Source organism: Acinonyx jubatus, chromosome A1, assembly GCF_027475565.1.
Source record: "Acinonyx jubatus isolate Ajub_Pintada_27869175 chromosome A1, VMU_Ajub_asm_v1.0, whole genome shotgun sequence".
NCBI classification, from domain to species: Eukaryota; Metazoa; Chordata; class Mammalia; order Carnivora; family Felidae; genus Acinonyx; species Acinonyx jubatus.
In genome coordinates this window covers 183,798,683-183,942,861 of record NC_069380.1, presented here as the reverse complement: position 1 = coordinate 183,942,861, position 144,179 = coordinate 183,798,683, and the positions used below count along the sequence as shown (strand labels likewise).

Here is a 144,179-nt window from a genome sequence, read left to right as displayed (position 1 = left end):
TGTTTAGCCAATTAAGGTTTAAAAAGTCAGCAAATGTCCAGAGGAGACATAATAATAAATACCATAGGGAAATAACTACTACACTCAGAAAATATCATTGATTATATTAATTTGTCTTAAGGGATGTATTTTATTTTCAAGCTGATGAGTATCTGTTTCTCTGCAAGGATGGGAATTTGATCTTAACAACTCCACTATGTCAACATAAATGGATATTATGGAGCACTAATGCAGGAACAGTTTTCCCCTTCTTTCTTTCCTTTTATGTTACTCTGTGAATTTTCTTTATGAGATACTAATGATTTGGTACTCGTGTCATTATGATTTTTCTTCTTGTCAGTCATGCAGGTCAGGATGGAGGCCTATTCACATAATATACAATTGTCATTATTTACATGATGTGAGTGCTCACACTATTACACTTTAATGAAAATTAACGAAAAACACTTTGCCATTATGATTATGATATATTGTTTTTTATGCTTTGGATCTTGCTTCAGGTAAAAACTGACAGAAACCAAGTATGATAAATTACATGTACTTTATTTTTGCTTTGCTTTTTGAATGTAAAGGAACACTGTGATAGTTAATTTTGTATGTGAGCTTGGCTGGGTCACAGGATGTCCAGATATCTGGTTAAATATTATTTTGGGGTTTGTCTGTGCTTCCCAAGGAGAGTAACATTTGAATTGATAGACTGAGTAAAGCAGATTGTTCTCCTCGGGGTAGTTGGGTATCATCCAATCTGTTGAGAGCCTGAATAGAACAAAAAGTGAAGGAAAGTTAAACTCCCTTTCTGCTGACCATGGGAGCTAAGACATCAATCTTCTTGCCTTGGCATTCCTGTCCTTAGGCCTTCAAATCTGGACAAGAGTCTATAACACATATGTATCTCCTATTCGGGTCTATTTCTCTAGAGAACTCTGATTAATAAAAACACATAGGATATGGAAGTTATGGACCTTACTCTATAGCAAATCTCCCAGCAATAGGAGCTTACAGTAATAAAAGCTGAAGAAGCACGTTACCTTTTCTGGTGCTGAGAAATACTTTAGATAATGTGGATCATTTTTGAAATGATAGCATCTCAGTCTGGAATTGCTGGAAATTTACTAAAGTCTGGGTTTGCCCCAACAGAAAAGCTTTGACTTTAATTACACCTTAATGCTATTGCTTTGTCAGAGTAGGACCTCTGACAGGTGGAACTTTAGCAGACTAACATGCATGAATTAATATAGTTTGTGGCTTAGAGCAGAGGAAGAAAATTGAAGCAAGCCTCTAATAAATTATGACATCCATTATGTGTCTGCTGACATTTCTCTGTATGACTTTGACACAGGACCTAGTGAAATTGCAATGACACCATTTTCTTTCATCATTCAACAAAGAAACTAATGATTTCTCTCAGTGCAACTGTTTGATTTCCCTTTATTGTATGCTTGCTAACAACATCAAAAACCTCCCTATTTTTGTAAACTCCTTTTGGAAACTGCAAAGGCAATTGAGATCTTTGAAATGATAAAAAGTTTCTTTGTCAAGCAAAGTTTTGACTGTAAAAAAGTATGGGCCATCTGGGATCTTGGCAACAAATCCAGTTTGCTACTCTTGGAACAAGAAATTCTTCTGTCATTGTAACCCATGGGCATCAAAATGATGTGGAAGATGCTGCCAATAACCCTCAAGTAATTCTTTCCCACCAGCTGAAAAGTCCCAATTAAAAGTTTGTCAAAAGAATCTCTGCCTATATAGACAAGCTATGGGCTTACTAGCAAAATAAATATTTTACAGGTATTTCACTTTTTGCCTTTTTGAGAAGTGAAAAAGTGTTCAACTTGAGCATTAAACATTAAAATAAGGTGTTTATTAGTTGCTTAGATTAATTGATAAGGTACTTGAACCATTGAATAAGGTAAATTTTAATATTTAGTGTCATTCATTCAGCCACCTCAAAGTGCTACTTAAGGTACTACTAAACCAGTTTGCATTGTACAGTGAAGTAGTTATGGGGGAAAATAATTGGACTTTGCTGTGCTGGAGTAAGTGTTTCTTAGTGGCAAACCCTGCTGACTCCTCTGCAGGTTGAAACTGGCATACAGGAGCAGTGTCAAACTTTTCTGAAGGTTAATTATTCCTAAATAACTTTAAAATTGATTTACCTTTCTTTACTGCATCTCAGATTATGGATGACCTGAAACTTGCCAAATACAATCTTGTGAGCAAAGTAAATGCTTCAAATCCAATCCCCTCAGCAAATCCTGTAGAATCCTGCTGAGCATTATTGCATGAGTATCAATACCCAACAAGGAAAGTTTTTCTAACTTTTACCTTGTTACCTTTGTGAACTAGCATTTTTTATCATTGTCATCAAAAAGAGCATTTGGAATCAAATGAATATAAAAAGTAAAATGCATACTACCAGAAGACACTCCCCCCCAATTCATTTTTCTTTCTTGCTTTCTTGCTTTCTTTCTCTTTCTTTCTTTCTTTCTTTCTTTCTTTCTTTCTTCTTTCCTTTCTTTCTTCTTTCCTTCTTTTTCTTTCTTTTTTCCTTTCTTTCTCTTCCTTCCTTCCTTTCTTTCTTTCTCTTTCTTTCTTTCTCTTTCTGTCTTTTTCTCTTTCTCTCTTTTCCTTCCTTCCTTCCTTCCTTCCTTCCTTCCTTCCTTCCTTCCTTCTTTTCTTCCTTCCTTCCTTTTCTTCCTTTTCTTTCTTTCTTAGAAAGGGGAGAGGGAAAGAAAGAATCCCACGCAAGCTCTATTCCCAGCTCAATCTCACAACTATGAGATCATGACTTGAGCCAAAATCAAGAGTCGGACATTCAACTGAGTGAGCCCCTCAGGTGCTCCTAACTTACCTTTAAAACAAACCATATTGACCTTTCCAAAAGAAATCATACTTTTGAGATAAATTGAGGTTTTTTTTACATTTTGCTTTCCATATTTAGATTTACTTAAGCTTAATTTTTATAAGGATAGCTTTTAATCCATGTCAAGAATATCAGTTTCCCCTCAGAAAAATAAACTGCACATAGATGTCCTCTGGAAAACATCTAATTCATTTGTGTAGATTTTAACTCAATCATTAATTTCTGGAAAAAGTGTTTTCTGGCTTCCCTTATTCAGGCAAATTTGCCTACTGTATTCTCACATGACCAAATATCAGCTCTTTATGATACTTATCAATTTAATGTATTTGTATGCATTTTTTAACTGATCTATTCTTTCACTGGCCTGCATCTTCCATGACAGCAGGGACTCTGCCTGTTTTTCTTTGCCATTTTCCCCCCAGCACCTACAAGAATGATAGCACATGGTAAGAAGTTGCTAAATCTTTATTAAAGAAAAATGAAGTCTTGCTGAGTTGAAAGCTTCTTGAATCTGAAAAACAACTACCACCACCACCACCACCACCACCACCACATCAACAAACAAAAATATATGGTAGAGAAGACTAACAACACCCTGAGGAAAAGACCATAACCTTCACACTGCTAGGCCATTGATGTGCTCAGTTTCTAGAGGGTTTGAGAGAGAAAAAGAGAGGGAGGGAGACAGCTGGACATGCAGACTTAGGACAATTACAGAACATTTTAGACTAGATAATTCTGCTGAGCCCTCTAAATGAGATCCATTGAAATAATCTTCTTTATTTTACTATTATGTGTACACACAAATACACATGTATATATTCCATATATACACAAAGTGTACATATATTACAGACATATACAAAGTATACATATATTACATAAATATGTGTATTTGTAGATATTTCACTGTTCAGTGTAAATGTAAAGAAACATTATCTTCAGTGTGTAATTGTTTTTACATATACTTTTTAAGTGAAATAAAGTGTTATTAAATTATCCCAAGTGACCATGTTTATGATCTGCTCTTCCCCTATTTCCATTTCAATAACTTCTGAGTGACATGGCAGTTTTCCAGCTATTTACCAGGGGAGCCATTGTTGGAAAACCATTCTTTCGGTTAATAGAAAATGTTTATTTTTCCCCTATGATACAAAAAATTAAAACTTGTTATGCTAGCTAATTAACATAAACAGTTTTTTCTAAGACCTAAACAAATAATTTTCTGATTTTTAAAAAATTTTTGCTTAAACTAAATACATGGAACCACTGATAAATAAAGTGCTAAGATTGGAAACATCACTAACAACTAATTATTTTAATAATCTAGCTGGTGAATGCATGATTTTTTACCATATCACAAACAGGAAGTGATTTTGTCATCCAGGCTTTTTCCAGTGTGTTCTTGATGTTCACTTGTTGGGGGAACTGTAATGCATCATGACTTAGAAGCACACCACAGTGTGCGACAACACTCTGCACCTTGGTAGGAAATTGTATTTTTCAACCTGTTTAATCTGCAGGGTAAGGTAACTTCCCCCTTCTTTAACACCCACCTCAACCTGATTTGACTAAAACATAGCTGTTATTAAAAGCAACCTTACATCATTACTAACTCTTGCGGCTGCTTAATCATCCAAGTTCAATGCTGAGACAGAGAATTCAAGTGACATTCTAAAGTCTACTTAATTGCTAATAATAGAAAATACACCTCAAGGAGAAAGCCTGGAGTTATAAGAAGAAATACTTACTCCTCTCTCTGCTCACAGACTATCAGAGTTGATTCTTAGTTACCTTCAGTAGTTTCTTCATCAGCACAGAATTCTCAACTTTGGTTTCTTTTATGACTGTTCTGGGTGTATTGAGTATAAAATATTAAGTCTGAGAGGCCATTCAGATCCAAGTATCTAAAGGCAGAATATATCTTAGATTAGACACAGCAAAGGAAAGGATTGTTTTGATGAAGCTATCAGTGTCAGCCTTAAAAGCTCCTATTTTGAATATCCACTTATTGAACAACTTTCCTATTCAAAAAGCAATTTAAAATGTTACAGGATAACTCAAGATCTTAAAACTTATGTACATTTGTTGTATGTGTACATATATAAAATTGAGTGTATTTGTGTGCATTTACTCTATAAAATATTATCTAGCATGTTAATGTTAATTTAAAATATCTACTATTATTTTACTAAAATAGTAAGATACCTAGTAGGATTAGTAAGAAAAATAGTAACAACAATAAAATTTGTCATTAACAGGCACTTAACTAGTGTATTGATTTAAATATATTTTCTAATTTTATTTAATGGCATTGTCATGAAATAATAATGTGTTGTACGGGCATTATTGTTATTCACTCATTCAGTCAAGGTAGACAAACTGCCGAAATGGACAACCCTAATGTATAGTATAGTTTATTTGCCCTCATGAATATGGATAATCTTCATAGTCAGCCTTCCATTTTGCAAACTACTTTAAAAGTCCTTGCGTCATTCTGCATTCATCCAGTAAACAGAGACAAGGCATGGGTATAGGACTACTGAGTGCTATTTAATGGGACAAGCCCAAACAGAGTTATCGTGGCTTTCATTCATAGTCTATTGGACAGAAGATAGTCAGTCATGTGGCCTCCTCTTACTGCAAGTACAGTAGGGAAAAGTATTATTATTATTATTTTGGTAAACACATGATAATCTCTGCTTTTATCAGCGAATAAAATAGAATTAGAGAATTGTATCATCTCAAACCAAACAAGTAATTGAGACCCTAGGTGTTATTTAAAGTTAAGTATGGCATTTCCAGTCATGATGAAGTAACTGGAGCCAGAAGTGATGTTCCAAAATGGTAAATGAAAAAGTGAACAAATGTCTGAATCAACTGCTACAGACATTGATCAAAATGCTGTGTAAGACTGTGAGCCCTTAGAAGAAAGAAAAAAAAAATGAGTTGAGCCTACAATTACCTCGGCTTTCTGGAAGCACTTTCTGGACCAGAGTATAGGAATAAGGAAATGAAACAGACCACAGCAAATCATTCCATTGAGTAGACATAGATTGGAGTTTGGGAAGCCTGAGGCACCTGACATTGTGGTCACAGCACCAGAGAAGAGAAAGCTGTACAGAGAAACAACATCTTAAATCTATAAAGGGATCCCCATGTGTCTGTGTTTGAATACTAAACCATGTGTACTTTAAATGAAACTCTACAAGAGTGGGAAAAATAAGTAGGGGATTGTAAACTAGAGCATTCTTAGCGTTTACTCAAAGCTGGGAGAATTTTTCCAAGCAATGAGAAAAGAAGCTTTTGTTGAACATTCATGCCATTAAGCAAAGAGCACATTACCTTGTAGGAAGGCCAAACTGACAGTAAAGACTGCAACAGATCTGCTCAAACAAAGCATAAAAACCAGTTTTAAAAGGATTCAGATATGCTGCAAGTTACTGCCAAACAAAATAAAGTGCATCAATCTATAAAGAAAACAACAAAATACAGCTCTCAGAAATGTGATATTCAAAATCCCCAGCATCTCTTCCCAGAAATGTGGACATATGTGAGAGGTAGAGATTAAAGAGGATAAAGGGCAATAAAACAAAGGATAAAATCAGAAAAGTGTGGATGAGTTTGGCAATCCTTGAGTAGACCAGAAATTGGAGGAAATTTTAGCAAGGTCAAGAAAATCATATTCTAGAAGAGTTTTAAATATTTTAAATCTTAGTTTTATCCTACACTAGGGTGGGGCAGTTGGAACATGAAAATTTTGGGGAGGATACTGGTGACACAAAGAAACTTATGCATTGGTTACAGAATAGATTTGGGGTGGAGAAAAGGGGGGCTAGGAGGATGGATATGAAAAAGAACAGTCAAGAATTAAAGATATTTATTAAAGTAGTATTGTAATTATTTAGCTATAAGCCTGAAATAAGATGAACAAGGCTTTGTAATGACTTTTTTTTAAAGATAAGAAATCTATAGCTCTTTGAAGGGTCAAGGTCTCTGAAAGCCCCAGCCTGGAGAAACTCTTACTTGTAAGAGTCACTTTATTTATATTGAAATAAAAACTTCTCCAGTTCTAATAAAGCTTACATCACTTTAATACCAAACATCTTTTTGAAAGTCATAGAAATGAAAAATATGAGGGTAGTTAAAAGCCAAAGGAAGTTGAGAAATAAACTATTAAAATAGAGTAAGTATAAGCATTCTAGACTTCTTGATACATGTGATTCTGGTGAGGCAAGGAAGTCCATCCAGAGCTACGTGCACAGAAGTCCATCCAGAGCCACAGACATTTACATTACTTACTACACTTATAATAAGTATAAATGCTTATACTGAGAAAATGCCTGGTAATTTTCTTTTTTTTAGGTTTATTTATGTATTTTGAGAGAGAGCATGCATGAGCAGTGGAGGGTCAGAGAGAGAGAGAGAATCAGAATCAGCCTCCACGCACTATCAGCGTGGAGTCTGATGTGGGCCTTGATCTCACAAACCAAGAGATCATGTCCTGAGCTGAAATCAAGAATCTGCTATTTAACTGACTGAGCCACTCAGGCACCCTGGTAATTTTCTTATTAATTTGGACAAAACATAACCCAATTTTTTGATATAAGCAATAAGGCAGACTTATTTCCTCTGTTCTATAAAAGTATTTTTTAATGTAGAAGTCTGATCTTCTAATCTGAGAAAAAAACCTATAATTTAGTAAATGAAAACACAATTTGTCATAAAAATCTTCAGTACTAAGAGTAAATTTTTACTAATATTAATTCTATGATCAGTACTTCTTTAACAACTATCTTCTCTGGGAGCACCATGAATCTCTAAAAGTGTTATTCAAAATTTCCCCAGAGTCTAATGAAGATAATTTGCTAATGGATGTTTTGTTTGATTTTTATCCAAAGGCAAAGGAGGACATAATTGATTAGCATCTGAATGTGAGAAACACAAGAGGTTCCTTTAAAAAATGATGCTCTCATAGTACAAACAAAAGCTATGATTAATGTTTTTGTCAAATCCATAAAAGAAAATGGAAAGGACATTGCCTTCTCCCATCAAAGGTGTACAAGGATTACAACTATGCTTTGGCAGATCATTTGTGCTTTCCCTTTGGATATGGCACTAGCTCGCTCTTTTCAGTCTAGAGTTATAAAGAATAAATAGGCCATTAACATGTTAATCAATATTTATTCCTGCCCTTGCAAGTTCCACATTTGTTTAAGTTATAGTTTTAGGCTTGTGTCACTTGAAATAAACAGATATTATGATGAGGCTTGGTTTGAATGTATATTACTTTTTTGTATATATTTGGAAAATATATTTAAAGTAAAATAATAAAATTTCTAAAAGCACAAAGAGGTATAATGTATAAGTCTTCCTTGTGCTTTTAGCTACCTCCTGTTTCACACCCCAGACTTAACTACTAACAGTTTCTCATTAACCAAAATATGACTAAATATAAGAAATTAATTATACGATGATATAAAATAGTACCTTGCATGTGCAAAGTATTTTATAGTTAACTAAGATCTTGCATTTATAATTTTTTCATCTTTTTTTAAGGTTTATTTATTTTGAGAGAGAGAGAGCGCACATGCACGTGAATGCATGGGGGAGTTGCAGAGAGAGAATCCCAAGAAGGTTCCCTGCCGTCAGTGCAGAGCCCAGTGTGGGACTGGAACCCACGAACTGCAAGATCATGACCTGAGCCGAAATCAGGAGTTGAATGCTTAACCGACTGAGCCACCCAGGTACCCCCATAATTTTTTATTTTCATGCAGAGGATGAAACTTAGACCTAGACGGGAAAGTAACAGATTACATCATATAGCTAATGGCTGTAGAGTAGGACTTTGCTATAGGTCTTCTGTCTCTAAGACAGGCAGACATGTGTGTCCAACACAGGCAGACATGCTTACACAATCTGCAGAGGACATCACAGTGCAGTGGGAGAAAAGACAAAAATAATATACATTCCTACCTAAAGTCCTGTAGATTTAATGAGATGAATTTTCGAAAAGCAATAAAACAGTATCAAAATACATAAACCTCATTAACACATCACAAGAAAATGGCCACATAAGAAAAAGAAAGTTTGAAGGATCTGCCGTGACTGTTACAGTACTAAAGAAGTGAACAACAAAAATCAAGTTAATATTGGACTTTTGTCCCCAAAATAAGAAATGGTCCTCTGCAGTTGATAAGCCATTTTTAGGCATTATGAGTTATGTCAGGTGTGCCTGAAATTTCTATCTCAGGGTGTCTAAAATTGACCACTGTGGCACGCAGATCTTGTAAGATGTTTAAAAACAAATCCATGCTTACCCAAATTTGGGTAAAGTGATGCACTGTATTCTCTGTCCCACACCTTGGGAAATATGAGAATATTAAAGCTCTGTGAGTTCTGGCAGGTAGACTCCTATCTAATGTGATTTATGCTAGTCGTCCTCAAATTTATTTGACTCTTGGGCTCATTACTAAAGTCACACTGTTACTTCACTAGGCGCCATTTTTAGGACGTGACCTCTTCTTAAATGCCGAAAGATTTGAATTGTACGTGGAACAAGTCGCCTAAAGAAATAAAGCATAATGTTCGTCATATGACATTTTATACCTTACTTTTGTTCTTGACTTTTCAGACAAAGCAAAGAAATCTGTGGTGGATTCTTTTTTGAGAACCATCACAATTGCTTCCTAGACACTAATATAACCAGGAAAATCTAATTAGGGGAAGACAGTTTTAACTTTCCATTATTCATGCTGCCTGACTTCTTTCATAACTAAATGCATAGTCAATCAATTGAATAATCAATCAGCATATATTTTCCTTGTTTACGATGCATTCTGTAGGACAGACATTGAATCTGCCTCAAGGAGCTTGCAGTTCAATTGAAGTGGTTGGGCACAGATACACTGACAAATTATGTAACTGTGTGATGTTAAATATACATCATCAGAAATGTCACAAGGCAGGCATGATTAATTACCAAGTGAGTGTCACAAGTAGTTCACACACTGTGAGTTCAGAAGGAGTGAGGTCACAGTGAGTGGTAGTGACCTAAGGTGGCTTTTGAGATTCACATATGCTGAAGCATATATTTATGGCTGAGTCCAGATTCAGTTTGAAAAATGGCAGAATGCTTAAAAGCAAGCAACACAATAACACTTTTGCATGTTTGAATTAGAAGAGACACAGGAAGAAAAAATGTTTAGGCAATTGGCCATTCTGCAGAGCTTCAAAAAGAGGACTTTGGAAGAAAATGGTGAAACAAAAGAAATGAGAGGCTAAAACATGTATTAATTAATTGAACTTATTACTTAATCATTGTTCATTATAATCTTTGCTCACTTCTAAAGGAAGAGACAGGCAAATTGGTCTCCATTTAGATAGGGCTGAAGATATTGGTAAGGAGTGGAAATTGCCCAGTGAGGCGATTCTAAGTTTTGGCTCAGGAACGCTAAGTGAAATTAGGCATTAGAAATTAATGCAGAGATATTTCTATGATTCTACAAATCAGAAATTAATTTAGTTAATAAAAAAGCTAGGAGAGAAGTAAACTAAATAAGTAGAATAAATATATCTTTTTAAAAACATTTAATGTTTATTTTGAGAGAGAGAGAGAGAGAGAGAGAGAGAGAGTGAGCCAGGGAGGGGTAGAGAGAAAGAGGGAGAGAGAAATCCTAAACAGGCTTCACCTTGTCAGTGTAGAGGTGCAGAGCATGAGGCAGGACTCAAACTCAAAAACAGTGAAATCATGACCTGAGCCAAAGCCAAGAGTCAGATGTTTAATTTACTGAGCCACCCTGGTTCCCCTCTTTTATTTTTTAAACAAGTGAAGGATTTGCAATATTGTTTATATCTAGAAATTGGTATGCGTTTATAATCTTGAATATACAGATATTATTTGACATACTCTAATGTAGATGTGTACTTTTGTAAAATGTGAGTATAGGCTACACAGATTTTTTTCAGAGTTTTAAAGCTTAAAGGAAACTTACATGTCATCAGATTAAACATCTCTGTCTTCATGTAGTATATAAAGGATATAAGCAGCAATAACTTCACGTGTACAAAGAGGTCCCCTAATTCTGCCTCCTACATTATTTTGACAATATCAGACTCCAGAAGAGATAGGCATGGAGCTCCAGAGGGGTACATTTGAACAAATATCCTTATATAAGGCATAAGATGGAGATAATAGATACAGATGGATAGATAGATGATAGATAGGTAGATACCTCCATCCTTATAAAACACATGTAAGCTTGGAGATATATACACATCTCCATTCTTATACATATACATGTAAGTTTGCTCTAAGAAGCATGCTGGAATGTAGGTTATTACTAGGAAACTTAATTGAAATTAACTAAAAAAATAAACTAAACCATCCTCAGAACTGAAATCCAAACCATACCACAGTTTAAAACATTTTTATAGTACCATTAATAAGTACCATTAATAAGTTCTAATTTAATGTTAATTTGCCAAACCTAATCATTGTCTAAACAGTTTCAAAATCTATTCTGAGCCCAAACTACCCACGGTATCTCTCTAGCTCTAATTCCCTTGCTCAGTTAGGGTTACTTTGAGCGATGTTATTCCCAGTCCTCAGAATGAACCAGGCTCATCAAAGAATGAGCATAACATTGGAATAAAAGGATTTAAATTAGGCCATTAAATGATCTGCTTTTTGCCTCTTCTGAGAAGTTTAATGAGACATCCAGTGTATTCATTTGTTCATTTTTTAAAATGTGTTATTTATTTATTTATTTATTTATTTACTTATTTATTTATTTTAAATATAATGTCCAGTTAGCTAACATACAGTGTATACAGTGTGCTCTTATCTTTGGGTATAGATTCCCATGATTCATCGTTTACATGCAACACCCAGTACTCATCCCAACAAGTGCCCTCTTCAATGCCAATCACCCATTTTCCCCTCTCCCCTGCTCCCCGCTCATCAACCCTCAGTTTGTTCTCTGTATTTAAGAGTCTCTTATAGTTTACCTCCCTTTCTGTTTGAAGCTATTTTTTCTCCTTCCCTTCCCTCAAGGTCTTCTGTTAAGTTTCCCAAATTCCACATATGAGTGAAAACATATGATATCTGTCTTTCTCTGACTGACTTATTTTACGTAGCATAATACCCTCCAGTTCTATCCACATTGTTGCAAATGGCAAGATTTCATACTTTCTCAGTGCCAAGTAGTATTCCATTGTATATATAAACCACATCTCTTTACCTACACATTAGTTCATGGACATTTGGGCTCTTTCTATAATTTGGCTATTGTTGATAGTGCTGCTATAAACACTGGGGTACATGTGCCCCTATGAATCAGCACTCCTGTATCCTTTGGATAAATTCCTAGTAGTGCTATTTCCAGGTGGTAGGGTAGTTCTATTTTTAATTTTTTGAGGAACCTCCACACTGTTTTCCAGAGAGGCTGCACCAGTTTGCATCCTTACCAACAGTGCAAGAGGGTTCCTGTTTCTCCACATTCTCACCAACATCTGTTGTTTCCTGAGTTGTTAATTTTAGACACTCTGAATGGTGTGAGGTGATATCTCAATGTGATTTAGATTTGTATTTCCCTGATGATGAGTGATATTGAACATCTTTTCATGTGTCTGTTGGCCATCTGGATGTCTTCTTTGGAAAAGTGTCTATTCATGTCTTCTGCCCATTTCTTCACTGGATTATTTGTTTTTTGGATGTTGAGTTTGGTAAGTTCTTTATAGATTTTGGATACTAGCCCTTTATCCAATATGTCATTTGCAAATATCTTCTCCCATTCCATCGGTTGCCTTTTAGTTTTGTAGATTGTTTCCTTTAGAGTACAGAAGCTTTTTATCTTAATGAGGTCTCAATATTTCATTTTTGCTTTTATTTCTGTTGCCTCCAGAGACATGTTGAGTAAGAAGTTACTGAGGATGAGACCAAAAAGTTGTTGCCTGTTTTCTCCTCTAGGGTTTTGATGGTTTCCTGTCTCACATTTAGGTCTTTCATCCATTTTGAGTTTATTTTTGTGTATGGCAAAATAAAGTGGTCCAGTTTCATTCTTCTGTGTGTTGCTGTCCAGTTCTCCCAGCACCACTTGCTGAAGAGACTGTCTTTTTTCCATTGGATACTCTTTCCTTCTTTGTCAAAGATTAGTTGGCCATACATTTTTGGGTCCAATTCTGGGTTCTTCATTCTATTCCATTGGTCTATATGTCTGTTTTTGTGCCAATACCACACTATCTTGATGATTACAGCTTTGTAGTAGAGGCTAAAGTCCAGGATGGTGATGCTTCCTGCTTTGGTTTTCTTTTTCAACATTACTTTGGCTATTCAGGGTCTTTTGTGGTTCCATACAAATTTTAGGATTGTTTGTTCTAGCTCTGAGAGGAATGCTGGTGCAATTTTGATTGGCATTGAACATGTACTATATGCTCAGCACTGAATAGAGTACTGGGAGACACGGGGAAACTTGGCAATGGTTTTGCCCTTGTGGAATACTATCGTAGTAGGAGAAAAAAGGCACTAAGCAAATACTTTCTCTTAAATTTGTGCAGTGGATTGTGATATGTGTGCACAAGAAGCAGCAAAAGCCCTTCTAAGAGTAGAGGATACACGGCTCTCTGAAGCAAATAAATGTTGCAGTCAGAAATTGAAGCCTGAATCAAAATGCTCTCATCTGTTAAACTAAATTTGGCTGGTGAGTGAAATTTTTCTGGATGTGTAAGTAATGCAAATTTATGCAAATACTCTATATCCTGACTCTTCACACCCCTTTTTGTACAATTTCCTTGTTGGGCTCATTGCAGTTCAAATAATGTTTATACTGTAGAGAAAGTCTTCAGACTACATGAGCTTTGAAATGAGGAGAAAGTTTAGAGCCAGTTTTTTTATCTTTGCAACTTTATAAACTGTTATATCTTAGATTATTTTAAAGGTGGATATATTCATTTTAGCCTATCAATTATTTTCACCTGATGAAATCTCTCAGGTGTATGTCAGTTCTCTGATTTAAATAATTTTGCAGTATCTAGTTCATATCTACTTTATTTTACTTCTTAGTCTGGTGGAGCTGGAAATGTATATTACATAAAACATGGAGATATTATCATGTGTGGAGAAAAAAAAATACAAAGGATGACATTAAGAGAAACACCAACCCTAGCGTCACCTGTTGGAAAAATACAGCACATTTAAAACTTTCTGCATCCTTAATTAACTATTTGAAGAATTTAACATTATGTGTAATTTAATACATTAAAGATGTGTGATTATGACAATGCACTTTGACAGTTTATTCTTCATTTGTTTATGTTTACATTCTCAAAGCACTTTTTTCTTTGTATTAGTTTCTTGAATTGCAGGTCATTTTTCATTATACCTTGCTTTGTGAGGTTTACCAAAAAACTCCCACACAACACAAATATAAAGAGCAATGTAATTTGTGAGGTTATAAATTGCACCTTTTTACTGTAATAAAATAAGCAAAGAATAAATAAAACTGAATTAAACTGAAGCCCATTAGTGAGATATGAAACGACACAAAAAGGAACTTGAAGCCTTTAATAGCATATCTTTATCCAGTGCCCTTTGTGTAATAGATGTTTGACTAAGGTGGGAAGCTTCCTGTGGTTCCTTTCAGCGTGACAGGTTTTCCAGTTTTTTGCAGCCAGGTAGTGCTCGTGTATACAATAATGACATCTTCCTATCTCTAGGATTTAGAAAAGAAATAAAAATTAGGAAGCATGGAAATAAAGTCTAATTCTAAAATTATTTTTAATCCTATGAACAACTTGCATTGTGTAGACACTGACTTTGCTTTGTTCTCATCTCTGACTCCTAGCACCTTGGTTTTGCTGTCATGTTGGGGAGGGGGACGTCAGGAAAAGGAGGGAAGGGAAAGAGGAAGGACAGTAAGAATGTGGAAGCTGAAGGCAGGTGGTCAGGACTGAAATCTTCTATCACTTACACGCTGCATCCCTTTAGGCAAGTTACTTAACTTTCCAAACCTCAGTTTCCACCTCTGTGAATGGGTATAACGATAGTCCCAACTACATAAGGTTGTTGTGATGATTTATTGAAATACAGCATGTAATGTGCTCCATACCATGCACCGTACAACAAGCTCTGTATTGTGAGGAAAATTAAAGCAGAAGAAAGGATACACTAAGCATCAAATGAGTAAGATACAAGCATTAAGCAGATACAAGAGCAGATACAAGCATTAAGAGAGGGCTAGAGAAGAAAGGGTTGTAAAAATAAAGTAACATTTGATGCTTCATGGTAGCTTCCATACATAAATGAAGGAGACATGATTAATAGTCTTAGGAAACCATAGTCAGATTTTGGTCTCAGAAGCTATATAACCTAGAATCTGCCTCCCCCCCTTCCTGAATTTTCTATTATGGTAACAATTCAATAATTTGCTTTATTATCAGTTAAAGAGCTTCTTATTGGTTAAAAAAAACTCACATGGGTGTCACTAGTCACTACCAGGTGCTGGAAATACTGAAGGAGTTTTGAAAGCATCCAATTTGAGATAGAAACTGCAAGAGTCTCTTAGTAGCTGTCATCATGTAGAACATCCTCTGACAGAACTTAATATTTTAACTGATACTGGAAGAAGATATAGAAACTCTTGGGCTTGAATTCCTCTGTTCGTGGAATTCTTATTTTAAATGTATTTTTATGCTACATAATTCAGTCCCAAACATGTTAGTGCTTCTGATAGTGTCTCATGACCTGAGTGTTGTCAGTGAGTTGGGTAAACTGGTCGTAATCAGTTGGGTGAGAAGGGACAAATAAATTGTTCTGTTCACCCCAAACATAAATGCAGCTGACTCTCCTTGGTGACAGAGTATAAATAGATCATGTTATATAAGGCACATTGAGGTTTTTTTTAACCTTTCAAAAGAATTAGCATTGCACATAGCATTACTATTTAAGAATTTCCTCTCATAGAACATGGTGTTTAGAAGTCTACCCGCACTGACACTCATCAAAACCAAGAAAGCAAACAAAGATTGAGAATCTGTATTTGAGGAGTCTTGGTAGATGAACACAGATTGGTGTAAACACAGACAGAACGCCTTGAACAGTCTGAGAATAGGCATCTGGTTAAGTGAAGTTTCTTAACAGAAAGTCTAGCAGAAAACTTAGTTACCTGTCACAAAAGTCAGATGGCTATTTTTACTGGCTTAGAAAATAAAGTAGCACACAGAAGGGTCCTTAAATTTTATAACTACTTTGTGAGTCCTGACTGCATTCTTATTTGCTTCTGGTAGCAGTGACAGCCAAAAGATATCAATCAGGTAAATTTGCATCAGAAAAACCTAAGGTAGACTGAAGCCTCAGCTTGCTGAGGATGAAACAATAGCAAATTTGAAACAAATAGCAATTTGTGATTCACAATGACACTGGTGGTTTCCATTATTTAACCCAAATGAGCATTCATAAAAAATGTCTCAAAATAAGTTGGGAATATCAGAAGAATGCAATATTCCTTCACCACATGCCAGTCAACTTGATAATGACAAGACCAAAATTCTCGACAGGATCTTTACACTAATCTTGTGGTATCAGTGGCAGCTGGGCACCAAACTGGACATTTGAGGACATGAGCAATTTGCTGTTCACACAGGCTGTAGAACTCCCCTGCCTTATGTGTGCTGTCTGTGAGCCAGGTTGTAATCACACCCACATGAAAGAATTTGAGATCATTTCCCCAATGTCTATGACATCTCTCTCACCAATGCATGTGACAATTGTGCATTATCTGGGGACTTTGTAGATTCCAGATATTACATTGTGTTCCTATCATCTTACTGGCCTAGGAACACACTATGATGAGAAACAACTGTTAACTGTGGATGCAGGGGTATTATAAGCTGAAATCGTTCTATTTTCTCACCTGAAGCACGTTTTACTAATACTTGCAAATATCTGGACATATTTTAATTTCATAATTTTTCTGCCAGAAAATAAATTGAATGATGCTTTAGAAAACATAAGGTCAAAAAGATGGGGAAAAAAGAAGCAGGATATAGAGTGAGCCTTGTTTTATTATAAAATCTGGGCTGACTGGCCATATAATTAGCTAACTAATTAAGAAAAATAATTAGCATCTTAAGACTTTCACTTCATCATCTGTACATTGGAGACTTTATTTCCTTGTAACTACTTCTCAAGAATTTTCAATTCCTAAGAAAATGTGTATTAAACCACCTTTGAAGATTATAAAATATTATCTTATAAAAATCATTAGCATTAATTATTTGTTTTAAAAGTAAGAATAAACATCCAACAAAGAATTAGAAATTATTTTATTAATGAAATATAAATGCATTTATTTGTATAGGAAAAAAATGACAGAGGAGGAGAAAATACAGTTGATAAGAAAGTAACTGAACAACTGTGCTGACTGCCAAAGTGTTAATTTTGTCATTCCCAAGAACTGCTCTCTCTTTTATTCAAAGATATTTAATAATAGAGGGAAAAAAGGCATATAAAAGGGAAAAAAGGGGGTTAATGCTTAAGAATAAAATGAATACATTTTTTACAGTCAGAAAATATAGCCTTTATTGTGTTGATTTTTTAAAATTTGAGTATAGTTGACACACAATGTTAGTTTGAGGTGTACAACTTAGTAATTTGACAAGTTTATACACTGTATTATGCACATCGCAAGTGTAGCTCCCATTTGTCCCATTACATCACAAAATGTTGTTGACTGGTTTCTCTATGTTCTGCTTTTTCTTCTCATGACATGCATTCCAAAACTAGAGGCTTGTGTCTCCCTCTCCTCTTCACTTATTTTGCCCAACTTCCAACCTCTCTCCTCTCTGGCAACCGTCAATTTGTTATCTGTATTTATAGTTCTGATTCTGCTTTTTGTTTGTTTATTCATTTTTTTTAGATTTCATTTATGAATGGAATCCTATGATGTTTTTCTTTCTCAGTCTGACTTATTTCACTTAGCACAATACCCTCTAGGTCCATCTATGTTGCCTCAAATGGCACAATCTCATCCTTTTTATGGCTATGTAATATTCCATTGTTTACATGTGTTTATATTTATATTTATATATACATATCACATTTTCCTTATCCATTCCTCTAATGATGAACATTTAAGTTGCATCCATGTTCTGGCTATTATAAATAATGCTATAATATGCATATGGGTATATATATCTTTTCAAATTAGTGTTTTCATTTTTCCTGGGTAAATATCCAATAGAGGAATTATTGGATCATATGGTATTTCTATTTTTAAATTTTTGAGGAACCTCCATACTGTTTTCCACAGTGGCTGCCCCAATTTACATTCCTACCAACAGAACACGAGAGTTCCTTTTTCTCTATATCCTCACCAACACTTAAGTGTTTCTTGCCTTTGATTTTAGCCATTCTACCAGGTATGAGGTGATATCTCATTGTGGTCATTGTGGTTTTGATTTGCATTTCCCTGATGAATAGTGATGTTGAGCATCTTTTCATGTATCTGTTGGCCACTTGTGAGTCTTCTTTGGAAAAATGTCTATTCAAGTCCTCTGCCCATTTTTTAATGGGATTGTTTGTTTTGTTGTTGTTTGGTTTTTTTTTTTTTTTTTTGGTGGGAGTAAAGTGAATGCATTTTTGACCTGATTAAGGAAAACATCATTATAGAGATGAAATTATAAAACTATAAGACAATAGAGAAATTAATTAATATATAAAGCATCCCAGATCCTTTTGAAGTCTTTAATGACCACTACAAAACATTAACCTGAAAATAAACAAATTAATGAAACAAATGGTGTTTCTATCTGTTTTTTCTCATCATCCCTCAGGTAGTACCAGATACAGCAATTCTGCTATCACTGGAAATAAACCTTGCCAATTCATCTGGTTCCTTGTCTTGCCTTTAGCTTGTATCCAATCTAAACTATTTCGTTTGTCGATGTAAGTTAAAACAAACAAAAAAAAATCAGAGAATGGTGGAAAATCTTTAGAATAGATGTTTGAGTCCATTCTTATCACTCTGCGGATGATGTAAATCAGGCTCATGATCGTTCTATGCTTGTGTGAGATCAGGTACCTAAATTAGGGGCAGAAACAGGAGAAAAAGTCAAATATCCTGACTCTGGCTCTTGTCTCCTTTCCAATATGGCTCCCAACATTTAAAACTTGAAGTATTCATCAGTGAACTCTCTGGTGGATTCATCAGTGATTTTATTGAAAATTAGAATATGGTATTGTGGTCTAAGGGAATAGTGATACAGCATAGTATTGATAATAAATTTATTCTTAATATTTCTATTTTATTTGATGCTTTAAATACAATATCATTAAATATCTATTACATCCATAAAAAACATGTAGATAAAAAGAGAGGGACCTCTTTCTCTTCTACCCAACCCACTTTTTCCATTATTTTCCTTTATTAATTGATATATGTTCTTCCCTTTTTTTTCTATGAATGGATAACCTCATACACACACACGAACATACAAAACCTCAGGATGATTTTAGATGCAACAGGCTAAATAGACAAAAGAAGCTAGCTTGTGAACTAAGGAAACTTTCTGGTTCACCTTACTGAAAGTATAGATAAACATAGGTTTCAAGGTTGACTTACTCCAGTACTGTGGCTATGTTTCCTATAATTTCTTATTGAATTGTGCCTCTGGGCAATGAGCTTTAAGAGAGATGGCTTCAGCAGTTTTGGGCCCTATGTTCACATACAGCTACATCCTAAGAAAGACAGAGCTGCTTTCAAAAACTATACCAAAAGGTGAAGAAGAAATTTCCTAGAAAATCCCTCACAAACGCCTTCTCATAGTAAATAGGGCTATGTTGGATCACATTCTTGAACCAATTATTGGCAAGGAAGAAGCGTTCAGAGAGTCTTAAGTGGGGCCACCAGCCATAGAGACACATGGAAGAATGTAAATCCCCGAAGACAATTTGGATTTTGGTAAAAAGAAGAACGGAAGGTATGGATGAAAAAGAAACAATTTAAATGTGTACTAGGCATGTACAAATAAATAGTTTTCTCTCTAGAAATGAGATTAATAGATCTATAGATATAGATAAACGTATCTTAGGGGTGCCTGGGTGGCTAAGTTGGTTAAGTGTCAGACTTCGGCTCAGGTCACGATCTCATGATTTGTGGGTTTGAGCCCTGCATCAGGCTCTGTGCTGACAGCTCAGAACCTGGAGCCTGCTTCAGATTCTGTGTGTCTCTCCCTCTCTGCCCCTCCCTGCTAACACTCTGTCTCTCTCTCAAAAATGAATAAACATTAAAAAAATTTAAAAAAAACATACTCTAAACATCTTTCATGCCATCATACAGTTCCATAGTATTCTTTTAAAATTGCTTCATAATAGATCATAGTACAAATGTACTACAATATTTAACCAGTACCCTAGTGATACAGATTACTTTTTAAATTTATCAACTGTGTTTCCTAAATTTCCATGAGGCCCAAATGAGAAATTTTTAAATAACTCTCATCACAAAGCTAAAACCAACCAAACAAAAAACAGTCCTAAATTGTCTGCATTTTATAAAACATTCATGTGAAACTACTGTAGGTGTGCTTGGTCATATGAACTCTGCATGTTGCACCCAAATAGTAGTTAATGACATTTCATACAGCATTTTTCTCTGGTTTTCTTGAACAGCAAAATAAAATTCTTCAGCAGTGATGAAAAGGAGAATGAGAGTGACAAAATACTTTACTCAAAAGTCATAAAGACTCAATGAGACCAGAATTTCTTCCCAGTAATTTATTTTAGATAAAATATGATAGAAATGTGGGCAGTCAGTTAAAAACTCCAACTCATGGTTTTGACTCAGGTCGTGATCTCACGGTTCTTGAAATTGAGCCCTGATTTGGGGTGAGCACTGACAGCGTGGAGCCTGCTTGGGATTCTATCCCTCACTCTCTGCCCCTCCCTGATGCACTCTGTCAAAATAAATAAATAAACATTGAAAACGTTATCTTAAAAATATGATACAAATGGCTTTGAAACATATGGAGAATATCTAACTTTCCCAACCAAATGAGTAATGTTTAATTTAGTCTTTATACAGTGAACCCTTAGAACTTAATCCCCTGCACTGCACTGTAAATCCCGTAATATCAGAAATGATTGTCTTGTTTGCTAGTGTATCCCCAGAGCCTAGCACAGTGCTAGGTCCCTGAAAAAAGTCGGCATTCAATACATAATTGTAAATGGAATAAATAAAATGAATAAAATAAAAAAAAAACAGTAAACAAAGTCATGGACCTTGCCCTCTATTGGAGGTGATGGTACAGAAACAGTCGTATTGGAAGGTCAAATATCCTATGTGCTATAAGGAAGAGCTAACATCCTATGTGACCAGTGCAATTAATAACAGTAGGTGAAGTCAGTAGAAATGGGGAATCATTAAATCTTTTAATGACCAGTATCCTGCCTATATGAACTGGAAAATACTTTTTCTTTTTTAGAATTATTTTGGGTGCAAGGAACAGTGACACAAGTAATCTTAAAAGAGGGAAAGGGCATGTATTTTAACAAGACGTATACTTCATGGGAACTGAGGTAAAAGACCACTATATAGCCAGGAATCACAGAACCAGAAAAACTTTCAGAAACAGACCCAGCTCTTTCTGCCTTTCTCAGGAGCTGAATGGTGTGCAGTCCAGTCTTTCTAGTCTTGCCCAGTCAAGCACTCTCTCAATGCTAAATCACTGCCTCTGCTTCTCAGTGCTCTTAATATATTATCACCCTGTTTTCCTTTTAATTCCTTTGGGTTCCATTGCCTCTTTCATTATAACACTTGTACTTTGGTTCCAAATGCTAAGTAACACCCTCAATATCCTATTTTAAAACACCAAGTGAAGGATCTTATTTGTCAAGTTCCTGTTTTCTGTTCAGACAGTAAGTAACTAGCCCCTCAAATTATAGACTGAATCTAGGGCAATTTGTGGCTCAGGGTTATGTAGCACGCTGACCTTTCAGTAGAGGTTCCAACAGTTACAAATTTCTAGAAGAAATCATGGAAAAGTGGGGAGGCACAAAATAGAACTAGGGAAAACATACTTGCTGTCTATTTTTTCAGATTACAAAATCAACATATGGTTAAAGAAAATTCATGATTATCTTCATAACACTGAATTATTACATGTATTCTGGTACATTTTCCTCCAGTCTTTTTTCATTTATATGTTTCCAATACTGTGTACTATGTACCTTTTTTCAAAAGATGTGGGATCTCACTCTATGTATTTTTGTAAATCTCACATTTCTTGTTGCTTTTATATATTCCTTATTCCCCTTAAAAACACTAAGTGACTATATAATCTCTCTTAGAAATTCATCACCTTTATTTACTTAACCCCAATTCACTGCAATCAGCCCTATACACACAATAACATTATGGTAAATATTCTTTTACTTAAATAACTTTAGGCACTCTGATTAGGTTCTTAAGATATATTCCCAGACATAAAATTACTGGATCAATTTCATGAACTTTTTAAAGACTATAAAAATATATTATCAAATAATATCTATTAAAGTTTGTATTTACTTTTACTCTTAGTAATTATATAAGAAGCTGTCAGTTAATTGTTATCAATTATCCCTAGCATAAGGCTGATGACTAGTAGACTCTTTCTATAAAGTTCAAAGACAAGATTTCTGAATAATGGAAGAGTGAGTTGTCAGTGCTTGAAATATGAAATCTAGAATTGAGAATGTTCCTTATTTTGGAGTTGCTTTCAGATTTGCAATAGTCTATGAAAAACACATAATCAAAATTCTTGGAAGATTTTAATAGTATCTGGGTGCCTGGGTGGCTCAGTTGGTAGAGCATCTGACTCTTGATTTTGGCTCAAGTCATGATCTCAAGGTTTGTGGGTTTGAGCTCTGCATCGGGCTCTGCCCTAGCCGTGTGGAGCCTGCTTGGGATTCTCTGTCTCCCTCTTTGCCCTTCCCCTGCTCATGCTCTATCTTGCTCTCTCTCTCTCCTCTGTCTCTCACCCTCTCTCTCTCTCAGAAATAAATAAACAGTTTTTAAAAAGAAAAAAAATAGCATCCAGGAGACCACACACCATCAATACAACTCTCCACATTTTAAAATTAATGATCTATTCACCTATATTTTTCTTTTTCAGTAAATATTAGAAATATACTGTAAGCCTAGGCTGTGGGAGGTATCAGACACATAGATATTAATAAAATGTTTTTCCATGCCCCCAAGTCCCAAAGTGGTTGCCAGACATGGAAACAACCTATTACAATGAAATATTATAAGTGATATAAAAGAAGAATACATACAGAGCTATAGGTTTCGCGAGGAAGAAATGGCACAAGAACTCTGCCACAAGAAACAAGCCAGGAAGACTTCTTAGGGAAAATGACATCACTTTGTTATTGATACTGAAATTCTTATTATAAAACAAATGCAAACTGGTTAAGTTTGTAGCTGGAGAAGATAAAGAAGAGAGAGATTTGGCCAGCTAAGAAGTGTCTCTGCTAGTTTTCAAATAGTTTGGAATTTATCTTGAAAGCAAGAACAAGCCACTGAAGGTGAGGTCGAATTGGAGATTGTTAGAATGACCCAGAGGAAGATAAAGAGTGGCTGACAATACTGAAGTCTTAGAGAACAGTGAAGAAACTTGGAGATATTTAAGAGGTAAAGTCAATGGTGTTTATCCACCAACAAGATGTGATTTTTGGAGAAAAAGAGCTGAATTTGTAGTGGGTTTATTAGTAGGGGGTGGATCTCTGTATATATGCAGAGCCAGGTAGAGTCAGTTTGGGCTTTATTAAGTTTGAAGTGATTGAATGAAATGTAATTGTGTGTATAAATTTGGACCTCTATAGAGAAATAGAAGCTGATGATAAAATTTTGAGAGTCAAAAGCATAGATCATAATAGATCATAAATCATATTTGAAAATATCAGCTGGGGAAAGTATAAAGGGTCAGAAGAACCTAGGGTATAAAATGGAACCCCCTAAGAATAATGAATATTTAAAAAATTACACAGGAGAAAGGAGATATTAAAGGGGACTGAGAACCAGTGTTCCTCAAAATTCAGTGTTATCAAAGAAGAGAAGAAATGTTTCAGAAGCTCAAAAAAGGGGTTGGGGGGTTGGGAGTGGCCAACTTTGCCAAGCACGGCAAAGAGATCAAGTAAACTGAAAGCTAACATTGCCCAGTACACTTTGTAGTCAGGGGTCACTGTTGCTCTGAGCCATTTATAGTGGTTTTGTGGGATCAATTAAATTGTCGTAAACAAACTAGAGAATGGTAGGAGTAAATTATTAAAAATACAAACTACTGTTCCAAGAATTTGTTGGTGACATGAAGGCTATGATACATAGATAGAAGATTTCCAAGTGGAATGAAATTATAGATTAATAAAGTCTGAAGAGGGAGAGTTTGATGATAAAAGAAGAAATCAAATAGTTAGTGATAGGAAATAGATTAGAGTCTGGAGAGTCAATGCTTTAACCTAAAATGACAAAAGTGAGAATACATTTTGATATATTTTTTAAATTCAATACAGTTGAAATTAAGTATTCTTATGTAGTTTATTTGGTTTATAGAAGGAATATTCCTAATTCAGACATTTTAACTTGCCACCAGAGTCAACATGTCTAAAGTATTTGATAGATCCCATCCATGTACACTTTGTTAATTTCAAAAGCCATGGCCACAGCCTAGAATAACATATAGAAAGGCATTTCAATAAACAAATGTAGAAATGTAGAAATGTAGAAAGGTAGAATGTAGAAATGTAAATGTAGAAAAGCATGATATTCAGTTGGATAAAACTGTCTGGGTAGATACAACCCAGAGACCCACCAAACTACAAAATCCATAAGTGGAGAAACTCTCTCTTCTTCACTACTTTATCTCTAAGACCTAGCACAGTGTCTGGTACATGCTAGACATAATAAAGTACACTGAGTAGGTACATTTGGGGGGCACCAGACTGGGGAAGTTATTAGAACCATAGAAAACTAATTTGTTTTGCCCTCCATTTGTGTACTTTAGCAGAGAACAGGGAAATAAATCTAAAGGTCATGACAACATAGTTGTTTTTTTTTAATTTTTTTAATGTTTTTTTTAATTTTTTATTTTTGAGAGACAGAGGGAGACAGAGCATGAGTGGGGGAGGGGTAGAGAGAGAGAGAGAGCCACAGAAACCGAAGCAGGCTCCAGGATCCGAGCTATGAGCATAGAGCCCGATGTGGGGCTCAAACTCACAAGCTGTGAGATCATGATCTGAGCCAAAGTCAGATGCTTACCCAACTGAGCCACCCAAGTGCCCCTATGACAACATAGTTGTTTCCTGAAAGCAAATTGATACTAGCGAGACGATAATGTCTTTACATATGTAATCATTCACTGGTTTCCTCTGCTTTTCTATATGGGCTTCCAACATTGTCTGTATAAATCTATCATTCCTTACTTCTCCCTCCCTGTGTTTCTTCCTCTTCCCTTGCTAGTTAACTTTGAGCTTATTTTTGGCTATTTTTACCTTAAGAAAAGTAATAGCCTCCTAGCTGGTATCCCTCTATTGTATGATAAAGAACAACCAATGTCATCTTTCCAAATTGTAACTGATATCTTGCTCCAAAATTTTAATGGCTCTACGCTGCTCTCAGTCAGGCCTTACCTAACTTCACATTATTATCTCCTGTCCCTTTCCCCCTCCCTCAGGGTGTTTCTACCTCTTTCCAACTAGAGTATTTGTCCCAGTGGCGGCTGAAACGCTCCTCCACCCACTTTCCCTCTTCTTGCATCCAGCTTCTGCTAGCTACACAGCTGTTTTTCTAGCTCTACATTGTCATGGCAGACTGTGTTCTTTGTAACAAATATCATATAGTTGTTAATAAACTGGCTTTTTCCCCTTGTGTAATATTTCCCCACCTCTGTAGAATATAAATGCCACAAGTTCAGGTTAGGGATTTATCCATTTGTTTATTTCTATGTACCCATTGTCTCATACAGTTCTGAATATAATAGCTACTCAATTAATATTTGTTGGAAAAAATAAACAAAATAATGGATGTTGAGGGGAAAAAAACATGTTAAAGCTATTTATAATTAGAATGACTTTTAGTGATGTTTTTAAATCACCCTTTTGGACCCTCAATCTGGATGTCAAAAATTACAAACCGTGTTAGGCTAAATAAGACAGGAAAATGAATTAATTGAATCTCACTTTCAACATTAAGAGCAGGACTATTCAAAGGATATTTTTTAGTACAACTTAATGAAACAGAAATTGACTGTTTCTGAAGATCCTATCCCCCCATTATTTTCTCTTGTGGTGGTGGTAAAATATATGTAATATGAAATTTGCCATTTCATTCCCAAGTTTTAAGATGAAATGTAGATGTAATGTGTATGGTGGCAAATACTTAGCTTTCTCCAGGTGTTTTTCTTCTGTTTCCTGTACTTACAGCTATCCTTTATTTCCCAGCTGTTCCATTAGTTCAGTGTGGCCATATGGTTGGGTTGTAGCTCATAGCATGTGGAGTGTGAGCAGAAGCTAACATTCTCCCCTTCCACACTTGCTCCATAAAATACATGCATGGATAGTTCCTCCAAGCTTTTGCATTATCTAGTGATTAATGAGAGGACTTCAAAAGTAGTAGACTCACAAGATAGAAGGATTCTGGTTTCCTGAATGATCCCTTGAAAGTTCTCACTTGTGTCTATGATCAGTAAATGTGGAGTGGAATTTGGGATTTTGATTCCTCACAGTTGTAGAACCTGGCATTATTCCAACAAACAGTGTGGTCTCTATAGCTGATACAAATATTGGCTGATAGCTTTTCTCAGGTATTAAACTAGTGAAACATATGCTGGGTGCTTTTTGTTGTTGTTCATTTGTTTTCCTCTTAACTGACCAGCTTCCTGAAGTTGATGTTAGCAGTTGAAGTGACAAATAAAACAGCCCTAAATTACCAGTAGCAGGAAGACAGGCTGGGATGGGCTGCACACCCTTTGGGGGATAGCACAATTCTCCATGGAATGCCTGAGACAGACCCGAGTTCACATCAGAAGCGAATGATGATTGCCATGACAATGGAGTGGTAGCATTTATTTCTACTAAAAACATCTGAGGCACATGCTGCACCTTTTCCAAATTGAAAGCTCTACTTAGAGGTAATTTGCACAGATTTCCTGCCCTAAACTACTACAATTCTCAGCTGAGTCCCACCCATTACTATAAAGGGCAAAGGGCCTCATGCTCAGACTTGCCATGTCACCATTTGCTCCCTTTTCAGCTCCTCAGGAAGACAAAAAGGGAGAACAAAAGGGAGACTGACTGGGGAGAACATGAACCTAAAGGTAAGAGGGTATAAACTGCTCTCTGAGACAAAGGGAGGAAGTTACTGACTGTTCTGAATCACTGCATATGGATGGATCTGACAGGGTACTCTGCTAGGGGTAACAATATAAAAGCTAGCTTTATTTTCTCCTCTTAAACAGTTAAAGCAATAGTATTAGGAAGATCTGGGAGATGGGGACATCTTTAGGTGATGAGCCTTACCTAGAACGATTCTTTTGTAAAGCAACCAAAATCACCAGTGAAATCACCCCCTTGTTTAAAATACTTTAGTGGCTTCCTACTAAGCTCAGTGTCCAAATCTTTAGTGAGGCCTAGAAGGGCCTGCATAATCTTACTCTTGCTTACTTCTACATACTCCTCTCAGGACAGTCTCCCCTGTCGTTACTGTCCTTACTTCAGCCTTATCTCTTTCAATTCCCTGAAAAACCATGCTTGCTTGCATCTTCATGATATTTGGACCTGCCATTTCTACTGCATGGAATATTCTCTGTGGACATTTCACCCATTAGAACACGACTAAGACAGTACCTCAAGATTTCTTTGACTCCCTGACTGGATTAAGGACTTATTTTACATGTATTTTGTGTGCTATATTATTTGTTAAAAATATTCCCTGCCTTCCAGACTCACCCTGGTATGACCCCTCCCTGGTATCTCTTCTTGCAGGAGAAGGATATCTCCTTCCCCACTGATACCCAATATTATAATGAGGCTTGCTTTGTACAGTGACACGCAAGTGGAAGTGATGTCATGTGCAGAAAGAAGCTTCAAGTCTGGTATAACTAAGACAGGAGATTTTCTTTTCTCTCGGATTCCAGAAGGAAAAGGACATGGAGTGGAGTTGCAGCTGACCCACAAGGGACATTAACATGACCAATAAATAAATCAACCTTTATTGTTATAAGCCACAGAGACTTGCGGCATATTTGTTATTTCAGCATAATAGAGTGACAGCTGACTCATGCATTGTCAAAATATACTTTTTTTTAACATGAGAGGAAGTAAGAATATGATAGTATAAGACAGGCTCGAAGATCAAGCTCTGATATTCAATGTCCGTTCTGGTACTTGATATTTTGTGTTCTTTTTTTAAAAAAAATTTTTTTAACGTTTATTTATTTTTGAGACAGAGAGAGACAGAGCATGAACAGGGGAGTGGCAGAGAGAGAGGGAGACACAGAATCTGAAACAGGCTCCAGGCTCTGAGCTGTCAGCACAGTGCCCAACGCGGGGCTCGAACTCACGGACGGTGAGATCATGACCGGAGCCAAAGTCAGACACTTAACTGACCAAGCCACCCAGGCGCTCCAATATTTTGTGTTCTAAGATAACACATGATTTAATATGTCTGGCCTCGGTGGCTGCACTTGTAAGATGGAGATAATACTAGGATATATTGTTTAGGGTGGTGGCAAGAATTAAGTGAGTTAATACTGTTAAAACATTCACACCAGTATCTGACACAGAGCAAGCCCTCCAGAAATGTTAATTATTAGTATTCATAGGACTTAGTGAATTTGCCAACTGTAATTTTTCTATGATAATTTGATGAAGGTCTGTTTCCCATATTTGACTGTTAGGATACTGAGAGAAGAAAGCTCACCAATTTGATTCACTTATATCACCAGTGACTAGCATACATCTGACAAATAATAAGCAATTATCAAATGTTTATTTTCTGCAGTGAATTTTTTAAAAAGGAAAGAAAGAAAGAATGAAAGAATGAATGAGTGATAAAGCCCAAAGCTAACATCAGTGATTATATTGAGAGGAACAAAAATAAATACTATTGCTATTTAAAATTACTCATGGGAGGAGTAGCATTTCAAGTAATACTAGCTTTATCCACTGAAATTATATAAAATCTATATTGATGAAAAAAATCAGGCTTTTGATTGACATCTGCAGGAGACAACTTCCTTTGGTGGACTGTATTGCAGGTCTGTGTCAGAACTGTCTCTGTTCCCTAAGTCATAAATGTTTGAAATGTGTGAAATATAGATTGTTTGTGAAGATGTTTTATTCTCAGAAAAACTTTAGTAGTTATACATTTAATTCTTGAATTTTATGATGAATAAAACCAGTCCTAACGTCTACGGGATACCTGTTCTCAAACTTTCCCATTGCCATGTTTGGAGGACATTTCCTGGCACACGATGTTGGCCATCATTTTCCAAATCATTTGCTATGACTGTGACTTAATGTCCATGTCTTCTCTGACAGCCAGTCTCTATTCTTCTAGTTATTCTTCTTTGTATTTCAACATTGTGTACCCAGGCAAAGTCCTTTCACAGAGGCTCGAAACCAAAAAATTAGATTGTGTGGCATAAGATACATGGCTAGATTAGTAAATTAAATTGGGCTCAGGCCTAGATGAGTAACCTAGGACAAAAGACTGGAGTACAAATTTAAGGCTTTATGACATTCGACTTCTATAAGATGTGATAAACACTACATAAGACCTGAGCAGCAGCCAGGCCATTGTGGTGTTGGGGACATGTGTAAGCCAGAGGACGAGCTTCCACCAGATGTAGTATCAATACTAGACTCTGGATAGGGACAAATATCAAAGCAGAACTCAAGAAAACTATTTTCAACGATGTATTTTTTCCAATTTTATTGAGATGTAATTGATACATAACACTGTATACATTTCAAGTGTACAGGTGGTGATTTGATACATGTATCAACCTGTGAAGCAATTAGCATAGGGTCAATTAACACTTCTATAATCTCACATAATTACCCTTTTGTGTGTGTAAGTGTGTGAGTGGGTGGTGAAAATGTTTAAGATCTTAGTAACTTTCAGATATATGATACAATATTGTTAATTATAGTCACCATGCTGTACAATGGATCTCCAAAGCTTATTCATCTTAAAACTGAGTTTGCTCCCTTTGGCCAATATGTCCCCATCACCCACACCCACCACTTAGCCCTTGGCAATTACCATCTACTCTCTGTTTCTGTGAGTTTGGTTTTTTTCAATTCCACATATGAGAGAGATTATACAGTATTTATCTTTTTCTGTCTGATTTATCTTACTCAGTAGTATAATGTCCTCAAAGTCCATCCATGTTGCCTCAAATGACAGGACTTCCTTCTTTCTTATGGCTGAATATAGTGGAATATACAGATCACATCTCTATCCATTTATCTGTAAATGGTCACAGCTTGTTTCCATATATGGGCTGTTGTGAATAATACTGCAATGAACATGGGATGGCAAATACCTCTTTGAAATCCTGATTTCAATTTTTTGGGGGGGAAGTATACATCCAGAAGTAGGATTTCTGAATCTTATGACAGTTCTATTTTTAATTTTTTGAGGAAACTTTAGATGTTTTTTGTAGTGGTTGTACCAATTTACATTCCCATGAATAGGACCCTTTTCTCCACACCCTAACCAACACTTATATTTTAACTTGTTGATAATAGTCCTTATGAAAGGAGGTGTGGTGATATCTCATTATGGTTTTGATCTAATTTCCCTGATAGTTATGTTGAGCACCTTTTCATGTGTCTGTTGGCCATTTGTATGCCTTCTTTGGCAAAATGTCCATTCAAATTTTTTAACTGAACTGTTTGAGGGTATTATTTTTGTTTGTGGTTGTTGTTGTTTCTGTTGTTATTGAGTTGAATGAGTTGTTATATTTTGGGTATTAACCCATTATCAGATGGACAACTTGCAAGTATTTTCTCCAATTTGTAGGTTGCCTTTTCATTGTGTTGATTGTTTCTTTTGATGTGCAGAAGCTTTTTAGTTTCATGTAGTCCCACTTATTGATTTTTGTTCTTGTTGCTTGGGTTTTTTGTGTGTGTGTGTGTGTGTGTGTGTGTGTGACATACCCAGGAGATCACTGCCAAAACAAATGTCTGGGAGCTTTTTCCCTGGTTTATTTTAGAGGTTTTACATTTTCAGGTCTACGTTTAAGTCTTTAATGCATTTCAAATTAATTTTTGTAAGTGGTGTAAAATAAGAGGTCAGCTTCATTCTTCTGCATGTGCTTATCCAATTTTCCATTACTATTTGTTGAAGAGACTATTCTTTCCCCATTAAGTATCCTTTGTTCCCCTGTCAAATATTAGTTGACTGAATATGCAAGCATTTCTTTTTCAGATATTTCACTGTTGGTTTTCAACTGTGTTTAAGTTAATAATCCATTATATCCAAATGGTTTTACTTCTGGGAACTTGTGAGAAGCTACATTTGAAAACCTTGCCTCTGGCACAGAGTCAAGTCCTTAAAATTGGGAAGCTTGGAAGTGTCTCGGTGGTGGTCATTTAAAATTATGTGCATGTTCCATTAAGGAAGAAACAAACATAACAAACACCTAACAAGTCACATTTGTTGTTGATCTTTTTTCTCCCCCATTTCTTTTGCCAAGAGTACTTTCAAACTCGCTGGGGATAACAATTGGAGATATCCTCAAAGGATGAGAAATGGGCACTTTGACTTTCAGTTGATGGCATTTTGGGGTAAGGCTCAGGTTATCCTTTCCCGATTTGGCAAAAATAATACATTGGAAAGGTGTGAGGATGGGATAGGTAAGTGAGGTGAAATAGCATAGAGAATTGAAAAATGCTAATTTATCAATTAATTAATAATGCACAATAACTAATTGATCGCCAACTATCCATGTTTTAAAATTTTTTTTTAACGTTTATTTTATTTTTGAGACAGAGAGAGACAGAGCATGAACGGGGGAGGGTCAGAGAGAGGAAGACACAGAATCTGAAACAGGCTCCAGGCTCTGAGCTGTCAGCACAGAGCCCGACGCGGGGCTTGAACTCACGGACTGCGAGATCATGACCTGAGCTGAAGTCGGCCGCCTAACCGACTGAGCCACCCAGGCGCCCCTATCCATGTTTTAGAGTTACCCAGAGGCAGTTATCAGTTTTGCTCTCAATGCTGATAATTCATATTTCGCCATCAAGAATATCCAAGATAAGTTTAAATAAATGGATAAGAATTATTTAAACTAATAAAGCTATATTCATAAAATAATAGATGAGATTCATGTGATGGTAAAAGTTTTTTCTCTCCTATACTCCCAGTATTTGAAAAACATTTGATTGTCACATCCCAACCATCATATTATTTTCAAGGTCATTTTTTACTTTCTCACCTCTCTTTTATTCTCTTTTGTTATTGAAGTAGATAATCTTAATCATGGTGGTAAAATTACTTAAAGTAAAAGGTATTTGCTTTTATAATTAGACACTGGTATAAAATACAGCAGTGGAGATAGGTTGGGTGAAGAGCAGAGACACTTTATGACAATAAATTATAATACTTGATTTGAATAAGGCAGTTTAGAGACATGATAAGCTTTGGAGCCTAAATTCCATGCCATGTGATCCCTATTAATAAAAATTTGACTTCTAAGAACTTGAGGTGCTTCTTCTTCACCCAGGTAGTTTCTATATCATATTTTATCTCTCCCAAAGAACACTTTCATATCTCTGATACATTATGTAAGCCTCTGGTGCTCCTGTGTTTTATGAGATACCTGTATTATGTGCTTGGGTTGCATTGGTCCTGTAAAGATTGTGGGCATACTTCATCTGAGCAGGATACCAATGGGGTTCAGGGCAGGCCACCCCAGAATGTACCACATTTGCATGTTAATTATCTCAAACTGAAAATGATTAGGGTCCAACAAACTCAAGAGCTTTTTACCTTCCCCTTAACTTCCTGAAAGAATTTTAGATAACAAGCTTGTACCCTGCTTTTTTTTTTTTTTTTTTTTGCTTTTTTATTTTTCTCTAAGACCTCTCTGCATGGCATGGCAAGCATTAGTTTACCAAACTTTTGCTCTTCTAGTCTTTCTTCCTCCCCTTTGAAGTCTCAGACCTCTGCCAGTTCTCCTTAGCTCGGGATAGCATATAAACCTAAATTACCTGTCAGGGAGCCTCTCCTGTCTTTGTGGCACTCATGTACACCCAAAATTAAATTTGCTTTCTTCATGTCATCTGTCTTACATCAATTTAATCATTAGGCCAACCAAAGAAACTAGATGGGAAGAAGGGAAAAATTCCTCCCCCTACAATACCAAAGAAACCAAAGCATATTCCTGAGCCTTCAACATAAAGCATTCTATCCATGTAGCCCTGGCACCAGAGGATGAAATATCAATTAATACAAACACATTCTGGGCACTGAGAGGCATTAGTCATTCTTCGATGTGGAATGGGAATTTGTGTTTTCAGGAGAAAAGAGGAACTTGGCAGGTTCAATGAGAAGGGTTGCACTAAAGCTTTTCCCTACAAAAAGAGATGGTGTCTATAGAGAGTATGTGCAACTGCATAGCTTAATCTATTTCTCTTGGGGTGGAGAAGCCAGTTTACATTTTCCAGTGAACCATACCCATTGATGATTGCCTTGATTTCATTGTACAAGAGGTTTAACAAATAGCCAACAGATTTATGTTTTAGTGGCATACATAGCATAACCTTCAGCAGAAAAACTCCTTGAGAAAGAAACTATGTGCTTGGACTGCCAAATACATTTAAATGTTGCAACAGCCTAAGAAAACAGGACATTTGTGTGCCATGTTCATGAGGCTGAGTGTCCTCTGAATTACCCCCTTGGGGACAAGTCCACACACAATAGCGGGCACATACTCCTTGACCTTAGCAACTTGTGCATCTCTATACTTGGTGCCTTAGAGGCTAGAGAGAAACTATTTCATGATAAGATCTTCCCCCCCCCCCCCCAAGGAATTTATGCCTTTAAGAGATGTCCCTACTTAACATGTACATTTTGTTCCCTGTTGAGGACAAAAGCAAAATAGTAATGCAGATAACACAACACATCATATGAAAAGATCGTTTTCCCTGATTGTAAAATTTAAATTGTAAACACTACAATTTAAACCGTGCTACTGAGGTATGATTAAACATACAAAGAGCTGTAAATATTTAATTTCTACAACTTGATGTTTCTGAAGATAAGTACACACCTGCAAAAGCATTATCACTATCAAGGCCTTAAACTTACTCATCACTTCTAAAAGTTTCCTCTTGCTACCCCTCTATTTTTCCTCATGTGGTTAGAAATCTTAACATAAGGTCTATCCTCTTAGATCTATTAATTCTGTTCTCTGCTTCTTTGTGTTTGACTATCTTAGATTTCATACATGAGTGAGATCATGCAATATTTGTCTTTCTTTGTCCGGCTTGTTTTACTTACCATCATATACTCCGAACCCATCCATGTTGTGAAAAGTGGTATGATTCCCTTTTCTCTTAAGGCTGAATAGTATTCCATTGTATGTATATACCACATTTTTCTTATCCATTCTTCCACATTTAGATTATTTATGTATCCTGCTATTGTGAATAATGCTTCAATGAGGAGGGGTGCAAGCACCTCTTCAAGATCCTAATTCCTTCGGATATGTACCCAAAATTGGGATTGCTGAATCAAAAGGTAACTCTATTTTTAATTTTTTTGAGAAACCTCCATATTATTTTCCATAATGGTTCTACCAATTTACATTCCTACCAAGAGTGTATGAGGATTCTTTTTTCTCCACATCCTTAACAACACTTGCTGTCATTTGTTTGTTTTTGTTTTTGTTTTGTTTTTCTAAAAATAGCTATCCTAATAGGTGTGAAGTGATGTCTCATTGTGGTTTTGATTTGTATTTTCCTGATGAATTAGTGATGTTGTATCTATTGGCCTTTTGTATGTTATCTTTAGATAAATGTCTATTTAGGTCCTTTTCTTATTTTTTTAATTGGGTTATTTGTTTTATGCTATGGTATTGAGGAATCCCTTATATATTTTGCATATTAATTCCTTATGAGGTGTCTGATCAGTAAATATCTTCTCCCATTCTGTAGATTGCCTTTTATTTCTTTATTTCTTTTTTTTTTCCTGAAAGATGTAAACCTACTTGTCTGTTTGCTTTTGCTGCCTGTGCTTTTGGTGTCATATCCAAGAAATCATTACCCAGTCCAACATCAAGGAGTTTTTCTCTAAGTTTCCTTCTAAGAGTTTTATTCTTTCAGATTTTATGCTTATTTCTTTACCACATTTTGAGTTCATGTTTATATATGCTGTGAGGTAAGGATCCAATTTCGGTGTTTTGCATATGGGTATCTTGTTTTCCCAAAACCATATTGAAGAGACTATCTTTTCTCCACTGTGTGTCCTTGGCGTCCTTGTCAAAGATCAGCTCACTATATATGAAAAGGTTTATTTCTGGGCTTTCAATTCTCTTCCATTGATCTATCTATATGTTTGTTTTTATGCTATAACTGTACTGTTTTAATTACTGTAGCTCTGTAATAGGTTTTGAAACCAGGGAGTGTGATGCCTCTGACTTTGTTCTTGCTCAAAATTGCTTTAGCTATTCAAGGTCTTTTGTGGCTCTATATGAAATTTAGGACTTTTTTTTTCTATTTCTGTAAAAAGAATTTTATTGGAATTTTGATAAGGAATGCACTGAGTCTACAAGTCACTTTGGGAAATAAGGAAATATAAAAAATATTAACTATTCAGTCAATTAACAAGGGATGTCCTTTTATTTATTTGTGTTTTTTAAAAATTTCTTTCATTAGTGTTTTTTAGTTTTCAATGCTCAGGTCTTTTCACCTTGGTTAAGTTTAGTCCTACATATTTTATTCTTTTTAATGCTAATTAATGTAAATGGAATTGTTTCCTTGGTTTTCTTTTCACATTGATTGTTGTTAGTGTATAGAAACACGACTGACTTTTGTGTTAATTTTGTATCTTGCAACTTTACTGGCTCACTTACTAGTTCTAACCATTTTTTCTTTAATTTGTTTAAATGTTTGGTTTTTTTGTGTGGAGTCTTTAAGGAAAGGGAGAAGTAAAATGAGCTTTGTAGATGAACTATATACATTTGGAAAATACAGAAGAATATAAAAAATAACTAAAAGAGTTACCTATAATATTACTACTAAAGATAATGTTTTGTTTCCTTTATGCACATATGTTTGCCTCTATATTTGTACATTCCTATATGTATTTGTATACAGATGCATGAATACAACTATTAACAAACACATGCCACATTATGTCATGCTTTCTTCACTTATTCTTATAACTTGAAAATTTTCTCTTGCCAACTTAGGTTTTCCAAAGTTGAATTTTAAATGTTTTTATGCCATTTAATCATATTGTGAACTCAAATAACTGTTTATATATAAATATGTTATCTATCTATGTCTTTCCTGGCAGATACTGACATCTTCTGTTTCCTTGTTTAAGGGTCTGTGATATAAAGCATAAGAAAGAATAGTGGGTTGGGTTAATGCTTTTGTTCCTTTTATCCAGGGACCTGGCTTCTTTTAGAGAATGCCCAGGTGACAGAAAATAACAGACAGGTGACAAAGTCAGCCTGCCTTACAGCTGACTAGAAAATAGACTCTACCCTGAAAACTTCTTCCCTTAGGAGAGATACTATTTGAAGTTCTTCTTCATCATTTCATTGTGAATGAATTTTCAGGGGATAGATTTAGATGTCTGCCTGAGAAAGCAGAGCTGAAAAGACAAAAGAAAAAGTGAGGGGGTGCAATCCAAAGGTAACATGCGATGGGGGGCCCATTGAGAGACTATAAGGGGGTTGCAACTTTGGTCTTAACAAAGCAGAGTGATCTGATAATCTCTCGAGATATGTTTGATAATCTGGATTCCACATAAATGATTTATTGTCTACAGGGTTGTCATAAAGAAAAGAGGAGGAGAGAAGAAACAAAGACCTAGCACTGCTTAGTTTTATAGCGAGCAGGGAAACTGCTGATGCAATCACCTGGCGAAGTTATCTTGGCAACTCAGACTAATGGGATTTCTGCTTACTTGTATTATACAGATAGCATCATAATGGTCTGCTTTATTTTTCAAACAGGGATACTATCTTTGGAGCAATGTCAAGAAAAGAATATAGAATCACATACATTTTCTGTGGCTGGGTGCTATATAGGTTAATACAGAGACACATTATTTTATGCTGTATAGAGAGAGGGAGAGGAAAGTTGAAGCAAAAAGTTGTCAGTCCTTGATCTCATTTATAAGCCTTTGTCTTGAGCACATGTTCTATGGGCATAATCCCAGCTCTGCTTCTTCATCAGTTATGATTAGAAAGTACCTATTCTCAGGACACCTAGGTTGCTCAGTCAATTGATCATCAGACTCCTGATTTTGGCTCAGGTCATGATGCCATGATTTGTGAGCTGGGCTAGGTGCTGACAGTGTGGAGCTTGCTTGGAATTCTCTGTCTCTCTCTCTCTTGCAAAAAAAAAAAAAAAAAACCCTTAAAAAAACACCTGTTCTCTATTCCTACAATATTCCAGTGTAAAAATTGGGGATAGACACATGACTTATTGATTTTATATTTGTACAATGTGTGAGAATTTTAAGGGAAAGATTTTTTTATTTTTAAATTATCTTTGAAATTATTTTTAAAGTCATTCATTTTTCACAAGCCACCGTAGCATCTTTACCACATGGGGCATTGTGTGCTACAACTTTGCCCCCACTGTTCCTTCTGTCTGGAACACTTCCTCAAACCACCATAGGACTTTCTCCTTCACTTCCTGCAAGCTGGTGCTCCGATATCATCTGCTCAGTGAGATCTTCTATGGTCATTCTATTTAAAATGTCACCTTCATGGGAGTGCCTGGGTGGCTCAGTCGGTTGAGCATCCAACTTCGGCTCAGGTCAGTATCTCACAGCTCATGAGTTTGAACCCTGCATCAGGTTCTGTGCTGACAGCTCGGAGCCTGGAGCCTGCTGCAGATTCTGTGCCTCCCTCTCTCTCTGCTCCAACCCACTCTCATTCTGTCTCTGTCTCTCTCAAAAATAAATAAATATTAAAATTTTTTTTTAAATGTCATCTTCATGTCTCCACTTCCTGTTCCCCTTTTGGCTTTATTTTTCTCTTTAATACCTTTTAACCAAGTATAGAATTTTTATGTTATTTATGTGATCTCCTTCCATTAGGATGAAAGTGCTTTCATCTGTTTTTTTGCTGATACTAACCAGCACCTAGAACACTGTCTTACTCATAATAGGAATATATGAAAATATGTTAAGTGAATGCTATAAGAAATTTTTAATGGATGAATATAACTGCATGCTTACATTTATTTTAGTAAACTACACAGAAACAGAGACTTTAGTGGAAGAAACAACCAAGGAGACTTGCCTAAATACTTAGAATATTATAATTCCATATTTAGACAATTATTTAAAAATTGAGCAGGCCAAATCAATTTTAAACTGAATAAGTTATCACTGATTTCGGTATCAGTTCCTGAAATCTTTTGAAGTTTCTGTTTTGCAAGATATATTTTAGCTTAGAGAATATTATTGCTTTCAAAATACTTTCCCAATAACAAAAGAGGAATTTTTTAAGTTACATTTTAGAAAGATCCAAAAGAAATTATGAGTTTTACCTAGTTTCAGTCCTTAGCTCAAAACATCTGAAACAGAAAAGATAAAGATGAAAAACAAACAAAAATCACATCCTGAAAAATATAACAGTATTGTAGTTTCAGATTTCATGGCTTTTTTTTTTTCCACCTCCTCTCTGCTACCTCTATTTATCTGCCTGAATTCACTGGCAGAGGACCTAGCTTTAATAGATCTGTTTTCCAAGAGACATTAGCCATCAAACCTGATATATGTGTTTGTTTTCCACCTAAAACCTAACTAGGAATTAATTGCTCAATAGAGGATAACACATTTAATTCCTCATTCATTTATTCATTTAGTATGTATGGAACATTGAACGAAACTTTCTATTATCTTCAAGGAGAGTAAAACACAGAGTCTTGGTCCTCAAGCAACATACAGTCTATGGAAGATAACAACTTGAGCACTTGGGGTGGAGAGACGGTGCTTCACAGTATTACTCTCTAATAATTCCTACAACTGTGAAGTGCATAAGTGGTCATAAGTATCCATTAAGTATTAGCCGTCATGGAAACAATTTGTCAAATAAGGCAAGAGACTGTAAGTGCTATTAGAGAGGTGTAATCAGTGTGCTCTGTGATAGTTAATTCCGACTCAAAGACTGCAGAATGAGAAAAGGGGTGGCAGAAATTGCAAGTGGTGTTGGGGGATTTTTTCTAAAGTCCAGTAGACTACTTGGTTTAAGTAGAGTGTTAGAGTAACTGGACATGGAAGATAGAAAAGATTTTATAGATCACTTCTATTTCAATATCTTTATTTTATTCATCAGGAAACGGGGGTTCAGAGAGAGGAAGTGATGAGCTCAAACTTATACAGTTGGTTTAATGTAAGTACAGAATTCTAACTTCATTTATTAACTGTTACTGATAAATATTTTTATCTCAGTCTGGAATTTTTCTTTTTACTTTTTTTAAATGAAAATCATTCTATCATTCTCTTTTTTTTTCAATATATGAAGTTTATTGTCAAACTGGTTTCCATAGAGCACCCAGTGCTCATCCCAAAAGGTGCCCTCCTCAATACCCATCACCCACCTTCCCCTCCCTCCCACCCCCCATCAACCCTCAGTTTGTTCTCAGTTTTTAAGAGTCTATTATGCTTTGGCTCTCTTCCACTCTAACCTCTTTTTTTTTTTCCTTCCCCTCCCGCATGGGTTTCTGTTAAGTTTCTCAGGATCCACATAAGAGTGAAACCATGGTATCTGTCTTTCTCTGTATGGCTTATTTCACTTAGCATCACACTCTCCAGTTCCATCCATGTTGCTACAAAGGGCCATATTTCATTCTTTCTCATTGCCACGTAGTACTCCATTTGTATATAAACCACAATTTTTTTTTTATCCATTCATCAGTTGATGGACATTTAGGCTCTTTCCATAATTTGGCTATTGTTGAGAGTGCTGCTATAAACATTGGGGTACAAGTGCCCCTATGCATCAGTACTCCTGTATCCCTTGGGTAAATTCCTAGCAGTGCTACTGCTGGGTCATAGGGTAGGTCTATTTTTAATTTTTTGAGGAACCTCTGCACTGTTTTCCAGAGTGGCTGCACCAATTTGCATTCCCACCAACAGTGCAAGAGGGTTCCGTTTCTCCACATCCTCGCCAGCATCTATAGTCTCCTGGTTTGTTCATTTTGGCCACTCTGACTGGCGTGAGGTGATATCTGAGTGTGGTTTTGATTTGTATTTCCCTGATGAGGAGCGACGTTGAGCATCTTTTCATGTGCCTGTTGGCCATCCGGATGTCTTCTTTAGAGAAGTGTCTATTCATGTTCTCTGCCCATTTCTTCACTGGGTTATTTGTTTTTTGGGTGTGGAGTTTGGTGAGCTCTTTATAGATTTTGGATACTAGCCCTTTGTCCAATATGTCATTTGCAAATATCTTTTCCCATTCTGTTGGTTGCCTTTTAGTTTTGTTGGTTGTTTCCTTTGCTGTGCAGAGCTTTTTATCTTCATAAGGTCCCAGTAGTTCATTTTTGCTTTTAATTCCCTTGCCTTTGGGGATGTGTCAAGTAAGAAATTGCTACGGCTGAGGTCAGAGAGGTCTTTTCCTGCTTTCTCCTCTAGGGTTTGGATGGTTTCCTGTCTCACATTCAGGTCCTTTATCCATTTTGAGTTTATTTTTGTGAATGGTGTGAGAAAGTGGTCTAGTTTCTACCTTCTGCATGTTGCTGTCCAGTTCTCCCGGCACCATTCGTTAAAGAGACTCTCTTTTTTCCATTGGATGTTCTTTCCTGCTTTGTCAAAGATTAGCTGGCCATACGTTTGTGGGTCTAGTTCTGGGGTTTCTCTTCTATTCCATTGGTCTGTGTGTCTGTTTTTGTGCCAATACCATGCTGTCTTGATGATGACAGCTTTGTAGTAGAGGCTAAAGTCTGGAATTGTGATGCCTCCTGCTTTGGTCTTCTTCAAAATTACTTTGGCTATTCAGGGCCTTTTGTGGTTCCATATGAATTTTAGGATTGCTTGTTCTAGTTTCGAGAAGAATGCTGGTGCAATTTTGATTGGGATTGCATTGAATGTGTAGATAGCTTTGGGAAGTATTGACATTTTGACAATATTTATGCTTCCAATCCATGAGCACGGATATCAGTCTCTTGATTATTAAAGTGGTCTTGGATCAAGCATAAGGGAATTGCAATGTGCTATAATATAGCAAACTTTTAGATAAAATTTCCTGTTAAAAATTTGCTTCAGGGAAGGAAACTTAAAAAAAAAATCTTCAGGCAGTTTTCCTTCACTAAATGAATTTAAACTAATGAATCTGTGGGGTTTTTTTTAGTTTCTTCTACTGCTTAAAAAAAAAATGTAACCATAGCAGAAATAGCATGTCATAGCAATACTGAAGGGGATTAATTTATTTAGAGATTGTGAGAAACTATTTCCAACAAAACTAGAAATTTCTTTAAATCTTTCAAGACTTTTGTAATGAAATGAATTAGAGCCAGGAGAGTCTTCATCAGAAGAGCAGAAGTTGGAAAGTGTCTCTCCTTGAGTTGGGTTCCATTTCTGACCTTATCCCCACTTTCCTCCAACACAGTGGCTCTATTAGGAAAAAGCTATGACATTGAAGTATTATTTACTTAAAACTGGAAACATACTCAGAAAATTAAAGACATTCAAATCACCTTTTCAATTCAATAGTCCAAACTCTGCAGCCTGCAGATAAATAGCCATTGAATCTTGAGTTTACATTTACCTTTGTTACTAGGAGTTGAGGGTGCTCGTTTTCTATAGGCACATGTATTTTAGAGAAGAATTTCATCAGGTCAATGTAAGTGATATCCATCAATAATGCCAGCTTTTCTTTCCAGTCATTGAGAACATTTTAAACCTGACTCATTACCTCATTCAACAAATATTGTTGACTACCTACACTAAAGAGTAGGTGCAGAGTGTACAATAGAGTACATATAGGGGGCTCTTTACCATATACACCTGACATCCTTCTTTCATTTTCATCCATTTGTCTCTAAATCCAACATTGGCTCACTCCTTAAGTAACCATTCTTCATACTGCAAAATTACTTTTTCTGTCCCTCATTATTCTACACAGGGATACAGTGTGAAGTATAGTGCCACAGGCCCAGAAACCATGTGAATAATGACTCTAGAGATTATCATGGACTCCAGACAAGAAACTTCCTGTTTCTGATCTCAGAAACACATAGCATGTACTGCTGTAGATGAAGAGAACACCAAGGTTTCTGTTTTGCTTATTTATTTTCACCAAATGTAAGCAATCTCATATTATTTCACTGCTGTGTATGTGTGTGTGTGTGTGTAACTTACCTTGCTTACAATATAATAGGCATACAAAAAAGGGCAATGTTCTCTACTTGATAACGTGTATCTTCCTTGGCAAGTAGTTAGAACTTATGTATTAAACTTAATTGAAACTTCCATTTGAAAAATATTGAATGGTATAGTGTTTACTAAGCAAATCAATTTACATACTTGAAAAAAGTTATGAATCTGGACTATAAATGATAGTAACTCAGTTTTTGAAAGAATCTAGTTCTGGTAAAGTATCCTTAAAATCCAGAAGCATCATGAAAGATTAATTAAATAAAACATTCTGTTAAATTGCTACCAGATTCAAATGTAAATCCATCCAGTTTATGGGATATTGAATTAACTTTAGTGCCATATTGACACAGTGTTTACTCACTTGAATATGGATTTCCAGAAGTGTTCATTATTTTATGACATTAATGAAGAGGAAAAAAAAGATTAATTCCTATATGTGGGTATTTATTTTTCTATTGACAACAAAAGTTAAAGAGAATGAGAAATTAAATATTAATGGCAGACATACTTGAACAGTGAGATTATCATTATATTTTTTCTGTGTTCAATTACTAAACTTTTCAGTATGTTAGGTTTAGTATGTGTTGCATCTATTTGGAAAAACAACCGTAACTTAAAAACAGGCAAAACAATAGAACTTAAACAAGTTGTCCTCTTCCCCAGAAAGCCATTCCTGGTACTTCCTTAATTGGAGACAGTCATACTTTTCTGCAGATTTTCTCTACCCCTTATTTATGAATATGTTAATAAATTTCTGTATTGGATTCTTACTCACTTGTTACCAAAATGTGTTTCCTGTTGAGGCATTACTTTTCATTTGTTTTATGTTTCATGTGTATAGTAGCATTGGGCTTGAGACAGTTTAGTTATTAGACAAGTATGTTCTAGGTTGCAATCTACTTTTCATATATGCAGATATTCTGAATTACTACTATTCATGTACAAATAAAGTAAATTCGCTATATGCAATAAGAGGAAAACCAGGATAATTATTATTAGTCATTTGTCAAATTCCAGTGGCAAAAAGTATTGCAGCTTAACAAAACAAAGGGAAGTAAAACATAGACCCTTAGTGAGATTGCCAACATTCTTAAGAATTTTTAATATTTTTTATGGTTTTGGAAGTCTATATTTATGATAGATATAGTACAGAATAAAGAATAAATTAAAGCCAATGAAAGTTTTACTGTTTAATAGAACTTGGAAGAAACGTGTCAATACATTGTAGATACTACCTTCTTTATTGTTTAGATATAAGCACTTTAAAAATAGGATTTCCACGGAGGGCCTCCACCACAATTTATAAAGATATTTGGTCTTTACTATTTTATTCAAAATACTTCTGACCTTTGAAATGTAAGGAACTGGGAGCTGGAAGGGAAGAAATATAGTATTTGTTATTTGAGGAGGCAGTTCACTACCAGACTGCTTTCAGCCTTGCAAACAATATCGTATTTGCTAAAGTCCTTGACAAAATTACAAAACAAAAAACAAAAACAAAAACCTCTATTCATAATTCTGGTAACAATAATGGAAATGACATACTTTCTAGATTCAAGATCCCAGAAATTAGGAAATAGAGTACATTTGCTGTAAAGTACAGGCTTTGGTGGATATACTTATTATCCTGTTGAATATTATAATTTTCTGATCAGATTTCCTCACCTCCTTTCACAAGGCCACCGAAATGTCTAAAAATAGCATAAATGAAAATAATGTTGTAATGAAGTAAATACTTCAAAAAAGACATCACAGACCTCCATGGTTATGTGAATTCCACTACAGTCTGTATAGTCATTGGCAGAATCTTTGTTCCCTCTGTAAATCTTGCACCCAAAATACAGGGGCAAACAATGCAGAATCCCAGTATTTGTTGGACTCATAAATGATGCATTGAACACCCACCTTAAATTCAAGTGGTAATAATTACATTTTTTCTAATGGTCATGTACACTTTAATATCAGTATATATATACCAGATATTCCATTTGTTAAATTTTGCCACATTTGTTTGTCTCTCAATCTATCTCTCTGTATATAAATATATAGCCATTATCCTTTATCTATTCCTGAAGTGTCAAGAATAAGATGTGGACATAGTGTCTCATCACTCCAAACAATACAATATTTCTGTTCACCAAACAAGCATACTTTCTCGAATATCATATAACCCTCTAAATCAGGAATTTAAAATTAGTATAATATGACCATTCAAGCCCAAGTTCTCATTCAAATTTTGTCAGTTGCCCCAAAAGTTAAAACTTTTCCATTCTGGTTCTGGTTCCTATCCAAGGTACCATATGGAATTTGATTGTTATGTCTCCTGATTCTTCCATCCTGTTTCAGTCCCTCAGTGTTTTCCTGTCTTTTGTGTCTGTGACAAGTTTAAAAGGAGGAGGCCTTGCATTCTATATAGCATGACCTGCAATCTGGGCCTGTGTGATGATTCTTCTTGTCTTGATCCAGCTCATGCACTTTTGGCAGGCATTCCACAAAAATTTTGTTGCACGCTTCTTGGTGCGTCACCTCAGGAGACATTTGCGGAACAATCCTTCATTTGGTGACTTTAACTGAGTTAGCTGGTAATACTGGCCTTTGCCAAATTTTTCCCCTCTACAGTCACCATTTTCTCAGATTAATTGACTAGAGTCATGTAGGGAAATATTTCAGACTGATTCTACAAACCCATTCCTCATCAAACCACCACCAAATGACTTTAGTGTCTATTGATAACATCTACTTAATTAACCATGATCTCTGATAGTTGCCAAATGGCAACTGGTTTCTTTTAGTGAGGTCAGCATTTAGAAAAGCAGTGTCTTGGCACTCACCATACTTATTGTTACAGGAGTAGCATTGCCCTATCAATGGACAGAGCTTGGAAGTGCATGTATATAATGCATATACAACTGCAACTATTACACATATAGCTGTGTATGTATATTACAAAATCATGAGTCTATACTAAAATCTATAATTTTAGTCCCACACCTCATGTTTCCTTCCATCATTTTACCTTTCTTTGTTAACATCTTCTCTTGTTTCCAGAGGTTTCATATTATTCTCAACACATTTCCTTATTTGCTTACTGTAACTGAACTCTAGCCAGCCAGCCATCTCTTCTGTTATCTCTAACCTTCCTGTCGTTAATCCCATGTTGGTCATCACATATTCTAGTCTGCCCTGAATCCCTGAGCACCATCAACCCTGCCATTCCATACCTCTGTTCAGTTCCCCGACCCTCCCTCTCTACCTACCATTCCAGAACATTGCCCAATGTTCTCTTCTACCCAGTGAAGGAAAAGGAAAGAAAACTGGTAAAGAATTTTTAACAGAATTTCTGTCCACTGAAGGGTACTTTGCAAATGATTCTTTAATGAATCCACTTATGCGGTCCTGGGTGGCTCAGTCAGTTAAGCATCCAACTTTGGCTCAGGTCATGATCTCACAGTTTGTGAGTTCCAGCCCCACATCAGGCTCTGTGCTGGCAGCTGAGAGCCTGGAGCCTGCCTTGGATTCTGTGTCTCCCTCTCTCTGTCTCTCTGCCCCTCGCCCACTTGCTCTCTCTCTCTCTCTCTCTCTCTCTCTCTCTCTTTCTCTCCCAAAAATAAAGAAACATTAAAAAAAGATAGTCCATCTTCTACCAACAAGGAAAAAGAAAGGAAGAGAAGAGGGAATGTACATAGCTCTTCCCGGTTGCTTTTGGGTTACATATTTAAATGTGAGTTATCTAAAGAAATGACTTTACACTTGTACCTAAGATGATCTCTTTGCAGTTCTACCCCCCAAAAATTTAAATTAAAGGTATTTATTGTAGAATTTAAGATGTCTGCCATTTATAAAACCTAGTTGTACTGCAATAACAACCTAGTTATAAAACATGTTGTACTGCAATGCTAATTATATAAACAGTTCTGTTTATTTCTAGAGAATAGTCAGATAAAATTTTATGACTTTTTGATCTACTAAAGCAACTATATGTATATTCTGCAAGCACAATGCTTACATAAGAGCATATGTAGGTAGAGCATATTTACTGTCACCATTTAATGAAAAAGAATACTTAATCCAAAGGATCAAATAGTTTCCTAAGATCTCAGAAGTATCCAGTTCTTCCAACTTCACTGTATCATGCCATGGACTTTGGGATAACATGAAACATACACCTAGAGAATATTTTGCTCTCCTCTTCCAAAAATACACAGTATTGTGATGATACCTTGATGAATTATTTTACTCATAAACAGTAGAGTATCCCATTAAAAAGAGATTAATTATTGGGTATATATATAACCTCACACAACAGGAAGTTTAGTGTCAATAAATGTGAATGGTCTGAGATTTTACTCTACCTGTGGCTAAAATAATTACCTTGTAATAGTTTCAGGAGTACATATGAACACAAGACTCTGGGTCAGATACAAATGCTTTATTACTCAAAACAGTAACAACAGCCAGAGTATCAGTTTTTGCACTAGTTCCATGAGACTCATTTCCGTATGGAAGTGAAAAGGACCAGGTGACACCTGCACATAAAGTTGGTTGCATTGTACAAGAGAAGAACTCTAAACTCAGGAAACCAGAATCTTTTTTTCATTTAATTGGTTGTAAGCTTGCCTACACTTTGTCTTGGAGGCAAACATTAACTTTATCATGCTGAAAACTAAACAAACTGCCTCTGTGTTACACAGGGAGACACTATCTCTATCTTCCAAGCTTCTTCATTATACAAACATCCTTGAAAATGTAGTCAGAGACAAAGGCAATCAGAACCATTGCTTACAGTACAGATATGCAGAAATGCAAGAGACCCATGGAAAATTTTCTCTCCATGCTCAGCCAAGGGTTGAGTCCAGAATTGGTTTTTCAAATCAGCATATCATCATGGACCCAGATGCTTGGTATATTAGTAATCTGTTATCCTTTGCAAGTTGGAAATGTTTTTACTTACGGTTGAGAGATATTTATAGCAGTTTTGTGTTATCATCTTGACATTTGGCCATATCTAGTGAAAAAATAAATATTTCTACTCTTGCATCATTTTATTTGTTTGTTTGCCTGGGAAGCCACATTGAGAGGTTTACCTGTCTATCCCTTTGGTCAGGATTGGGTCATGCATTCATACCTAATCAATCACTACTAAGGAGTTTGAGACCTATGATAATTCTCCTCCTCTATTTTGTTTCTGAACCATGTGAGGGTGAATATCCAAACAAATGGAGGTTCTGTGGCAAAGAAGCAGCCACATTGGGCAACCAGCTGAGACTACCAGGCTCCTAGATTCCAAGAACATTTCTACTTCTCTGCTCTATAAATGTTAAGCATTTCTTTTTGCAGCACAGAGGTGGAAAATGGTCTTTCTTTTTCACACACAATAATGAAATATGAGCAATTACAAAGTCTTTACGTTTGGGGAAAACCATAAATGTGAAGCTAAGTGGGACACACAGCTTTATCTTATTATCTGAGTTTGTCTTCTTACTCAATTTGTAAGCTTGTAATTCAGAGGTTTCCCTCCTTTTTACCTTGAGGATGAGAGATGATGAATATCAGCATTACTATCCCTTTCAGGAACCCTTCTCAAGCTTCCACTTTAAAGTGTTTTCTACTTATTTGTAACTTGAACAAACTATAAGTAGGACTACTCTTAAAAATCAAATTTCCTTACATTCCCTTGAGAGCTCATCACTATTTTCTTCAAGAAGTTATCTCTTGAATTACCAGAGAGCCAATTAGCATGATTGTGAGAGCAATTTATATTTGAATGGTCTTTAAATGTGTATTTTGTGGAAGAAAAATGAAAAATATCTATTTGATTAATTTAATTACTAAAGGTAAAACTCCACAAAAGAGAATGCTTCTCTTCCACTAGATTGGCTCTTCTTTTTCCCTGGTCTAAACTTTTATATCGAAGAGCTCTCAAACATGCATCCTGCTGGGATGTGATGGGATCTTATGAAACTGGGTTACTAAGTATTTCCAGAAACCTAAGAAAGTTTCTTTAATCTTTTAACTGATGGAACCACAACTGAATAAAATAAAAGCCTTTTTTTTATTATTTGAAATAAGGTGTTGTCAAGTCTCTTTTCCTTAAAAGAAGTAATTACATAAAATGCTCTACCTAGTTTTATAAATCCGATCTGAATTACGTCACATTTAGTTTCTAAAGCAAGGTATCTTTTAGTCTTTGATCTCAGACATTGGTTCAAATGTTGTTACATTAGGTGGTTTTGTTCGATTCTTAAAAATCAAGATTGTATCATCTAACAAAAATTCAGAAAATAGATGTCGTAGAGGCACCTGGGTGGCTCAACCCGTTAAGCGTCTGCCTTTAGCCCAGGTCATGATCTTATGGTTCATGAGTTTGAGCCCTGTATCTGGCTTTCCACTCCCTGTGCAGAGCCTGCTTCGGATCCTCTGTCCCACTCTCTGTCTGGCCCTCCCCTGCTTGCGAGATCTCTCTCTCTCTCTCTGTCTCAAAACAAACAAACAAACAAACAAACAAACAGTTTAATAAATGTGTCCTAAATTACAGGCACACCTATCTACTTTGTGAAAGGGATAAAAGTAGAGTCCTAGCCCAGGGCTTTCCCCCCAGAATACATTGCCTGGGAGCACACCATACAGTAATAATTTTGAAGTAGGTTTCAAAAAGCTCCAGTTAGCCACGATTACTAGGTGACATTGGAAAAGTTGCTTTCATACTCTGGAATTTTTGTTTTCTTACTGTGACGTACAAGCATTGGATTAAATGCTCTCTAAGAATCATCTTTCGAGAAACTGATCTCAGGATCTGTGGGATTTTGTGATTCCTACTAATTTTATAGGGCTGTAGTCAGGATGTTTCCTAGACGTGAGGACATGCCTATAATTCTTGAAAAGGTTTGCTTTGTAAATATTTTAAAGGTTCGCTACCATGATTTTTATCTCAGTGCTTTCTTCTCCATTTGTGAAAAACAAAGACTGAGCCACACATGGCTCTTTCTCTTTCTAATTCCCAAACTGTCTATTACTGCCTTTTCATCTCATTGAATATATTACTTTTCCAGAAATAAAAAAATTGAATTTAATTTGAGTAAAAGAGAAAGTACTATGTGTAAATGTCCTTTCCTTTCATATAAGGACATCAACAATACTTAGAATAATTAATAAAGCAGACAGAGTATATACCAGTAGCCACTCCTAATTCTCTTTGGGAACTAGGTGGAGACCAAATAAAAATGAACAAAATATACTTTTATACTTTTCCATAAGTAGACTTTCATGTAATATACTTTTAAGTCATCTAATCATTGCTTTCTAATTAAAATATTCATCAAATAGAGTGGATATCCAACAAAATCACATATCCCCCTCGCCCCCCATTGTATACCCAGCCTCTGCCATTATCTGATGGGTAGTGATACCTTCTGCCAAAAATCCTTTTGAGTAGAGGTTCTTGGACACCTTTTCTTGATGAGGTGATATATTTCATGTTTGAAAGGAAAAATTTTCCTAAAGGAATAAAGTCTGAGGCAGCAGTCTTTGTAAAGAAATACAGATGGTGGGCAAAAGCAGCGTGGATGAACTTGAGTTCTAATTCTTCACACATTGACTGATTCTTCCCAGAAATCTATTTGGCAGGGTGGAGGTGATGAGAGTTGTGGGTGGGATAGAAATGATAACAACACCACTATTACAATAAAGAAGATAATCTACCTCCAACTACCTCAAGAGGAAGATACTGATAAAAAAAAATGGTAATCTAGGAATCTTACGTAGAAATATTTTACAGATCTTCCACAAAGGTTGCAAAGTAAACACTCTATACTTCAGAGGAGGGGTTGTTCAAAAGTTCAGAATCTCCTCAGAATTTGGTGTGGTAGAAGGTTGTTACAAAAACTCTTGAGGTTGGGTATGCACTGTTGTAGCTGTTTTCATTTTAGGGATGATAAGGAATCCTAAAGTTGTAATGACCTCCCACAGAAAGGACTCTGAAATCAGGACTGTGCAGGTTTTTATTGAAGTTGCAGCCATTGGCTCTTTAGTATCAATGGTAGTAAGTCAGTGAAGATGATACTGGCTTCAGTCACAATGTTCCAAGCAAGAGTAATGCTAAACACCACAGTGGGCTGTTTCTCAGCATCTTCTCAATTCCAGGAAAAGTGGGCCTTGGGAGAATGGAAATCTTCTTGATCACAGATATGAAGAGATGAGTAGACTCTGTACTCTTATCTTGGTATAGTGAGATGTCTACAAAGTGGCAAAGAAATTAAAACCATCTTCAGTATGCAGCTGAGTGTTAGTAGAATCAGAATAGATCAAAGAAGTATGTTCACTTTTGTGCTTAAAAAAAAGTGGTCCTTTAACAAATTGGAGACTGGGAAGTTGGTTTTTTTTTTTAATTTTAATTCATGGAATAAGTTTCCTCAAATGTGGGCTTTCTATTGGTGTAAGAGTCAGAATCTACTATGATCTTTGGTAGATTCGTGGAACTGGCATTGTTCCGTGAGTAAATATTGGTGGCCTTTCGCTAGTCAGTCAGAGAAGTGATTACTGAAATGATTTGTGTCCTCTAGAGTAGAGTCCAATTTGGCTTTCTCATATCTGGTTTCATGCCCCATCTTGCCAGCTTTCCACAATCAACCTCCTTTACCCATTCTCCACATTAATGCCAGAGAGGTCACTCAAGAACACAAAAATGATTTTGTTTCTCCTGGTCTAAAATTGCTTAATAGTGCCACATTGTCTAGAGTATAATACCTAAGTGTCTTAGATTGGCATAAAAGCCTTGCATAGTTTGGCCTTTGTCTACCTCTCCAAATGTGTAATTCTGTCACAGGACCACATAGCCACCCCAAACAGCAGCTCACTTCTATTCCTCAGCTGTTATAAAGGATGCTGGTGTTCTTGGGAAAACCTAATAATGCTATCTCTTTTCATTTATTACATTCCCTACAGGTCTTGTGTTTCCATTTCTTCTCTATTTAGAAAATTCCTATTCACCCCTCAAACCTTAATTGAGCTTCTTTTGAAAAGACATCCATGACATAATCATTCTGTCTTTTAGTTTCCCACACCCTCAGCATTTTGCACAGTGACTAGCACATGGTAATTTCTTAATAGTTGTTTTATTTATGAATGTATTATTTTTGACATTAATTTTCAAGGTCTTTAATGAGTAAATATGCCTGTAAACCTTTAAGAGAAATGTGCAATACACGGGGTGTATCAGAATTGCACCTAATTGCTGGTAAGTAATAGAGATCTGGTCACAATCATTTAAACCCAGTAGAGTTTGTATTTTCACCAAAACAGAGTTAAGATATAGATACACCAGGGCTGATGTGGCAGTGCTGCAGAGTATATTTAAATTTCCTCTGCAGCTTTTTGTAGTGTAAATCTTGACAGTTGGCTTTTGTGTGTGTGTGTGTGTGTGTGTGTGTGTGTGTGTGTGTGATGCAAGTGCCTGACTTAAGCTTTGATTGCTGAGACATCCATTTCAAAGGGGCATCCTCTTCAAAGATGGCTATCTCCAATAAACACGTTGCCAGCCACAGGACTAGAGAAAGAGCCAGGACACCCTCTCCATATTCCTTTGTTTTACAGAGCTTTGTTGATTTCAATAACAGGCCATCTGGCTGCTTGTTTTTCTCTTTCCTTGTTTTGAATTCCCACTCTTATGTTTTAAATTCACCAAACCATTGGCCTCCATCTTCAACCCCAAATAAAACTGAGAAAGAAGAGACTTGGATACATTTTGCTAGAGGTTTTCCAAACAACGGAATCTTAATTTCATAAAATGTTGGCATTTTCAGAAACATGCATTCTTTGCAACAGTTTTGGAAACCGCTGTCTAGACAATCTGTTTCAGAATTTTTTTCCCCAGTGACAAGTTAGTAGTCACTAATTACCTAAGAAGTAAACTTCAGATCCCCTTAGATTGATATTTTATTACTCTATTAGATCAAGACCTGCCTTTTTAGTTCAGATAATTTTTTTCTGTTCCTATACCTCTGAATTTGTACATTTTTAAAGCATTTTCTCTAGGATGATAATAATCCTTTCTCTTTAGAGATATTTTCCAGAAGCTCATCATTTTTCTTCCAAAGGACCAAAGTCTAGAAGCACTTGGAATAAAACATGGGTCAGCTATATTCTCATGCTTGATGATCAATTTAGGCATTTTTTTCCCATTTTAATATGTAGACATTGTACATCTGTCTGCTATGGCATCCACTGGAAAAGAAAATGTTATGTGCTGTATTTCAACCTCTGTATAGAGCCAGACTTTTCAAACAATGCAGATAAAAACAACCAATCATTTTGTTCCATGACTAAACCTAACAATCTCTGGGATACTACAATTCTGTATCAACTGATGACAAAGCTGCCTGCTTTATAAGGAAGGAACATCTTCAGCATAGAGATGCTACATTAGAATATAGGCTGCATATTCTGCAAAGTTCCAGGCTTTGGAGCAAGAGAGTTCCAAGGTTCAAATCCTAGAACAGGCGTAGGATAGCTCAAAAATCTCAGGAAAGAACTCTTACTCTCTGAGCCTGAATTTCCATGTCTGAAAGAAGTGCCAAAGCATTTTGCAGCTTCATATTGAAGTTTTAAAAAAAGTATGTAAAGCTTTGAGCATAATTCCTGGCACATGGCTATCTCCATAATTTTCTGTTTTTCTTCTTGCCTTCTTCATTCTTCTCATATATATATTGTTATTTTTAGTAGTAATAGAAGTACTGTACTAGTGTTTTAATAGTAATGATAGTAGTTAGCTCTGTTCTCCAGAAGTTTCTAGGCAAAAGCTTTCTTTCCATTTTTTCAAATAAATCCAAACACCTGCCTTACACAGCACAAATGTATTCCTTATTTTCTGAACACTCATAGTACCAGTAAACTTTGAATATTTTTAAAAATAATGAAGAAATTGAACCAATATAACTTCATAATGGAAAAGAACATCTATCTCATCTGCGTGCCTACCATAGTCTATAATTTCCAATATGGTCTGGCTTCTGCACAAATTGCTAAAATCATCCAATATCACTTTTCCTCTCTTTCATTACCCATGTTCCAGCAACACTGCTTTTATTTCTCCTGTTCAAGCTTTCTGTGTCTCTACTCATGCTGTGTCTCTCTCTTTCTCCTTTTTCCCTCCTTACTCTCTTTCTCCCTCTCTTTTCCCCTATCCCCCTGGAATGTTCTTCCCCCAAAATTCTACATGACAGACTTTACACCAAATGTTGCCACTTCAGAAAGGCCTTCCTTGACCACTCTAATGAAAGAAGTTGTCCCTAATTACATTATCCTTTTTACTTAGCTTTATTTATTTACGACCATCTGAAATTTTAAAATGTATTTGTTTACCTACTTATATTTGTCTCTACTTATTAGTAGGCATGCAGCAAGAGAGAAGAGGAATTGTCAGTCATAGCACTGTATTCCTGGTGCCTTGACTAATACCTGCCCCATTGGAAGGTCCTCAATATATGAATAAATGAATTAATGTTAAGTGAACCTTTATTAAACACAAAGGAAGGGAATTGCAGGCCAGCATTTGCTCATTCACCTTTCTAGATTTTCTTTATATGCTGCATCCTTTTGTTTTGCTATATTCTGTCAAGAACTATGAGGTGTCTAATGCTGCACCCTACTTGCAAGCTAACACTTTGCTGCAATTTCTTGGATGCAGGCAGAGGACATAAGACACCTGGGTCAAAGACAAAGGATTTTATTATTCAAAGCACAACCAGCAGTGTAACATTTGCATCAGTGCCCCATACCCCAGTTTCCATAGGACAACCTGAAGAGGTCCAGATGGCACCTGCATATGGAACGCAGTGCATTACAGGAGAGGAACCCGGAATATAGGGAAACCACATCTCTCTCTTCTATTTTTTTAAGATTTTATTTTATTTTATTTTATTTTATTTTATTTTATTTTATTTTATTTTATTTTATTTATTTTGGGTAGGCTCCATGCCCACCGTGGGGTTTTAACTGATGACCTTGAGATTAAGAGTCACATACCCTACTAACTGAGCCAGTCAGGAGCCCCAGGAACCCACATCTCTTGTTATGAGAAACATGTATGCTATCTCTACCTTATTACAGACACATCCTTGAAAAAAATAATCTGAAACAAAGCAATCATTTTCTCTGCTCATAACATGTGCAGAAATGTTAGAAAACAACAGAGAATTGCCTCCTACTAAGTCCCTCTAACTCTTACTCACAATTCACCCCGATGTCTATTTTGCTCTTCTAAATTCTACCTTATATATGACTTATTCAATCTATCTGTTTCCTCTGAATGTTCCTGGATCTCAGGGAGCCTACAATCTAATGTTAGTGAATAAGGAAATCCAGATTTTCCAGCTCCAAAACCAGCATTCCTTACCTATCTCACTCCCATGACCACAGCCTCATAAATAGTTGGAGTGGTTGACACTGTGTTTTGGAGCTATCTCCCTAACTATAGTAGACAGGAGGTAGTCAACTAATACTTTCCTCTAAGAATGAAGGGTTGGGTGTCCTCTGAAGCACTTAGAAGTATTAAACCCAGCAGGAGAAGTCCAAGCATGAGAACTCCTTCATGTGAATCACTATTATTAGAATATGTAATAACCAGAATATCCCTAATCAGCATGACTCCAATACTTTGGGGTTGGCAATGTGTCTGTCATAGCTTGGGATATAACCAGTGTATATTTATAGGGTTGGGATTAAGGGAGGGAAGTTTTTAGTCCAGTAGAATCCTAGGCACCAATACCTGAGCTGTCAAGTTTTTGCAAATGTTCAGTAAAGTCTTTGTCTTATGCATAAGAGATATATGGGCTGATATGCAGGGTAACAATTTTCTTGCTTAATTATTGTGATAAGAGACATAAGCTTTAGTATTCAAAAAGAAACAGGGAAGGAGTGCCTGGTTGGCTCAGTCGGTTGAGCATCCAATCTTGGTTTTGGCTCAGGTCATGATCTCACAGTTCATGGTTTTGAGCCCCTCATTGGACTCTGGGCTGACAGTGCAGAACCTCCTTGGGATTCTCATTCTTTCTCTCTCTCTCTTTCTGTCTTTCTCAAAATAAATAAACAAACTTTAAATTTAAACAAAAGCAACAAAAATAAAGAGAGAAGAGGATGGGAGCATACACAATTTGCAAAATGCAACATGAAATATTGTTGTCTATGCATAGATTCATGGAGCCAAGGAGAAGTAATTGTGCATTCTGACTAATCTAACATCAGTGTTCCTATAACCTGAATCTTTTTAAAGCTTAAAGTATTTAGGACAAGATTGTCTAAAGATAATAGTGACTGCTTATGCTAATATACATTGGCATCACTTTTTCTAGGAATCTTGAATTCATCCATTAAATCCTAAATTGTACACTGCATTCAGAGAGACATGTTTTCCCTGATGTGTGGCATTTACATGGCTATTTTGTAAATTCTCAAGTGATGGTGACCAAAATATTTCCTAAATAAAAGCATTATAATGGGGGTGCCTGGATGGCTCAGTCGGTTAAATGTCCAACTTTGGCTCAGGTCATGATCTTGCAGTTTGTGAGTTCAAGCCCCATGTCCAGCTCTGTGCTGACAGCTCACAGCCTGGAGCTTGCTTCGGATTCTGTGTCTCCCTCTCTCTCTTCTGCTCATGCTCTGTCCCTCTCTCTCTCAAAAATAAACATTAAAAAAATTTTTTTTTAATGTTATAATAAAGGGCCTGCTGGGTGGCTCAGTTGGTTGAAAGACCGACTTTGGCTCAGGTCATGATCTCGCGGTTCGTGAGTTTCAGCCCTGCGTTGGGCTTTGCTGGCAGCACAGAGCCTGGAGACTGCATTGGATTCTGTGTGACCCTCTCTCTCTGCCCCTCCCCTGCTTACTTGCTTTCTCTCTCTCTCTCTCTCTGTCTCAAAAATAAATAAACATTAAACAAAATTTTAAAAAAGCAACTTTATAATGTCATTGTCTCCAGTAATAGTATCGATAGTACAATTTCCTTTGGACCTCACTGTGAGGAAGAAATATGAATCACAATCCATTAATTTAGAAACTGAGTATCAGAAAGATTTTATTATAATAGTGATGATATAATATTAATGAGTAGAAATAATATCAGTAACATTAAAAAATGTTCATTGAGTAGTTATCATGTGCCAAACGCTGTGCTAAGCACTTTATTTAAGTTATCTAATTTAGGTTTCTTAAGAAAAAAGTGGCTCTTTTCAGAAATACAAAAAAGTTAAGTAACTTGTCTCAGCTCAGTAATTAGCTGAGCCAGGACATGACCCATGTTTCCCTGAAACTGCTCTGCTGTACATCTGCTTGGACCTCTATTTCATTGAGTTTGTGTTGAACAAAATGTCTCTGCCATCTTTATGTGCATCCAAGATGGGACATTTAGCCCCTGCTTCCAATATCTACCCTCCTCTGATCTCAGGAGAAGAAAGGAAATCTTTTTACAACCAGTCTGGAGACTAATGCATACGACACTTCACTGACCCCATACTACATGACTAGGTTTATCTTTGCATACATACTCATCTGAAATGCAAACCTATTTAAGCTAGGTGAGAGGTAAGAAATGCTAACCTCCTCTACCACAGCTTAATAGTAAACTGTAATGAGCAGAGTTTTAAATTTAAAAGTGTTTTAATAAAATTTCGCAGATATATTCAATGATTAAGCCTGATCTTTTCATCCTTTAGATAGAAAGTTATTTTCAACCCATGGGAAAATAGATGCCCAAAGTCCAATATTAATCATATATGGAAAAATTGTTTTCCTTTTTTCATACAAAGATGCAAAGAAGAGGTATACTTCTCTCTTGACCATGAGGTTAACTGTTTCTTCAATGTTTTAAAAAAAACACTAACTTATGATGGTACATTTTTAGGAGTGAAAACAAATAAGTTTGAGTCATTTAAATTTTCTCTCTGTTTAAAACTTGGTTTTCTTGCTAAGGCTATGTGTGTGTGGGGCAGGGGAAGTCAGGAGAGAACCTTTCAAATGAGAGAAAAGAGCATGCTTGATAGGGATTTGGAGATGTTTACTTACACAACTGTTGTGCAAAACCACACAGCCAAGCTTACATATCTTCCAACATAAGGGATAGAAAGTGATCCATTTAACAAAGGATGATGAGAATTAAGTGACTGGTCAACAGTTCCAAGGTCTATAGGCAGAGAGTTAGGTGAAGAGCTCTAGTTCCCGTCAATGTGATGCTAACATACTTAAACATATGCTCCCTAGGGTATTAAGCAGGCACAAAATGAATTCTGCCTGAAACCAAAAAAAAAAAATAAATAAATAAAATAAAAAAAGAAGTGGCTGTAAGTCTCTGCACTGGTAACATTAAAAAAAAAAAAAAAGGATCTGGGATTTATAGTATGTACCAGAGCTTCTTTCATACTCAACCGTGTCTGTTCAGTTGATTGACAGCCTTTATTTTTTGGCCATTTATTGTTGAGTGCACAGTAAACCTATAATTTCATTTGAAGCAGTGCCTAAGACTCTGAACGAAGTACCTTATTTCTCCAGGGAAGTTTTGCTCCTGGATCACTATATAATTAGAAAGATGAAGAAAGTGAGTATGACTTTCTAGCACAATGTTGCCACTTCATCTTCAACCTCTAAGATAAGTGAATGAAATCTCAGCAATTCTGAGAATCCAACTCTTCCGGGGTGATAATTATAATAACAAACCTCGCTCTGTAAACCTAGAGTCAGACTTCTGGCTTTTTTTTTTTCAGACTTCTGGGGTTTTAAATGAACTCTAGTGTCACTGCCTCATTTCTTCTGTATCCAGGAAGCTAAATCATATACTTTTCTTTTTGTTATTGTCTTATACAACAAGTTTTACAAAAGGTATACATACCCACACACAAAAAAATTGTGCTACAGGGGCGCCTATGTGGCTCAGTCAGTTAGGTGTCCGACTTCCGCTCAGGTCATGATCTCACAGTTCAGGAGTTTGAACCCCACATCGGGCTCTGTGCTGACAGCTTGGAGCCTGGAGCCTGCTTTGGATTCTGTGTCTCTCTCTTTCTCTGCCCCTCCCCTGCTCATGTGCTGTCTCTCTCTCTCCCTCTGAAATAAATAAACATTTTTTAAAAATCATGCTATGGAAAGGATAAAATGACAGCTCTATGTATCTAAACTGTGTACCATTTCAGGTCTATATTTTATCTTGCTATTAAATGTATTTGCAAAACAGTAATCATACTTCTTCATGTTTGCTTTTTTTGATGTAGCAATACACTGCAAGCATCATTTTATGTCAGTGGGTAAAAATTTACTTCATTTTTTTAAAGTACCACCTATAATTTCATGATATGGATATCCCAAAATTTATTCAATTCCTCCCCTGTCTGTGGACATTTAAGATGCCTCTAACTTTAGGGGCATTTACATTAATTAAGCTTCCACCTGCATCTGGGCCAGAACTATTTAAAATTTATTTACTATAGTTTCCTTATGTACATTTTTATATCTGGTCAAACAATCCCTATGCCTACTTTTGTTTCCCCAAAGTTTTGGTGATGATTTTGTTCATATTCGCTCCTCAGAAGAACATTTGAATTGACTTTTTAAACAGTTCTAAGAATAATCTGATTAGAGTATTTGGTGCATTTGTAAAGATTTTGTATGCAACACATTCTGGAAACTCTAAGCCAGTAATAACTATAGATAGGAATTCTGCAAATAGGTATGAGACAGTGAAAGTAGTTGGCCCGAGCAAGTGAGTCCTTGAATACAGGAAATCTCACATTTGGCTTTGGATTTGGAAACTAGATAAAAATAAGGATCTATACAAAGGATGGTTAGTGAGGCCTCTTTAAATAAAAATGGCATGATTAAAAAATATTTAATATTGTCCAGGAGTCTTTTTATTAAGATTTTTATATAAAATTTTATTTTTGCATGATATTTAATGTGCTGAACTCTGAAGACCATATTTCACTTTATGTCTTAATGTGCTTAGAAAGAGAAGGGAGTTAAGCAAATGTAAAGTTAGCATGATACTTCAAAAGGAAAGAATGGTAAAATGTGGGCCTACAATTTCAAATGTTACTAATACTTCCTCTACCTGTACCCATAAATTATAGTAGAGGAACTACTACACAGTTTAAACAAAACTAGTCCTAAAATATTTTGGTTTTGTCTTAAATTTTTCTGGTGACTCACAAGCTCTTCTTAAGGAAAATATTAGCCCATCTTCTATTTCTGTTTTTTTTTTTTTTAATTTTCTTTGGTTCTTATATATTGCTTAGAGTGAAATCATACATTCATTTTAAAAAGTGTGAGGAGAGGCCACAATTTGTAATGGATTTCTTTCTTTTTATTTATTTATTTTTTGGTGATTAATAGGGTCTTCCACAGGAGTCTAAATGGGAGATAGATGCTGTTCTGTCTGAGAACAGGACTTGTGTTTGCCTTCCTTAAGCCTTTGACAAAGGCTTCTGAACCTTGACTGACCTTCCCCAACCATGTTCTTCCAAAGCCACAAAGCAATTCTCCTGAATTCACTGACTTGCTTGGGAGCCTAACAAAAATTTCTCCAGGCACTGAAATCATGATTTAAACATATGGCTGTCAGACTAACTTAGAACAGTTCAATCCCTGAAATAGCTAGATTTCCTAGAGGTATCAAATCTCTCAAGGTCACCCAAAGAGTAACTATAATCTTTTAACATGGTTCACAGAACTAATAATGAAGGCTAAGAACAGAACATCAGTCTAGTGAAGCTGCTTTTCAAACACCATTTCCAAGTTCTGCCTTTATTCTGCTTTGGCAGTTTAATTTTTTTTTTAAATGATTTATTTATTTCTGAGAGAGAGAGAGAGATGGGGAGGGGCAGAAAGAGAGGGAGACAGAGAATTTGAAACAGGCTCTGCACGGTCAGAGTAGAGCCTGATGCTGGTCTTGAATTCACGAACCTTGAGATCATGACCTAAGCTGAAATCAAGAGTCCGATGCTTAACCTACAGAGCCACCCAGGTACCCCTACTTTGGTAGTTTAGAAAAGTACACTTTTACCTGAAATTAGCTTATAGAAAGAATTGTAAATCAGACAAAATTTGTCTGATTTACAATTCAATACTAATTGATATCTGTGTTTTATTTGAATTCTAAAACATTGATATTCAAATGGTCCATTATGGGATTAACTTCCCTGATAAAATAAAATGTTCCTACACAAATAAATAAGATCAAAATCATGGTATAAAAAAATAAATCTCTGCAAGAGTTTTTTCTGATCCTTTCTTGGTCTAGTAAAAGTTACTTTTCAATTTCAGAATTTGCTGAATCTGTAATAAATGACCCATTTTTCAATGCTCCCTACTGTAATTTTCTGAACTGCTTCCTTCTTCAGAGGTATCTGCTACAATTGTCAAAAAAAAAAAAAAAAGAATAAGAGTAGGTAATTTTTCTTAACTTCTTATTTATTCATTAATTTTCATTCATTGTTTTATTTTATCTCATTTTTTGAGTTTTATCCCATTTATTCCATTTTATCTGATTTTAATATTAAGCCATCCCATACTTTGACTAAATATATATCATCTTATTTGCAAAATAGTTGAGCAGAAGTTGGATAGAGGATTTTTCACCTCCTGTCGCGGGGTTATGGTTGAGTCTTGCTTCCGCCTTAAGCATTTTGTGTCTTATGTTCTACCACCTGCTGAGTCGAATTTCTCTGAAATAATGAATTCACTTTCCTTGTAAAAGCCAATGCTTTCTTGCTTCAGGCTATAACTCCATGATGAAAAAAAAAATCAAATGGTCAATCTCATATTTAATAAATTTTGGCTGAGTGAGTTGTTCCAACTGCAGAGCCTTAATTGGTTACCATATATAAAAACATAATTTCAATATTTGAAAAGCTAAGCAATCTTCTAGGGTATGTTGTATGTTATCACAGATTGTTGCAGTGTAAAGATTGTGTAATAATAACCATAACTACCAGTTGTTGCACATATTTTAATGTATTACCTATTTTATAGGTATTATCTTATGAAAATTCCATGTAAAACAAAATTATTAATACTCCATTACAAAAAAGGAAACAGAAATTCGGAGAAGTGGCTAAGCAGTAAGTAATTGATGGAAAAAGAAAATGTCTGACTCCAAGTTCCACTTTCTTAAACATGTTATTCTGCTTCCCTCTAGTAAACATTTAAAAAATTTTTACTTCATATAATTACATTTCTTCACAAATCACAAATTTGCTATCAGAAATACTTTCATCAGTCTGTCATGACAGTTCTACAGCCAGCCTCTGAGGAAGGAAGTTACCTTCACTTACCTTGTTATCATGAATTTTTGGAAGCCACAAAATCAATGTTTTCAGGTTCAAATCTGGGCTCTAATTTATGAGCCATGTGTGTCTGGGAATGCCCCCTATTCTTTTGAATCTAGGTTTTCTGTCTGTAAACGGCATTGTTTTGAAAATGCAATTGCAAAGATTATGTGGAGGAAAAACACCCAGTACAGTGTCTGGTATACTTTAGCTACTAAATGGGAGATAATCTCTTTTATGGGGGGAGGGAGTGGCAATTTGGAGTCCATTCCCTAATCTCCTTAAGTGAAATTTAAGAATGGTCTTGTTTATGTTGAAATTCTAACATTGAAAGTGAATAGTGACAGTGAGCCCACTCCATTGCGTTCAGAATCACACTTCACATCTTTTAAAGGCAATTATGTGCTGTCATCTTCATAAGCAGATGAAGTATGGAACAAGTAAATATATCTGCAGTTGTCATCTTGATCCTTTATGTTAAGTTGGTATTGGACTATATGGTTTCTGATATTGTATATCTTTGCCCATCCAGGACAATGCTTTCTGAGCTAAATCTCCAGTTCTCATGGGGGACAATCTACATTCCTGAGATTTGCATGGGCTGATTGTTTCACAAATGAAATTACTCAAGAGTAATTATCACTCACATTTAAAACCCTTTTGTTCCTCCCTACCCCTGCCCAAGATCATAGGAACATTGAAAATGGAAGTTGTGAAATTTCTTCCAAGAAAAACCATGGTGAATGCTATTGTAAGTGAAATTGGAAATGGGTTAGTTGACATTGTTTCATTGTAAATTATAGTAAAAAAAAAAAATTCTAATTGGTTCTATGTTCTACATTTAACGCAAGGCCAGTAGATAATTTGGGATATATTTGTGAACAATCATAATAAAAAATGCATCCATATCTACCAACTCATTTTTATTTCACTGCACAGAACACAATTATTGTAAACATCAAGAATTGGGAGTTACTGAACAGATGGGGCATTAGGGTCTTAATTCTTGATCTGTGTTCTAGTAAATCCTTCCATTTCATATCCTTTCCACAAATCCTGTGGCAATTCAGGGCATGATGAGTGATTTTTTTTAAGGCTGCTTTAATGTTTATGTCACTTTTTGAGTTTTATGATTTCAAACAAATATGTGAATGCAACTGCCCAACAGGATAATGAAACCATATTAAAATCCTCAAATATTCTAAATTGGGTATATCCTTACCATGTCAGAAGATTTTGCATCAACTAAATGCAGTTTCTTGGTACCAACAAGCTTATTTATTTATTTATTTTTATTATTTCTCACAAGTAATCTTTCTAAATTGATTCCCCAACTCAGATCTTTATTTTTCCTTTCTGCATGCTAAACCCTTAATAAATGATATTGATTAAATATCTATTCATTATGTTCACCTGAAAAAAGAAAAATAAGGAAAAATAAGCATTCCGATGGGTTAAAGGAGTTTACATGGAGATTATGTGTATGTATACACACTTTAAGCTGATTATGTGTACATATACACACCCTGAATACCTTAATTTTACCATAAAAGTAGAGAATGCATGTTTCCTCCATCAAGTCATCTATTTTAAAATATCTAATCTAGGGTGCCTGGGTGGTGCAGTCGGTTAAGCATCAGACACTTGGTTTCAGCTCAGGTCATGATCTCACGATTTGTGAGTTTGAGCCCCAGGTCGAACTGTCAGTGCGGAGCCTGTTTGGGATTCTCTCTCTCCCTCTCTCTCTGCCCTTTCCCTGTGCGTGTGTTCCCACTCTCCCTCCTCTCAAAAATAAATAAACTTAAAGAAAATAACAATAAAATATCTAATCTAGAATTGTGACAACACTTTAATAGACTGTGCTCATGTTCTTACCCCCCTCCTGAATTACATTGCAATCTTCATGTGGCTAATGGAATCTGCAGAGCCTTCAAAAGTTTTGAAAGTTATTGATATTTATTTGATATTTGAAAATAAATGATTTCTTTTAACTATCAGCTTATTATCATTCCTCTGAACCCTGAATAAATCTGCATTTTCCCACTTGGGTTGATGGGTTTGACATCTGTGAAAAGTTTTGAAAGAAAATGGGGGGATGAATCTGGGTTACACATGAGTTGCTGATAAACTGAAAACTGCCGCAAAAGAAGATTGGATACTGTCCTGCTTATAAGACTCTTCAAAAGAGTCTGGTTTTTGTATCTATATTTTATTCCTAAAAGGTATTTGTTGGGTTTTTCTTAAATTTTATGGGACAGTGTTGTAAAATGTACCTTTGAAGGGGTCTATGGCTTAGTGTAGAAACTGTGATTGGCTCTATCTTGGAGCAGACTCTTCAAATCCTCCTGGTTTAGAGTATATGTAAAATATACAATGCCTAAGGCAGGTGTAGTGAGATGCATTCTTTTTCTCAGAACACCCTAGAAATAAGAATATGGGCCTAAGATTTAGCCTGGTGTGCAAGCTAGCTAATCTATTAACTGGGAATTTTATGTTTCCATTAAGTCTAACGTGTAATGTAGGCAATATAATCATTATTGTGAGTTATGTGAATATGGTATACAGAATGTATAACAAGGGTTGAAAAGTAATGAATCTGTATTGGGGTGAAAGAGAAGGCAAGTGGCATTCATTGGATACCTACTAGGTGTTATGCAAGAGGACTATGTGAGTCACTTTTGTTTTCCTATATAATGCCTCAATCAACTAGTGAGGTAACATTACCTCATTCTAAAACTTCAGAAAATGAGGTTCAGAAAATTTCAGCAATATACCAATGGTCATGTAGCTTTTAGATACCAGTGGCTTCAGATATCTATCCATGCGTGAGCAGTCACTGCCATGCTAACCTAAGTTCTACTTCTATAAAGATCACAGGAAGAATTACATAGTCTTTGTGACCTGTCAAACTGGTTGGGGCAAACAATCTTTAAATCCTTTTAGAGTGTTAAACAGTTGTGACTCAAATATGAGAAAATTTTTGTTTTGTTTTTATTATACGTACGTTGTCTCTCACTGTGTGGAGATGTCAAACTAGCCTTCCAGCATGGGAGAAAGAATTTGTCTAAGTAACCCAGATGGTAAATGTATGTAGGTTAAGGTTCAAAAAGTGGTCTATTACTTAAATCACAGTTCTTCTTCCCACTGAGCTATTATTTCAATACCAATTATAAAAGAAGGTATAGTCCTCTAGGGGCTCCTGGGAGGATCATTCAGTTAAGCACTGACTCTTGATTTCAGTTCAGGTCATGATCTCAAGTTTCGTGAGTTTGAGCCCTGCATCAGGCTCCACACCAACAGCGCAGAGCCTGCTTGGGATTTTATCTCTCCCCCTTACTCTGCCCCTCCCCTGCTTTCTCTCCCTCTCTAAAAAATAAGTAAACTTAAAAAAAAAAAAGTCATCGCTCTCTGAATGTGCTAGTATAGTTCATTAGCAAGATGGTCTGTATTATATACAGGGAAATTAGAAAAGGAGGACTAGCTTAGTGAGTGTAAAAATTCCATATAAATATCCGAGATTATATGCATAAATGCAGGTGTCATCATGTTTAACTGCAACCTGTACATTTACTGATACAGATTTATAACCATGCTTCATATATGTTACAACATACGTTCAGTGTATATGTCTAAACCATGCAAAGACATTTAAAAAGACCACTTTATTCTAGATTGCAGTTGAAACTTATTTGGTATTTCATTATTTTCACTTGTCTCTTCTTCTCCCTCACCCCAAATTATTTTGTAAATGATAAAAAGCCACACTGAATTAATGAGAACACTCTTGCTATTTTTTTTTCTCATTTGGTTCACATTTAGTTGGAGAAAGTAAAAACATTTCTGTTGAAAAGAATCAGTACCACTTCTTCAATTAGGTCAGGGCTTCCTGCCATTTAAAATTGACAGAAAAAGCAAAATGTACCAGACTGCTACACTGGAAATAGAGCTATCAGGCCTCCCCAGGATCTGTGGTCCTAGGTTTGACCTCAGATCCCTTCGTCCCAGAACCAGTGACTGTTTGAGGGTCCCTTAAGGGAATGGCCTTGTAAGACAGAAAGGAAATAGTAGGAACCTCTGAAACACTAAAGTAGGCTTGACGCTGTGTTGTAGTTTGATGCACTAGATCAGCAAAAGGAAGAATCTTGTGAATAAATATTATTATTTAAAGATTTATTTTTGAGAGAGAGTGTGTGTGCACACATGCAGAAGAGGCAGAGAGAGAGGCAGATAGAGGATCTGAAGTGGGCTCCGGGCTGACAGCAAAGAGCTTGATGTGGGGCTTGAACTCACATAATGTGAGATCATGACTTGAGCCCAAGTGGGATGCTTAGCTGACTGGGCCACCCAGGCACACTGTGAATACATGTTTTTAAAAAATGTTCAAAGGAAGGTTTCATGTAACTGATAAGAAGATGGTTAAACATAGAGTAAGATGAATACAACAGATTTTAACATGAGCTTACAACCAGAGTAACAAAGGACATAAAGTACTGTGGAAGTGTGGTTAAGAAACTAAGCTTTGGAGTCAGAAGAACTGAAATGCATGAACATTCTCTATCCACATGACCTTTGGCAAATCTCTCACTCTCTCTAATCTATCATTTATTGAATGATTTGTAAAACAGGTATATTAAAACTATCTCTCACAGACATGTTTTGGGAATAAGTTGTTAGGTTTATGCAAATTTGTTAGCACATTACTTGGCACCAAGTAAACCCTTTAAGAATATTAAATATCATGGTTATTACTATTTCAAGAATTTACTTCAATCAGGTGCATACACACTTTGAAGGGATTTATTCCCCTGGGTAGAAGAAAAAAAAACAAGAGTGTCAACAATTATTTAAAATGTTCAAGGGGCACCTGGGGTGGCTCAGTTAGTTGAGTGTCCTACTCTTAATTTTGGCTCAGGACATGATTCTAGGGTTTTGGGATCAAGCCCCCACAGGGGTGCTTCATGCTGAGCATAGAGCCTGCTTAAGATTCTCACTTTCCCTCTAACCCTCTCCCCTGCTCACACACTCTCCCTCTAGAATAAAAAAATAATAAATAAATAAAAGATCCAATATAACAGGACAATATAAAGTAAATTAATTCCTTACTATTAATTTCTTATATTCCTATATTTATTCCTTGGTTTTATGTTCATATGTTAATGATATCTTGATGGGAAATAATAAATACTGAAAATCTAGAGTTGCAATTGCTGTTTTTGGAGTAGTCAAATTTTCAACACTTAAATGGCTACAATTTATTTATTAAAAACATATATGCCCAAAAGCAAGTTATACAAATATCATCTAGTAGAAACTGCCCTGTGAGTGTTGTATTTAAAAAAAAAATAACATTTATTTATTATTGAGAGACAGAGAAACAGAGCATGGGCAGAGAGAGGGAAAGACACAGAATCTGAAGCAGGCTCCAGGCTCTGAGCTGTCAGCACAGAACCTGATGCGGGCCTTGAACTCACAAACTGCGAGATCATGACCTAAGCTGAAGTCAGACACTTAACTGACTGAGCCACCCAGGTGCCCCCACGTGAGTGTTGTATTTTAAATAGAAACTCATAGTATGGACATTTCCATTTCCATATGTGCACTGTAGTTTTAAGATAAACCCAATAATTATTTATAAATATTTATTTGTTTTAAAATGTATGGAAATGCTGCACAATTGTCACATAATACTTTCAGTCTGAAGAAAGATATCATTGGCATTGTTCTCAATGTGATTATTGTGCAAATGATAATGTTTCAGTAACTGTGCTTGGAAAAAAAAAACCATAAGCAGTAGAGTGATTGGTTGTGTGACATTAGATATAAGATAGAAAGTCATTCCCATTTGCAAAACAGTGTAGAAGACTGGAAGGAGCTGTGACAATTTCACCAGGAGGGGAAAAAAAAAAGATGAAAAGATTACATTTCTGGGACTATCAGTCTTTGCTGAATCAAAACATAACCATGGAATTGCGTTATATATTGTCAGGTAAGAAAATAGTGTTTTCTAATTGTTAACCCAGGATTTCAAAATCTTAGTAAAGTGAGTTTTTTTCTCACAACTGCTCAATCAATACATGATTAATGGATAAGCACATAAATAAATTTAAAAAAATTGAGTAATATCACATAGGGAAGCTATGATGAGCCTCAAAGATATCTTTAAGAGTACGTTGACCTTTGTTGTGTCTGAACAGAGGAGGCAACATAAAATGATCTTCAAATTTCTCTTCCTTAAAGATTTATTTCTAAAATCATTTCCCAGTAACATTTCCCGTTCAAAACTCAAGATAACAAAGCCGGTTGCGGAAGGTGGTCTTCAATTTTATATTCCAGATCATCTCAATCACCTGTCTTAAGTTGTAACTATGTAAGCTGATTGTATTGCAGCACAGGGTCAAGGAACGTTTGTAGCATCATAAAGCCGTGAGTGGTATAGACTGACCATTTAGGTTTTTTATTTCACTTGGCCAAGCTCCGCCCCTATCCAAAACGTCTCCCCTGCTAGAAGTCTTCTTGGACAAAATGATTAGGCAGCTCATCAAAGTTCGGACCTTACTCACCAGAGGCATTACATGGAGGCACCCCACCATTTCAGCACCTCCTACCTAGTCGTGTGCAAGTGCTGAAGGGACAGCTCCCAGAGTTTCAGATCATTTCAGAAAGCACTCCCAGGAAGACAGTACCCATCTCCTCTCTGCTACAAACACCCATTCACAAAATCCGAAGAGAGAACTACAGTCGCCCCTAGTTCCTTGGAGATTTAGTTAGACTGATGTTGGAACACACCCTCCTTCCCTGAGTGTATAATTACTCGTGGGTGGAGAGCCACCAGGGAGGGTAATAGAAGAGGGCAGAGGGAAAAAATTAATTAATTTTAAAAAAAGTAGAAGACGGTTTTGTCCTGACTTCTGAAAATCTTGTTAATTTTCTCTCCTCCCCCTCTCCCATTTTCCCAATCCGGAGAATGATGGAGTTTGAGGCAAGGCAATGATTCCGGAAATGGAGATATGACTCTCAAACCTAGAAATGATCTGGGTGATTTATTTAAAGTTAAATACTCCTCGCCCCGGGAACCCAGCACAATTCTTATTTAAAGGAGCTTGTGTTTTCTCCTACATAACGTAAACAGGCAAACAGTTGCCTCCAGAGGTTGAAAACCCGGTTCGGAGCGCGTTTCTTGCTGTCTTCTAAGCTACAGACGAAGGTGGGGTGGACAGCGCTCACAACCTGTGAAAGTGCGAAAGCCTCGAGAAGCCCGGTGGCCAATTCCCTACTGGCCAGAACTCTTCCCCGCCATCCCTCATCATTCGTGACTCTGCAAGACACAGGGACTCAGACATGTGTGTGGGAGTGCGTGCGAGGGAGGCAGGCGAGAGGACAGCGGCTCTCCACATGTGCAACCCTGCAGCTAGCTCCCTGCACTCATTCATGTGCATGCAGTGGTTGAATCTTTGATCAAAGCTGGACTAGTTATACTTGTCAGTTGTCTTTTTTTTTTTTTTTTTTTTTTGATGGGCACACCTTAAAACAGTGTTCATGAATTGGAAGTGTGAAAAGGTACTGAGTGGAGTCCCTACGCCTCTCACCCTTGCTACCCTTTCCTCCCTCATCACTCCCCACAAAAAAAGGGAAAGCTTGCAGCAGATTGTGGAAGGATTTGAGTCTGCAGCCAGAGAGAAGGGGATTAGGGCCAGAGCGATGCAAGTTAAATTGTGCTGCATATAAAAAATGGGCGGATTGGTCTCCAGATCCAGAGGCTGGTACCACCTTCCTTTCTAAAATAAAATCTCTCTGGCATGAAGTCACCGCCTATTTCACATCCGGTTTGCCCTGGGACGTATTACTACTGTCTTGGTAAAGAGAAATCTTTTGTTGTATAGCTGCAGATCGGATACTGGGAAGCAAATTTGGGTGTGAAATCTTCAGCAAAGGAGCACGCAGAGTCCATGATGGCTCAGACCGAGTGAGTGAGAGGCAGAGCGAGGACGCCCCTCCGCTCCCGGCGCGCCGGGACTCGCGGACTCGCGCTGGCTCCAGGTTCTCCGCGATTTTCTCTCGCACACTTTTCCCGGGTCTTGAGCGATCCTGTGCCCAGAGGGGGCCCGAGGTAAGTGCGGCTTCGGACCGCTACACGCACAGCCTTGAACGTGGCTTTTCCTAGCTGGAGAGACGGGAATGCTAGAGAAAAAAAAAGAGAAACAGGGAACAGGACAAGAGCCTGATCCCATAGCAGGTAGAAACAACGAATGTTTTTCTTTCAGGGTGAAAACCGCAGCGATATAGAAGCATTATCCCCCCCCCCCCACCCCGGTACCTCTTCTTGTCTTTCCTTCTTTTCTTAGGCAGATATGAATTTATTCCGCGGGGTGAGTGGTGACATGTTGTTTTGATTTTTTTTTTTTTTCAAGAGGGAGCTGGGATGAGGTGGGGAGGGGCTTTGGGGGGCATCGTTTAAAGTTAAGATGCTGGGACAGAAAACCTGTGTTAATGTTCCATCCTTGGGAAGGCACTTTCTCATTCTGGCTGCGAAAATGCCTCTTTTCTCCTTTCCAGTGGACGCTGCTAAAATGCCCTCTGGTGTAGGGGTCTCTCTGGTTCTGAACATAAAAAACTCAACTTATCATTTGATATGGGTGGTGCGGGATATAGGTGTTTGGAGGGTGTGTGTTTGGCAGGGGGGAGGTTGAAGGTGGAAAAGGGTAAGGAGGCAGCTTAGCATTTCTTTTAAACTATTATGTTTGTATTTGCAAGAAACTTTCTTACTCAACAACTCAAGTGCCATGATAGGTTTGTTTTTCTCTTTAAAATGCCAGAGGAGGACAAAAAGCTATGGTACCATGCCTTGGGATTTGTTTTGTTTCATTTACCCCTTCAGGAATCACCTTTTTTTTTTTTTTAATTTTACAAAGGCCAACAATTATTAATGGATAAGAGAAATTGTTTTTCCTTCATAACAAATGTTGAAGATTAGTGCAAGAATGAATTATAACTGTGCAATTTAGATGCAATATTTTAACATAATGATATTTATCCAATAATTCTTGTCATCTGTGCCAAAATCAGTGACTAAATTAAATAGAAACTATGAAGCTCACAGCTCTTATCTCTAGATCTAGACCATTTCACTCTAAACACATTAATTATGTTTCATTGCTTACATGCCTGTTTGTAATGGTTTTTACTGATATAAATGATCCCCAAGAGTGTGGAAAGCATTTGTGTAGATGGACTTAAAGGCATACCACATTAAACTATACAGTGCTTAATAAAAAACATGCTTTAAAAGACATGCAATCCATTAATCACTCACTGTACTGAGGAGTATAGATTCAGGGAAGGGCTAATAAATACTTCTAACATTTCTCATGTTATAGCTGCCATTAATTGTAGCAAATTAAATAAAGTGTTGCCACATCTGCTCTTACCCAGGTAGTGCACTGATTTTTAAAAATCGTCTCTACAAATAGGTCCTAGTTTTTCAAAATTCTCTAAGCTTTCCATACTCCTCCTTTCTTCCAGCATCCCACTATCAAGTCTAAAATTCGACAATCAGATGGTGATTGATTGCACTTTACCTAAGAGGGAAAAAAAGATTCCCTTATTCATGCAAAGCAAAGCACTCTAGCTCCCATCTGTCTGAGATGAAACATTTTCTAGCAGCAACCTGGCAGAATTCAAGAGGGCTTAAAAGATATGTGTGGGCATGTTTGTATGCATTTATGTGAGTGTGGTTTGTGTGTATGAGAGAGATTAGCACATGGCTTGACTGTAAAGTGTGTCCTTTAGCCTCACAGAAGCATTAGTGAGCGTATTTAACAAGGCAATCATAGGCAGAGAATATAAGCACGACTTCAGCATTCAACAGTGTGTTTCTTATGTTGTTGTTGTTTTTTTTTAAGATAAATACAGTTGCTTCTGAAACCAAGGTAAATCCAGAATTCAAAGATGAAGTCAGTCATTGAAGCATATTAACCAACCCCATTTCAGCTCCTAAGCATGTTCTCCCCATTATAGACACCAGCTTACAAATTTCAATGCACAGTTCAGGCGTGGAAACTCAAATCAGAAAGGTCAATATTCTCAAATGATAAACAACAAGAAGAGAGTAATTCAAACTATATTAGAAATATAAAACCTGGAGGAAAAAAAAACTCACAGTTTTCATGTTGAGCAGTATTGTCACCTGAAAGGATTTCAACTTGTATTCTTTTACAGGAGAAATTAAGGCACTGATATATTTCTGAATGGAGAGATGGAAGGGAAAGTGGAGAATGGATGGTCCAGGTTTCCATTGCTTCCAATGAGGTGTCATATCCCAGTGAGGTCATTTCCTGACTTCAAAGCATTCATCTGAACTGCCTCAGTCAGCCCTAGTGGTTATAACCTGATGTTTCTTGCAAGAGACATTGATCTCTACTTGTTCTACTTTTCAGCTGCACAAGCCCGCGATGAAGAAAAGTCCGGGTCTCTCTGACTATCTTTGGGCCTGGACCCTCCTTCTGAGCACATTGACTGGAAGAAGGTGGGGGCACTTTATTTTAAATCTGCATGAGAATTTCTGTAACTTTTTGTTTATTCTTTCAGGGGGAAGAAAATTGTCCTTGGATGAATTCATGACTAAGGGAATCCAAAAAAACTTAACTGCAATAAAATTCCAACTAAGAATAAAGAAGAGCAGTATGAAAAAATAATCATCTTATTTGCGTGATAGTTAGAATACACTTAACACGCTTTTGTTAAAGGAATGTATTCATTCAACATTTAAATCTTAAATTGAACTTTTTACTGTTCAGTTGTAACTGAACAAAATAAGTTGTTTCCTAATTCATAGAAAAAGTTACTCCAATTAATGTCTGTGTACTATGTGAGTTGATTTTCCAACAAGAAAATTTCTAGCCAGTTGTAAAGATCATAGAGTAACTTGTGACTATATGAAAGTGGGAAGTTTAAAATAATATTTGTAATTTGAAAGTCATACATCTCTATAAATGCATGTGCATATTGTTTTGAAACCATTATTTGTGTAATCGATTGAGGTAGAATATGCCAAACAACTATTTGAGAACATTAAGTAAAATTGAACTTTCCCATTTAAGCGTAACTGCTATGGAGACGAGTTATGATAAAAATTTAATAATGTGCTTAACCATATTCAAAATATTTACTAGTGATCAAATCAAGCATATAAACACATTATAGAAGCAATGATATAAATGACCAAAGAACCAAGAAGAACTAAAGATTTTTCTTTATCTGCTTTTATATTTCTTGCATAGTCTACTCCTATGGCCCATAAGAACGTTTTAGACGTATTATAAACACCTAAGGTTCTTCAAAATGTAATGGAAAGTGAACTCTCATGAATTAAGGTGGAGAGAAGCACTAGCTGGAAAGATATGAATTTAGGAGGATTTTTTGAGTTGGGAAGTTGTCTGTTTTTATTTTCTGCTATTGTGTATGGTAAATAATGACTTACCAGATAATGAGGAGATTCACTATAACCAGATACTCTTAATCTGAGGAGTTAAATGTTATTCATTGCTTTTGAAAAATTATAAGAAGTGTTACTATTGTAATGACCTGTAGATGGAGTTAGTGCACAGCGTTTTATTATAAAGTGGTTCATATGGAATCAAAATCAGGTACTGTAACTGACATTTCTTTTTGAATTATATGTTCAGTTTAGGAAACCTTACATTGGCATAAGTGTTTAAGAGCAATACATAATCTTGTTCTTTATCCTGGGGTTATTTTCTGACAATTACAACTGGACATGGTAAATTAGAAGTAGAGATAAAAGAATAACCTGATTAGAAAAATCCCATGAAATAAAGATTACTATTCCAGTTGGGATAGCAGAACTAGTTTTCTGGGAGGGAAGGAAAGTCTCTTTTGGCTTTTGTATGACAATGAATACAATTGCTGGAAATGGCATTTGTAAGATAAAACCAGAAATAAAAACATTTCCTGAATCTGATATAAGCTTAAACACAAAGAAAATGCAGGAAAAGGTAATAGACAACCGCATATTCTAGGAATCCTATCAACAATGTAATTGTGCTCTGTCACGTCACCCCATCTCATCTTTCCCCCTTCTTATTTCATGCTTTCTTCCTTAGACCCCTTGATCAGGCCTTCCTCACAACTTAAAGTGTACTAGCATTTCTTTTCCACCTTTATCAAGATGACCTTCCAATATCCTTGAAAGATGCATACATGGCAGTTCGTTTTGTGACGAGTTTTTATAAATAATTGCATTCAGACAACTATTTTTGCTTTATTGGTGTTATCTACTAATGAGACACCCTGGAAGACACAGAGCTCAGTAAAAATTTGATTTAAAAAACTAGTAAGATGTTTAATTTTGCCAAAGGAGGGTAAACTCTCAATCTATATGGTATAATGTTGAATTTAGGAGAATGAAAAATTGTTTCATAGAGGTACATTTCATACATTTAATATCATGAAGAGCTTTTAGTTTTAATAGCTTTATTAAATTCAAATTTTATCAGAAAAATGTCCATTGAATTTTGGCAATATAAAATTAATTACCTTTTAAAAAATAGTCTTTGTTTTTGAAATGTTACTTTGATTATATTTCTTGTTCTGGTCAAATAAGTGTATCCTGGTTTCAATTACTAATTTTTTACATTGAGCAGTAATATAAACACACAAGAGTGAAGCCGAAAGCATATGAAGTTGAAAGCATGAAAGTGATATTTTTGTGGTGTTTCTTAGTTTACATTCTGAACTCGTTTTTCTTGTATTCAAGGTCAGAGCTATTATTGAAATATATCAGTGAGTGTGATCCACCCTAAGATAGAAAACTCTTCTCTCAAAGGCTTTTGGAGGTGTCATCCTAATCATTACATAGAATATGATTCAATGAGCAAAAATGATAATGTGATTAATATAAGAAATACACAATATTTGAACTGTGGTCACTATGTGGTTGAAACTCAAAGATTAATGGTAAGGGGTAGGAACTATACTTGCAAATGACAAGATTTAAATAGAAACAATTACTTCAGGATAGAAGAATAGAATTAAAGTTTTAGACTAAAAGTTGAAGAAAACTGAGTTCGAGTTTAAGCTCTGCTCACAAATAGCTGTGTTTTCTTAAACAAAATCTAATCCCACACTACAGTTTACTAAACCATAAATTAAGAATATTGGAACATATCTTTTTCAAGGTATCTTTTACTTTTAAGACAGAAATGATACAAATTCAATTAGAGTTTTAAATAGACACGTCACAAAAATTGGTTCATAAACCTTAGGGGAATGGAAATTACACACTGACTTGAAACTATAATTATCCTAAGAAACAAGTTTTAACTATTTGTCTCATCTAAATACCCTGAGAGAACATCAGAAGGACAAATATATATATATATATATATATATATATATATATATATATATATATAAAGTGGATTGAAGGAAGGTTATGTTGGTAGGTGAAATCTTAGACTAATGCTGCATGTTAATTAAATGAAAACAAAACTATTAATTTGATAGCTCATAAATACATTTTTTTTTAATTTTGGAAGAGGTTTGCCAGATTTTTTTTCTCTCCCTAGCATGCATTAACATTCTTGCTTGCCCAGAGAAAACATGCATTATAGCATTGTATATGTGCTGAAATTTATACATGTAAAGAGACAAAACACATTTACTGTTATTTTGCTTACATAGAAGAAATAATAGAATAAAGAACTTACCATCTGTAAGAACAAATATGAGAAAATGGTAAAAATTAAAATCTTACTTTTTTTTTTTTTTTTTACTTTACCAAAAGGAATTTTCAAATTAAGATTCAATAGAAAAGAAGGTAGAAATATCCAGGGAAGGGTTTATTCGGAAAAAGGTTTTAATAGAAATGTATAATTTAGATTAATACCTGCATTTATGCTTTTTTTTCAGCTATGGACAACCCTCATTACAAGATGAACTTAAAGACAATACTACAGTCTTCACCAGGATTTTGGACCGACTCCTCGATGGTTATGACAATCGTCTGCGACCAGGATTGGGAGGTGGGTCACATTATTGTGTTTTTATTTTAGAGAACACTATTAAATATTTACTAATGAAGCCTTGCTTTCCTTCTAAATGATAGAGTAATAAGAATGGCAGTATGTAGTTTAATGGACTAATCCTATTTTTAATAGATGGCTCAGTGTTAACTCAATTTACTAAGGTAGTTCTGTGCACATACCTATATGTAGTAAAAGGCAGATACAAACTTCTCATAATTACATTAAAAATGTTACATTTGCTTGTCATTCATAATGTTTTCTGTGCAATGACTTGATTATCCAGGGGAAACATGAAGATAATTTTCTCCCTTCCAGCCCAAAGGCTACATCTACTTCATTTGGCATTGCTATGTTTGCATTGAATTCAAGTCGATTATCTCTGAGCCTAATGCTCTAAACATTTATTTTGGAATATTACATATTGATCCACTATTTTGCATTAGATTAGCACCAAATCTAGGATAAAAGGTGAATGTGATAGATGGTATTTTTTTAACCATGCATTTGAACTTAAATCTCAATTTTCTGTAGTAAAAATATATTTTTCTTTCTTTACCAATTAATTGGTTACACTAATGAGTTTCTACTTAGGAAGAAAATAGCACTTAATAATACAATATTTATAAAAATAAGAGTAAATAGTGCTAGCTATTACACACTTATTTGAATAACCTTTGAATAAGATAATTAACCAATCTTATTTAAACAAAGACTAATGAAACAAAACAAAATATTGATCTAAGAGTAAAACAAGGGAAGCAAGGAAATAAATTATTGTTTAAAGTCACATAGGAAACGAAGGTGAGGATCTATGATTTCCAGCTATAGCTAATGCTACACTTTCTCTGAAGCATTTGCTAGCAACTATTTAACAGGAATATTTAAATTACAATTAAGTGGCAATATTAAGAAAGTCAGCTCTTCTTTACTTAGATAGCAAACATATACAAATAATAAGCTTAAGAATCCAAATTTTGATTTTAAAACTGAATGGTAGACTGCACTTAGAGTCTATTTTTTTTTTAACATTTTGAATAGTGTAATCACATAGATGGGGATCATGGGTCTGTTTTGAGGCTGCCAAATGCCCTTAGTGTCTCAGAGGTTTAAGAGGAACTGCTGTGTCAAAGACACAACTCAAATATATCTCAGAGGTCTTACCAGGTGTTTTTTCTTGTCAATTTCAAACGTTCATTCTTGCACATGCTGTACAAATTCCTTCAGGTGTGAATTCCACCTAGTTTTCCTTTTCTACATTCTTAGAAAAAAAATCTTAAGGAACAAATGTATTGTTAAGAAAATGGAGTGCATAATCGTGTATGTGATGTATTGCAGTAATGTTTGTGTATATCTAAACATCTCAATTGGCTTCAGGAAAATTGTCCTTAAATCATAAAATTTGAAATAAATTACAAAGACTGCAGGTAGGGGATGAATGTACAAAAAGAAAAACAGGAAAGTGATATAACTTTTAGAAAGAAAGACTTTCTAAAGTACTAATGGGCATGCATCTGATTCGTTTACTTCCTGCTCCATGACACCAGTCCTTACTAAATCAGCAGAATTTTATAATGCATCTAGAAAACGTTGTTTTCATTCTGGCTTAGGAAATCCCATGTAATACTTCAACATATGAATATGAGTATCCTCTGTCAGCTTGGTGTGCATAATTTTCAGTTTGTGAAAGGATTTTTAAATATATACACACACACCTTTAATGATCAGCTGTGTGGTTGTATAATACACACACACACACACACACACACACACACCTTTAATGATCAGCTGTGTGGTTGTATTGTTGTTTGGAGTGTAAGTAATAGACCCTGACTGCTCATTGACATTTAATTATATATCTTAACTATTATAGACATATTTATGTTAACTCTTTAATCAAATATAGTGTAAGCAGGAAGCATTTATCTACTTCTTATGTGCACACCTGGGTCTTGGAGAGACACAGAACTTGAAGACATATAAGGTAGACTAAGAATAAGTTGAAAAGCTAATTTTCAAGAACTGAGATAATGGTAGATTTGTTAACAGAAACAACTACATTCATTCACACTGCAACATTACTACTTTGTTAGAATTTACTTTTAATACTGATTTAATGCCTCCTAATAACAAAAATAGACATGTATTTAAAGAACAGAAATAGTAGTTAGCCAAATGTAGTCGAGGTATATTCTTTTTAATTGAAATTGATAAAATGTGCTATGATAATAGAGAATTCAAGGACTCAAGAAAATTTAAAAGAATGGATGTGCTTTAATATTTACTAAAGATGACTTTTCTGATATTTATGATTCCTGGAAACAGTGATTTTAAGGATATGATAGACCAAACAATTTGAAAAGTAGCTCAAATTTTTGCTTCTGTTTCTATTTTATGTATCCTGGAATGTACTGTAATTAAATCTGATAAACTTGAGAGTTATGAGGAAACTTTAATACTGACTCACTTAATTTTTGTTAATTTTCTTGGAGTGCAGTTTTTAGCCATAAGGGATATACTGGTATGTGTTTATTACATGTATCTCCTGAGTCATCAATATTTTAAGTACATTTGAAAATGTCTCTCTGTCTTTAGAAAACTACACCTTAAAATATTAAACATAGTTTTTAGATATTTTCGAATACACAGTCAGCTACAGAATTAGAAAAACATTACCCCCATGATTTCTGGATGCTATAAGCTGAAATTATTGAATGCATTTTCTCTGTAGTTATTTTAATTTCATTTCTTTACCATAGATTTGTGCTAAGTATGACATAAATTCCAGTAGATCTCCATTGCAAAAGTGTACTTTTGTTGTTGTTATTGTCACATGATCCATTTGCTCCTTTATCTACCCATTTTCACTGATGAAAAGTCCATGTAGACGAAATACTTGAAAGATTATCATTAGCTTTTAAGAGAGTAAAAGTTTCCTCTTAATAGCTTTGTGATCACAATTGAGATAATCTCTAGCAAGAGAAATGGGCCCACTCTCTTCTCTATTAGGACAAAATTCTGGTTTTACAAGAAGAGTAACATATGCAGAAGGCAGGGATATTTTATTCTGAGTATCTTCCAAAGGTATAGAAATGTAATAAACTGAGACTCGAGACAAACGTAAGAAACTCTTGTATGTGCAAATTCATCATGACCTGTTTTTCAGAAAAACACACTGCCATCCGAAGGTATAGCAATACTCTTTGGAGACACACACAGTGGATCTAATAACTAAGCAACAAAATATGTAGCTTGGTTCATCTAGATGATAGAAACCAGTTTGCAGATATTGTTACACTATTTAAAAAGTCTACCTTTTCAGAGCCCAGAGAGCAATCCTGGGAAAATGATAGGATCACATAAAGAAATATACCCTGGAAGGGATATTCATTCTTTCTTACTCTTTCTTTCTTTCTTTCTTTCTTTCTTTCTTTCTTTCTTTCTTTCTGTAATAGAAGAAATAAAAAGGAATACAATGATACAATGTGTGGAATTCTAATGATAGGATGTACTTTAGTCAGGAACAAAAGAGAACAATAAGTTGGCCATGTTTATATTTTATTTTTTAAACAAATTTTTAACGTTTATTTATTTTTTGAGAGACAGAGAGAGACACAGCATGAGCAAGGGAGGGGCAGAGACAGAGGGAGACACAGAATCTGAAGCAGGCTCCAGGCTTCGAGTTGTCAGCACACAGCCCGACATGGAGCTCCAACCTAGGAACTGTGAGATCATGACCTTAGCCATAAGTCTGATGCTCATCCTACTGAGCCACCCAGGCACCCTTGGCCATGTTCATATTTTAAATACAAAGTTAATGAAGAAACCTTTAAATAGAGTCAATTTGAAATAATCAGTAGCCAGAAAATACAAAACAAAACTGTCAGAAATTGTGGGATTCATTCTTACTTAAAAATCTCTTTTTTTGAGGGCAAGGTATAGAGGGCTGTTTCTTCTTTGAACTAGGGACTAAAGCATGTTTTGGAAAGGCTCTTGCCCAAAGCCTGGTCATTACAGAATATAATCATTGGGGGAGGGGAGAAGGTAAAAGCCAGAAAGAATGGCAAGATGAGAAACAAAAAGTTAGATAAGAAAGGTGAGCAAATTGGGCATTGAAAATAAGGAGAGGAGGGGAGCCTGGGTGGCTCAGTCAGTTAAGCATCCCACCCTTGGCTTCAGCTCAGGTCATGATCTCATGGTTGTGGGATGGAGCCCCACATAGGAGCTGAGCATGGAGCCTACTTAAGATTTTCTTTCTTTCTCTCTCTCTCCTCTGCTCCTCCCTGCCTCTCATAAATAAATAAGTAAATAAGTAAATAAGTAAATAAAATGAAAATAAGAAGAGGGAAGTGAGAGGGATAGAGAAGGTAAAGGAGAAGAACACAGAGAAGATGGTAAAAGAGAGGAATCTGTGTTATGAAGATTGGTAGGCTCACATGTTCCTTGATTAATCAAGATTCCTCTTCTCTCTTTAAATCAGGACCAAACCAAACACATTCTGAGTTCACCTTCTGAAGGTTTCTCCTTATTGACTATGATTATATTAATGAAACCTGAATTTTCTCCAGCTTCCTAAAGCGTTAAATGATGCAGCCCCTGAATTGCAACCGTCTGAGTTAAAATTTGGCCACTCTATCACATTGGTTCCCCCTGCACTCTTGGTGGGGGACAAAAACAACCCATAAACATAGATCCCAAACTCAATTCTGAAGGGAGGTTTCAGTGTTTAAGGATAGGTAATGCCCTTCCAGTGACATCCTTTCCTTTTGTGCAGCCTTCTATATAGGCTACATTTTATCAATAATAGGACAAAATCCCAGGGTGAACAGGGCTGATGTTTGCAGTTTATTGTCTGGAACATAACACCAGGCTGAGGGGCTGCCCTTCTTCCTGTTCACAGGCTTCTTAAGCATCTTGCTTACAAAAGACCTTTTCTTCTATAAACAATTTTATTTCATCCTTGGAAAACTGATTAAGGTAAAACCATTTCTTAAAGTTTATTTATTTATTTTGAGAGAAAGAAAGCATGAGCACAAGCAGAGGAAGGTCAGAGTGAGAGGGGGAGAGAGAGAATCTTAAGCATGCTCTGTGCGGTCAGTGCAGAGCCAAAGCTCGAGGCTCCATCCCAGAACCGTGAGATCATGACCTGAACTAAATAAACTCCAGAGCAGGCCTGCTCAACTGCTCAACCGACTGAGCCACCCAGGTGCCCCAGGGTAAAACCATTTTTAATGGAACTCAAAAAGGATAGTGCCAAAGGAATGATATCTTTCTTGGTTGAAGCACATTTTGAAAGGATTACAGAACACTTTTGACTCTCCCTCCCTGTAACAGTAGTTTCTAGAAATAATATAATTTCTTAATTTTGCCTTAGGTTTAACCTCAGTGAATAACATCTAGGGTGATGGATGCCTCTCAAAGACTTCATCATTAAGCCAAAAAGATGAAGATGGTAAAGGAGAGAGAGTGAATGCATACTCATCATGTGACAAACCTAGGTGGATGGGAGAAGTAGATAGCTAGATGAGTAGATAATGTACTTTACTTATCCCTTCTACACCCTTAAGGGATATTTAGTTAAGATTTTCTCCTTTTTCCGTAAGTCTTATAGATTTGGGGTTTTTATTTATTTACTTCTCTCATATTTTACTTGAATATGTCATTTAGATGAATATTTGGAACTGGAATATAATTGGGGTTTTTCTCTCAAGGTAATATTTTTTAAAAGCACTAACATAATATTTAACAAACAATCTTATGCTTCAAAGCAAACTTTCTCCTTAACTTCCTAATTTTCCCAATTTTGGATTTGTTATGCTATATAAGACCTTTTAGACTTCTTTTAGCCCAATTATTGCAAGAGATCTCAGCTTTAAGATGCAAACGTCTCCGACTAAGGAAGGTGACTGGCTTGGATATGTGCACAGCTGGCAAAATGGTGTTAACTCCTTGGAGAATTAGTTTAGGTTCTTTGGTTACGGTTCCTTCTACATCAAAATAAGTAAAGGTGGAAAACTAAGTGCTCCGGAAAAAAAGCAAATCGACTTTTGTGAAATTTTGTATAACTTTGTAAAGTTTAGGTGATTAGGGGGTAGAGAAAGCAGTATGGTTTACCTCTTTGTCAAAATTCAACTTTGTATTATTTGTATTATTATTTGTATCCTGTGTGATGATGATATCAGAAGCAACCATTTTATTCATGTTCAACAGAAGCTAACACATACATTTTATATTTATATTAAACAGCCAGAATTGCAAAAATTAAGAGGCTGAGATATTAAGAGGACAATGCGGTGGCTTTTGACAGAATAGAAAGATTCTAAGTTACTGACAATATCCAAAACAATTTAAAAGGTTAGATTCATCCAGTACTTTTTGTTGGTGGTAGTGGTGTTATATTTATGTTGCCAGATAATGGTGTTTAGTATTGCCTTTTGAAATTGGACTCTGGGATCCTTCTCTCTGAATTTGCTGTAGTTTTATTGGGTGCTTTTAATGTGAGGTATGAAACCATTGCTCAGACTTTGGCATAATGTAATCCATTTCCCCAGAAATACTGTATCCACACATTCCATAGTTCAGTTGAATTTTTGAGAAAAAGCAGTTACCAAAAACCCAAGAGGAATTGTTAAAATGAACAGAGAACACCTTTTAACCTTTCCTGGCTGAGATCTCCAGTCAGTTCCTGAAGCCAGCTTGTCTAATGAATCCAACCTACATACCCAAAGGAATGTTGTAGCATGTTTAGAAACTTTCTACTCTCATCTTTTCCTGTTGTATATAAATCATCTTCTGATCAGTGCCAAGAAGTTCCTGAGATAAAATGTAGCTACCGAGATTATGCTCAAGTTATAAAGATCAAGTTATTAGTGAACAGCTGCAGTTTATTTTTTGTGCAGTTACTTTTGAAATTTTTATAGTTTTTATTTCTCATCTTGATTCTACAACCAATGTAGAATATTTTAAAAAATGTTTTCTGTAGATGATTGTGCTTTTCTTCAGGTAGAATCTGAACTCGTTCTTTGAAAAATAATGTTGTAGTGTTTCTGAGATGAGAAACTCTGCCATTTTGGAAAATTTAAGAGAAAACAAAATCCTAAATGGATGTCATATTCCTCCAAGAGTGCTATAGTTTAGTCTCATGTAACTAAAATACTATCATGCGAACAGGAAGTATGATGCCTCAAAGCTATTACAGGTTATACAGTCTTGTTCAAGACTTAATATAGACCAAAAGAAACCCATTTCTCCAGCACAACCATCATATTCTTCTCTAAAGGTTACCCTCTCCCAGTAAAAACTGCCTATAATATAAGGAAGAAAGGAGGGAAATTCTCAATGGAAATGAGATTAATCCCTGCCACAATAAAATTTATTTATTTATTTATTTTTGTCCTGGAAGATGCCTGTATCATTTGAGTACTTTGAATCTGAAAGCACGAAAGAATTAGGGATTGATTAGATATCTTGAAATGTGAGTTCCTACCCCATATCCAGATATAGTGGCTGTAGGCTATATCAGGCTGTAGGCTATATATGTAGCTCTACATATCAGCTAGGGAAAGTTGCCAACTATTCTAAAGAATTTAGGGAATGAAAATGAAGGATAGGGAACAAAAATGTTGCCCCAGGCATATTGGCAAGGAGCTGAAACATTGTCCATTCCAAGAGTACACACTGATGGTTATGTAGAGAGCCCAGGATATTTTCAATTTCCAAACAGGACTATTTCCAAGTGGGGTTTTAAGATATACTTTATTATGATGACTAATGTTAGTCCATTTAGTCTCCATATAGTGACTGCCTCTCTGAATTAATGGACAAAAAGTAACTTAAAGGAGGCAATAAACCTCCCTCATAAGTTATAAGTCCACAGAACAGGGCCTAGTGAATATTACTCTGAGTTCTTCAGCAGACAGCATTTCCAGGAAAAATATGGCCAGTACCATATTAAATAAATTATTGGGATAGGCATTCCTAATAAACCACCACCTGTAATTCTTCACTGTTGATTCCCTCTTCCATTTTCTTTATTACACTCTTATAATGCATTATTCACACAGCATCAGCTTTCTTCTTAAACTGCAAGTAACATCATTTCACCTCATTACCCAAAGGCTTCTTATTGCATTAGAATAAAGGTCAACTGCTTGGTAAAATGCACAAATCTCTTTAGGTGTGGCCCCACTTGCATCCTGAGTGTCATCTTTTACCATGACCATCAGCATCACCAGACTCCAGATATATTATTGGATTTTCTGTTTCTTAAACATCACACATTTATTCTTACCTTAAATCTTGTTCTTTCTGAAATCTCCTCCTTTAATTGTCTTTCCCTTTCTGCTCATCCTTGAATATTTCTCATTATTGAGGTCTCAGTTCAAAGTTATCTCTTCAAAAGTCATTCTTTCAGAGCATGTATAATGATCTGAAATTAATTAGTATAATTTGTGTATGTGTTTGTATATAACTACGATCTACCAATCTACATTTCTAATCTATCATCTATTTATCCCATCTATGTTTCTAATCTATCTAAAATGTTTTCCCCAAGACTAAAAGATAAACTACAGAATAGGAACACTTACACTTTTTTTTCATAATATTACTATAACTTGGAACAGTGCCTGCCTGACATTTAGAAAATGCTCAATAAACATTTGCTGGTTAAATTAATGTACTCAACAAACGCATCTCAAAGTGTTTTTGGCATCAAATATTATTCCACCCTTACTCCAGTGTGATGTAGTCAACTGCACAGGTATTATTTCTTCACTGAAAAGGCAAGAAAACAGGCTCAGAGAGATTAAAGTATTGTACCTGCAATCACACAGCTTGTTTTCCAGGAGAATCAGAGTAAAAATCTGACTGTTTTGACTTTTAATCCAATGTGCTTACTTCTTACTATACCACACTGCTTTTCTCATTTCTGCCTCAAGCACTAATCATCTTTTTGAATTATCAATTAAAAACATCTGTTATTTCAATACTTATCAGCAGGATATCAACATTGTAAGAAATCCCTGGTAAAAACAAATTTACTGCTGTCTAGCAGCTATAGAGTATATAATATAGTGTGTGTGTGTGTGTGTGTATGTGTATGTATATATATATTTCTGTGTGTGTATATATATATATATAAAGCATATAAATGTATATAAATCATATATATAAAGCACATAAAATATATATATGTATATAAGTGTATCTTTGAAGGTTATGCTTCTTTAAAGACTGATTTTGATTGGTTTACTTATCATTATAAATTTTATTTATATTGATATACTATTTTAAGATATCCCCAGGGCACCTGGGTGGCTCAGTTGATGAAGCATCTGACTCTTTTTTTTTATTTTTACTTTTTTTTTAATGTTTATTTATTTTTGAGAGAGAGAGACAGAATGTGAGCAGGGGTTGGGGGGAGGGGTAAAGAAATGGGAGACACAGAACTTGAAGTGGGCTCTAGGCTCCATGCTGTCAGCACAGAGCGCAACGCGGGGCTTGATCTCAGGAACTGTAAGATCATGACCTGAGCCAAAGTTGGACACTTAACCGATTAAGCCACCCTGGTGCCTCAACACCTGACTCTTGATTTCAGCTCTTGATTTCATGATTTCACATTCATGGTATCGAGCCCCGTGTCATGATTTCTCATTCATGAGATCGAGCCCCGTGTCAGGCTCTGCACTGACAGGGCTGAGCCTGCTTGGGATTCTCTCTCTCCCCCTCTCTCTGCCCCTCTCCTGCTCACAAGCACATGTTCCCTCTTTATCTTTCAAAATAAATAAATAAACATTTAAAAAAAGGTATCCCCAACCACTGTATTCGTCATCATCATCATCATCATCATCATCATCTCATTTTACATGATTCCACATTTATCCCTTTGACACTTGAACATACATATAAATTTACACAAATTTTAAAGACTGTTGATCTTTTTTTTTTACAGTGGACAGAGATAGTTTATTGTGAAAAATATACTTTAAAAAATTTATTTGCTAATTAATCTGCTCTTTGAACGTTTCCTCCAGCTGAGTTATTTTAATTGATTTCCATTTTCAGACAATTTCCTAGTTACATAAGGGGTCCATTCATGTTTAACTTTGGCTAGCTGTAAAATCATTCCAGTTGAACTTTATTAGAAGTTCCTGACTCATGTTGTGTGCTCTTAAGTAGAATATTGGAAACATAAAAATATCTTCACTTTTCCTCATGAGATCCATAGAAAGGCCTTGAGTATTTTCTAGATGTTTCTAATAATACTTTAAGAGTCCAGTGCAATGTCTATCTATCTATCTATCTATCTATAAAATATATATATATATATATATATATATATATATATATATATATATATATATAAAACAGGCAAGTTAACCATGTCACTTTTTACAGTTTGGCTAAAGTACATTCATAACAGTCCTCTATCTTGAACCCTTGCACTCTGAATTATAAATCTTCTGTCTTAAAGAACAATGACTTCACTTATCACTAAGGAAATTGCTGGTGAGCTGGAGTGAAAGACATACTTTTGGTCAAAGGAACCTATTTCTTGTCACTGAAATTGTACTCAACTGAACGAGAATGTGGTTTGAGGGTAATCATTAGGTATGTATTTGAAAAGGAAAAACGAAGGAAAGGAATACATAAGATGTTAGCAGTGGATTTATGTGAATGGTAGTATTCTAGGGAGTTTAATTTTTTTTATGTTTTTTTTTGAAATTTCCAAACATACTATGAAGATTTAAAAAATTAAATAAACAACATGATGCATTCTGTTGGCTTCATGTTTATCCAAAAGCTTTTGTAACATTTTACAGCAGCATTCCTAGATAAGTTTGGGAAATACGGGGCTAAACAAGGTTGATCGCATTTATTTAAAACATGACATCTTAGAGACATTGGCACGCTAATATTCATGATGAATCTTCCAGAGGCATGCATAATAAACAGTGGAAACTGGACAATCACAAACAGCCAATGAGAAATCAAAGAAAACTGTTTGGGTATGCGGTAAGGAAAATATTTTAGAGGGGAAAATACAGAAGGTGTTGTTTCCTTTCTCTAGTTAATCTTATCCCAAGGTCCAAATGTTTTCCTGGATTTCACTGCATTGTGCTTGGTGCCATCACCCACCTCTTCCATTCAGTAGTTGAGTGGTCCCTACAGGCCCCTCCCCCACCCCCAGGCAACTTCAGTTTGGGGACTTGGAAATTTTGCTACCTTAACCTTAGGGTTTGTGATTATGTTTGGAGGAGAAACAGGATAAACAGACAGCAAAAATCAGAAACTCTTTAAAGATATCTGTATGGTTAGAGTGCAGGGTGAGGTCATTTGAAGGATGCATGAGGTAAGGGCTCTTGGTCAGGGTACATACCTGCGAATATTACAGTGGTGACTTTTGGGAAATATCAGAGGGAGGTAGCTAGTGGAAAATAAGATGAAGCACTTGAAGATGATGAACTGGTATGGTAAGTATACTTAGGGGTAGGGATAGATAAAAGATTAAAGAAATATACTTTCAAAGTGTGATTATAGCCATTTGTGTGAACTGCTTTGCATTTATGCCTAACCTCTATATGGCACACTAACAATTATGTGTGGCAATAAATGTATGTAAACTTAACCATGTTTTACATTCTATTTTATTGTTACAGTAATCTTTATAAATAGGCTGTTTGGTCTTTATAATTTGTTAGTTATATAGCATCGTCATTTACTAACAATCTAAAACTGCAAGGGGAAATGGCCCATATATTTAGAAAGTGGGTATCTCACTTCTTTGCAGTGCTTTATCATGCTAGATTAAACAGATTGGTTGCTCCTAAAACATCTGCTAAGTCAATTTTTGTAAAGCTACTAGCTACCTTGGGGAGTTACCTTGAAGTGCAGAAATTATGCCCTGCCTGCACCCAAGAAATAGATAATGGTGATAAAGGAGTTCAAAAAACTACCCCACACTGCCAAGCAGTTGCAAGTGTGCAGACAGGGATTCATATATATTTCCTAAATGAACATGCATTTAATAGTGGATCCCTGCCACAAAAATAAAAATGAAAGAATGGGTATCATTTTAATTCTGCAGATGTCTCTCAGATCTATAAGGTATTCACTGTAAGTCTTACAGTTTATAATCTGCAGAGAATCAAAACTCAGCCTTAGAAACAAAATTCGGTTGAGCCATACAGTTAGAAAAATAAATAAAATAACAGGATGATCCAACTATTTCAAGACTTATGTAGAAAGAAAATACAGACATTAATTTTTCTCTTATCACACAATTTGGAGTGCTTTTAATTGCAAGAAATTAATCTGTAAATAATAAAGAAAATTATTTCCTATAAGGAGCATACCTGGTATTCAAAGAATTAGGATGCAAATATGCCCAATTCTATGTTATCTGTTGTCTTTCTTTTTGTATTGTTTTCATGACAGTAAGTGCATATTTTGTCGTATCAAAGAAAGTCCAAGTGATGGTTCCTTTGCTTGAACTAGAAAGGAAAATGCTGAAAGAGAAAGGCCAAAAATGAGCTCAATTAATAAAATAAATTCTAGTTTTTGTGAATAGATAGCATACATTTTTCTTTTTATTATTGTTTTAATTCGAGGTCAGGCCATGACATTCTAATAAAGTATGAGCTCTAGATGGAGTCTTAAGAAATAGCAGATGTTTAGGCTAAGGAAAAGAATTAGTCTAGTAAAAAATACTTTTGGAGGGGCGCCTGAGTGGCTCAGTCGGTTAAGCTTCCGACTTCGGCTCCAGGTCATCATCTCATGGTTCGCGAGTCCAAGCCCTGTGTGGGGCTCTGGGCTGACAGCTCAGAGCCTGGAACCCGCTTCAGATTCTGTGTCTCCTTCTGTCTGCCCCTCCACTGCTTGCAGTCTGTCTCTCGCATTGTCTCAAAATAAATAAACCTTTAAAAAAATTAAGAAAAAAATACTTATGGAAAGAGAGTGCAATAAAAAGAAAGAGATGTGTGCACTGGGAAAATAACTGCAGAAGGGGAGAGGATGGGGGCAGGTAGAAGAGGCAAGTGATTATTGCAGCTTAGACATTGCTGATGGCTGTGAAGGAACAGTGAAGGACAAGTGAGACACTTGCTGTAGAATGTTAACACTGATGTTGGAAATAAGTTTTAAATACATAGCTCTATTTTCTTTGTCTCAAACTATGTCCTCCATTTTGAAGCTTTTAAAGGGTAAATCCCAGATAATTCTTACATCAAGGGGTTCATTTAAGCATTTTGGAGCCAATGAAATTGTTAGCCAAAAAAAAAAAAAAAAAAAGCATAGAAAGGAAAAAAAAAGAAATATTGGATTGGTTGTTGAAGGGATTATCTGTACCTCCAACTTAGATTATAATTTGTGGTACACATTATGTGTAGTATATAATAAGACCTTCTTGAGAGAAATTTATACTGAAAGTATTTACTGTTTGCAAGTGACTTGCTCAAAGATAAAATTCTTGATTTTCAAAAGAATTCATTATTGCATATATCAGATCACCTTCTTAATGTCCTACCTTTGAGATACAAATGTCCTGATAAATAAAATGAGTAGCTTAAGATACTGGGCCATTAGTTGTCAGAGCTACAGTTGAAAATGACAAAGCCACCTTTTTCATTCTGACCTCAAACAAATTGTGTCCTTATATGAAAGCAAGATTTTTCAATTTTTGGGGGGAGGGGGTACTATTTCCTTCAAAATGTCTGTGTTGAGTTGTCACCTAACTACAATAAATATGTTTTGTTGGTTGATATATATGCCTCAGAGATTAATAAAATAAAACCACATTGAACTTGAAATGGAATCTATTAAAGGAACTTTTTCTGTGCCAATATATGTCCTTCTTATCCTCAAAATTGAAAATATTTGTATAGGTTGTCAGATTTTTCCCAGGGAGTAATTTGGATATTTCAGTTATGATTTAGTGCCAGCAAGCAGTCATTTGTAAAACATACCCTTGAGTCCTTAAAGAGTTAATAAAGCTTGCTGCAGTATACTATATACTTCCCAAGAGTATCCTAAATACCTGGAGGATCTGGTGAGCTCTGTAAGAAAGTCTAAGCTGAAATCATACCCATATGCTAATGTTGTTAGGACAATGTGAAATGGCTTGGTATCATTTAGGAAAGTGTGTCCATTATTGAAGAATTCATTAAGCAGCCGCTGGCTCCTCCATGGAGTCTGCTTCCCAAAGTGGCATATTTGGGCTGCATTCTCCATTGAAAAAATATTAACTGTGAAATTTCATGTGTAAGCAGCAAATTATCAGGACTACACAGTGGACCAATTTTAGAAATAGCTAATCAAAGCCAATAAATTTCCCATTTGGGTGTGAGTATGTGGTGGTGAGATCTAATAAGGACTATTGATGGACATTCACTGTCCTAATTTCCTGCTTCATCAGAGCGTGTAACTGAAGTGAAGACTGATATCTTCGTCACCAGTTTCGGCCCTGTTTCAGACCATGATATGGTAAGTGACACTACATTTTTGGTTTTCTTGGTATATTTTCTAAATTTAACTTTGGAAAGAAAAGTACAGACCAAGTATGTCGAAAATAACTTCAAATAGCTTGGCTGTATCTTTGTGTCTTTCCAAAAGTGTAATATGTAATATATACTTACATATAATGTATAATATTAGCATAATAGGAATATATTAGACAGAGAAATAGTTAAAATAAAACACACTGGATGGAAATGTTTAGCTTCACTGCAAAAGACATTCATTAAATTATTACCAAGAAGGAAAATAAAACTAATACATACCTGTTCTTTCTTTTCCCAACCCAATAAATTAACATGGATATCTCTTCTGTCTGATGGGAATTGGTAAATCAGTAGAGCTCTCAGGATGTTATGTAATATTTGTGAACTATAGAAGCCAAAAAAATCATAAAGAAGTCATGAAGACATATTATTATGAATTTTTCAAAGATCTATTTGTTGAATATCATTTTTGAAATGCCTTTTTGTTGACACCATCTTTACATAAAAGTCCTCTCATTTCAGAGTAGTTCAGATGATTCAGAATAAAAATTACAGAAAGTATCAATTTAGACCAGCATTTCCCAAAGTGTGGAAGCTCACAGTTTGGCAGGGTAAAAGCTCTGATAAATCCCGAGGTAAGGAAACCTGTTTAACTACATTTAAGCTAGTGTTTTTCCAATCATATTTGCCTAAAACCTTTTATATGATACCTGTTGACATTCTGTGGACCTAGTACTCTGTGAGTCAAACACTGGGGAGTGCTGGCTCAGGATAATTACATATGTTAGATCTTAACACAGGTTAAGAAATGTACCAACTATGGCAATTAGAGTCAGCAGAACATAAGAGAGACAGCAGAGTAGTAGATAAGAATACAGATTTCTGAACCAGAACGCTGCCTGGGTTTATAATTCCAGCTTCTGCACTTATATTTTATATTGTTGTATTCTTGGAAGTTCCTTAATATCTCTTTGCCTCAGTTTCTTTACATGTAAGATGGGAGTAATGATAATACCTCATGGGGTTATCACAAATATTAAATGAATTCATACATGACAAGCACTTAAAAAAATCTTGCCTATAGGAAGCACTCAACAAATGTCAGCCATTATTACTATGCAAGAAATAGAGATATAAAAGTATCCATAATTGTGGATTTATTCCTTTGGCAACTTATTACAGTGGTTGGTTTGTAGACTACTTTATTGAAATGTTGCATTCTACACAGTTTTTGCTAAACTGATCACTCTGTGAGAACGTCTTGTGATTCTCCCATGTTGGAATTCTGTCTTACAACACTATTCTCTTATGCTACTACTCTAATTAAGAACATTTAAAAGATCCCAGTCAGATTTAAGGTCAGATTTAAACTTCTCTGCCTGTATTTCATACAGTCCATAGATGATGCCACTACTCATCCTCTCTTGTTCCTAATGTTGACTATTTTAGTTATTTGCTTACATACTACTTTCTGTGAGGCAACACCACTGGGGGGTGAGTGAACTTGCCTAGGATCCAGGCTGGCTGAATTCAAATCTTACCACTACCAATATAACCTTGGTAAGTGAGTAAGCCTCAAAGTACTAAAATGGGTATACTATTGTAATTGCCCATCCTTATAAGATAGTTAGGAATTTTAAATGACCTATATAAAGTGTTCATAGACAGTGCTCAATAAATAATAGTTACTATTTTTGCCTCTGAACTCCTTATCATGCCATGTACCCTTCATGGAAATTCCCTCTATTTTGTACCCATCTAAATCCTATGTTTCTATAAAGGCCCAAATCAAAACCTAAAAGATTAATGAAAACTTTTTTTTACCAATCCAATAATGGATTAAGTTTCCCTTTCTGCATTCTAGTCACATTTACTGATGGTAAAATAACAACTTAGCTCTTGGTCTCATTTATAACAATACTTTGTAAAGTTATTTTTCTTATATAAATGTCTTATTTTCTTCAAGTGATGCCAAGAAATATAAAGACACATTTGTTTCATATCCCTCACAGTATCAGTGCATCGCTGGGCTGCAGTATGTGTTGACGTACTACTTATTTAGTGATAGGTTTAGGAGTCTATATTGTCTTTAAAAAAATACAGTCTTATGGGACTCAATAAATAATGCCCTCTTTCCTATGTGAGTTCTGAGCCTTTTTAGAAATAAGGTAATAGAGTAAGGGGTTTGGAAAATGAGAATATCATCTTTATTACTAATGATGGTGGTACTGCAGGAGTGGCTTATAACCGCAGAAAAGTAGGTTTGCAGAGAGTAAACATCAGAATCAGCTAGATTACCACCTAGTTAACAGGCAACACTTTGGCCTCCCTCTGTTAAGGCATAGACTGTCTATGTAAAACTTCTAGCATAGAGAAACAGCCGAATTTATGAGTCTTATGGACAGCGCAGAGCAGGAAGAGGCTGAGATAGACAAGATTGATTTCTCCTTCCAAATTTACCCATCAAATTAAATTATTCTTCCTCTTCCCCTCCCTAAGTAGAAGGGTATGAGGGAATGGGGAGCATTCAGAAGATTTTGCACTGCTGAAGCTCTCTTCTCATCAGTGGAAACATTGAGAGGGGATGAAGCATTACAAACATCACACACTAATAATGATATTATTCCTCCTCCTCCTCATTATTATCATTATCATCATCATAATGAAAAATGAATATTCTCTATCACTGGCATCTTTCATAATGCCTCACATAGAGTAGATGCCCAATAGGAGTTGTTAAGGGACAGTGTTCAAGTAAAGGTATATGCAATCAAAAACTTCTCTTGAAAATATTTGATATACTTTTGAGTCATCAGTTTAGATTGTGATTTAAGGAACCACAGTGGTTTGTTTGTTTGTTTGTTTGTTTGTCTGTTTTTGTCTTGGACTAAAGGTGCATGCATTAACCCTATGATTATCATGAGTTACTTTTCATACATGGCCTTTGTCATATATCAGATAGGAAGAAGGAACAGAGTGTCTAAGCCAGTTATACTTCTTATTGCCTAAAATTCCAGAACCAGACGATGTTTGAATTGTTCTGTCAAAGGACCAAATTAGTCAGGTCTACAACTGATATGCTAAGTGGCTAGTGGAAATTATACCTGGCCAATTCATTTGGGAAGATTACTTATTTAAACCACATTATGGGAGGGGCGCCTTGGTGGCTCAGTCAGTTAAGCGTGACTCTTGACTCTGGCTCAGGTCATGATAACACGGTTCGGTTCGTGGGATCGAGCCCTGAACTGGGCTCTGCACTGATAGTGCTGAGCCTACTTGGGACTCTCTCTCTCTCTTCTCTCTCTGCCCCTTTTGCTCTCTCTCTCTCTCTCTTTCAAAATAAGTAAACAAACAAACAAACAAACAAAACTTTAAACCACATTATGGGAGAATTATGCATAAAGAGCAGTAAAGTATGATTTAGAGGCTATTAAAGTTAGAAGGCCAAATGAAAAAGCTATTTTTCAAGACCAGAAAAACTTCATAGTTTTTAAAATAAGAATTACTAAAATGTGTAATTAATAATAAACACTATTGAATGTTTATAATATGTGAGGCACCATGCTAACAGTTTTATAGATCATATTTCATCTAGTAACTCATACTGTGTATTTTACCTACGTATTATTATTATTATTATTATCCACATTTTCCAGAGGAGGAAAGTGACCTATCTAGGTAGCAACTTGAACTCAGGCTCTGTGTCCCTAGAGACTCTGCCGCTCCCAAGGCATCTGACTTCATCTGGAATAGAAAACAAAATTAGGACAACTCCTTAGCTTTATTTTAAAAACCATTAATTGGCAATCAAACAGCACATTCCCAGGGCACTAGGTTCTGACAGAAATATCTAGGCAGCACAATCACAGAGCCCTGTTTTCCATGGTGCTTAAAATGTACGAAGTCAGAGCACACACAGATGGTAATAGCTGGTGCGAGTGGGAACACTTCCACACAATATTTATTTAGAAACATATCGGATGTTTTATCCCAGTCTTCAGAATAAGACTCAAATTCTACAGGGACCACTGTATTGAACAGGGTCACTTGGAGAGACTTCACTTGGATGGTGGGGGCTGGAACACCGGACCTTGAACAGGTTCTTCACCAGAGCTTCCTCTTTGTTCAGACGGTCTTCTCTAGAGTCTTTTCTTGTGCCTTCTGATTTTTCTTTGCTTAGTTATGACCACCTCACTTTTCTCAGGTTTCCTATCCTGCTACCTGTCCAAACAAATAGCACTTTTTCATTCCCAGTGACATTGAACTCTAGTCTAAATCTGTGTTGATTAGAAACAAACAAAAAAAAAAATTGGGAGACAAATAACTTCTAATGTTTACTGAGAACTTCCTATGTTTCAGACATTCTTGCAAGCTATTCACTTGCATTAACTCGCTTCTCACAATAGGCCAGTGAAATCAGTACTGCCATGATCCCCACTTTCTAGGTCAAAAACTGGAGTTTAGAAAGCCAAGAAAATGACCTAAAGTCATATATCTGGAAGACAGACAATTCAGTTCTAATTAGCAAGTTTGGAACTTATATCCATAACCATCATGCTATGTATGGGTCTATTTCCTCTCTCTTGTTCCAGCTTCCTGAAGAAAGCTCTGGCCCATCCTGGCCTAATGAACTCTGACCCTGAGGGTTAGGTCATGCCAAGAGCCACCTGCCGCTCCCATGGCAACATTGCAGGGCCTTTCATAGAAAATGAGAAACCAAATATTTACACTCTTGATTAGATGGGTTTTGATCATTATCAAGTGCTTTTATTTCAGTTTTCATTTCTACTTCGAACTGAAGGGAACGTGGGAATCAAAGCTTATCCAGTTAATTTTCTGTGTGTGTGTGCCTGTTTGTGCCACCAGTACAGTATTTGAAGGGAGAATTTCATAAATGAATTTGGGCATTTCAATGTCTGCCATTAGCACAGGTAAGTAAAGCTGGTTGTAAACATGACAACTACGTAAAAAAAGCAATTTGGCAAGTTTTGACATAATTTTTTGGAATCATTGACTTTGGGATAGAGCTTGTTAAAGATTTGATAATAAATACATTTTAAGGTTTTTAAAATATTTAACATTTCATTTTCAAAGATCTCCTTGGAGTGAGTAAACAAGCAAAGTTGTTGGATTCATGGGAATATGGTCAGTTTAGGCATCCTTGAAATCTTGATTTACAAGTGACTATTCCCTCTAGTGTTTGACAGGGTAAAGTAGTTCAGTTGGACAGAAAATAGAGCTTATGTGGCTGATTCCTGAGTAATAGAAATATCATCATTATCATGTCCCTATCTCATAAGCCTGTCTGTTGTCCAGAGATGAGAACAAACACAGCTCAGGGTAAATCCTTCCATTTGCTTTCAGGGTAAGCACTGCTACTCTGTATCACTTCCCCACATAGCCCATAGACTCCCTCCCCATTTCTCTCCTCATGGAAAATGCCTTTCCAAGCCCATCGCACTACATGAGTTTCCCTTACAGCATCCAAATCTAAACAGCTTCTCCCTCTGCTAAATTAAAAGATGCTTAACAAATGTTTCTTGGTGAGTAAATTCCTATGTCATGTATCTCAGTGCTTTTTCACCTCACACTTCCGGACACAGGAAAACCTAAGCAAAAATCAAGGTATTTTCTCTTGCCCACAAAAATAAACTGGCATTATGTCACACTTCCTTGTTGCTGTCTCGATCAGCATTTAACACTATGCCTGACACACTGTAAACTATGCAGTAATAATTGTTAGCTACTTGATCAGTAAGAGCTCAGCAATGCCAAACATGTGGCCGAAGCATAAACCTTTATTCAGTCTTTACCCAATCTTACTTAAACCCTGAGAAAGAGACAGGTGGTTAAATTCATGCACAAAATGTCTATACACAGACATTATATACTCTGCATGCTTTAAGATTGTATGTATACGATTAAAAACAACAACAACAACAACAACAACAACAACAACAACAGCTTTCTGATGCATTGAGGTTTAGGGGATTAAGAAAATGTACCATGATATTTTCAAGTTAGTCTTTCTTCCAGTTTGGAGCAAGCTAAGATTAATGGAGAATGTGATAATCTTTATTTCAAACCATTAAGTTCGAAATTTAGTGTCAGTGTAGCAAGTGCTGCAAGGAAGATGGATATTACCCTTTTCAATTTTAGGAGCTGGTAAGTCACATTGCTTGTTTTCAGATTAGCAGATGTTTGTCTCTGGGTATTGCCATAAGGAATGCTGTGTTTATTCAAATAAATAGATTCCCTGGCTGTGAATGATGATGAGCTTCACACATTTCTCATGTGTCTTATACACACATAATCTCACAAACACACACTCACACACACCCGCGTATTCTGTATTTTTTTTTTTTTTGGCAAAGATCTCAAATAACAGTGAAACAGATTCTTTATCCTCATAATGTTCTTTGTTGTGGAGAATTGAAAGTCTCTGCACATTATATGTGAAAAAGAAAAAAATTTACTTAGCCAAAAAGGATATGGGATTCTCACACTCTTATTAGAAGCTGGAACAAGAGAGAGGAAAACACAGCCATAGAAGCCACAGTGGATGATTTGAGATTGACTGAGATTTTCAGAAACTATGGAAGCACTGTCCCCACCCCCCCACCCCCACCCCCGCTCCAAATACCATGCTGGGTCTTCATAACTGGAATTAACCTAATTTAAATATTTTCCTGTATGTAATAAGCTCTAACATGAATTTTATTTTTTATGTGTACTGTATTCTGGTTTTTTTGAGTGCTGGTGTGGTGGAGCTGTAGGGAGTAGGACATGATTTTCCTTTCACATATCTCAGGAAATAATCAGTGGAAATTTTCTGACCGAGAAATATTTCAGGCATTTTAGGTGTTTTAAAAAATGATTATGCCAGCCATGATTCACCTGCCACCAATATGTACAGGCTACCACAAGTTTACTTCTGGAAACATCACCTAGCTCATATTTTGCTTCTAAAGTTACAGAAATTATGCATGGTCTGTGTAAGCTATTTGCATTGCAAAATATAGCTCAGTGTACTCTTTGCCATTTTCCAAAATTACCTAGGAATATACAATAGATGTATTTTTCCGTCAAAGCTGGAAGGATGAAAGATTAAAATTTAAAGGACCCATGACAGTTCTCCGGTTAAATAACCTAATGGCAAGTAAGATCTGGACTCCAGATACCTTTTTTCACAATGGAAAGAAGTCAGTGGCACACAACATGACCATGCCCAACAAACTCCTGAGGATCACAGAGGATGGTACCTTGTTGTATACCATGAGGTAAGGATGACTGTGTTCTGTTTGGGTCTCTTTCTGAACTTCTTTCTCTCCCATATATATGTGATCATGAAGCCAGTGGGCCATGGTAGAGTGTCTCGTTTCCTGTCTGCCCTATTCTACAACTTTAATAATTACTCTGTTGTGAGAAATAAATTGACTGAAATATTATGCAAGTATTGAGGTGTTAAGTAAAATGATTAGATAAAATGGGAAAAAATTTATAATGTATACTAAGTGATATATCTCTCCAACATACTCTAATTCAGTATAAGGAAATTCTTCCCCTACTATTAACCCCATATATTCCTGCATCCCAGTAAAGTCTAGATTAAATTTCTAGGAGCTATCTCAAAGTATATATCTGAAAGTTTTTCTACTTAAAAAAAGAGGGGGGAAGGGAATAAAAGGAAGGGGAAAAATTAGGACAGCACAACGGTCTTAAAAACTGTAGATTCATGTGAAGGTATACATTTAGAAGAATTTATAATGATATATATATATATATATATATATATATATATATAATAGTATCATTATAAATTCTGGATACCATTCATTCATTCATGATTGAATGAAGGAAACATGAATCAAAAAAGTTGTGAATATTTTTAAAGAAAAAATGTTGAGAATACTGCTAATTCATGAGAAATTAAAAATTGTCCAGAACTCATTATTAAGGGAAGCAGTGATTTCATACCCAAGTGACTTGTTAGAATGTTGTTTTTGTAGATCTGAACAGTACTTGGTAATTCAGACTGTCCAATTATTCCTTTGTCATGAAAAGGTAACAGAGGCAAAATCCTGGACTTGATGGAGTTTGTTTAGCATGGGAATAGAGTGATAGTTTGCTTTTGAAGAAAGCTGCCAGAATTCCTACCTTTTTATACAAAAATATCCAAATGGAAAAGAAAGAAAAATAAAATGCTTCAAGAGCCATTTTAGATGTTGGATTCAACTAGTAAATGTATAATAGGACTCAAAGAATGAAAAGAAATCTCACAAAAAGAAAAGAAAAGAAAGAAAGAAAATAGAAGATCAGTGGACAAATGTGTTGAGACCTTTCCAGATCATCCAATAGGATCTATTTATAATTGAAACCTGAAATATTCTCCCCTTGTAAAATATCTTGTTTTTGAGCCTAAGTTCAGTATTTATTCCTCCAAGTTGGCACTCTTTTAGGGCAGGACTTGCATATCTGATAAGTTTACCAATTAATACTTTCTGATATATTCAGTTTTCTTCATCAATAACTAGACTGTATCTCCCGTCTCATAAATTTCTCACCACCTTTGCTAATATGTTATCACTTTCCTTAATATTTTAATTTTAAAATGTGAGTTTAATCATTAATTTACCCATTTCATATTTGCTTCAGTCAGTATTATAATCACTTAATGAGTTTACTGGCTATAAAGCCATCCTGACCACATTTCTTGAGCTACTTAATAATATGGGTAAATATATTTTATAAAAACCATAAATCCCTTCATAATTCCCACCAAACAAGATCAAACGTATTTCAGTGAAATTTTTTCTTTACCCTTTTTCAAACATAAATAGAATTCATATTCTCTAAAGAGAGGAACTAAAGAGAAGCACAGCAGAGTCCTGGCTTCCATTAGTCAGTAGATTTGTAAAGAAAATGAAATGGTTAGAATATAGTGAGATCACATGCAAAATCTCAAGGAGACTCTATGTTATTGTCAATCTCACAAAGCCTGCGGACATTTCCTCCTTTACCTACTCCTTTGTTGGTTTATGCATTTGGTGCTTTTTTGGGAAGGAGATGGAAGGAGATAGGGAGAGCTGCACTGAGGAGAGAAAGCATTCTCTTCTCTTCCTCACCACCCATGTCTTCTCCACCAAGTCTTATACCAGCATTTATTTGCTTATATTTAATTTTAGTCTCCAAATATTTGCTGGGTTTAATGGATGAGGTGATGATCCTTGTCTTGGGAAACAGTAACAATTCTTGCTCATCATACAAATTCTGGTGTCATCCAGTCATTGTTGTAAATAATTCCTTTTAGATCTTTTGATTAATAGCTCAGAATAGTGCTGCAGTTTGTGTGGGCCTCTCTTGCTTTGTTAATATATTTGCTATAGTTAGTAACACACCATTTGTACTTATCAGAAAGTATCTAATCTATAGGGCTCTTGTTTATTTCTGCTGTTTTCTTTAATTGATAAGGCTGACAGTGAGAGCTGAGTGTCCAATGCATTTAGAGGACTTCCCTATGGATGCCCATGCCTGCCCACTAAAATTTGGAAGCTGTGAGTAAATTTCTTTTAATTTTTCTTCATTCTTATGAGAGACCTCCATCTTTAGTAAAGAAAGCTGTGGTTAATAACGTCTGTTAGAAATGTAAAGAGCATGAAGAAAGTTTAAATAGCTATTTGCTGCAAATACTTTCTATAAGTAATAATCTTTTATTTCATTTTTAATGTTATTTCAGGAAGACATTATTCCCTATCTCCTCAATGAGAAAGAATGGATTTAATTAATTAGAAAAATTCTACTTTTGTTAAAGTTGTATTAATAGAAAAATAAGAGGAGTATGGATGTTTTTACCCCATATATAATATCTTCCTTCTAATAAATGGAGATCATTATGTTTATTTTGCATCATTGATGACATTTGTTTAACCTTAAGAATATTGCAAGTTGTGGGGCACCTGGGTGGCTCAGTTCGTTAAGCGTTCGACTTCAGCTTGGGTCATGATCTCACAGTTTGTGAGTTTGAGCCCTGCGTTGGGTTCCGTGCTGACAGTTCAGAGCCTGGAGACTGCTTTGGATTCTGTGTCTATGTCTCTGCCCCTCCCCTGCTCGCTCTCTCTCTCTCTCTCTCTCAAAAATAAACATTAAAAAAAATTTTAAAAAAATATTGCACATTGTTTATCAGATAGAAATATTGGTAGGTGGCAGCAACAGATGGTACTTTTTTCTTAATAATGAAGCCTACACCAAAAAAAATATATTGCCAGAAAAGAACTTACCCTAATCATAGTCTTTAGAAGACTTCTAGGTCTGTTTGGATATACCATGAAATCCATGTGTCTATTAATGCTTTTGGAGGTATCCTAGATACCTTTATGATAATTGTCTGGGCTTCTGCTATTTGAAAATATGCAGGCACACATCAGAGGAGCCAAGAGAACCTTGGCCAATGGAGTCAGGTTCTCTGGTCCTCCTTTATCCTTCTGCTTTGAATAGCACACACGCAGAAAGTGAGTGAGACCAGTGTATTCCTGGTTTCCTGCAGGAGAGTTACTTACAAATACTGAGTCAACTGCTGGACTACCTAACCAGCTTTCTGTTCCCACTAGACAGACAGTCTAAGCAACTATTTTGGTGAAGATATGATTCATAGAAAAAAAAATAGGGGTAGTGTAGGAAGACAGCAAGCCAAGAAAATAGCAAAGGGCCTTCAGGCTCCTAGCAGCACTCCTCATGGAGAGACAAGTGTCTCTATTTATAAATCTAATTCCCTGCTGAAACCCAAGGACAAACTACTTAAAACATTGTCAGCCAAACAGGCCTTTGGTGGTAACCCTCCCCTTCCCACTCTTTCCCCAATTTAATGTATATTCTATGTTATGGACTACTACGTTTTCTCTTGGTTACCACTTTCATTTTTAACAATAATATGATGTAGTATGTGTTACTTGTATGTCAGATAGTATATTAAACATTTGAATATGTATCAGTTCATCCAATCCACAAAATAATCTTATAGTTAGGAAAATCATTCATTATAGTTTGCCTGGGACTATACTTATTTTATGCCTAATATCATGGCATAACTACTAATAGTGTCCCCTTTTACCTTCAGAAATACCTTGTCTTGGGACAACAAATTACTTGTTTAGTATATTAGTCAGGAATGTTTTCAAGCAGTTTGTATAGCTGAAAAAAATAGTTTATATTTTTATATGAGATGAATTAAGGTAAGTGATTGTTGGTTGATTATTGGTTAGTCAGCATCTCAACAAGGATGATGTTTTAAGATGCCCTTAGATGTTCTTCCTGATCACAAAATGGCTGCTGCAACTCTAGTCATTGCATCTGCTTTAAAAACAAAGAACAGTGGACAAAGAAGAAAGAACTAGCACCTGTATCAAAAAGATAAAAGCTTTCCCTAAAATCTTAGCAGGCATTTGCTCACATCTCATTAATCAAAGATGTGTCCCATTGCCCATGCTAACTGCAAATTAGGCTGGGAAGAAATATTCTTAAGTAGGCACATTGTCAGCCTACTTAAGAAGAAAATAGGAGGTATTTTAGGAAGGGAGAAATGGATAGTGAGTAGAAAACAAATAGTGTCTTGTGTAAGAAAAATAAAAATCTGTTTTCCACCTCAGAGCCTTTTTACATACTCTTTTCTCTATTTGGGTTACTCTTCCCTTGGTTCTTAATGGGACTGGCTTCTTTTATTTTTCCACTTCTCAGTATAAATGACATTTCCTAGGGCCTTCCCTAATGACCTTATCTAAATTTACATACAGTCCTGCCAGTCTTCTTGATTACAATACATATTTAATTTAGATATATTACAGCAATAATTATTAGTTTTATTTATTGGTTGACATTTTTATTGTCTGGGGACTGTAAACTCCATGAGAGCACAGTCTATTTTTTTCAGCATTTCCTAGCACAGAGCCTGATATAATGGAGACATTCAGTAAATATTTATTGAATGGATAAAAATTATAACAATCAGGTTTAAAATGCCCCTTCAATGTTTAAGTCTCAGAAAAGATAGCCAATTTAAGGCCTGTGGGGAATTAAAGAAACAGAAAAGACTTGACACTGAAAGGTAAGCATTGGAGCTCAGTGGGAGCGCACCATGACTAATTACCGTTGCCTGCCATTGGCTTGAGAAGCCGCAGTGGTTGATTTATTGTATGGTTAGTTCTCTGACCTGGCCTAGTCAGCACACTTCTGAAATGAAGAAACTGAGGCAAAAGTGTGCTAAAATTGCTTTGACCCAGTTTTTGAAGCAAATGTCTTGCCAAAATGTCAGAGAAGAGAATAAGCAAGAGATAAGATAGAGGATTTGGTAATAATTTAGTAGAACACTAAGTAATCTATGTTTATGAAGCATCCAGGGCAACCTCATCCATATGTTGATAAGAACTAAGCTCAGAAAAGCAGATGTTTTTCCTTACCACTCTCCATTAGACCCTGATTGTCAGTGTTACATCACATTTTTTGCTTATTGGGGATAGAGCCCTCTTCATAAGGCCAGATAACCAGAAGACAACATGCATGCTCCAGCTGACGTCTTTTAACTGCATTTTGAGGAAAATACAAATGGGGCTTTGATACTAAAAGAAGAGATTCAGGGGTGGCTGGGTGGCTTAGTCGGTTGAGCTTCTGACTTCAGCTCAGATCATGATCTCATGGTTGATGAGCTCGAGCCCCACGTCAGGCTTTGCATTGTCAGCTCAGAGCCCAGTTTGGATCCTCTGCCCCTGCCCCACCCCCCGCCTCTGCCCTTCCACTGCTTGCAGTCTCTCTGTCTCTCTCAAATATAAATAAACCTTTAAAAAATTAACATAAGAGATTCAGGTTATATTCTGAAAAGAATATCTAAGCAAGTGCTAGATCTAGAAAGGACTTGATAAGTGATGGTTCCCTGACTATCAAGCACAGTGCTTTGTAAATAAGGAGAGAGGGATAAGTAGAAATGTAAGTGAATTCTGAACAATAAATAACTTTAGAAATTATTCAGTGCACCTGCTTCATACAAATGGAGAGATGAAGGCTCCTAAATGTAAAGTGATAGTGTCTATAAGTAGCTGCTCTTCTGATACCAAGTCTATGCTTCCAGTGCTGTAGCCCCAGAAAGTTCTTTCATAACCCCAACCAAAACTTTTTGTCTTATATTTTAAATTTTTCTTAGGTAATCTGCTCATTTATTTGAAATCTGAGCTTAACATTTTGACTAAATAGCTGAAGGTTGTCTTTAAGCTTCTTTTCTCTTTGCTGAATAGTCTCAAAGGAAGGAAGTTTTCATAGACCTACTTTCTACTAGATACTGAAATGAAGAAATAAGGTATATTACCTATTACGATGCCTTATGTATATCTGTCTTTTACATCTTAAAATGCCATTTTTTAAATTTTTATTTAAATTCCAGTTAGTTAGCATACAGTGTAATGTATTCAGGTGTACAATATAGTCATTCCACACTTCCATAAAACACTCGGTGCTCCTCACAGTGGCCTCCTTAATCCCCATCACCCATTTCACCATGTGGATCTACTCTGCATTTTGGGAGATTTCCACTGAGAGACATGAACAATACGTAATCTCCACTTTCACAACAATGTCATGTTTATTGTAGATTTTGTGCACAATGGAGTTTCTAAGAAGTTGCAAGAATCAGACATGGAATTATATGACATGAGAAGTCAATGGTAACAGATCTTTTCCTCTAAAATTATATTAGCAGCCCATTGGCAACACATGATGAGGTACAAAAAAATAGGGAGTCCAGGCACTGTTGCTAATGCTAGTGTAATACAGTAGCAAGAGTTTTTTTTTTATTAGTTATGAAATGACAGAAAGTGTATAATTGGTTTCATCCCTAATTACTTGACCAACAAGTATCCTTACTTGGATTTTAAGCATCTAATATACAGTTTTTGCCTAGAATATCTTTATCAATAGCACTGGAGTAGAATGGATGTCATCCTATGCTCTTACTTCGGTTTTCCCACTATACAGCTATGCACCCTTAAACAAGTCATTCACAGTTTCTGTGCTTCGGTCTATCATCTGTAAAATGAGATAAGCTATATCACCTCTAAAGTCCTTCCATATTAACAATCAATGATTCTTTGTTATCATAAACTTGATATGTCTTCTTAGATAAGGCCCATTAAAAAATTTTATCACGATCAGAAAAATATTTTACTGAATATAGGTACCTACAAATTGTAAGCAATATGGTTCTCAAACTAATGTGCTCTGCACTCTTTGAGGGATTTTATAAAAATAAATCATGTTTCAGATGCTATTAACAAATGCAATCCTCCTCTCTAACAAATGCAATGCTAAAATGATTCAAAACATTTTTAAGTCAATGAGATGTGTTAACTCAATGGTAGGAATTATTTCACAATGCATATGTATATCAAATCCTCATGTTGTACACTTTAAATGTCTTACATTTTTGTCAATTATACCTTAATAAAGCTGTGAATAAATACACACATATATACGTACATACATATGTACATACATACAAGACTAGTGCCATGAAAGAAGTCAATGAGGACAGCCACAATTAAAAAAGAAAAATCAGTGAGAACAGATTCCAAAACTATTCATTTATCAGTCTTACATATTTATGAAAGAAGCAATAACCACTAAATTAATTTCTAGTATATTCTCTCAAACTCCTGGAAAATTTGATAAAAAATATACTTGAACTTGACTATCAATCTGTCCAGAAGTAATGCTGAAGCAGATGGGGTACCCATGTAAAATTAGGAGAATACTAATACTAATATTGACTGAACCTTCTGCAAAAGTCATCCCAGAGACAGAAAAAAGCTTTTGTTCAGAGAATGAGGGGCACGGCTCACATCTTTTTTATGGCAGCTTCACGTGTGTGTAAAAATGCAATGATCACTTCATATCTCATAATATTTGAGTTTGGACAAATAAAGATTTGAAAAAAAACACACCCAAGTTTGGTTACCTTGGGATGGGAGGGGATGGGTAAAGCAGGGATGCATTATGACTTTTATGGGCTCTAGACACGTTTGCCTTTTTTGAACAATTCCTCAAAAAATGTATATTAAAACTATACTTTGATTTATAATTTTATATTTTTAACTTTTTTACTTGAGGACTGTATTTGTATAAAGATTAATAAAACCCAAATGGGATCACTTTTTTTTCTGACTTTAAAAGAAATTAAAACATTATTTGTCCACCTGAAGGTATTGTGGACCCTGGGCATTTTGTCTACCATGCCTAATGCAGAAATTGGGTAAGGGATAAAGCTTTTACAGTAAAGCCAACTTTTGCCAACATATCTGCCTCTCAATCACCCTGGAAACTTTGCTTTTGCTAATCTAATAGTCTTTTAACTTTTAATATCACTCTACATCTCAAGAGAGGAAAGTGTGTACTATCTTTCCACCCTATGTATAGTGGGTGTTCTGTGACCACCAGAAAAACTATGGAATCTCTTCTTCTTCTCACTTATTCTGTACAATTCTTCCCCCAACTTTCCTGAGTAATGAATCAGGATTTTGACCTAGCTTCTCATATAGAAGGATGACTAGGTTAAAACTGATATGGTAAATGAAAACAATTGAGAAGTGTAATGAGCTAAATTGTCAACATCATCATTGTCATAGTAAATATCTATTAAAAGGAGAATTAATGTAAAAAGAAGTAAAATCAGACTTCCTTTAGAAACAGATGTTCAGTAAAATTTCCAGTGTTACTTTTTACATTTATCATGACCTTCTGCTGGCCAGACATAATCTGGACCCAGGCTACTACCTCTAGCCTTATGTCATCTCATATGGACTTCAGCTCTGCCCATATTGGTATTCCTGTTCTTACTCAAATATATCACGCTTTTACCTGCACCAGAGGAAAAAAAAAATTGTTTGTTCATTTATCTATCAAACTCTTCCCCAAGACTTATATAGCCTACTCTCATTTCTGTCATGCATATAATTGTCATTTCCACAATGGCCCTCTCTGAGTCTTTCACCTAAAATAAGTGCATTCTCTACCCTCTTACCTATTGTGAATGGTTTTATTGCATTTAACACTACTTGAAGTTATATGTTTATTAGCTTATCTGTTTTTGTCCCCATTACTGTCACAGCGGTAGGGAAACTTGTTAGTTATGTTCAGTAGCATATTTTCAGTAAGGCACTTTGTCTTTTGTAGATGCTTAATAACCATTTGTTGTAAGAGTGAACAGATGACTGAACAAATCAGGAAAATGTGTTTTAGTGTTCTAAACTAAGGGATATGGGCTCTCCTTTCCTGGCCTGCCCTCTGCAACCATGCAATAGAAAATATGAAACTGATAGGACTCACCAAATAATTAGGAGAATGAAAGTGGCATAACACATGGGCCATGTACCCTTCTTTCCTTTCAGATGCCTATACCAGAGCAGAAGTTGTTTATGAGTGGACCAGAGAGCCAGCACGCTCAGTGGTTGTAGCAGAAGATGGATCACGCCTAAATCAGTATGACCTTCTTGGGCAAACAGTAGATTCTGGAATTGTTCAATCTAGTACAGGTAAGTGCCATTTGATTATTCCAGATATTTCAGAAGAAATATAAGCAGTTTTTGTGAGAATGTGAGAATTCAGTAAGGTCTTCAATAACACATATAGAAACAAGAAATTCTGCTAAACCAGGACCAATTAAGCGAGTTTATAGAGTTTTGCCCTTGGATTCAGCATTTAACGTCTTTTGGCCTCTGTTTCTTTGTTGGCAAAATAAGGTACTGATTCTATGTGATCAGGGTAGCAGAGTATTTAGGAATGTGAACTTCTGGGGAAGAATGTATGGATTAAATTCTTACTCCTACCTTACCTGATGATTGTGGAAGAAATAAATTAAATCCATAAAGAGTGCTTATGATATTTTCTGGCACATAAAAAATCTTTTTTAAAAATTTTTTTTAATGTTTACTTATTTTTTGAGAGACAGAGAGAGACAGAGCATGAGTGGGGGAGGGGCAGAAAGAGAGGGAGACCCAGAATCTGAAGCAGGCTCCAGACCCTGAGCTGTCAGCACATAGCCTGATACGGGGCTCAAACTCACAAACCACAAGATCATGACCTGAGCTGACATCAGACTCTTAACCAACTGAGCCACCCAGGTGCCCCATGAAAAAATTCTTACTAAATGTTAGCTATTAATATCATCTACGCCCAATTTATTGCCATGATTCGATGAATCTTCGTGCATTTGTAGCAGTGACCTCTACACATATGATACCAAAAGTCAATTTCTTCAACATAAACCTATCCATTCATGTCTCCAGCGATGGATCTTCCACAGCTAAATTCCACAGAAACATAATTACATTACTGACCACTTCACTTTGGAATTAAAAGTAGGTGAGGTACCATTCTTCTTAGTATTGTAACTGCTTTACCAACAGAATACTGAGAACTAGATCAGATAACTATTAAGCAGCTGGACCCAAAACTTTAAACTTTTAAAGTTGCTTCAAGAAATTAAGAGTTTAGTTATATAAATATCCATTTTATGACTAAATGTAATGTGATCATCAGGCTGGAAAATTATAAAGTTTGGATTTTAACCCTCCCTCAATCTTAATACTTTTAGTTATGCTCAACTATTGAAGACTTAACAAGTTTATAGTTGTCTTTAAAATCTTAAATTAGTTCATTCACTTTGATTTGTAATTTCTAAAAAATGCAATTTGGTAATATGTAAGGGTAGAAGTGCTGATTTTCTAAGAAAAATTTCTTCCTTATGTTTCAGGCTTTATATTAGGACCCTGATAATTCTAACATGTTCATGTAATAGGTCAATATATCTTATTCTGGTTATTGGAAAATTCCTGCTTCATGGTATCTGCCTTTTGCTTACTTTATAGAAACCATGGCTAATCTGTAAATTCAAATGTTTATGTTTCTTGTTTTGAAAAATGGAGAAAATTGCTCCTCAGTTTTGCCAACATTAAAAATACATGTGGCATAGTATAAAGTTTTCAACTTTGCAGTGAGAAATAGGTAGACTCAAATCTTGGTCCTGCCACATAGAAGCCTGGTGACTTTGGGAAAGTCCTGTATCCAATTAGAAACTCTGGTGTCTTCTAAGAAGTGGTGATTCTATAATTTTGCATTAAAGATGAGATAATATAAAACATTAAACAGAGTGCTACATATAGTAAATACTCAAAATGGTATGTAGCAGTTATTGCTATAGTCTTGAAGATATTCCATAACATGGAAAATAGTGAAAATGTTTTTTTCTTCACAAGTGAGAAAACATACTAAAATGAGCAGTGTTTACTTTTAAAAATCAAATGCTATTTGGATATTGTGGCAGGCACTGGAGAGTCGATGACAGACAAGGCAGAGATCTTGCTGTCATGGAATGTGAAATCTAAAGGAAGACAAACATATAAACTATAATTATCAAAATGGGTGGTAAGTGCCGTGATTAACATTTTGTGAGGGCAGGGACCATATCTGTCTTCTGTATCCCTATTATTTACTATAGTAGCTAAAACAGAGGAGACACTAAATATTTTGAATTAATGAATAAAAAAAGAAATGTATCCAGCCTAGAATAATCAAGGAAGAGTAACTGCAGGGGTTGACTTTCATGTTGTTAATTTGTATTTATTGGAAACCAAATAATCAGTATTTTAAGCCCAGAACATTGAAAATAATAATCATAGGACTTTCCCTCTAGAAATTCTCCATCTAATATCAGTAGAATGGAGGCTGAGGGATGTGAATGAAACAATAATTCAAATTCAGTGGCATGCAGGTATTCAATAGTAAAAGTATACACAAGCCATGAGGATTACTCACGGGAAGGTGTGCCTCCACTCTACTTCTAGTGCTAGTGACCTTGACATGTCTCTGCATCCCTCTTTATGACCAGTTTCCATGTCTTCAAAGTGAAAGGCTTAGTCTGATGAACTCGGAGACGTCTCTGGCCTCATCAGGCTTTAGCCTATATACGTTCTAGTTATTCAGAAATAAGACACAGGCACAAATTGGGGATAGGAGATGAGAGGCAGTGGCCTAATCTACCACCACCACGCTGGCTGGACATCATAAGTTGAGTACATTAAAAGTACTCATCTGTGCTAGAACAGCAAGTTTATCTGTACAAATAAAAGTTTTTTCTTATCATTCCCGTAATGGATATTGTTTGGGGGATGGGAGAAAGGGAGGCGAGGAAAATAGTGAGCAAATTCTCCAATGTAGGAGCTCAGTTTCGTGTACATTTTCATCTCCACGATAAGTCACTGAACTATACTTCTTCTGGGTCCCCTTTAGCTCATCAAAAACCCACCCTGATAGATTTCTGTGGGGGAAGAAACAAAGATCTTTTCTAAGGTCTTCCATCCCATATTTCAAATATCCTTGTGGAGCCCTAAAAACAGTAAGTTAAAATGGCACTGAGTGCTGTTACCTCCCTGTTTCTGCCAGAAGACTAGGAATGATAGCAAGAAAGAGCACACACATTGAGAATGATTAGATAAAAACCATCTTCTACCTTAAATTTCTCTGTGGGGAGAGAAGCAATATAGATCACCTCTTAGAAGGGGTTGCCCTACTTGCCTGAGCCAACTCACATGTGAACACCAGTGGTCTTTTTCAGTGGTCTTTTTCTGTGACCTAGGAGGGGGGAAATAAGAGGTTCAGTTCAATCCCTGGATTTTTAAATTCAGTACAAACCCACTAAAGCACAATCTTTTTCTCGAGTCTGCCATAAAATTTTGGAGAAGAAAGTAAGTTGGAGATTTAGTTTGAAGTACAGCTAGTCACCTGGCAGAGAGAAACCTTAAAGGCACACTAAATGATGAGACCAGTCAGCTCTCAAATCCAATACAATCCTATGTTATTAATTTATTTATTAACTAATTCCTTCAGCCATTTGCTCACTTACTGTGTTTGACACTGTAATTGGGCCTGGAAAAGATAGATGAAGGACACATAATTCCTGCCTTCAAGAAGCTCATAGTTGATTGATATAAGTAGCTAACCTGCACTTGCCATTGTTCAAATCATCACAACAATCCCAGGATATAGGTATTATTCTTACTATAACCATTATACAGATGGGACATAATTGAATCCAGGGAGATTTAACTATTCTTCTTAGGTCATACAGCAAGGCATTGGCAGAGCTGGGATTTGAACCTGGGTAGTCTAGCTGCAGAGTGCTCTCAACCACATGACTAGAAACAGGAAATGTAGACATGTGTGAAATCCTATAATGTGGTGCATCATGGATTTAAGAGTGTGGGCTCTGGAATTATGCTGTGAAGTTTTGAATGCTGGTTTTACCACTTATTAACTTCCTGACCTTTGGCAAGACATTTCTCTTGTGCTATTTGGAGATAATAAGAGGATCTACTTCATGAGCTACTGTGAGATTGAAATGAGAAAATGCACGTGACCTTCTTAGCAGAGCACCTGACATGTAAAAACTATGTAATAAATATTAGATATTACTATCAATAATAGTGATAGGGTTAGTGCAAGAGAGCCACATGGCAAGAAGAAGAGGTCATTTCTGCTTGACATATCAGAGAAAGCAGTTTGGAACTAGACCACAGACATGGCCCCATCTCATTCTACTATACCACATTATGTTTCCTAAATAATTCTTTAAGGAGAGCCCATGAAAAAATCATAGTAGTCATTAAGAGGCATGGAAGTATGACTTATACAGAAAGTATAATAATTAAATAAGTATAATAATTAGTCATTAGGTGTAATGAAAATATGGCCAGAAAACAATAACAAAATAATATGTAATGCATTTTTTAAGTACACAGTGATGACTAAAACCTTCATATTTACCTAAGTTACTAGATGGATTTGATCAGAGGAAATTTAGGTGAGCTTTGCTGAGTATGAATATTTCTTCTTTGTGAATGACTATCTTTTATCCTTAGAACATCAGACCAAAAGAAATTGTGACATCCTTAAAATCTTCTCTGGATGACTTTATTTAAGGACGACCCTGCAGGGTCAAAATGAATGAGGAAACAACCATTTTCCCAGACCGGAGGCAGCAGTTTTGTTAAACATTCATCCAAGGAGCCTCAAGTCTCCCATTTATGAAACCTAGTACATGATCTCCAGAGAAATCATTGTAGCCATAAAATGTAAAGCCTGGCAGTTGGGGATGGGGAGAAAAGACTCTATAGTCATCTGATCAACCTATTCTTATTTCAGATGAAGAGATGGGTCTAGAGAGGCTAAGTGGCCTAGAACTCTCACCATTTTTTTTTCTTATTTCTATTTCATAACCCTTTGAGCAGATATTAAAATACGAATTCTTTCCTCGATATTTTGCATTCCTCGTTCCCATTAAAAAGGTATCATAGAAACTTAGGAAACACATAACTTAGAAAACACAAATTTTAGAGTACTTGGAAGGAAAGGATCAACTTTATATGGACCTAATGTTCACTACAACTTTGTTGAAGTGAATGGTTGCTTTCTAGATATGGAAAGAATACCTTTCTATCCTTTTGTCTACACGCTATAAATATGCATGTGACTCAATTTTTTTAAAATAACTTCCATATCTACCATTTCATTTTATCCTCACAGCATCCAAGGAAATAATTAAGTAAAGCACTATCATTTTAATTGAACAAATGAGGAAACTGAAGTCAAATAAAGTTAAGCAAGGAATTTGCTCTTCAAGTAAATGGAAGCCAGTTCTAAACAAACCCTCAAAGCTGCTTTCTGACTTAGATCCCTGTTTCTTTTCCCTCCTTCTCCTTAATTTTGTATGGTAATGTATCAGAAATATTGTCACATCTAATTTACAAGCCTCCCTGAGGGTTACATGATATGCAAGGATATTTGAATTACAATTCTTCTAGATTATTGAATTAGAGGAAAAGAATTTGACATGCTTAGTGCATAAGCACTTGATGTCTAGAGATATTCTTTAGGAATATCTCTATTCAATTTAGGAGACTGATTTTTTTGTTGTGTTTTTCTTTTATTTTTAAACTATTACAACATGATTCTGATTTTGCTGCCTTTTCTTTTCCTTACTTAAATGTTTTGTGCCAAAGCTTCTTAGATTTTGTTTAATTTAAGAAAATGATTTCAGAAGATTTGAAATCCTCCTTTCTCTATTTTGTTAGTGACAAAATGGTTTATATAACAAATATGTTGAATAATAGTTCCTCCAAAATAATATTATTTTCAGAATCTTCCTAAAATGTTCATTGTGAACAACAAAAGATGATAATGGAATATGTATAGATATTCATCTTTCTGACATTCTGGAATTTTTTCTTTGGGCTGGTAAAATTTTGTAAATCTCAGTTGAATGAATGGTTAGAATAATAATGCGTACTCCTGAGAGGATAAAATGTAACATGGCCATGCCCATAAGATGACATTTTAGTAGCCCAGGGAAAATTGGTTTTTTGCATCTTTCTCAAATTTGAATCATTTAATTCTTTTGGGTGACCTTGGAGGTCACCCAATGTATCTATAGAAAATTAAAAGAAATTAGTAAGCATATTTCCCTCCCAAAGAGAGATTCTGATGGATGTTGATTTGAGTGAGTGCCCTTAAATCTCAGTGTGTCCCTTTTCACCATACACAGATATTTGAATACTTAAAATATGTAAAACCATGCTATATTCCAAGAACTATCCTTTTCCAATTAATTTTAAGTTTGATGAGAGGAATATAAGCATATAAATTAGATAAACTAAAAAGTATAAAATATTATTATAAATGTAAACAAGCTATAAATAAATTTGAAATTACTTACAAGGGATCAGTAAATCATTACTGATAACAATTAAAATTACTGATAACAATTAAAACAACTAACATTACTGATAACAATTAAAATTGTTATCATTATTAACAATTATCAGTGAAAGCTTATTTACACTTGTGAATTATTTCCTACTGTGAAGAATAAATGCATTTATTTTACTAATACTTTTACCAATTCTGATTGGAGGGAACAGGTAAGAAAATGGGAAAAGGAACTAAAATTTATTTTAAAACTCTTACACAACATGATCTTAAATAGACTCCCTATTCTTCATTCTCCCCACAGTATACTTCTCACTATTTTATAGATTAGGAAACAGAGGATCAGAGACTGAGTTGCCCAAGGCTAACAGTAAGAATATAAGATGTCTAAGTTTTGAGCTCAAATCCATTTGCTTCCAAAGCTAATAAGCTTTCCTTTACGGTACATTTCTTCTTATTCTGCTATGGATTCATCCCAACCCATAGGTGAACAAAATATTCAGCAGTAATAGATGTCATGTAGAGAATTTTGTATCAGTATCTCAATATACTGAGTTGTGAGAATGAGTGCTGAGCTATGAGACGTAATGCTAAAATGCATTTTTAGAGCTGTGACAGAGTCTTAAATACAGCTTAGGGAGTTTGCTTGTCAGTATGTAACACTGGAGACAATGTTGATTGTGACACTGGGGAAGAGTGGAGTATTTGCTAGTGGCATCTAGTGGGTACAGGTCAGGCTGAATATACAGCAACATATAGGACAGCCCTCACAATAAATAATTATCTGGTCAGAAATGTCAATAGTGCTGAGGTTGAGAAACCTTAATGTAGACAATGGGAATCCATTAAGGCATTTTAAGATTTTACATATCCTTTTTTTATTATTATTTTAGAGAGAGAGAGAGAGAACAAGGAAGAGAGGAGGCAGAGGGAAAGAGAGAATCTTAAGCAGGCTCCATGTTCAGCGCAGAGCCTGACGCAGGGCTTGATGCCACAACTATGAGATCATGACCTGAACTGGAATCAAGAGTAGGATGCTCAAGTAACTGAGCCACCCAGGTGTACCTACATATGCTTTAAAAAGATTACTCTGCATCAAAGTTTAGGGAAAACTGGAGTGAGGGAGTGGCTAGAGATGAGCAAGACAATTGACGGATCTACAAAGGCAATAAGAGCAGTGACCACCAGATAAACGATAGACTGGGAGATACTGCGCAGGAGAAATTAAAATTGTGATGCTCAACTTATTCCTTTCTTTCTCCCTCTGAAGCCCTACTTCACATCCATGGATCAATTCCAGGGTTTTAGCCTGAGTGAGTAGAAAGATGAGAGTACCATGAATTTAAAGATGGACTCTAAGTGGAAATTCAACACAGCTGTATGCTGGTCATTATTTTTTATGGGAAAGGTTAACTAATGTCTGTTTTTGAATGTATTTAGTTGGTGATGTCAATAAAAAATCAATGTCTGAGATGTCTTGTAGATATTTGGGAATACAGGTTGATTTTAAAAATGATGTTACTTAGAGCTCTAGATTTGGCAGCCCTCTAGGTACAAATGACACTAGGGTCAGGGGTGAGAAAGGAAATCCTGGCTAGAGTCAAGAAAAAAAGGGGAAGAAAGCTGAAAGCCAAACTACACTCAGAACCTCTATAATTATTTTCCAGAAAGATGAAGTTTAGGATATTAAGAGATCATGAACAGTTTTAGCCTCATTAAGGTCTGAAGCTGGATGGCCACAGATTGAAACATATATAACAGGTTGCATAGGAGGAAGTTTGGAGTTGAAGGGAAGGAGAAAGATGGAGAAATGTGAATACCAAAGGAAGTGATAGTGTAGGAATACACCTAGTTCTCTTCTACCCACTGACAGATAGCTAAGTATATATATATTCAGAATGGATTCTAAAGGTTTATAATTGAGAAAATATAACATCAATTAAAAAAATAAACTCCTACAATTTGGTTTGTATGTCTATCACTTTCGACCTCTAAATGAAATCAGATTTTGATACATATCAAAACCATGAATTGTGCCTACCTAGTCTACTGTTTCCTAGCTTAGGCTAGGAATTGGGACAAGTTCAAAAGTTGTATTGGAATGGATTTTCCTGGGCCTGCCTGAAGAATGGTTTGTGGGGGCACCTGGGTGGCTCAGTCGGTAAGTGTCCGACTTTGGCTCAGGTCGTAATCTCACAGTTCATGGATTTGAGCCCCACTTCGGGCTCTGTACTGACAGCTCAGAGCCTGGAGCCTGCTTTGGATTCTGTGTTCCTCTCTCTCTGCTCCTTCCCGATTTGTGCTCTGTCTCTCTCTCTCTCTCTCTTTAAAAAATAAAAATTAAAAAAAAATTTTTTTTAAAGAATGGTTTGTGTATCTAGGTAGGACCTGAAGAACTGAATGTCAAAACCTTTCCAGGTGATTCTGATGAATGTATTCCTCAAAATAAATTTTGAGAAACTCTGGGTATAGAACCCAGAGGATAGCTCACTCTCCTATTTCAAAGATCAGGCTTAAGCTAAATGACTTACTGAAGGTGACAGAGCTGCTGAAAGGAATTGTTGGTGTTGCGAGGAACTCCCCCAAGTTGGACACCAAAACTTCTTCATTAGACATCCTGAATGTCTTCCATAGTGGTAAACTGGGGATCTGATCTGTTCTAACCCATTAGTAGGTGTCATCGGGGACTCACACATTGCCTTCATGGTCATTAAAGCCAATCTGTAAATAGATGCTCAGATATGTCTGAAATGTGTGATGTACCATGATATGGTTCTGACAATATCTATGACATTTCTGGCACCTCAGTCTCATCCTCAGACCCGTCTTGGTGTGTTTTTGTAATATCTCTTTCCTTTCCTGGATAAAAGCTTTTCTCTTTGGGAACCAAATGTCACCTGGAGACAGGATAGGTCTAAAGAACAGGCTTTTGCTGTTGCTGGAAAAATTTAAAGATAACTTCTTTTCAAGGTCAAATTGTTTCACCTTACTGTCTGTTTTACCCTCTAGGAGAATATGTTGTAATGACCACTCATTTCCACCTGAAGAGAAAGATTGGCTATTTCGTTATTCAAACATACCTGCCATGCATAATGACAGTTATTCTCTCCCAAGTCTCTTTCTGGCTCAACAGAGAGTCTGTACCAGCAAGGACTGTCTTTGGTGAGTGCCAATTAACATTTGCATGCCGATTAACATGGAGGGCAAGTTATATCATATTGGTGACGTTGCTGATGGAATGAAAAAGTAATTATACATTAAAATCTGAAGTTAGCACAATAGAAAGGTTCAAAGAGTTACCATTCTCATTATGGTATGATTTTTAAAAACTTTTTCTCTAAATAGCAAAAGCTGTTTCTAGCGCATGTAGTTAGATGGAACTAACGAACATTTGATGTGATGTTTTGGGAGAGTTGAGGAATGAAGCAAACATAAAATACATGGTGATAGATGAAAAACAGAAATATTAATATTGAAATCATATATTTAGAATGTATAATCATGTATCAGTGTATTTTTGGAGAGTCTGAGAAAATATCAGCAGAATTACTTCCTTACATATATGAAGGCAGGGATTCTTTAGGTAGGGAGAGCTCATGAATGACCATCATCAGTATAGAAATACCTCATTTTACTTCATGTGTATGCTTCTGAAGAGTTTCAAATACACTTTTGTTTTTTCCTATCAAGATGTTTTAAATGTTCTATATGTTATGAGTTAAGGAAATCTAATTGCAATATTGTTTAAATTGTAACAAACTTTTTACTTATTGGAAAAATCACCCCCTAGCTTATAATTTTAGAAGCTTGTATTTCATATAAAGAGGGATTTCCTGCCTGTATTGTAGTACACTATATTAATTTTACTTTAAAGACTGATGAAAACAAAATATTCCATTACAAAAAATGAATTCATTGATTGATTCATACATTGATTCAGCGAACATTTCTTTGAAACCTACTGTGAGCTCCTACTATGTTGTAGACATAGAATGCTACAGTGAACTGAACATAAACCGCTCCCCTTATGAAGATTATATTCTGGAGCTTAAAATTTGAGTCACATTGAAAATCATAGATAATATTTATTGAATGCTCTTATATCAGGTTATATTATATAAACCTATATTCTCTTATTTAATGCTAAAAAATTCTATGTACTGTTATTATCCCTGTGTTATAGAAGAGAAAGCTAAAGAATAAGAAATTGGGTAACCTGCCCAAGAATAGCACCTTCAGAAGCTATTAGGTGAAGGTGTCTGTAGTAAGACCCAGACTCTCTCTTCGCTGTAGAGTTGGTGCCTTAATGACCATTCCAAACCAAAATCAATATGCTATATAGATGGAATGATGAGACATGAAATCAGGTGGTTGTGGGATTCATTTGGAAATAACAATCACATATTTATTGGTGAAATGTGAAATTATCAAGGTTTATTCTAAAACATCAACTAGGCACATGCTATATTTAAGCCTCTTTACCAGAGAATAAAAAACCTTAAGAAGCTTATAATTTAAATTGAGGATTATTCATGTGCCGAGATCCCTATGGCATCAATCTTCAATAACAGGAAAGGCATGAAAAATCTGTTATCTCATGAAAAAAACAAGACTTTGCTACGAGTGCCCAGGAAAGAGTCTTTTCTTTTGAACTTAGCAAAGTGCTTCCAGGTTGGAAATGACCAAATCTTTGCTCTGAGTGTAGTCTAGGAACATAGCTGTTAAGGTCTGGGATGGGGCGCCTGGGTGGTTCAGTTGGTTGAGCATCTGACTCTTCGTTTCAGCTCAAGTCATAATCTTGAAGTTTGTGGGCTCGAGCCCAGAGCCCTCACGTCAGGCTCTGTGTTGACAGTGCAGAGCCTGCTTCGGGTTCTCTCTCTCCCCCTTTTGCCACCCACCCCCACATCTCTAAAAATAAATAAATAAACATTAAAAAAGATCCCAGATGATTCAAGCTGCAGAGCACAAGAGTAGCTCATTTCAAATTCTTTCTTTAATTACCATTTGTTAATATTAACTAGTGTTGAAGCCACTTACTAGAACTGAAGATTGAACTCTTGTCAAGGTGCTTACTTCTATATGTATATTTAATTTGAGCCCTTTATTCACTGGAAATTGAAAAAGAAAGGGAATAGAGAAAATGTTTTAATATTTGTGTTTATTTTTGTAGAATGAACCCAGAAGTGCAGTGAAAAAGTTTTTATTTATTTATTTATTTATTTATTTATTTACTTATTTATTTTAATACTCACTCTCCCTCCTTCTCACCCTAATAAATTCTATCCTTCCTTTTTGGAAATTCTCTAAAGCATTTTGGAATCTTTTATAAGTCAAAACCCTTGCTCTTCACATTTCCAGCAATGTGATATCTCAGCCAACTCATGCCCTTCTGGTGAACCTAACTATGTATTTGTAAACTCAGCTGTGGCAAGTATTTCTGTGTATCAAGTCATATATTTGTAACATTTTAAGTTCAATACAATCACTAGTACAATTTCTCTAGACCTTTAGCCTTTTAACATTTACTTAGTACACATGTTTCCATTGTTTTTAGTCTCAATTCAGCACATTCCTCTGTGCTGTGTCAGATGCCTGACAGGGTCATGGATATTTAAAGAAAAAATATACAAAGGAAAAAGAAAAAAAAAAGTTGTTCTTTCTAACAGGTTAGTATAAGGTTGAAGAATGCAGCAAAGCCAAAGCCTGTTTTATGTCTTAAAACATCATTTTGATGGTCCATGCTGTCATTTAGAGGCAGTGTGGTCCTGTAATTTTGTTGCCACATAGATCCAAGTTTTAGATCCAATCTTCATTTTTCAAAGATTCAGCTGCCTGTAAAATGAGAGACCAATTAAAGTAAAATAGTGCTTTTTAAAATATTGAGAGAAATAAAATATATGCATTGTCAGATTGAGTTCTTGGAACTTTTAATAGGTGCTCAACACAGTTTTTTTTTTTTTCCTTTCTCTGCCCCTGTAGCAAGTGTTGGAAGACCACACACACACACACACACACACCTCTGTTTATGCTAGTCTTCACTCTTAATTTACCGATACATTTAGTTTAAGAACACCCATTCCCAAATTACTTCTGACAGTTGTCTACATGAACCAAAATTAAAAAAAAAAAAAATGAAACTCACTGCAGCAGAGATTTACTAACAAGGACCAAAGTTGTCAATAATAATAGCCATTGGGGCACCTGGGTGGCTCAGTCGGTTAGGGATCCGGCTTCAGCTCAAGTCATGATCTTGCGGCTCATGAGTTCAAGTCCCATGTCGGGCTCTGTGCTGACAGCTCAGAGCCTGGAGCCTGCCTCAGATTCTGTCTCCCTCTCTCTCTTTGCCCCTACCCCGCTCATGCTCTGTCTCTGTCTCTCTCTCTCAAAAGTAAATAAAAACATAAAAAATATTAAAAAAAATAATAGTAGCCATTAGCTTTGTTCTTGGTATCAGGCTTAATACTAAACACTTTTTTTTACAGTATTTTATTTAATATTCATAATATCCCTCTGAGTTAGACTTATTAAAATTAATTTTAAAAGATATAATTTTCTTAATGTTTATTTACTATTTGTGAGAGAGAGAGAGCACGAGTGGGAGAGGGACAGAGGATCCCAAGCAGGCTTCATGATGACAGCAGCAAGCCCGATGTGGGGCTCAAATACATAAGCTGTGAGATCACAACCTGAGCCGAAGTTGGATGCCCAACAGACTGAGCCACCCAGTGCCCCAAAAAGAGATAATTTTTAAAAAAGACAACAGGGATGCCTCAGTGGCTCAGTTGGTTAAATGTCCGACTTCAGCTCAGGTCATGATCTTGTGGTTCATTAGTTAGAGCCCTGTGTCAGACTCTGCTGACAGCTCAGAGCCTGGAGCCTGCTTTGGATTTTGTGTCTCCCTCTCTTGGCCCATCCTCTACTCATGCTCTCTGTCTCTCAAAAATAATAAGCATTAAAATTAAAAAAAAAAAAGTTCAGGATTGTGAGGCAGTTTTCCCAAGGTCATTCAGCAATTACAGAGTTGGGATTTGAACTGGGTTGTTCAGTTCCTCAAATACTGACATTTAATTACTTTGCTCTTAGCTCAAGTTAATACTGATATGTAAATTTAAGAACTGTTTACCGGCCAATATTTCTTAAACCATTTGTTGGTTATATAATACAGATAATTCCCCAGAACTTTCTGTAACACCTCCAAAATTTAGAGTAAGTCTACTCCCTATATCTGTGACCATGTCTCAAAAAAATATGATTTAATAAAAGTCTCAATGTTTCTTTTTAATCTTATCACTCCGTAACATAGTTACAAAGATCATCTACCTTAAAATTCATGGAAAACTAGGAAATATTGGATGGCTTAAAGCAGCTTAGAAAAATTAGTCACCTACCAGCTGTGTGACACTGCTGATTCTCTAAATATTAATCCAAAAGGGTAATCATAGATATGAGTTTTAGACATGAGATGACAGTATCTTCCATGGAAATAATTTACCATCTTTAAAATTCTTTTACCTATTATTACATTTAATCCTCAAGTAATCTTGTGAAAAATTATACAGAAGTTTCTCTGATAATTTTAACAATTATAGATAGTTGAGAGAATGAAATCTAAATCACCCCTTTTACAGATGTGGAGACTGAGGTCCCTACAAGTAAATTTGCCTACTTGAGGCCATAGAGCTAGTAAGTGGTAAGGTTGGGACTAGTCACTGGAAGAGGTTAGAAGTCTTTGCATACCATGCAGCCTGAGCCACCCCTATGGGACTACTGTGAGTTTTTTAATACATTTTCAAATGGCTTAAGAGGTACGTTACAATGCCTCTGTTATAGGGTTTTGCATATAGTAGGTTGATTGTATCAATTTATTAAATGAACATTAATGGATATCATTCACATACCAACTCATAATTGTCTAAATAAGCTAAAAACAACTGGTTTGAAAACTGCTTTGAATATAGGTAACATTAATCACTAGGAATGGATTCACAGAATCGGGCAAATGAGGCAGCATTACCAAAAAAAGGGGAAAGACTGTGGACATTTGAATCAGACAAACTTGTGTTCGTATTTTTGTCTTGCCACTTCTGAGCTGTATAACCTCAAGCAAATGACATGCAACTTATTTCAGGAATTTCTTCAAAAGAGGAGCTGTTTTATTTTATTATATTAATGTTTATTTATTTATTTTTGAGAGAGTGAGAGGGGAAGGGGCAGAGAGAAAGGGAGACAGAGAATCCCAAGTAGACTCCACACTGTAAGCACAGAGCCCAATGCAGAGCTTGAAATTACGAACTGTTTGATCATGACCTGAACCAAAATCAAGAGTAGGAGGCTCAACCAACTAAGCTACCCAGGTGCCACAAAGAGGAGCTATTTTAGAATTAGGGGGAAAATAGTATAAAAGCAGAAAAGTTAACAATGTAGCAAAATATTATCCTAAAATAATTCAATTATCTATCAATTATTGATTAACAAGAAGCTACTAGCTTCTTGGTTTATACATTTAGGATATGCAGATAGAATATTAAACAGAGATGAGGATACAACAATTTCTTGTGGATCAGAGACAATGAAGATCTATGCTTTCTGTTTGAAAGCGTTGGGGACAGTGAGACAGTACTGTTTCCTTCCCTGCCCAGGACACCTTGTTCAAGGTGCCCGTTTAAGGGAATTCATGATTTTATTAACAGCTTCTCAGTAGCAGAGCAGTTTATCTCTCCAAGAGATCCCCCTCAATACTGCCATACCATGAACTATACACTACACTGGGGTTGTATTAAAACTCATTCATCCCAAACCAACATGGGATGATTAAAAAACAACAAAAACAACCCACTGTATCTATGGCACTGTTGGTTACCTTTTGCACAAGTAGGTTGGCCTCCAGTGATCAAATTTTGCAGTATGAACCTACAAATTCACTTAATTTCTCTCTTTACAGGGGTAACAACTGTGCTCACCATGACAACTTTGAGTATCAGTGCCAGAAATTCCCTTCCGAAGGTGGCTTATGCAACTGCTATGGATTGGTTCATTGCAGTGTGCTATGCCTTTGTGTTCTCGGCTCTGATCGAGTTTGCCACAGTAAATTATTTCACCAAGAGAGGTTATGCATGGGATGGCAAAAGTGTGGTTCCAGAAAAGGTAAATGCTTTAAGATCCCCTGTAATGCATCACTGATATGTCTTATTAGCCCTGTGAGATGGCATGTTCAGACTTCGGGAAATGGCTGAAGAATGCAGAGACAGGGTGATGAGGATTCTTTGTTTCTTATATCATCAATGACTATGTGCTATGGTAATTTTGGTAGTGCTAAAGAGAGGGGTTGTTTGAGTGGGCAGATGGGCAGAGCAGAGTAGAGTAAGGAGATCATAGAGAGATGAAGGAGAACATTTCTACTCAAGTATGCTTTCCTGTGCCCTCCATCGATTTGAGAACAGCTTTAATCAACCTGACATTAGGAGCAAATAAAGCTATGCCATTATAATTTTTAGAATTTGAAAATCATAGCCTTTTGGTCGTTTTCTGAGCCTAATCACCTTGGTCATAAATATTATGACTATAATGCCTCAGTGGAATTGAGTTTGTGAGATGCATTATCTCCAATTTTCAGTAAAGCAAGGGGCAATAAAGATATTTCTTTCCCCAAATTAGAGTTTTGCTTTAAGGATCATACACAGAAATCACAGAAAAATTCTTCTTTGTAGAAAATTATCAAGTATAGCTCATTACTGTTTTTCTAAATTAGAATCTATTCTAGAGTGTATTTTAAAGAACATGAAAGGAGGATATTTCTACTTCTGTGGCTTGAAAGTAAAGTATGTCAAAGTGTAGGTGAACCTTCAGATGGTAGAAAGAAGGTCAAAGTCAGAGACACAGAGATTGTAAGACATCTAGAAGTAATTTAGAAGAATTCACTCTATAGTAGTTTTCCCAAAATTCTGTTCCTCAGAGTACTAATCTCATGAGATAGTCCCTAAAAATTAAGTTGTGTGGTTGAATACACTTATATAATGGTGTATACTATATCACAGAGTCACAATATATTCGAGAATCTGAAAGGGTCTATAGTAAAGAAATTAATTTAATGGTGTTTTCCTCATAGCTCTACAGATGTACTAGAAAAAGGAATGCTTTGTGGTGGAAACATCTACCGTATTTAAATGAATTTATAGTGTTACTGATTATAAGATGAGTCATTAATATATGCATATGAAAGAAAATATACTGCCAAGTAAAAGCCCTTTTAGATCTACCCCAGATGAATCAGCTGAACACCCCCATGCTCTCCTACACAGGTAAAAGCGAAGGAAGGCTCTGTGTAGAATGTACTGTGGCAGCCAACAGTACCCGAACCACACCCTCATAATTTGCCTTCCCTTGAAACATGCTTGGCAAGTATTAAAAAAAAAATCTGAATTTTCAAACCAAGAACCTAGGCTCAGGTTCAGTAGAGAGAGGAGATAAGACAAAGGGATTGTGTTTACTAGTTGGAGAGAGGAATGAAAAGAGTGAAGACAGAGTAATTGTCAAATATTTACTTTAGCCACTGATGGCCTCCATTTGTCCTAGAAAAGAAGAGCAGCCCAAAGGAGAGAGAGCCAAACATAGAGATGGGTAATCATAAGACACTACCAGTCGTAAGACATAGCCCAGAGTCATAGATGTGAACAATTTTTAAATGCACATCTTAGAATCACTGGAATAGTCTACTAAAGTTCTTCAGAATTAATGATATGCAAACGTGGGTGATATGCAACTGAAGTGATGTGCAAACATTGGAAAAAATTGCTTTTCTGTCTTAATACTTTGCTGCATGAGACCAGTGTCTTTCTGATTCTGGCTCATCAGTATTGGTTGTTAGTGATTTGTTACATGAATTTGGTCTGGAAAACATAGAATTTAGGTTGCAGCATTGGTTGAGCTCACAGGTAAGTTTATATTTATCTCTGTCTGATGCTGTATTAGGTTTCCAAGTCATGTGTCAAATGAAAATATTCTAATCTCTATCAGTCTATAGTCTATGTTATTCAGTATACAAATGTAGATATCGGTATAGTCATATCTTACCTATATATATACACACATATATATATATCAGCGAATCATCTATATCTATCATCCTAAGAAGAAAGACAATATTTTCTGTAAATTATCTATGCCTCTGTAAAAATCTTCCCCAGGGATTTGACAGTTTGATTTGCTTATTACAGGGAGTGTGATCACAATGTGACCCGGGTCTCGTTTTGACATTCAGAGAGGATGAATAAAATATTTTTTGTATGACCAGATGAGTGTATTCTATGATCAGGAGAGTTAAATTTCAGTCTATAACATGATATAACTTGAAAATAAAAAGAAAATTTCCATAAGTCATCACATTATCAAGTCAACATTCAGTAGCCGGCTTAAGATCCATTCTGATATACTAAATTGCTGAAAGAAACACCAGCTTCTTAGAGAATATGGGGAGCTTAACGTTCTTAAAAATTAAAAAAAAAAATGTTAAGTGCTCTTTCCTGATAAGCCAACCAGATATTTCTCAATATATTATTCAACTTGATGTTGCAAATAAAAGCACTTAACTTGATAAATTTTAGTATTCTAGTACTGGAGTACTATAATAATTTGGCACTGGGAGAAATGAAAACTATTAATAATATAAACTCTCCTCCAAGAATTATTCTTGTTGCTGATTACCCATTTCAGCTTATCTAATAGGGTGTCTGTCATTCAACAAGTTTTGGTTAGATTGGAACCCATTGCCTCTCTTCAACATCAGAGTACATGTACATTTTATCTAAAGGACATGCATGCTTGTATTCTGCAATATTAGAATTCTTATTTTTTAAGAAGTGGACTATTACAAGTTCAGTTTGGCTGTTTAACTGTGTTGAAACAAACCATATCTTTTTTTTATTCTAGTACGGTGACAAAAAATGTTACATTACTTCAGGCCTACAACATAGTGATTCAGCAACTCTACACCTTAATGTTATGCTCACCACATGTGTAGCTACCAAGTCACCATACAATGCCATTATCATACCATTCACTATATTCCCTATGCTGTGCCTTTATTCTCATGACTCATTCCATAACTGGAAGCCTGTATCTCCCACTCCCCTTTCCCCATTTTGCCTTCCCCCCTCTGTATTTGCCTACCCTACTCTGTATTTGTGGGTCTGTTTCTGCTTTGTGTTTATTTATTCATTTGTTTTGGTTTTTTGGATTCCACATATAAGTGAAATCATGTGGTATTTGTCTTTCTCTGTGTAACTTACTAAACCATATCTATTTTTGACCTGTAGTCATTTTGACAGTGAAAGAGAGAATTACTTTTACTTGCCTCAGTTTTGTACAAATAATTATGGAACTTTCTGTCATTCTTCATAAAGCTTAACCAAATCTGTCTTCACTATAAAATAGGAGTACAGTTAGAGTGAGTGGCCTTACTTTTTATGATGTAATACTAGAAAAAAACAATTTCTGGGCTTTCTGTTGTTGTCCTAATGTAATGTTTACAGATTTGAAGGAGGGGAAAAGGTAACAGAGACATCACAGGGCTGGATAATAAAGAAATTAACCTGTTAAAATTAATTAGTATTTCTTGTGAAGAGCATCAGGTCTTTTGGTAGTAAAATTTTATTCTGATTCAATAATAAAAATGCGGATTATTCAGAGAACATTGAGTCTGGTTGGCTAAGTTTAGCTGTTCATCAGTATTCTCTATACCTTTTTGGAACATCAGTAACCAGACTCCACTTCTGGTTTTCTGATTCAAAATATGAGATTGTGCCCAAGATATTTGCCCTTTAAAAGTGTTTAACTAGTGATTTAGTGTGCACAAAAGAATGAGAACTACTCTTCTAAACTACTGCTATCCAACAGAAACATGTGAGCCACAAATGTGAATGATGTATATAATTTAAAATTTTCTATTAGCTTTTTTCAAAAGTACAAATCAGGGAAATTAATTTTTTTTGTTTTCTTTTTCAAGTTTTGATTTAATCTCCAGTTAGTTAACATATAGTGTAATATTAGTTTTAGGTGTAGAATTTAGTGATTTAGTAATATGCTTTTACCAATATATCCAAAATAGCATCTTTATAATGTGTAAACAATAAAAATCATTATTAAAGAGATATATTGCATTCTTTTCCTTTTTTTATACTAGGCCTTCAAAATCCTGTGTGCATTTTTATACTTACACACATCTCAGAGTAGCGATGTTTCAAGTGCTCAATAGTCACAAGTGGCTAATGACAGTATATCAGACCACATAGCTGTGAACAATGATCCACTTCATTTTTTGGAAATGTTTATATGATAGAAACCCCAAGAAATGCTGCAGTTGTGCAGATAACATTGACAAGCCGCTGACATTGAACAAGAAATTGGCTTCAAGATACCCTGAATAACTGTTTTATCATTTGCCCACTTGCAACCTGGGGAGAAGGAGCAAATAATTGTTGTCTCAGCAACTCATCGCTGCAAAACAAACCACTTCAAAACTTAGTGACCTACAGCAACCTCCAGGCGTGTGGGGCTGGGAGCAACCTGGTGGTACTTCTATTAGGATATGGGCTCACCAACATGGTTGCAGTAAACTGGAGACTCCATCAGGAGCAGAGGATCCACAATGGCCTCTCACTCATCTGGGGCCTGACACTGGGACTGGGCTTCTCACTGTACATGGTCTCTGGTCACTCAGTTTTCTAGTCCAAGCTAATTCATGAGGCAGTAATGTTTTCAGAGGGTAAATGCTGAGGCTGCAAAGCTTCTTGAGGATAGGCTCCTAACATGGCATCACATCACTCTACCTCTTGATAGGGAAGCCTGGAAAATACTGTGTCTGCATTTTTCCCCCAGCTTTATTGATATGTGACACATGATATTGTGTAAGTTTGAGGTATACCATGTAGTTGATATGATTGATGATTCATTCATATATTATGAAGTCATTACTACCCTACCCTACCCTACTACTGTCTCCATCCCATCACAAAGTTACCATTTCTTTTTTTTTTTTTTTTGTGGTGAGAACATTTAAGACTTAGCCTTAGCAACATTCAAGTATATGATATGTATTTAGTATATCATAGTATATGATAAGTATATGTATGTCTCTAGGTATAATCACCATCCTGTACAGTAGATGCCCAAACTTGTCAATCTTATAACTGGGGATTTGTGTCTGCATTTTTAATTTGTCTCAATAAAGCAGGTATACATTCCATTTCTTACATGTTAATCAAAGTATTGATTTTGCTCAGCAACTTATAAACTTCCTTCCCACAGTTTACTGAACAAAATGCTTTTACTCTTTCCTTCAACAGCCAAAGAAAGTGAAGGATCCTCTCATTAAGAAAAACAACACTTATGCTCCAACAGCAACCAGCTATACCCCGAATTTGGCCAGGGGTGACCCTGGCTTAGCCACGATTGCTAAAAGTGCAACCATAGAACCCAAAGAAGTCAAGCCGGAAACAAAACCACCAGAACCCAAGAAAACCTTTAACAGTGTCAGCAAAATTGACCGACTGTCAAGAATAGCCTTCCCGCTGCTATTCGGAATCTTTAACTTGGTCTACTGGGCTACATATTTAAACAGAGAGCCTCAGCTGAAAGCCCCCACCCCACATCAATAAGTCCTTCTATTCACATTCCGTTGTTCAGTCTTCTGCACTGGGAATTGCTTTCTGTTCTCAACGCGGTGATTCCCATCTGCTTTCTTGCCTCTGTCTTAAAGAATTTGAAGGTTTCCTTATTTCCATAATTCATATGAGAACAACAGACCCCTGTCCAGCAATCCAGAGCAAAGCAGAACATACAGCTGAGAGACAGGATTCTGAGAGAGGAAGCGAGAGAGAAAAATCACGACAGAAGGAGACAGAATGAAACAGAGAGGAAAGGTGGGGAAGGAGGTCCAAGCTATGAGGGAAAGTAGAAGGAAAATAAAACTTAAGTCTGTAACTCCAGGTCATTTGTAGATATTTATTTCCAAATATTCTAAAAAAAAGATACTGTATATGTCAAAAATATTTTTATGTGGAGGTGTTTCAAAGAATACATTATAAATGTTTAATGACAACAATTTTAAAAATCTATGTCTTTATTGCACAAACTACAGTGTGCTTACATTTTGTTTTGTTTTTTGAACGGATGTATAGCTTTAACACTTTGTTTCCAAAGCTAAAGATCCCAATTTTTTTCCTCCTTTTAAAAATGGCTAGTGCATTATATTGCTGTTAAATGCTATTTTAGAATCCATGGAGATTGCATAAGCAAACGTACAGTTCCTTAAGCATTTAATCCAAAAAAGAGAAATGCTTTAAATAGGCTACTTCATCATCATCTGAGCTTTTACCACTTGCTTCGATGAGAAATCATTTTAACAGAGACATACACTCAATAAAAACTAAAAACTAAAAAAAATATATTAATAAAAATAAATAAAACAATTAAAAATATTCCCTTTGCCACCTTGTCTATATCCAGATAGCACATGGGTCCAATAATCACTTGATACTCATTATGAAGATGTTTTTAGAGAGGCAAACCTATTTTGCAAGCTCTAGAATTGTTGAATGTATTATTTTATATAACAGTACATTAAAAGCTTTAGATTGAAATTTATGATTAGTTAACAAATATAGACTATATAAACAAATTATATATGTAAATATACAGCATGAGATTGTACATTTTTTACTTTTTTAAAGTTGTGTTCTTAAAATATTGTGTAGGACTCACCGCTCTTAGCTGTTAGAATGTTGTTAAGTGCTATATGGAAATACCTTTAGAGCCTGCATTAAAAACAGAACAGCCTGTGGGAATCAGATGGAATTTAAAATATAAAGTCTACTTATGTAGAGAAAGCTTGTAATTTCGAACTATTATCTGGGGTACAGTAGTAAATCAGCTGCTATCTGCTCAAGTCATGCCACATTTCCCTATTTTAGGCTCTTGTAAAATAGAAAGAAAATGGAAAAGCATTAGTTGGAGCTAGAAGATCAACTGTATATTATCGCTATATTTGCTGATACCAATTATTTCAATAAGTGTTGTACCATATGTAGCATTAAATATAAAAATACATGAAAGAATGTACAGGAAATAGCTTTTATTGAGTAACATTATTACATTTCATTTATACTGTAGCAATATATTTGTAGGTATACTATGTAAGGGCTTTAACTATAGGAGGTCCATTAATACTCCCTATAAAAATTCTGGTCTGTTTCATTACTTCCCAGAAGTTTTAGAGATGAATATTTATGCAGAAGGTATTTTTGAAGTCTCCTTTTGTCTAACAGAATTTCAGAGATGTTTAAAATTAGCATCCAGAATCCACAGGTCATAGTCTAACCACACTTAAAATGCTACGACATATAAACCTATCAGCATAATTGCCAAATAAGTCCATTGGGATCCATATCCAACTTTTGAGCAATGTTTCTTTCAAAAAGCTGCTATCCAATGATGTAGGAAAAAACACAGTTTGTGTTTTCCTAAGCAAACTCTGGTTTTCTTTTTAAATGTGCTTTATTGTTTGATTTGGTCCTGCCTAAATTCAATGAGCTAGGCCAATAAAGACTGAACCAAGGACGTTTCATCCTCTGGTATCATGTGTAGATATCATGTATAGAAAATAAAATATATATATATATGGCTCTAACATCCGTGTTGCTGTTTATATCTGTTATTTTTCGGCGTTAACTTAATGTGTTTATTAAGAGCATTTTATCTTCCAGACTCCTCACGCCTAACATTTGGTCTGTATTTTACTCATTAGATGTGAATATTTCTTATTAGTCTGCTTTCTGCTATGCAATGATTGCATTTCTATCATTTCTTAGTTTGTTAGTGTGTGTGGATAGTATTCTATTGTATAAATTGACTGCACAATTTATCAAAGATAAATTATTCTATGTAGCTTTTCTACAGTGCTTTGCTAAACCATGTAATACTAGTTAAGTCTTCCTTGAAAATAAAGATACACTCTTATAGAGGACAGTTCCTGTTTATTCCCAGGAACATTTTTTAAAAGATGACGCTGAATGTTTATTGCACCTCAGTGCAGTGAAGTGGCAATAAAACCTAACATGAATCGAGGTTGTTTATGGCAGATGCATGTATTGCTTTACAGAGTTTAGCAAAAGCTCTTAATTTTATGTCATACTGTATTCTATTATAACAATAAAGCTAACATTATTCAATAACAAAATGGAATGCTTGACTCTCTTTTCATATTATCAATAGGACCTACCAACGACTCGTTTTAAACATTTTCACATAGGAGCACCTAAAAGTGCCAAGTGCTAGCAAGAATCTCGGGTACAGAGAAGAATTTTGAACATGTATAAATAGTACGTCTCTAAACTGTGGTTTTAATTGAATCACTTTTACAAAGAGGAGTTACGAAACACCCGGTATCTGATGCTGCCAGTAGCACGTCAACTTAAAATTTATAAAACATAAATAGAACAGAATCAAAACACTGAACTAATAGAGTATTGACTGTCAATACAGCACATTCGTTTTCTGATCTACTTCGTAGAGACTGGTTTCATTTTTGGAGGGAGGAATCTGAGCACTGTATTTTTAAGTCTTCCCTGGAGCTATAACATTCCTCAATGTTTCTATAACCACAAAGTCAGATTAAAGTACAAAATACTTATAACTACTTGAAAGACAATAGAAAAATTATTTCAGTGTAAGGCATAAAACTGTACTTGGTTTCCACAGATAAGACTATGTGAGGCACAATCTTTCTGTGTCAGATGGTGGCCAGGCAAAAACAAAATAAATTGTATTTTTACAAATAATCTTCCTAAAAAAGGATTCAGGGTTTAGCAAAATTAATCATTTAAAAGTCCTCCAAATTACTTATTCAATCCAAATATACTAGGAAAATTATTACATTCATTGATTTATTGGCTCTCACAAAAATGAATGTATGAATGACGATAATTTTGGCTATCAAAATATATGCATGTCAGGGCTCACCATAATAATTATCTAAGGTATCAAAATAAGAATGAACTTGGCATGGTAGTTGGCCATCTGTTTGAATTTCATTATATCTGTTTGTTAATACCTTCTGTTGGAGTTTTCTAAAATCTATCCAACTCTGATGACCAACAAGAACAATCATCTGACTCATTACATTATAACCACATTTCAGTCAAATAAACTCCAAATGTTAATTTAATTAAACTAAATTCTCTAACATTTGCTGCGTCTCTAACCTGTGTTAAGTATTGTGCTACATGATAGGATGGAGACATAAATATTTCATGGCCTTTTTCCTTTAGGAAATTGAAATTATGATAGGGGAGGAAGAGAATCAGTATAAATACTGTAAGAAAAGTAGAGGAAGTAGAGGAAGCTAAGAGACAAATGGCAGGGCTAATTTGGCACTCTTCATAAGGTACATGCTTTTATCTAGAGGAACTAATAATATCCAAGATAAAACTTAAAATGTCAGAGGAATTGAAGTGGTCTTGGACAGTTTGTCAGTGGACTAGGGTATAATGCCAGCACTATGCGTTGTTAGCCATTTAACCACCATCTAACATGTGAGACCTCTTACAAACCTTCAGATACTGTGGTAGGTACTGAGATTACAGAAATGAAGATGACTGTGTGATCTTGGAAAGTTCATAATTCATAGAGAATCCAAGGGAACCCAAAGTTACAACACTTTAAACAAGATGTACATCTACCAATAAATGTACAAGGTATGGGGCATTTATACTCGGGAAATGGTATGAGGGAAGGCTTCAAATCAATGTGTTAGCTGAGCTAGTTTTTAAAAGATGATTCAGTATTTATCAGGTGCTCTATTGCTGAGGATGGCCGATGATGATGAGGGGCAGGCCTTTCATTCAAAGATGGTAGTAACACATTAAAACTTAACTCAGAGAGTTACAAAGTCTATTGCCAGGGAACTAACACATGTGAGTGAAGACCAAATATGACACGAAAGGAAGCACCAGGTACCGTGAGAAACAGACCCCATTCCCAGTGTATTTAGCCTCAGCCCCAGTTATTTTGTGCCATGTGGAGAAAGAGTCCATGTATTGTAACATTACTCCAATGTTACAAAAAAACATTCAGTACTGAAATTCTTTTTAACTCTAATTTTGAAACTACTACATTTATTAAATATATGAGCCAGTTGAATTTGGCTAATTCAACTGATCAGTGATCTCTGTTTTTCAGAAAATCTATGCAGATCCATGCATTCATTTGGTGGTCATTAATTGAACAGCCTATACTATGTTTGGTGTGAGAATTATTTCACAGAGAAAGGGCAGGTGATCCTCCTCATTATTAGCGAGCAAGCTTTAAAACTGTATTTGAAAGAATACTAACTACCTACATCTTCTGAAGTCATATTATTTTTCAACAAAATATTTGTGGTGTAAAGAGAAATCAATATCTGCATGGGGCTGAAAAACAGTAAGGTTCTTTTTGGTTTTTGGTTTTCGTTGGTAATTTACCTTTCTCTATAACGTAGCAAATTTTATTATGGAAGGTATGATTTCTTCATTAATAGTCCATCAAAGTATAATCCTGGATATTATTTTCTTTGATTCTTACCATAAACAGTGTAGTTATAAAAAAAGAAATTCATACAGGTCTGTTGATTTGCCTAAAACACTGTGTAAGTAATATTGCCTTCATTATAAAGCTGATACTTTCAAAACTCATCTTTTAAAAACACATTTACACTGGATCTCCTTGACTAATGGTCTGTTTGAAAAATTAATATCTTAAAAAAAAGAAGAAAAATTAATATCTTATAATATATTACAAACACCATGAATAGTCATATCATATCAAAAGGAAAGGTCATTTTAGGTAAGCTAGATATGATTAGGGTGGCTCATATTGGACACTTTGGAATCCATCATGGCATAAAGAGCCATTGAAATTAGAGACCTCACGTTAAAGATTGACATGGCCCATTGGGCAGTTCCTGCTGAGCCTTATTTATGCAAGAAACAAGAATAATAATAATTAATGTGAACATTGTTAGAATAGCTGAGGAAGGACCCAAGCAAATCAACTTTCCCAAGACAAATGAAACTTGCCAGGTTTTCTAAAACAATAATTTCAGAATTCTAGAAATCAACCAAAGTCACACAACAAAGTAAGGAATATTTACTCAAGACATAAACAAAAGCATAATAGGGCTGCAACTTTTTTAAGAGCGTGTATACTGCCATGATTTAACCCAGAATTATACTCATGATCTCTTTGTCTACATTTCTGCAATAATGCTACCAGAGAAGGACAAGCTGGGTTAATAAACACCTTCCCACCTTCAGAGGTTCTCACTTAATATAGGGCAAAGCATGCAACAGTTCTAAACCCATGGATACTGTTAGAAACAGTAGCAATATTATAAGCAAATGGATAAGAAGACTAATACTGAAGGTAGCCAGAAGTTACAATCCTGGTTAGAGAAAACAAAAGACTGGCAGAAGAACCAGAAATGGAAATTTAATGGGAAGATGAGGATAATAAGGCATCCACATTGAGCTGACTTCAAAACAATATAATCAGTGTATTTGAAGAATAAAAAGCTATGTTCATGTAATAAAATTGTTACGAAAATGATACATTACATAGAGAATCTCAATGAAGAGATAGAAATCATTAAAAAGGTAAATCTAAAAGGAAAATCTAGACTTGGAAATAGGAATAGCGGGAGTGGTACAGTTACCAAAGGAGCTCAAAAACAAATCTGAGCTATTATTTTATTATTTGCATGTGGTACCCATATTACAGCCTGTGTTTATGGGTTCATTGGTTTTAGTCCAGAAACTAAAGTACTAGACTAGTTTCTGTTACTCTAGAAACTAAAGTAACAATACCTGGGGGTAAGGATAGAGGAAACACTGAGCATTTAAACAATAAAGCATAGGTTTACCAGGGAAAGAATATACATTTTACTGTAAATGAGAAGGACTTCGAAATTTTATTGAAATAAATCTTAGAGATTTTTGTCTCATTAGGTGTAAAACTGCTAACTATAATAAATTCCACCTATATATGGAAAAGTCAGTACAAGTAAAATGAAGAAATAAAATTCAATGAACCTGTTAAAATAAAGGGGTTTTTTTCTCAATAATAAAATTCAAGTATTTTTGAAAATTAAATTACTTTGTCCTTTAAAGAGAAAACTCAATTTCAGACATTATAAATGAGACGATATTATCCTCTCTTCGTTGTAGTACAGCTGTTTGTAGATCATTCAGTAACATTTGCTCCTGCTGTTTGTAGCTGTCGCCACTTGCCCATTAGCTATAGTTTTCAACTGATTAAGAGCAGGGAAATGTCTGTGGCTATTATAATTACTATAAATTTTTATAATCTTGAAAGATGAAGTATAATTTACCCTCAGAATGATCTAGTTTTAGAGGGTGGCAAATGTGCACACAATGACACACTGCCTAGATATTCCCAACACTCAAGTTTGTGAAACCACATTGTTGAATATAATTAGAAATTTCTGGCATCACAATAATCTCAGGGTGAGGGGTTGAATGAGGATCTCTTCAAAATATTGTTGAGCACTTCTCTTTAAAAAATTTATTCAAGTACTTGGGGCATGTGGGTGGCTCAGTTGGTTAAGCATCAGACTCTTGACTTCAGCTCAAGTCATGATCTCCCTGTTGGTGACATTGAGCCCTGAATCAGGCTTTGTGCTGACAGTGTGGAACCTGCTTAGGATTCTCTCCTTCTCTCTCTCTCTCTTTCTCTCTCTGTCCCTCCCCTGTTCTTTCTCTATCAAAATAGATAAATAAACATTAAAAAAAGTTACTCAAGTACTAAAAGGTTAAACATTTGAATTTGGTTTTATTAAAATTGGTCACTCTGTTCTTCAGTAGTCCTATTTCTGCACAGATTACCACTGGGAGTTGATGAGTTGACATGTGGAAACTGAATCCACATATTTGGAGGTCAGCTGTCCAAATAAGTTCTGCTTCTTCCCTTCATAGCCACTGCAAAAATAGAAGAAACAGAAATAATATACCAAAACTGTTTTTAAATTCAAGCCTTAGGTAGTAGCCAGTAAAGCAGTACTCTCAGGAGCATGCTTTATTCAAAAACAATTTCCTTGAGTAAGGGGGATTATTTAAAGGTAAGATTAAAGTGCTGTGTGGCCCAAAGAAGAGATACTTTCTTTTCAACAAGTTTTGGCCAGTGCCCCAAGAAAAAGTTAAATCTTGATGTTCGATCATATCTGTATATTCATCTTTGAGAGACAGAGAGAGGGAGAATTTGAATGGGTAAAGGGCAGAGAGAGAGGGAGACACAGAATCTGAAGTAGGCTCCAGATTTTGAGCTGTCAGCACAGAGCCCAATGTGGGGCTCGAACCCATGAACTGTGAGATCATGACCTGAGCCGAAGTTGGATGCTCAACCAACTGAACCACCAAAGTGCCCCTACATTTCTTGAATTCTAATAAGAAAACAAAAATATAAACTTGTTCTTCTGTGTTGGACTTTCCACTGCACTACTGTCTTAATCTTTACCTATTATACTTTAAGAGAAGAGAGATATTTAACCGAAATCATACCAAAAGAATGTTTAGTCCAATCAAGATTTTGAATGCTATGGGTATTCAGAGAAACTCATCATTAAGCAGATACGTGTCAGGAGTTGTTATGTGACAGGAACTGCTCTCTCTACACACTGGGTCACAAGTGTTCCCCCAGAACACTTCTGCTTTAACAGAAGTGCATGGCATGCACAGTAATAGAATAAAGAGGATTTTATATGAACATATATGAGGGGAACTGTAATGAGTTGAATGATGACCTCAAAAAAGATATAGCTACGTCCTAATCCCTGGAACCTGTGAGTATGACCTTATTTGGGAAAAGGATCTTTGCAGATGTAATTAAGTTAAGGATCTCAAGATGAGGTCATTCTGGATTATCTGGTCCTAGATTCAATTATTTATAGTCTTAATTTTTTTACTGTTTATTTATTTTTGAGAGAGAGATAGAGAACGAGTAGGGAGGGACAGAGAGAGAGAGGGAGATACAGAATCTGAAGCAGGATCCAGGCTTGAGCTGTCAGTACAGAGCCTGATGTCGGTCTCGAACTCACAAACTGGGAGATCATGACCTGAGTCAGTCAGATGCTTAACCTATTGAGCCACCCAGGAGACCCAAAGCAACATCTTTTTAAATATTTAATTTATTTTTTTATTTTACTTTCAAGTTAGTTAGCATATAGTGCAAAAATGATTTCAGGAGTAGATTCCTTAATGCCCCTTACCCATTTAGCCCATCCCCCCTTCCACAACTCCTCCTGTGACCCTCTGTTTGTTCTCCATATTTAAGAGTCCCTTATGTTTTTGTACCCCTCCCTGTTTTTATATTATTTTTGCTTCCCTTCCCTTATGTTCAACTGTTTTGTATCTTAAAGTCCTCATATGAGTGAAGTCATGATATTTATCTTTCTTTGACTGACTAAATTTGCTTAGCATAATTAACCCTCTAGTTCCATCCACATAGTTGCAAATGGCAAGATTTCATTCTTTTTGGATTGCCAGGTAATACTCCATTGTATATATATATCACATCTTCTTTATCTATTCATCCATTGATGGACATTTGGGCTCTTTCCATTCTTTGGCTATTGTTGATAGTGCTGCTATAAACATTGGGGTGCATGTGCCCCTTTGAAACAGCATACCTGTATCCCTTGGATAAATACCTAGTAGTGCAATTGCTGGGTTGTAGGATAGTTCTATTTTTAATTTTTTGAGGAACTTCCATACTGTTTTCCAGAGTGTCTGCAGCAGCTTGCATTTTTACCAGCAGTGCAAAAGAGATCCTCTTTCTTCCTTCTTGCTGATTTGGATGCATTTTATTTCTTTGTGTTGTCTGATTGCTGAGGCTAGGACTTCTAATACTGTGTTGAATAACAGTGGCAGGAATGGACATCTCTGTCATGTTTGTGACTTTAGGGGGAAAGCTCTCAGTTTTTCTCTGTTGAGGAAGATAATATCATTGGTTCTTTCATATATGGCTTTTATGATATTGAGGTATGATCCTTCTATTCCTACTTTCTTTTTTTAAATTTTTTAAAACATTTATTTATTTTTAAGAAGAGAGAGACAGAGCAGGGGGTGGGGGAGGAGAGAGAAAGAGGGAGACACAGAATCTGAAACAGACTCCTGGTTCTGAGCTGTCAGCACAGAGCCCGACGCGGGGCTCAAACTCATGGACCGTGAGATCATGACCTGAGCCGAAGTCGGATGCTTAACCGACTGAGCCACCCAGGCGCCCCTATTCCTACTTTCTTGATTGAGGGTTTTTACCAAGAGAGGATGCTATATTTTGTCAAATGCTTTCTCTGCATCTGTTGAGAGGATCATCTGGTTCTTGTCTTTTCTTTTATTGATGTGATGAATCACATTAATTATTTGTGGGTATTGAACCAGGCCTGCATACCAGATATAAATCCCACTTGGTCGTGGTGAATAATTGTTTTAATGTATTATTGCATCTGTTTGGCTAACATCTTGTTGAGGATTTTTGCATCCATGTTCATCAGGGAATTTGGTCTATAGTTCTTTTCAGTGGGGTCTTTGTCTGGTTTGGAATCAAGGTAATGCTGGCTTCATAGACAGAGTTTGGAAGTTTTCCTTCCATTTCTATTTTTTTGGAACAGCTTCAAGAGAATAGGTGTTAACTCTTCCTTAAATGTTTGGTAGAATTCCCCTGGAAAGCCATCTGGCCCTGGACTCCTGTTTTTTGAGAGATTTTCAATTCCTTTGATTTCTTTACTGGTTATGGGTCTGTTCAAATTTTCTGTTTCTTCCTGTTTCAGTTTTGGTAGTTTATATGTTTCTAGGAATTTGTCCATTTCTTCCAGATTGCAATTGGCATATAATTGCTCATAATATTCTCTTATTATTGTTTGTATTTCTGCTGTGTTGTTTGTGATCTCTCCTCTTTCTTGATTTTATTTATTTGGGTCCTTTCCTTTTTCTTTTTGATCAAACTTGCTAGGGGTTTATCAATTTTGTTAATTCTTTCAAAGAACTTTCATTGATCTGTTCTACTGTTTTGTTTTGTTTTGGTTTGGTTTTGATAGCATTGATTTCTGCTCTAATCTTTATTATTTCCTGTCTTCTGCTGGTTTTAGGTTTTATTTGCTGCTCTTTTCCCAGATCTTAAAGGTGTAAGGTTAGGTTGTATATCTGAGACCTTTCTTCCTTCTATAGAAAGGACTTGATTGCTATATACTTCCCTCTTATGACCACCTTTGCTTTGTCCCAGAGGTTATGGGCCATGGTGTTATCATTTTCGTTGGCTTCCATGTAGTTTTTAATTTCCTCTTAAACTTCTTGGTTAGACCATTCATTCTTTAGTAGGATGTTCTTTGGTCTCCAAGTATTTGTTACCTTTCCAAAATTTTTCTTGTGGTTGATTTTGAGTTTCATAGCATTCTGTTCTGAAAATATGCACGGTATGATCTCAATCTTTTTATACTTGTTGAGGGCTGATTTGTGTCCCACTGGAGAATAATGTATATTCTGCTGCTTTAGGATGAAATGTTCTGAATATATCTGTTAAGTCCATCTGGTCCAGTGTCATTCAAAGCCATTGTTTCCCTATCGATTTTCTGTTTAGATGATCTGTCCATTGTTGTAAGTGGGGTGTTGAAGTTCCCTACTATATGGTATTATTATCAATGTGTCTCTTTATGTTTGTGATTAATTGATTTATATATTTGGGTGCTTTCACATTTACAGCATAAATGTTTACAATTGTTAGGTCTTCTTGGTGGATAGACCTGTTGATTATAATATAATGCCCTACTTCATCTCTTGGTTACAGTCTTTATTTTAAAGTCTAGATTGTCTGATGTAAGTATGGCTACTCTGGCTTTCTTTTGTCGACCATTAGCATCATAGATGGTACTCCATCCTCTTACTTTCAAGCCAAAGGTGTCTTTAGGTCTAAAGTGGGCTCCAGCATGTAGATGGATCTCTCTTTCTTATCTGTTCTGTTATCCTATGTCGTTTGATTGGAGCATTTAGTCCATTGAAGTTTAGAGTGAGTACTGAAAGATATGAGTTTATTGCCATTATGTTTCTTGTAGAGTTGGAGTTTCTGGTGGTGTTCTCTGGTCCTTTCTAGTCTTTGTTGCCTTTGGTCTTTTTTTTTTCTTTCATCTTTTCTTCCCTCAGAGAGTCCCCCTTAAAATTTCTTGCAGGGCTGGTTTAGTGGTCATGAACTCCTTTAATTTTTGTCTGGGAAACTTTCAATCTCTCCTTCTATTTTGAACGACAGCCTTGCTGGATAAAGAATTCTTGGCTGCATATTTTTTTTTGATTCAGCACATTGAATATATCCTGCCACTCCTTTCTGTCCTGCCAAGTTTCTGTGGATAGGTCTGCTGCAAACATGATCTGTCTTCCCTTGTAGGTTAAGGACTTTTTTTCCCTTGCTGGTTTCATGATTCTTTCCTTACCTGAGTGTTTTGTGCATTTAACTATGATCTGCCTTGTTGATGGTTGGTTTTTATTGAACGTTATGGGAATCCTCTGTCCTTCCTAGATTTTGATGTCTGTGTCTTTCCCCAGGTTAGGAAAGTTTTCTGCTATGATTTGCTCACATAACCCTTTTACCCCTTTTTCTCTCTCTTCATCTTCTGGGACCCCTATGATACTGATGTTGTTCTTTTTTAATGAGTCACTGATTTCTCTAATTCTGAAGTCGTGCTCTTTTGCCTTAGTCTCCCTCTTTTTTCTCGCTTCATTATTCTCCATAAGTTTGTCCTCTCCATTGATTTGCTGCTCTGCCTCATCCATCCTTGTCACCATGGCATCCTTTTGAGATTGCTGCTCAGTTATAGCATTTTTAATTTCATGCTGACTAGCTTTTGCTTCTTTTATCTCTGCAGAGAGGGATTCTAATCTATTTTTGACCCCAACTAGTGTTCTTATTATTGTGATTCTAAATTCTGGTTCAGACATCTTGCTTGTATCTGTGTTGATTAAGTCCCTGGCTGTCATTTTTTCCTGCTCTTTCTTTTGGGGTGAATTCCTTTGTTTCATCATTTCAAAAGAAGAAAAGGAATTAATGAGGTAAAAAAGTTAAAATTAAAAAATTAAAAACAACACACACACACACACATACACAAATCAAGCAAATGATGCTAGATCCTAGGTGTGTTTTGGTCTGGTTATTGAAATGAGCTTGATAGATTAGATAAAAAAAGAGGGAAAAAAAGGAAAAACAAGAAAAACAAGAGGGAAACATTTGAAAATTTGAGAAATTAAATACAATGAAATAGAAAAAATAAATGATGGAAGTAAAATAGTATTGGAAAAATGTACAAAAAAGTAAAAAATATAGTAGAAAAAATAAAGAAAAATATTTTTAATAAAAATGGAAAATAAAAATAAATTTTTTTCACTTTCTGTATTCAAGAAAAAGACAAGAAATGAAAGAGAAAAAAAAGAAAATTGAATAGATGGACTAGTGAACAGACTGAAATATGACTGAAATTGCATTGTTTTCCCCTAGAAGTCAAACTATGAACCACTTTATAGTCCATAAACTAAGCAGGCAGGGAGATTTGTGGTGTTCCTGAAGAACAAAGTTGGCCCAGTTGGGTGGAGCATAGTGTAACAGCTCCGTTCTCCACTAGATGGCACTGCTTGGCCTACTGGGGTGGATTTTTGTGGCACTTGTAGATGTGTATGTGCATGTGTGGGAGAGGTGAAAATGGCATCACCCAGCTGCCCAGTCTCTAGTATTGGAACTCTGTGCTCTCTGTGACCAAGAATGGTGCACCCAACCTTTGTCTCCGGGGATTTGACACCGTCTGTGACCAAGCCGTCAGGTTTCTAGGAAACACCTCCTTCCTGAGTTTTTTCTTAGATGTGGCTGTGTTTCCAGACCCCTCACTTCTGAGGGACTGTGGCTTTGACCTGCTCAAATCATCTGGGGAAGGATCTCACTGAGCAATTGCCGGCCACACCCAGGAACATTTGCCAGACAATGCTGCTGCTGCCAATGCCTAGAGGCTGCGGCTGGGTGCCAGCCCAACCCAGAAAAAGTTCACGTGATTGTGTAGCAGTAGCGTTTCAGGGATTATGGAAAATCACAACACACACATCTGACACTAGGCTTCACCCTTAATAACCTTGTTCCAGCACCAGCGAATGTGGTTGTTTTCTGGGGTCTGCTGGGACCTGGTGGCTGCATAGCCTCTACCAAATGTCCTTCCCACACTGAAACCACTTCTGCCCATGTGGCCAAGGACCTTCTGAACCCCACTCTGCTCCTGGGGATTCTCCCTTCCCACCAGAGCACCGCCAGGTATTGAGCTGCGGAGTTTCAGACCCTGTGCTCCCCCTGTTTATAGAGTCTTCATGGAATTTAAACCCTCTCCTTTCTCCTTTCTTCCTTTTTAGTTCAGCCCCTGTGGCTGTTTCCACTTTCCCACTTTCTCTCCAGCTGCTTTTGGTGGGGGTGCTTTTCCCATACTCTCCTCCCATCTTCATCCTCTCTCCATAAGGAAAAACAGCTCCCTGCCCTCCACAGCTTTTCTTTCCCTCAGTTCACCTCTCCACACCAGATAACTGCTGAGTTCTATGGTTCAGGTTGTGTAGAATGTTGTGTTAATCCTAAAATCAGTTTTCTAGGTGTGCAGGATGGTTTAGTGTTGAGCTGGCTGTATCTCATGGACACGAGACACTAAGAACACTTCCATGCTGTTCCGCCATCTTGGCTCCTCCCACTAAGCAACATTTTTAAAAACAGATTTGTCATTAAGCTCCTTTTCATGTGTTGGTGATCTAAATAGTGAACAGACAGAGACCTTCCTTATATCAAGCAAGAGTCAATGCTTCCAATATAAGAAATTTTCCCAGTTATCTATGATACAAAGGAATGAATCTTTTTTTTTAAGTTCATTTATTTTGAGAGAGAGCATGGTGGGAGGTGGGGAGAAGACAGAGAGAGAAAGGGAGAATCTTAAGGAGACACCTTGCAGACAGGGTAGAGCCTGACATGGGCTTGAACTCACAAAACCATGAGACCATGACCTGAGTCTAAATTAAGAGTCAGATGCTCAGCCAACTGAGCTACCTATGAGCTGCAGGATGGAGTCTTGACATTTGACTACTGTTGACTATGACTCATAGCATATTTCTAAGATTTTATCACAGTAATATACAAGGGTTTAATGATCTATTTAATGGTGTATAGTAGCTCTTCCATATGCCACCATTTGAAGTCAAATAATTATTTCTCATATATCCAAAAGCACACAAGCAAGTATTATTTACCCCCACATCAGGCTCGCTGCTGTCAGCCTGTCAGTGCAGAGCCCACGTAGGATCCTCTGTCCCCTCTCTCTACCCCTCCCCTGCTTGTGCTCTCTCAAAAATAAATAAACATTTTAAAATTTCCAATATACAGAAGTACCATTAAGTTGTAAGAAAAAAATGAAGAAAAAAAGCCCCAAAAGATTATAAATAAACTTGAATGGGTTATTTTTAAACACTGAAATACCAGAAATTAGATCCACTTACTTTAAGAATGAAAATTTAGTATGTGAAACTTGAAAGCTACATCCTGGCCAATAGCCTTATTTCATAGACAAAGTCACTAAAACATAGAGACATGAACTACCCAATTTGCACAGTTTATAGCAGGCATGGTATCAGAAATGTTAGTTCAACTCCCTAGCCAATACTATTTCCAAGATGCCCTATTTTCATGTTCCTATCTAAACAATTGCAGTATCAATGTTACTTAGACAACTGAAAGTTTATTGCAGGCATTGGTTTAGGGAGAAGAAGTTAGAGAAGTGTCAACAAATTTCATTTAATTACAACAAAATTCACATGTGAATAGTGGCCCAAATTATATTTAGTAATCATGGATATCTGGAAATTATTTTGATGGGTTAGAAAATAATATGATGTCTTAATAAGCAGTATTTTCTAACAGATGGCATTAGGGTATTGCTAATTCTCTTACTGACCCGTTGAAAGCACATAGAAGGGTTCCTAGTCAACACAGGTCTTATCTCCTAATGCCTACCAGGCTATTATGGGAGTATTTATTTGAACTATACATCCTTGTCAAGTCATATAGAGGTTTATGATTCTTTTATACATTCTGTCAAAAGTAAGTTACAATGCTAGCAATATCCTTAACATGAAAATAATTACTCAGACTATACTTATAAGAACATAAATACTACATTCATTAGTAAAAACTACTATGCCATTTTACTTGTGAAAAGTCAGTCTACTAGAGCAGAGGGCAGGATGGATCAAAAAAATAATTTATTTTCTTTTAGAAAAGGGGATGGTCTAGGTAACCTTCTGAAACAGCCTTGCAAATAGTTAAGTTTTATGTAACCAAAACCAAACTTCCTCTTTTACAAACAAAACAAAAGAAAACAAAACAAAACAAACAAACAAAAAACCCTAACTGGAGATTTACACACAAAATAATGAAATCATTTATGGCATTGAGTGTGGAGATGATTTAACAGGTATATACTTAACTCCAAACTCATCAAGTTGTATACATTAAACATGCACAGCATTTTGTATGTCAATCATACCTTGATAAAGTGAAATCATTAAGATAATAAATACAATGAAGAACATAAACCTACAGAGATAATACCTTGGTTGATCTCTGTGAGAGGTCAACATATGTTCTGAGACATAAGTGACAAGAAGTCAGAAACTGATCATCTACCCAAGCCAAACAGAAAGATGTATGGCTGGGATACACTGGTAAAAATTCTAGAGGGTAAAAAAAGTATACATGCTGAAGTGTTATGGGTAAGAGTTGTAGGAGATGTTGGACAGGTATGCAGGGACCATACCTTGGAGGGTGTTGTAGACCATTAATAAGAGGCTGGAATTAATTTTAAGTTTATGAGAAACTATTGTAGTTATTCAAATGATAGTGGTCAGTCTGCTTTGTCTGAATTAAAAATTCATGTCCTTTCAACTATAACAATATTATACCTCCACATCTTTTTCTTAAGACTGCCA

At 35.8% G+C, this 144,179-nt stretch overlaps 1 protein-coding gene across 3 annotated transcripts; it reads left to right on the top strand.

The window, feature by feature from the left end:
• The first annotated feature begins 69,167 nt into the window (after nucleotides 1-69,167).
• Nucleotides 69,168-130,330, top strand: GABRA1 (gamma-aminobutyric acid type A receptor subunit alpha1). 3 transcript variants are annotated; one of them, XM_053226751.1, is made up of 11 exons: nucleotides 69,168-69,326; nucleotides 69,650-69,876; nucleotides 72,203-72,291; nucleotides 75,696-75,808; nucleotides 90,222-90,289; nucleotides 97,366-97,586; nucleotides 99,778-99,860; nucleotides 106,728-106,871; nucleotides 116,110-116,262; nucleotides 122,042-122,244; nucleotides 127,440-130,330. In XM_053226751.1, the coding sequence occupies exons 3-11, from the start codon at nucleotides 72,218-72,220 to the stop codon at nucleotides 127,749-127,751; spliced, it is 1,371 nt and encodes a 456-aa protein (XP_053082726.1). In that variant the 5' UTR covers nucleotides 69,168-69,326; nucleotides 69,650-69,876; nucleotides 72,203-72,217; the 3' UTR covers nucleotides 127,752-130,330. The 3 variants fall into 3 exon arrangements, with proteins under 3 accessions (XP_053082726.1, XP_014922489.1, XP_014922491.1); XM_015067003.3 differs by lacking the exon at nucleotides 69,168-69,326 and having other exon boundaries at nucleotides 69,442-69,876; XM_015067005.3 differs by lacking the exon at nucleotides 69,168-69,326 and having other exon boundaries at nucleotides 69,866-70,002.
• Nucleotides 130,331-144,179: the final 13,849 nt, after the last annotated feature.

Bases quoted from the DNA above. Each gene is read 5' to 3' on its own strand.
- GABRA1 (XM_053226751.1), top strand. From the start codon at position 72,218: ATGAAGAAAAGTCCGGGTCTCTCTGACTATCTTTGGGCCTGGACCCTC. The intron at 90,290-97,365 runs GTAAGTGACACT...AAAATTACCTAG, and splicing joins CTGTTTCAGACCATGATATG to GAATATACAATAGATGTATT. The intron at 99,861-106,727 runs GTGAGTAAATTT...CTTTCCTTTCAG, and splicing joins CCCACTAAAATTTGGAAGCT to ATGCCTATACCAGAGCAGAA.